This window comes from Sphaerodactylus townsendi, linkage group LG14 (assembly GCF_021028975.2).
Source record: "Sphaerodactylus townsendi isolate TG3544 linkage group LG14, MPM_Stown_v2.3, whole genome shotgun sequence".
Taxonomy (NCBI): domain Eukaryota; kingdom Metazoa; phylum Chordata; class Lepidosauria; order Squamata; family Sphaerodactylidae; genus Sphaerodactylus; species Sphaerodactylus townsendi.
The window spans coordinates 33,063,639-33,190,974 of record NC_059438.1 but is presented as its reverse complement, the minus strand read 5'-3'; the positions used below and the strand labels follow the sequence as shown (position 1 = coordinate 33,190,974).

Below are 127,336 nucleotides of genomic sequence, written 5' to 3'. Positions count from 1 at the left end.
AAGGGGGTGGAGACTCAAAGCAGCAGAAGGCTGCAAAAATTGGTGAAGTTGGAGGAAGCAAGGCTACCAGGCTGGGACCTTGATTTAATTGTTTATAAGCTCTTAACACCTTGTTTAAGGGCTTGCTATGTATGTAGTTGATGGGAGTTCGTTTGGGGACCTTCATCATCTTGGATCCCATTCACCAAGCCTCTGAAGTCTTCATAAGCCAACCATCAGCAGGAAGAATTGGACTTGGCATTTATCAGTAGATTGTCAAGATAAGGACTTGAAATGCAACCTAGAAGGACTGTAAATTGTTAATGTTAAATGTTAATGTTAAAAGTGTTATTTGTTAAGGAAGTAAACCATTTTGTTTTAAAATTTAGTTCTTTGCAACTCCTTCCAAGTTCTGCCCCACAGAACCCACAGTTAGAGGTTACAGATACACCCCAAGATTGCATTAACTTTCCTTGTTACTACATCACGCTGACTGCTCATATTTAACTTCTGGTCCACCTGTACTCCAAGATCTTGTTTTCACACAGTATTTTCCAATAGTGTATCCTCCATCCAGAGAGAAAGTGGGAAAGAGAGTGAAAGAATAAAGACAGATAAGAGGGGAGAGAAAGGGGGAAGGGAGAGAAAGGGGGGAAAGAGAAAGAAACAGGAGAAAGGGAGAGAAAGGGAGAAGAGAGAGAATGGGGAAAGGGAGAGATTTTTGGTGGGGCCAGCGGGAAGGTGATCTATGTCCCCCTGCTGCTGCGAAAAGAAGCCTCTGGTTGCTTTAAAGTTAAGATTAACTTACTTCCAGGTGAGTTGCACTGTGGTTGGGAGGAGACTGGGGACACGGGCAAGGCCAGGGAAAGGAAGGGGCTCTTTCCTTGGCCTGTCCCTCCCTCAGTCTCCTCCCAGCTGTAGCGCTGCCCCCCTGAAATTAAGTTAATCTTAACTTTAAAGCAACCAGAGATGTTTTGGGGTGGTGACAGTGGCGGAGAGAGGGGAACTTGGGCCACCTTTCTCCCCCCCCCCCTCTGCCACCACCCAAACCTGTGGTTGCTTTAAAATTAAGATCAACTTACTTCCAGGCTGCGAGACCAGGCTACATCAATTGGGGGGGGGGGGCTCTTCCTGCACGGCCCCCAAGGAGTGCCTGAGGCTTGTGCCCCCCACTCTCCTTGGTTACACATTAGTCTAGGTGGGGAGTTCTCCTGAGATTACAACTGATTTCCAGGCAACAAAGATCCCCGGAAGTAAATGATACAGCCTCTTTTTGCTTATTGTTTGTTACAAAGTCGATGTCACCACACCAGAGATGACGCATGCACTTTCGCCGTAGGCACAAGTGGGTGGGCGCCACCACTGAAAAAACAGAGGCAGTTTGGAAAGTTAAAACAGATCAGGGGCAAGTGGCCCCCATAGTACTGACTTGGCTTGGTCCTGGGCCACAGCAACCATGTTAATGGCCGCAGGTTCCAGTCACTGTGGCACAGAACTGAGGCAAGCGGACACGGCCAACTTCACAGAAACCACTCGGCTCAGCTTGCTCCTGGCCCTCACAGCAGCGCACTGGGATAGTGGAACTTTTCTGATGTGGTAATGGATTTACTACAGTACGATCGCCATGGAAACCCTTCCCTCCGGGGACAAGATATTGTCTAGCACGGCCTTCAAGCATGAATTGAAAAGGCTGGCTGCAGCTTGGGGTCCCCTGGTCACCAGTCTTATCGGGAATGTGAAGGGATTGGGAGGGAGGCTGTCCTTTTGTGACTTTGTCTTTTTTTTAAAAAATCCACAGCATCTTGTTCCCAAAGATGTCCTGCTTGCTATGTTATATCAAAGACAATGTGGACGTTTTGTCTGAAATGGCCATTGGCATGCGCAGAACCAGTTGCCTGTATATGTGTGTGTGGTGACCGGTAGAAGTTTGTGAAAGCATGCCTCTTTTATGTTTTGTTTTGAACAAGATTTTGCACACACACCCCCCCCCCGCAACAAGCTTGGAGTAAAAATTATGCTAATTAAAAATGGACAGAATTTGGCACCAAATAAACCCCGTCGTCTTTCATGGCACAAGTACCGTATCAAGAAACGTCTAATCTGTCTCCAGAACTAGTCCAACATTCTTTTCTTCTCCGTGCTGATATTCACAGATGGACCTTTGAAGAGAAAGCCAAATGACGGAATAATAAATAGATCTCTTTTGAAGAACTGCTGGGCTTGATCATTGACAAAAGGCTGAAATGATTCATACAAAAGGGACCAGACAGGGCAGCAGGTTCTTCTACCACAAAATCCATCAATTAGATGGCATTCAGGTTACATCAGATCTGAAAGATTTTGTCAGCAAGGGATCCTGTTGCTCAAGCAACCAGTCTTCCCAGGACTAAATGAGTGTATTCTGTATTCTACCTGCATCCTGGTGTTCTACCTACATTCTGGAGAGCCAGCGTGGTGTGGTGGTTAAGAGCAGATGGACTCTAATCTGGAGAACCAGGTTTGATTCCCCACTCCTCCACCTGAGTGGTGGAGGCTTATCTGCTGAACCAGATGTGTTTCCGCACTCCAACATTCCTGCTGAGTGACCTTGGGCTAGTCACAGTTCATTGGAACTCTTCTTCTACATATAGGCAGGAGCTCTGTGGCATCAGAGGCGTTGTGAACTCATCATAGGTAGTTGGCCATTTCCAGTCCAAGGCCTTTGTTGGCAGTTAGGCTATAAAGTATTATATAATATACAAAAATGTTAAATATACAGAGATTTAAAATAGATAAAAGACACTATACAATACAACATTGATGGAGTTAAAAAGAAAAGAGTTAATACAATCATAAAAAGGCCCAGAATAAAAATAAGCATCCTTCTTTTGGAAGATGGCGTGTAATGGCTTCCTGCAGAGATTTAGCTACAGTCTCGCACATTTCTAAGACGGGGCCATTTAGTAGGAAGATCAGTTTGGAACTATCAGAAAACTCGGCCCTCTATCTTAAAATGGAGTTTATATACTTCGCTTGAATTTCATCGTAGAACGGGCAATAGAAGAAAGCGGGCTTCACAGTTTGGGGGCAGCCCAGAAGGGCAGAGTCTTTCTACATAAGCGACATTTTGGAATCTTCCACAGAGGAGAGCAGATGGTAAGGCGTTGAATCTGGTCAGGGAAAAGTCCCTTTGGTGCTTTGGATTTTGAAGAAAGTAAAGACATTCAGCAGCTTGACCAAGTTTAATTGGGATCCCTAAGCCCAATGTAGAACAGGTTTTAAAAGACGCGTATAAAGGTTTTGTGCTTCTGATTCCAAGAATCTAAATTTAATTGCCTTAAAGGCCTCAGTAGCAGAAAGCTCATATAATGAATCCATGTGTAAACCAATGGAGCTCATTTTTCTTTCAGTAGAGGCTAACCAGTTAGAAAGGTTGGATTCAGAAACCATCTGATAAATGAGGCTAGAGGGATCTAGGGCAGTGGTGGAGAACCTTTGGCACTCCAGATGTTATGGACTACAATTCCCATCAGCCCCTGCCAGCATGGCCAATTGGCACTCCAGATGTTATGGACTACAATTATGGACTACAATTCCCATCAGCCCCTGTCAGCATGGCCAATTGGCACTCCAGATGTTGTGGACTACAATTCCCATCAGCCCCTGTCAGCATGGCCAATTGGCACTCCAGATGTTATGGACTACAATTATGGACTACAATTCCCATCAGCCCCTGCCAGCATGGCCAATTGGCACTCCAGATGTTATGGACTACAATTCCCATCAGCCCCTTCCAGCATGGCCAATTGGCACTCCAGATGTTATGGACTACAATTATGGACTACAATTCCCATCAGCCCCTTCCAGCATGGTCAATTGGCCATGCTGGAAGGGGCTGATGGGAATTGTAGTCCATAACATCTGGAGTGCCAAAGGTTCGCCACCACGGATCTAGGGTGTAGTGAATTTGCAGCCAATATTTAAATGCCCTAAGCCATGCTATAGTTTCTAACTTTCTCTGGCCAGTTTCAATGCAAAGAGCTGCATATGGAACACATCTCGGCATCCCCATGATTTTATGCAAAAATTTTGATTGAACGTAATCAAGGGAATGATTAACCGCTGCAGTTCATAGAGGGATTCCATATAATAGTTGAGCACCTATTTTAGCATTAAGGACTTTCAAGGCTGCATGAATATATTGATTACCTGTTACAGAAAAAAACAAGTAATTGCCGAGGAACATGCATTAGCAACGGCTATTGCTGATTTACGATGAATAGTCCAAAGTGCATTATACTGGAACTGAATTCAGAGATATTAATATTGTTTTAACTTGTTCCAGTTTGTGACTCTTTTCCATTTATAGCGTTTCCCCGTTCTAGCGAAGACAAGGACCTTAGCTTTCTTGTCATTTAGTTCCAGACTATTAACTGAGCAATATTCAGAACGATAGTTCAATAGTCAGTTCAGGTGGCTGGCCATTTGTTTTCTGATGATCACCGCACACATTGATCAAACTTGTCAATGACGCAAACAACAAACAGGAGAACTAGAAAAAGACAATATGCCATGATAATTGGCATAAAAACAACAACAGTGGCAATGGCGCAAGAGATGCAAGATGGCCATTTTCTAACCCTATGCCCCTGGTCTGGTATGAACTTCTAGTTGAAGACTTTTTGGATGAAAACATCACTTCCATTACTCCATCTGACCATTGATTCAGTGACAGATAAGCCAAACTGTTAGGTGTAATGAGCGGTGGTGTAATATGTGAACTCTCTCTAGCAGATCTTCCACTAGGGGGGAAAGTATGGGTGTTCTCCTTGGACAGTTTCATGACTCTTGGGAACCATGGTCATTTGCTCCAGTGTGGAGCTATGAGGGTGCTACGATCTTGCTCAAGAGTGGTGGGAAAATGTAAAGAAACATTTTTTGTTCCAATTGAACTGAAATGCATCCCCTAGAAAAAAAAATCTTTCCCTACTCTCACTCTGGAGCAAGATGTCTGCCATTCTTTACATTGCTCCAGGAAGCAAACAAATCTATTTCCAGGGTACCCCATTGCTGGAATATGTCAAATCAGAAATATTGGTTTAGGGACCACTCCTCCTGTACTTGTGCGGTCCTGTAGAAAGTGTCTGCCACAATGTTGCTTGGACCTGTGATTTGGATGGCCGACAGCATGACATGGTGATCTATTGCACAGAGCCAAAGGAGGCAGACTTCTATTCACAGATGTATGGATCCCATGACCCCTTGCTTCAGAGTGTAAAATTTCACTGTGGTGTGATCTGTCCAGATCAGGATTTTCTTCCTGGTCACCAAAGCTGCAAAGTGCGCCAGAGCATACTTTATAGCTCTCCAAATCACAGGCCGAAGCAACATTGTGGCAGACATCATTACGTGGCGCTCTATTATGCAGAGCCAAAGAAGGCAGACTTCTATGCACAGATGGGGCAACTGTAACAGAACTCACAATTTATCCTGCCGCTCTTGCAAAACTCAGGCCACTTCCGCACAGGCAAAATAATGCGTTTTCAAACCATTTTCACAACTGTTTGCAAGCGGATTTTGCTATTCCGCACTGCTTCAAAGAGCACTGAAAGCAGTTTGAAAGTGCATTATTCTGCATGTGCGGAATGAGCCTCAGCCTTTAAAACAACTACCCACTTAATAGCTCTTCAGTTCTGGAGGCAAAAACTTCCACTAACTCCTTTCTCGGCTGTGAATACAGCAGCTCCCCCCCCTCCCCTCCCCATTTTACTTAATCTGAATTAACATTCAGATGGCTGCCTCTGGATTGGAAGTCACAGGCTGTACCTGATTTGCCCCATTGGCAGTCAGGACAAGAGCAGACGAGTGAGCCAAGCAGGAAATAGTGTCAGCTTATATACCCACAGAACACAACAGGAACAGAACCCTAAGCGGGCAACAGGCAACCATAGAATCACAGAACAAGGTGAGCACACATACCACAAGGCAGTGGCGTAGCACCAAGGGGACAGGAGTGCATGCGATGCAACGGGTGCGTGCCAGTGCAGGGGTGTGGCAGGGGTGTTCTGGGGCATGGCAGGGGCGTTCCGGGGTGGGCAGGGGTGTGGAATGGGCGCAGGACGCACACGTGCCTTGGGTGCAGTTCCCCCTCGCTCCGGGCCTGCCACAAGGTGAGTAAATGCACCACAAACACAATAAAGACCCTGCAACAAGGACCTAGGGGCTACGCTAGGGGCTGGCACCTCTTCTGAGGAGTTCCTGAAGTGTTCTCTTAGCCTAAATCTGCACCTCCATCTCTTATGGACAGACCACAGACCTGTTACCTACACTGGAGGCTGACACCTCTTCTGAGGAGTTCCTAAGGCCTTCTTTTCACTTAAACCTGCACCTCCTTTTATTATTTTCTACGCTTCCTTTGTTGGAAATTCCCACATATCTTAACATCTGAGATTCCTGTGTATCTTAACAACTGAAATCTGGGTAGCCAAGTCTTTGGACCTGACCTATCATTTTCTTGTTTCAGGCTCCCCCAAGAATCAAATAAAACTTTTTCGGTTGGTTTGTTTTTGATCCCAAATCAAGAAACCAATTTAGGGCCCATTAAGCTGTTATCAAGTCTGCAGTCAAGCTATTCCCAGTTGGATTCTAGTACCAGACAGACAATTGCAGCTAGAACAGCTCCTTAACCTTCTGTTGGTGAGTACTCCATCCATGAATGTCTGATATTTGCCTGCGTGTTTCCCCCAGCTTCTGCTTTTGAAATGAGTTACCCCTAAATTGGTTTTGTACTCAAAATAAGCCACTGTGAATGCTGATCTCCCTCAGTCCTTGCTAAGCATTGCCTCCTACCATGTCATGCCTCTAGTATTTCTGGGAGGTCTCCCATCCAAATACTTCCTAGGGTTGAACCTAGGTCAGTGGCGTAACTAGGCAAACTGGAGCCCTGGGCAAAACCTGAGTTTGATGCCCCCCCAGGCGCGTGCCCAATGCAACACGCACACACCCCTCGTAGCTACGCCCAATGGCGTATCTAGGAAAACTGGAGTTTGGCACCCCACATGGGCAGCCACCCTCCCCCACTGTGACCAAGCAATGATTTTTTACACCAGGTTGTTTCAAAGTCACCATCCCATTATAGAACATGCCCCAACTCTTCAAGTACATCAAAAGCAGGAAGCCAGCAAGGGAAGCGGTAGGCCCGTTAGATGACAAAGGAACAAAGGGTGTGCTAAAAGATGACAGGGAGATTGCAGAGAAGCTGAATGAATTCTTTGCATCTGTCTTCACCCAAGAGGAGGTGAGGAAAATTCCTGCACCTGAACCAAGCTTCTTAGGAGGCGATTCTGAGGAACTAGCGATGATAGTGGTAGACAAGGAAGAAGTTCTGGCAGCCATTGATAAACTAAATGCTACCAAATCCCCTGGCCCAGATTGCATTCACCCAAGAGTTCTTAAAGAGCTCAAGCATGAAATTGCTGATCTTCTCACTTTAATATGCAACTTATCGCTGAAATCAGGCTCCATCCCTGAAGACTGGAAGATGGCCAATGTCACACCAATCTTTAAGAAAGGATCTAGGGGGGACCCGGGAAATTACAGGCCAGTCAGTTTGACATCTCTTCCTGGCAAATTAGTAGAATCTATCATTAAAGATAAAATTATAAAACATGTAGAAAAGCACGACCTGCTGAGAAAGAGTCAGCATGGCTTTTGCAGAGGCAAATCCTGTCTTACAAACTTACTAGAATTCTTTGAGGGTGTAAACAGGCATGTGGATAAGGGGGAACCAGTGGACATTGTCTACTTGGATTTCCAAAAGGCTTTTGACAAAGTTCCTCACCAGAGACTGTTGAGAAAACTCAGCAATGAAGGAATAAGAGGGGAAGTCCTCCTATGGATTAAAAACTGGTTGAGGAACAGGAAACAAAGGGTGGGTATAAATGGGAAGTTCTCACAATGGAGAGATGTAAGGAGTGGTGTCCCCCAAGGATCCATTTTGGGACCAGTGCTCTTTAACCTATTCATAAATGACCTGGAAGTAGGGGTGGGTAGCGTGGTGGCCAAGTTTGCAGATGATACCAAATTATGTAGTGTGGTGAGAACCACAAAGGATTGCGAAGAGCTCCAAGCAGACCTTGATAAATTAGGTGAGTGGGCTCAGAAATGGCAAATGCAGTTCAATGTAGCAAAATGTAAAGTGATGCACATAGGGGCAAAAAATCCAAACTTCACATACACGCTACAGGGGTCAGTGCTATCAGTCACAGACCAGGAAAGGGATTTGGGCGTCTTAGTTGATAGTTCCATGGGAATGTCAACTCAATGCATGGCAGCTGTGAAAAAGGCAAACTCTATGTTGGGGATATATATATATAAACCTTTAATGGCATAATTAAAAAACAGCAGCAATATACCAGAAAAATGGCGACCTCAGTGTAATGATACAATCTCCAGTACAGTTATAACCGTTTGCTGATGACAGAGCCACTTGCAGAACCAAAATCCAACATCGTTACCACAATTGATAGATTAATATTATCAATGGGGGTTTTTAACCACGGGTTTAGATATTTATTCCTGGCTAAACTGTCTAACGGGCAGTGTAATATCATCGATGTTGGATTGATTCTTAGTAAGCTGAACTGCAGGGACAAAATCTTTCATTAAAAGGCACTTTCTGTATTCTGCCCTGAGTGGTAGCTGAAGGGAGAATATTGCACCTGGCAAGGGTCAGGGCTCGTCGCAATTTGGGTTCTAAGACCAAATGGAAATACTTGGCCATGGTATAGGGTTTTAATGGTATACCCAAGTGCAAGGGAGAGCAGCGTTTATTAGCCTGCTGCATCAGGTGACTATACTCGAGATCATACAATCTCTTTTTTGATAGTCAGCTTTAGCTCATTGGCATTCATTAAAACCAATGCATCCAAGGATAGACCCATTTCATGGATTTTTGCCTCAACAAAGGACCACCACTTTCGGTTTTGGCTATGAAAGAAAGAGCCTGGTAGGTAAAGCTTTTGTGAGAGCTGATAAACGACAATCAGATCCAGAATGGAGAGGTCATGCACCACGGTCTTGTATGGAGTAGATGTTGGCCCACCTCCAAACAGACCCGCTGGCATATGGGACTGAGTGAGGTAAGCCGAGTATACTATAGAGAAAGCATGACTGAACTCTTTCCATATCGCAGCTCCATGCTTGTATCCACAGTGGGATTCCGTTATAGTAATTGCATGGTGATTTTAGCATTAAATGCCTTAATGGCTGCAGGTACAAATTCATGACCTTTGGTGCGAAAATAGCAATGGCCTTGCAACTAAGTTTGCTTGATTCAATGGCCAATTTCCTTTAACCCAAGAGGAGTTATAATTAAAATGGAGACCCAGGTATTTAAAATGTTTGACCTGTTCAAGCTGTTCATTATTTATTGGCCAACTAAATGGTCTCCAAGAACAAGCAAAACCATTATTTTTTTGACTTTGCAAAATTAAGCGTCAGGTTATTATGACTACAATATTCAACACAGCGTGCCAGTAAGCGTTTCAAGCCAGCAATGCTTAGAGTAATATAGCGACAGCAGACTACAAAAGTAAAGGTATGAGCATACGATTCAAATCGGGGCAGTGCGAGGAATCCTCCCTCAAAAAGGAAGCCAGATCACTTTAAAAAAGATTAAATAGGGTCGGGGCCAAAACACACCCGTTTGACACCCCTGTTAATTGGTATATAAGGACTAAGTATACCATCAGGGGAGCATTTGACTTGACAGGTAGTGTCATGATGTAAGGCCATTACTAGTGTAAGTAGCCTTCTGTCAATTCCTAGATTAACAAGTTTTCTCCACAGTAGATCTCTGGAGACAGAGTCAAATGCCCCCTTTAAGTCCAAAAGGTACAAACAGGGATGATTTGCTTCTGCTGGTGTATTTTGTGACGAGAGTCCTAAGGATCAAACAATGATCTAAAGTAGATTTCCCATGTTGAAATCCTATTTGTTCTGGGCCAATGATTTTGTTTTCTGTAATCCATGAAGAGAGTTTATTGTGCAAATATTTTGCATATACCTTGCCAGTGATGGACAATAAACTAATCGGACGGTAATTGGAGGGGAGCACAAAATCTCCCTTTTTGAAGACAAGATGGGTCCAATCTGATGGTACAAGAGCTGTTTGATTGCGGATGTAAAAAAAGAGCTGCTAGTACCGGGGACCACACCAGTCAACAAAGTTCTTAAATAACTCTGGGAACCCGGCCGGGTCCTGAGCCTTGTGGTCCTTTAATTTAAGCACAATTTGACGCACTTCTTCTGCACAGACAGGGGCCACTCTGGACTGTCGTTTATGTAGGCAGAAACATGCAAATTAGGAAAATGAAGGGTCTCATTAAAAACATCAAGGAAGTATTTCTGCCAGATATGACTGGGTATACAAGCTGTGTGGAAACTAAGTGAACCTGAGTCATTGGATACAAGGGACCAAAACTTCCTTGAGTCGTTACAGTTTATTGCCTGTACAAGTTGCTCCCAGTGATCATTTAGTAGTATCAATTTACGTTCTTTGAGAATACTATGAAGTTGGTTCTTTAGGGAGAAGTATGTACCCAAGGTGTTACTACAGGAGGTATCTCTAAAGATTGCATATGTCTCAGTGAAGAGTCCCTTTGTGCGATAGTATTCATCATTTAGTACTAGGTCATGTCGACTTCTTGATTTGGTTCTTTCCACATGACTGGTGGTCGTAGTAGTGGCAATAATCTCCTGCGTTAGCTCTTCAAATGTGCGTAAAACACAAACAGGATTAATAGTTTGAAGAGTGAGTGATCTTAGGGCCATGAGCTTATGGGAATAGAGTATGGTGCTGACTTCCCCAGTATTATTTTTAGGCCAACTCATTCTAACAATTTGTAACGGGCTAGCTGGTTTAGCCTCAGAAAAGGAGTGGTTTATTGATATGGTGATAGTTAGTGGTAGATGATCGCTCATATGATTAAAACCAATCTGAAATTCTTTAACATGTTTCCTGATCTTAGAGGATACTAGGACCTTGTCAGGAGCACTGCATCCTCTTTTTGAGAGATATGTAAATTCACCTGATCCGTTAAAATTGGTCAAGCCATTTAAAATAGTCAGATTAAAACTGATACAAAATTTAAACAAATAAACTCCAGCTACATTAATTGTCTTGTCTTTAGATATTCTAGATAGACAGCAGCCCTCTGGTAAGAACTCTGGGTCAACCTATGTTGGGGATAATTAGGAAAGGAATTGAGAATAAAACTGCAAAGATTGTCATGCCCTTATATAAAGCCGTGGTGCGACCGCACTTGGAGTACTGTGTTCAGTTCTGGTCGCCACATCTCAAAAAGGATATTGAAGAGATAGAAAAAGTGCAGAGAAGGGCAACAAGGATGACTGAGGGACTGGAGCACCTTCCTTATGAGGAGAGGCTGCAGCGTTTGGGACTCTTTAGCTTGGAGAGGAGACGTCTGAGGGGAGATATGATTGAAGTCTACAAAATTATGCATGGGGTAGAAAATGTTGACAGAGAGAAATTTTTCTCTCTTTCTCACAATACTAGAACCAGGGGGCATACATTGAAAATGCTGTGGGGGGGGGGGGGGAATTAGGACTAATAAAAGGAAACACTTCTTCACGCAACGTGTGATTGGTGTTTGGAATATGCTACCACAGGAGGTGGTGATGGCCACTAACCTGGATAGCTTTAAAAGGGGCTTGGACAGATTTATGGAGGAGAAGTCGATTTATGGCTACCAATCTTGATCCTCTTTGATCTGAGATTGCAAATGCCTTAACACTAATCCAGGTGCTTTCGGGAGCAACAGCATGCAGAAGAGCCATTTGCTTTCACATCCTGCATGTGAGCTCCCAAAGGCACCTGGTGGGCCACTGCGAGTAGCAGAGAGCTGGACTAGATGGACTCTGGTCTGATCCAGCTGGCTTGTTCTTATGTTCTTATGTTCTTATGTTCCCAACTCACAAATCTGAGCACAGCAATAAGCCATGCCACACAGCAGAAATAATTTTTGAAAACATTTTCAAAATGCTTTCAAAATGTTTTATTACTGCTATGAAAACATTTTATGGTGTTGTATCCAGTACCCCCAATTGGGGGAAACAGCATCACTTTCAATGTTTCAAAGGAGAATCTGGGCTCCCTAGTTTAAACAAGGTGATGCTGGAATCCACCCCCAAACAGCATCAAGTTCAATGGTGTTTAAACTAGGGAGCCCAGATTCTCCTTACAAATCCACTCCTGTAAAGGGAGAATCTGGGGTTCCCAGTTTAAACACACGATTGGAAGTGATGCTATTTTGGGGTTGATTCTCCCACCACCTGAAACAGCATCTACTTGCAATGTTTTAAATTGGGGACCTCAGATTCTCCACTTTAAATCCATGGCTCAAAGGCGGGATTTAAAAAAGGAAAATCTGGGGAAATTTGAGAGGGAGGTGCCTGCTGGCAGGGAGTTGCATATTGTTAAGCTAGAAAGCACCAAAATTTCAGGGTATCTTTAGGGAGACTTCCCTAATGATACCCACCCAGGTGTGGTGAAGGTTGGGTCAGGGGGATCCAAAGTTATGGACCCCAAAGGTGTAGCCCCCATCTCCTATTAGCTCCCCATTTTGGAAACAATGGATGATGGGTCACCACCTGCTTTAGGGAGTCCATAGCTTTGGACCCCCTGGACCAAACTTCGCAAAACCTGGGTGGTATCAGTAAAACATTCTCCTGATGATACCTCCCAAGTTTGGTGAAGTTTGGTTCAGGGTGTCCAAAGTTATCCACCCTCAAAGGTGTAGCCTCATCTCCTATTAGCTCTCATTGGAAACAATGGGGGATGGGGCACCCCCTTTGGGAGTCCATAACTTTGGACTCCCTGAACCAAACCTCACCAAACCTGGGTGATAGCATCAGGAGAGTCTCCCAAAACATCCCTGAAGTTTTGGTGCTGCTAGCCTAAAGACTTCGCCCTCTGCAGGCCAAAAATGAAAAAAAACTGAAAATACAAAAAATCTCACAAACAAACCTGTGCCCCCCACAGGGCTGCGCCCAGGGCAACTGCCCACTTTGCCCAATGGGAGGAACGCCTCTGACCTAGGAGTGTGTGACCGGCCCAAGGTCCCCCAGCAAACTTCCACTGCATCAACCTGGGGAGAGCAGCGCTGGCGTAGTGGTTAAGAGCAGGCGTACTCTAATCTAGAGAATTGGGTTTGATTTCCTGCTCTGCTGCTTGAGCTGTGGAGGCTTATCTGAACACAACAGGAACAGAACCCTAAGCGGGCAACAGGCCTCCTCTTCCTCCTCCTCCTCCTCCTCCTCCTCCTCCTCCTCCTCCTCCTCCTCCTTCTAATCACACTATTAACTCTGCCTTCCAGGTCCCCTTTGAGATACTTCCCTCCTCCCCTCTCTGGTGAAAATGGATTTGGCTAAGGTGTGTGGATTTCTTGCAGCAAGCATCCTCTCCCTCATTCTGCTAGCAGAACCCACTGAATCCAATTCTAAAGAACCTGAGATGTACAGGCGCCTATACTGCGTTTATTCATTTGGTGAGTCTTTGCCCCAAACTGGAGTCAATGAATTGTCATCTCCCATCGATATATATTTCTTTCATGCCATCATGGGTCACAAATGGTTTGGGCCAAGAAGGAGGCTGTAGAAAACATAGGTTAGTATTGCAAGTCTGTATGCCCACTCACCTAAACTTTCTGTATTTCTAACACTAGTTCACATAATGGGCCATTTGCATTCAATTCCTTTAAATAATCTTCAGAGGTTTCATAACATCTTCGCACCAGTTTTGTACTCACGGAACTGAGTTGATTTCCAGGTTGATTTCAGACTTTTCAGGGCTGCTGGCCATTGAACTCATAAGGAACTGTCCTGATAGGCCTGCTGCAGGCCAGGAGCCAGCAATGACAGCCACGCCAACTCGTCCAGCACCTGTGGGCCTGCTTGGCTCAGACATTTAAACACAAAGATAGCAACTGGCAGTGGCGTATCTACCTAGGGACAAGGGGTACCCCTTGTCCCCGGGTGCCACTCTTCTGGTCACGTGGGGGGCACAAAATCATGTGACCAGGAAGTCCTGCTGCCTTGTCGCTTTCGCGGACCCGTCCGTATCAGTCGAGGCATGCAAAAACGACGAGGCAGCAGGACTTCCTGCTACCTCCAAGCACCCCCAACCGCCCCCTGGACTCCCCCCTTCCTTCCCCCCTCCTGCCGACTGGGCTCCCAGCTGGCAGGGGGAGTCTGGGGGGAGGTGGGCACCCTAGACCTTGCCCATGTCCATGGTGACATGGGTGGGTCAAGGGCAGGGGGTGGAGCCTGGGGGCATCAGGGGCGGAGCTGGGGGCGTCCTGGAGACAATTTGTCTCCGGGCGCCATTTACCCCCGGTATGCCTCTGGCAACTGGACACAGTGTGTAACAGACTTCTCTTTGCGATACACCTCTGAAGATGCCAGCCACTGATGCAGGCAAAATGTTAGGAACAAGATCCACCAGACCATGGCCCCACAGCCCGGAAAACCCACCACAATGTTTGCTTCTGCCAGAGGCGTTCCTCCCATTGGGCAAAGTGGGCAACTGCCCAGGGCGCCACCTTGTGGTGGGCGACAAAATTGCAGGTTCGTTTGTGTGGGATTTTGTATTTTTAGTGGTTTTTTCCATTTTTGGCCTGCAGGGGGTGCAGATTTTAGGTTAGCAGCACCAAAATTTCAGGGATTTTTTTGGGAGACTCTCCTGATGATATGACCCAGGTTTGGTGAGGTTTGGTTTAGAGAGTCCAAAGTTATGGACTCCCAAAGGTAGTGCCTCATCCCCCATTGTTTCCAATGGGAGCTTATAGGAGATGGGGGCTACACCTTTGAGGGTCCATAACTTTGGACCCCCTGAACCAAACTTCACCAAACCTGGGTGGTATCATCAGTAGGGTCTCACGAAGATACTCTGAAATTTTGGTGCTGCTGTCTTAATAATTGCACCCCTGACAACAGGCACCCCCTACATTTCCCCAGATTCTCTTTTAAATCCAGATTTGTGAGCTGGGGGATGTTCTATAATGTGATGGTGACTTTGAAACGACCTGGTGGAAAAAATCATTGTTTGATCACGGTGGGGGAGGGTGGCTGCCCATGGGGGGGGGCATCAAACGCAGGTTTTGCCAAGGGCTCCAGTTTGCCTAGGTACGCCTCTGGCTTCTGCCACCACCCTGGTCTGTTTTCAAAAAAGCAAGATATGAAATAACATCCACTTATGAGGCAACAAACCCGAAGAGCAGACTGAGAGGACCACAAACAGCTTGGCTTGTTCCAAGGGTGCTTTAAATCCACCCTTGCTCATATTCACAATCTGCCTGAAGTAATCCAAACCAGCATGGCCAGCTTCTTAAGCCTGCACACCTCTTGTACTTAGCGTAGCCTAATACCCAGCAGGACAGGAGGCAGGTGAACGTGGATGAGCCCTGCCAGAAAAGGAATTGGCACATCTCATCACATCCACCTCTCCTTCATTCTCTCAGAGAAAGCAGGAAGGATGTGCAAAAAGATGTGGCGTAGGAGGTTAAGAGCTCGTGTATCTAATCTGGAGGAACCAGGTTTGATTCCCCGCTCTGCCGCCTGAGCTGTGGAGGCTTATCTGGGGAATTCAGATTAGCCTGTACACTCCCACACACACCAGCTGGGTGACCTTGGGCTAGTCACAGCTTCTCGGAGCTCTCTCAGCCCCACCCACCTCACAGGGTGTTTGTTGTGAGGGGGGAAGGGAAAGGTGTTTGTAAGCCCCTTTGAGTCTCCTGCAGGAGAGAAAGGAGGGATATAAATCCAAACTCCTCCTCCTCCTCCTCCTCCTCTCCTCCTCCTCCTCCTCCTCCTCCTCCTCCTCCTCCTCCTCCTCCTCCTCCTCCTCCTCCTCCTCCTTCTTCTTCTTCTTCCCTGGTCCTGTTGGAAACAGAGGGAGAAGGTTTCCTTCCATTTCTCCTCTCCTTAATCCTCTCAAGGTAGTTCTCACTGAAAAAGTGTTTTGAGGGAAAGCTTCCTTCTGCACTGGGGGCTCACACATGCCATAGGTGAACCAGTCCCCTGGTTCAACATGGATATAAACTCTGAAAAGTACTTGCAGTTTCTAGCCTTCCTAGGACCATAATATATGGTCACCTACTCACACCCTATGGGAGTTGGAAGTCCCATTGTTTTAATGAACCTTTAAAGAGCTACCAGATTCCAGGTTAACATGTTGGGTTCCACCCAGTACATCCTCCATTGGGCATTCGGCATTCAATACCAGCTGGTCAAGAATGTTAAAAAATAAGGCAAAAATGTCCTGTTAGGACAGTGACCTCACAGTTCAAGCCCTTAACAACACATAGAACATTCCAGCATGACAGTCTGGAGACATATGGTATAGAACAGGGGTCTGCAACCTGCGGCTCTCCAGATGTTCATGGATTACAATTCCCATCAGCCAATTGGCCATGCTGGCAGGGGCTGATGGGAATTGTAGTCCACGAACATCTGGAGAGCCGCAGGTTGCAGACCCATGGTATAGAATAAATCTTGCAAACAGAAGTCAAGAACAAGGGAAGGAATTAAATCTGCAGTTAGGGGAAACTCTTAAGATAATTCAATGTCTGTTTTCAGTGTAAAACAATTGCATGTGACCTATATATTCTTTTGGCAAGTCGTCAAGGGCATCATTACGGAAGGCGAGAAAGAAAACTCCAAAACGTATGACTTCAAAATCAACAAAGTAAGCATCTCTTCCACCTGCGCCCTATGAGTTTCCCTCACTTGAATGTCATTCATTACATTCCCAACAATGCTGATGGAAGGCAGGAAGAGGTGGAAATCCCATTGGTCAGGGGACCTCTTAAGATTCCTCTATTAGATAAAGGCCTAGCAGCACTCACTGATCCTTTCTCTTTTCCGTCCCCATGGACACAGCCTTTGCTGAGGACCAAGTTACTGGGAGCTCCCCAAAGCAAATGCCACTTTTTCCAGATTCCTTGTAGCTCTCATCAGTAGGACTTAGTCTATCCATCAGTCCTCACATGATAATCCCTGACAAGACAAGGAAAGACAGGATGCAGAAGGCATAACTATCACCTGTGGTTCCTGTCAAGGGTCCATGAATGCAAAGGAGCTGTATAAAATAAGTACATTGCATTTGAAAGCTGAAAGGGGATAAAAACATGTGATCTTCAGATCTTCTGAGAAGGCAGGACTCCTTCAACCTAACATCCGATCACATGACGGAATACTCCCTAGCTGTGGAAAGCTAGCACGACAAGGAAACGGTCTTTAGCTGACTGTTGCCCCATCTAATCCCTTTTGATTTCTGCCAAGACTGATGTATGCCATTCCCCTGTGTTTTCGAAAGTGGCAGAATTTGGGACAACTATATCAGTGGCTTTTTCTCAACGTCACGTAAGCAAGTTATATACCCTGACACGCATGTTAGCTGTGCACCAGACTGAACTGGATGCCCTCAATGAATAGTCATACTAGATTTTGCTAGGTATGCACTCTTCCAAAAATATTGCTTTAAATTCCTAAAGCTCACAATTGGTCAACATTTCCAGTTGATCTTCCAACCTAGGATCTGACTGTTGATCGTTATAATTTCCATTTTAAATCGATTGAGAAAACTGAGATGGGGAGATCTTGACTTAGGCTCATTCCGCACATGCAGAATAATGCACTTTCAAACTGCTTTCAGTGCTCTTTGAAGCTGTGCGGAATGGCAAAATCCACTTGCAAACAGTTGTGAAAGTGGTTTGAAAACGCATTATTTTGCATGTGCGGAAGGGGCCTTAGTCAGAAGATGCAATACAGAAGTAAGATTTAAACTGACATTTTCCAAAACCACATACCTTAATAAGTCATAGGGAGTTAGCAGGCACCAATAATGATTACCACTTGGAATAGTTGGCACCTCCCATGATAGATAAAGACCCAGGCCGTCTGCTTATATTGGCTCCCCTGTCTGATCACTGAAAACCTTCCTCTCTCTACAGGTGTTCAGGGGACCTCAAAATACAGAAGAGCTTGTGAAGATAGATAAACCTAGGTTAGATCTCTGTGATTTCACTCACCATGATTTTGGAAAGGAATTTATCGTTGCAGGTATGGGTATAGGCCTATTGTCAGCAAAGATTTGGGCACAATTGAAACTCATTCAGCTTTTTTGACTTATAACAAGAAAGAAATACAACAAATACTTACATCTTAGCTGATCAAGCCCTAGATGAATGCATAATTTTATCTAGAACCTATAGGAGTGGACCTACCAAGCAGGCCTAAAAGAGAGACAATGACCGATTATGGATGGGGCCAGTGGTGGGACTCAAATAATTTAACAACTGGTTGTTTACAAGCACCATTTTAACAACTACCGTATATACCGGCGTATAAGACGACTGGGTGTATAAGACGACCCCCCACTTTCCCAGTTAAAATATAGAGTTTGGGTTATACTCGCCATATAAGACTACGTACCCGGCGTATAAGACGACCCCAGACTTTACAGATGATTTCCCAGGGTTCAAAAGTAGTCTTATACGCCAGTATATACGGTAGTTCTGCTGAAGTGGTGCAAACCTACTGAACCCAACCACTGGATGGGGCTCCAGGGGGCTCTGGGCAGTGGTGGGATTCAAATAATTTAACAACCGGTTCCGGTGTGGGATTCAAATAATTTAACAACTGGTCGTTTACAGGCACCATTTTAACAACTGGTTCTGCTGAAGTGGTGCGAATCTGCTGAATCTCACCACTGGATGGGGCTCCAGGGGTCTCTCTGGGCACGCACTGGGAGCTGGTGCATTGGGACAAGATTTCTTGCCCCAACACACTTCCTCCCTGCTGCGCGCTGAGAAAGGAAGTACATCGGGGCAAGATTTCTTGTTCTGACGTCCTTCCACTTGCGCCGTGGAAAGTGAGAGCACTTCTAGTGTGACCTTTCGCATTAGAATGGGAGAAGAGCTGGCTGTCAGTAATTGGCCACTATAAAGAAAGACTCAAAATGCATAACATAAAGAAATTATCACAAAGAGAAAGAAGGGAGAGGAAAAAAGACAGTTCAGTTACCTGTCAGGTGCCCCAGCATGCAGTCACAGATCCGTCGGGGGATGCAAGCAGAGGTGGGATCCAGCAGGTTCTCACCAGTTCCCGAGAGTGGGTTACTAATTATTTGTGTGTGCCGAGAGGGGGTTACTCATTGGGTCTGCTTTTCCGTTAGAAATTCCATTAGGTCCAAAAATCATAAAGCCCTGTTGTTTCCTCTGTGGCTGGTTACCGAAGGTAGAAAACAGGATAATTCTCCCTGTTGGGCTGTTTTAAAAACATGTTTTAGAAATATGGTAAAGTTCCTTGTTTAAGGAAAGTATCCTTCTTTTAATTTCTAGAAACAAAATTAAGTATTTGAAAGTATTAAGTATTTGACAGGCAGTCAATTAGAGGAGAAGTAGTTGTTTCTGTTGGCAGTAGACGATAGGACTTGCTATAATGAGTTTAAATTATGGACAGAAAGATACCAGCTGGAAATTAGGAACTTTTTTTTACAGTAAGAGTTTTTTACAGTAACATAGAAATTATTAATGCCCCGCCCTGGAATGCCCAGCCACGCCCCCGTCGTGCTCCGCCCATCCCCATTGGTGTTACGCCACTGTTTGAATCCCACCACCATGGGAACCTGTTACTAAAAATTTTGGATCCCACCACTGGATGCAATGACTCCACACACATCAAATCAAAGGAACCTCCCACTATTCAGGGGTTCTCTCTGCCACACCCGCCATTTTGATGAGCTTTACATATGTCCCCTGTAGAATACAACAGACCCTGTTTCTACAAGCTGTCTTGCCATTCTTTTCAGTCACAACCCCTGGCCTAGTCAGAAAAAAAATAACCATTACTGTATATACTCGTGTAAGTCGATCCGCATATAAGTCGAGGCACCTAATTTTACCACAAAAAACTATGGTATCAACAATAACTTTAAAAGTACAAAAACCTTAGCTCAACCAGCAACCAAGCTAAAACACAAGAGTTAAAATTCTCCAAAACTGGATTCCTCCTCATCATCTGTATGTCCAAATGTAACCCAACTTAGATTTTAAGAGGGATATTATCAGAAATGGAAAATTTACTATTAGATTCCATTGTAAACAATGGGGGATGGGGCACCCCCTTTGGAGGTCAATAACTTTTGATCCCCTGATCCAAACTTCACCAAACCTGGCTGGTATCATAAAGAGACTCTCCTGATGAGACCAGCCAGGTTTGGTGAAGTTTGGTTCAGAGGGTCCAAAGTTATGGACCCTCAAAAGTGTAGCCCCATCTACTAATAGCTCCCATTGAAAACAATGGGGAATGGGGGCACCTCATTTGGGGGTGCATAACTTTGGACCCCCTGAACCAAACTTCACCAAACTTGGCTGGTATCATCAGGAGTGTCTTCTGAGGGTACCCTGAGAGTGTCTTCTGAGGGTACCCTAGCATAAAAACTGCGCCCCCTGCTGGCCGGCAAAGTAAAAACACACAAAAAATTTAATGACCCGCATATAATCGAGGGGAGCTTTTTCAGCATTAAAAATGTGCTGAAAAATTCGACTTATACATGAGTATATACGGTATGTGGTAAAAGTGATCCTGGATTTTATGACCTTTCTGCCCAATAATGGTAGAAGCCCTGATTTCCATTTAAAAAGACATAGAACCACATAACATATATTTTTAAAAAAATCTCAAACCAATAAAATCCTATGAAAGCAATGCATATAAAAACAAAACCCAGAAATCCTCAAAAGAGGGAAACGGCCATTAATTTAAAGAAAAGCCCTAGAAATGGTTGAAATCTCAGGAATCCTAATGGAGAAGGGACACTATTTCCATAATACCTGTGCGGAATGGGTCTGGAGTAACTCTTTGCTCCCATTGCACTTTGAAAAATGAGAATCCACTTTGAGTCTCCTTCAAAAAGATGAGCTGTAAATGAAATAATAAATGAAGACTAAATGCAGAACTAATTCTGCAGCTAAGGAGAGAAGTATATAGATACAGCCTGCAAACTCTTGTCTCTTCTTGGCATTTGCCTAGGCACAGAATTGGTATTGCCTAGGCCCTAGGTGCAAAAATGTAAGTGCTTTTGAACACAAATGCTATTGGTGTTAACAAAGACTATTTACGCACTTGTGATCTCCTTCGCATTGAGCGTACATTCCCTTCGGGTTTGATTCTCAAGTTATGCACGTTTTCCCCTCTTTGGAACTCACTGTGCTCTCAGATATGAGAATCCCCCAAATTTCCAAAAGCTGTTAAAGTGCGAAGGAGACTACTATGCATTAACATTTCTTCAGGTTTTCTGGCTCCTCTCCACCTTCCCCTGCACACACAATACCAGTTTTTCCTATTCTTTGGGCCACCGTTTCAAAACAATCAGAAGGGCTTTTTGTTGTTGTTATTTAAATGCTGAAGGTCTATCGCTGCAGAGATAGAACTCTGAGAATTAGATAGTCTAGTGAAGGAACGCAAGACCAAAAATGGCACACGAAAGCTGGGGGCAACCTCAATAAAGGGATGTTGCTCGGAAAGAACAAGGAAGCGTGGGGGGTGGCGGGGGGGGGGGCAATACGGCAGATCAGTTGGACTACAGTCATTTCCCTAGAGGAGAATTACTGTGTAATGAAAAACCACCAGAAAAACCCACTGAAAAGTAAACAGCCACGGGGTGACTAGTCATGCACAAATGGCCAAAGCGTGGAGCTGTTGCTTTCCCCAGACTGCAGGAAAGGTATACCGAATGATACATTTAATTTTTCCCTACCCCTGCAAATTTTTATTTCTGTTTCTTTTTACAGGACACTTTCAAAAGGGTATAATAGTTCGTGTGCCATGCCTCCTCTTCAAACCATGGAAGGACACCGCTCCTGAAGAGAAAGAAGCCATAAAAGAGATTCACCACAATGGCTGCAAAGGGTCAGTGAGTAGCCACCGGGAGCCACTGATAGGTCACAGGGAGCTACCAGCAGTACTATGAGATGAGGCACTTGCACAGAGCATTGCAATGAGGCAGAGCTCATGGAGAAAAATCATGTCACCAAGACGTTCTGTGCACCTTGAATGCAGACGAGAGGCACAGCAAGCGGGGAAAGCGCCCAGTGCACCATCCTTCGCCCCTGCCATGCCCCATCCGCCCCACCCCAGAACGCCCCGTCCCACCCTGCCACGTCCCCGGAACTCCCCCGGAACGCCCTCGCGGTGCATGCGCTTGGTGCATTGCGCCCCACCCTCCTGTCCCCTTGGAGCTACGCCTCTGATGCAGACTCCAAGCATCATCCAGTGGCTTAAGACATGCAGATCAATGCAATAACTTCAAAGAACCGAAGGATGACAGGAGAGAGGGGGTAGGGGAAGGAAATAAACCACTACTGCCAGGAGGAGACTGACCAGGGAAGGTCTCTTGCAGGAGGACCCAGTAGTAGGGCACCAATTTTAACAGAGCACATATTTCGATTTGAGCCAGGACTGAAGGGATGGTAACTGGGCCTACACCCTACACTTGGCCTACGCATACTCACATCCAGGCAAGGCAAGCTCAAGAAAAGGGTCTTTCCCCCACATCTACTGCCTTCTGTTTAGCAGAAAGGTGGGGCTGGCAAAGCTCTTTACCTACACCACTTGACTGCTGACTGCCATTTCCCAGCTTCTTGGAGTAAGCAGCCAGTGGGTTGCAACCAGGGTCATAGCCATGCCCTCGCCCGCCCAGTGCAAGATGCCCCCCCTCTTGGCAGTTGCATCTGGTTGCAACTGAAGTACTGCTTCTCTTGCTTTTTAAATGCTGGTGTTAAAAGCAGCACAGGGATCCTGATGCCTTAATTCATGGGATGAACATTGACAAAGATGAACAAGGAGGGGTTGAGTGCCCAAGACAGTGGAGAAAGTGAGTATCTCCAGTAAAGGGACATTCTTAGGGGGTCATACTGAGCCTCTTGCCTGCCAGTTGCTTATCCTTAACTTAGAGAAAGGCAGAGCCTGTATATCAGTATATAGAAGGGTGTAGAATTAAGAGCTGCAGGAGAGATCTTGCTTATCTTGTCCTCTTACGCCAACAGGTCTGACAATGTAATTCAAGTGGTTGGTTAACCTGTGATGGTCAATGTCGAGACATAATTGGCATCTGGCTTGATGCAGGGTGGTCCATGGCTGAACATTTGGCTTGCCAGACCAATCAAGCACCATCTCCATCTCTGCTCTTGGGAATCACTCAGCAACCAAGAGCCTGGATACCTTCGCATGGTTCTTGAGGCAGTGACATCTCCATTCCTTTCTCTGTCACTTCTCTTAAAATAAATGCCATTTGATCTTTCTCTTCTTCCTTGTCCAAAGGTATGTGTGGATTACCATAATTCATATTCCACCTGATTAGAAAGCGGCCATTATAGTTCGTATGTTCAAAAAAGGTATAATGTCAGACCCTGGCAGTTATAGACCAATCCGTTTGCTCAATGTGGTGAACAAACTGTATATAAAATACTTGAGTATAAAGGTCCTTGCCAGATAAGGAAAATCTATCAGCAGATGAACAAGCAGGTTTCCACAAAGGTTGCTCAACATTAGATCATTGTCTAGTACTAGATTATCTGTTGGAGAAATGCGTGCAGACTAAGAGAGGCTCTCTGTATGCTGCGTTTGTGGATCTCAAGGTCGCGTTTGATCATGTTTCATGGGGACGGCTTTGGGCAAAGTTACCAGATGCTAATATAGATAGACTCTTTCAATTAATTATTAATCTCCAGGAAAATACAGGTGAGGTTTTCACGTGAAGGTCACCTAACTGCGCCCATCCCTGCCCAGAAGAGAGTAAGCCAAGCGTGCCTCCTGATGAACTCTACATGGCTACTCTGTATAGCTAGAAGGAAGCAGAAACTAGACTTCCAGATCAATACATTGACAGGGTGCAGTCATCTCTGTCTTGTGTTACTAAGCCCTTGTGAAAGTTGACACATTTATTTCCAATCTTTACATTGTATTATGCTCAAGACCTTGAAGGCAGGGGCCTCTAAGAAGAATTTAATGAGCTGGTACAAAAAATAACAATTCAGGGCCCGTTTCCAGTTCTATTAACCATTTCTCTTTTACATGCAATGGTTTCGAGCATAAGGCCAAAAATGTGTAAGAACATAAGAACATAAGAACAAGCCAGCTGGATCAGACCAGAGTCCATCTAGTCCAGCTCTCTGCTACTCGCAGTGGCCCACCAGGTGCCTTTGGGAGTTCACATGTAGGATGTGAAAGCAATGGCCTTCTGTGGCTGTTGCTCCCGAGCACCTGGTCTGTTAAGGCATTTGCAATCTGAGATCAAGGAGGATCAAGATTGGTAGCCATAGATCGACTTCTCTCCTCATCAATCAATCTGTCCAAGCCCCTTTTAAAGCTATCCAGGTTAGTGGCCATCACACCACCTCCTGTGGCAGCATATTCCAAACACCAATCACACGTTGCGTGAAGAAGTGTTTCCTTTTATTAGTTCTAATTCTTCCCCCCAGCATTTTCAGTGGATGCTCCCTGGTTCTAGTATTGTGAGAAAGAGAGACAAATTTCTCTCTGTCAACATTTTCTACCCCATGCATAATTTTATAGACTTCAATCATATCCCCCCTCAGACGTGTAAAAGGTGAGAGAATTTTCTGCACTTGAGGCTTCCATTTATCCTATACTTCCATTTATCCAGGATAAAGAGTGAAAAGAGGGCTCAGAGAGAAGAACGCATATTTGAACATCTTTACATGTTACAATGCGGAGGAAAAAAAAATCACATTTGAACATCCTTTTGCCTATAGTACAATGCTGCAAAGTGTATAAGATGAAAGAACTATAAATCTGAAGTTAAAAAAAAAAGGTTCTGTATTGACTAAAAATGAACTTTCCTAGCCTTTTTTTTGTGAAAAGTTTCTAATAGCATCAAAATTGTTCTAACAATGTTTGATTCAGATCCATGTGACATTCTTGAGACATTACAGACAGTTAAAAATTCTTAATTGGACTGAGTTTGCGACAGGATCTCTCTGCAGAAGCTATTGTGGCTGGAATTGCTAAAAGAATTTGTGAAAACTGACACGCACGTTTGGAAACAGGTCATGGGCAGCCCCATCCAAACAGTGAGGTGGGCAGTGACACCAGGACAGGGTGCTGCCCCTCCCCTCACAGAGAGGCTTCCTGGTGGGGCAGGAAAGCAAAACAAAACAGCCCCCCCCCCCGCGAGAAGTCTTTATGGGGCTGAATAGTCTTATGCGACCCAAAAAGGTTGGGGAAATCCCAATTCCCTGCAGCCGTTGTCCCATTTCACATGGATGTAGGGTGGGAAGGAGATATGCCCCCCCTCCCCCATGTTGGGAAATTGAAAAGGTCTCCAGAAGTTCAGGCAAAACCAGCTGTGCCAGTTGTTGATTTCGTCACTCCTCAGCTGGGGTGAAGCTCTTTATATGAATGTGCCCCCACTCTTCTCCCCAATGGTTATCTTATATGAAGCCCATCCCATCCTTGGTCCACCATATCTGCAGGCCCACCTCTCTCAGTTCTCTGCCATGACAGCTTCCTTCACCTGCAAACGGATAAAATCAACAACTGCAAACGGGTAAAACCAGCAACTCCCCGCAGGCAGTCATTCTCTGTTATGCCCCCCCCCCCCCGCCCATTCTTATGGAATGGTGTATCCGAGAAAGTCAGGGAAGTTTCCACTCTATTGCCTTTCTGCAAACTATGCAAAACTGAATTATTCAGCAGGGTTTTTTTTAAACACAGGAAATAGAACTGTAATATAAAGAAATGGTTCAGAAAGCTGTTTTGGTAAAGGGATAGGAACTGCGGACTGTAAGTACGCTCCTTCTAACTAGCTTCTGCATCACCAAACATGTCAATTTGAAATATTTAGGCTCTTTCTTCAGGAGCTATTCATACAGGCAGAGTATCTGATCAGGCAGCATTTGCTAAACTCTTGGCTGAGTTTGCACCTCCATTTGTCTCCCCTCTCCCTCAAGCAGAGAGCCAATTTCGGGAGAGGTATCCCTCCCGTTCAATCCTCTCTCAGTGTTATCAGAACTCGTGTAAAGCAAGACTGAGTGATTGACGATGCCTCTTGAAGCCGACCCACTAGGAAGAAGATTTATTGTACAAACTCTCTGAAAGTGGGATTTGGAGTGTGGTGTTGTTGCTTTTACATTTTTTATTAACGGTTGCTCACACATTAATTACAACCAGTGAGTGAGGTGGGACGAGAATCCACTTTTGAAATACAACATTTAATTTAAGGCCAAGTTAGTTATAATTCAGCTAAAGGGCTAATTTGTTTTATTATTACTCACTATTGGCAAACTGTTTTTATTACAATATGGATTTTTCAACATATGCAAATATTTAGGCAATATTAAAGTTTCAACCAGTTAGTATCTACCAAAGACCAACCTGTTCTGAATTGAAATAATAAAAAAAAATCAGGTACAACTTACACAAACTAGAAGCATAAAACTGCTCATTAAAATGCACAATTCCCAAAGGGAAATAAATCTTTAGCAAAGTACAGTGAGTCACACAAACCATTATCTAATACAAATTCTTTCATGAACACAAGCTTTTAAGAAAGATCGCTATGATGAGTTCAACTGCACAATGAAAATAGATTATTAAAAAAACACACACAATTCTAAAACATTGGTTTGGAAGGAAATTGAATGAATATGTACAAAAAGCAATTCTGTTCAACGTCGATCTGTCAGGTGAATTTTATTTTCTAAAAAAAAAAATTGAAACATAATATTGCCTGGTGAATTCCCCCCCCCCCCCCCAGATTAACCATCTTTCCAGATCCGTGTGTAGTCATTCTTAAGAAAATTAAAATTCTGCACCTATGCAATCCAGTTCCATGCCAAGGAAAGCTGAATTATGTGTGTTGGATAAATTATGTAAAATGAACAAATCGAGTTATTTTCTCATACGGCATATAATTTTACTAGTAGTGTGCACTAAGTATTTTATTACTTTTGCATGATTTAACTCTGGCTTTAGTAGTCATGGGGTGGAAAAAACGGATGGCAGATTCCGCATGGGCCAAAAACAGTGGTGTGAAAATGGTGTAAAAGGTTTAAAATGGTGTAAAAGGATTTACACCAGTGGTGGCGAACCTATGGCACGCATGCCAGAGGTGGCACTCAGAGTCCTCTCTGTGGGCATGTGCGCACAGAGTTCGTCATGTAGGGGGAGTTGAAAATCACCCCCCCAACACACACACACATCTAGGCCAGACTTGCTTCTGAGTAAACCCTCCTAGGGTTGTGATTCACCCATTTGAAGCGTTGCACGGTTGCGTCACCCAGCTTACTCCTGAGTAACGCGTGTCTTGGAGCCAACTGTTTTTTCTAAACTATAACCTCAGTATTCAGGTTAAGTTGCCATGTTGGCACTTTGCAATAAATAAGTGGGTTTTGGGCTGCAATTTGGGCACTTGGTCTCGAAAAGGTTCGCCATCAGTGATTTACACCATTTTCACACCGCTGTTTTTGGCCCATGCGGAATCAGCCGATGTCTGTCTACTGACGCCACTCTGTTCTGGCCACTCAAAGTCTTACGAAAAAGAATCCTTACCATGTATTGTTGAAGGCTTTCACGGCCAGAATCACTGGGGTGTTGTGTGGTTTCCGGGCTGAGTGGCCATGTTCTAGTAGCATTTTCTCCTTCTCCTAGCAGAAAATGCTACTAGAACATGGCCATACAGCCCAGAAACCACACAACACCCCAGAATTGTTACCAGTTTCTTCAACAGCTACCAGTGACATAGAGGTGGGAAAACTAATTTCATGTTAGTTGTGATTAATGCGGCATTGTTACTGATATATTTGGGGAAGGGCATGCTACATAACATTGGCAAAGAGTTGACCATCTCCTGGTGAATCTACTGTGCGCAGTAGTTTATAATGGTGTTGCCGGTTTCAGCTGTAATAGATTAACCAAATTAAATAGCGGATGAACCTTTATAGGATCGGGTGGCGGAGAAAATATGTTGATTAACAAGGAAGATCCAGCATTCCCATACAGAAACAGACATCCAGGTGTGGAAGGTTCACCTGATGCAGGTAATATACAGCTTTGAATGCAAATGAGGATGCACATTCACATGCAAGATTGCCTTTTCCTGATGCTCAAGGAAGGTGAATGCCAGGTAGGGCATTATAAAGAACATTACTACAAAATAATAAGTTGCCAGGTTGCTATGTATTGTCTTACTGTTATTGAGCTCTGAAAGATCACTAACTGGCAAATATTTGAAATGCAATGATTAATTTTGATCTGCAAGCATGAGCCACACAGTTTAATTTACCAACCTGCACGGTAAGCACACCTTCACTCTTTGATCATCTCCCTGCGGATGGGAGGGGTCGCCAAAGCCCCCGGCTCCCCATCACGTTTGACTCAGTGGATTGTAAGTTGTAATCACAAGTTACATTTTAGTATTGTGAATGTGAGAGATCCATTTTAAAAAATTTAAAGGCTAATTCCTTGCTGATATTGTGGGTAAGGCAGACTCTCGTTCCCCACTCCCCAAATTGGGCTCTGCGTGTGGGTTGGCGTACATAACGGCTCAAATGCAAAAGGCCAGGTTGTTACGGTTATGGAAAAGGAAGTGTTTTTAAAAGAAGTTATATTTTCTCTCCCCTGAATGACAAGATACAACTGTTAACATCCCTTGAACTAAACACCTGTTAAAAGTACCCGAACTCCACGTATACCCGCCCACATGTAGAGCTTTGTGTTTTAGACCTTTGTTTTTATTTGGATTGTTTTAATAAAGTATTTTTAAAAAACTGGTCTTGATGGACCAAGAGTAGGATAAAAGAAGAGAGGTACCCTCTTCTTCTGTAAATTTGGATACTACGTGCAGGTGGGTTTTCTGATAAAATGGCGGAAGCAGGTTTACTGTGCTAGTGCTATAAGAAATTGAAGCATTCCACCTTTGTCTTCAACAGGGGGAAACAGATCGTAGAGCAACAAGACAACCCAGGCCAGACTGTTCCATCTTGCGAAGAACGTTCTGGTGCAAACATTAATTGCATGGATAAGTATTCATGGTCAGGGAAAATGGAAAGATTCAACAAATATGTTGAAAACTTCTTGACCGTGTCAGTTGGAATGCTGCCTTCATCGCCACATAGAACATTCTAGAGGGAGCAGACAAAGGCTGATCGGAGGATTATAAAACCATGAACACATAACACTTCCATTGTCCTATCAAGGTTGGCGCCCTGACCTGGATAGCACCAGGCTAGCCTGATCTTATCAGATCTCAGAATCTAAGCAGGGTCAGCTCTTGCTAGTAATGGATGGGAGACCTCCAAGAAACACCTGGATCACTATGCAGAGGAAGGCAGCATCAAACCACCTCTGAATGTCTCTTGCCTTGAAAGCCCACCAGGGGGCAGCATAAGCCAGCTGTGACTTGGCAGCAACCCCCCCTCCCTACGGTTAGTACTTTCTACTCTGGTGGGCAGTGACTTGCTACAATCTTAGGGAGAGCTCTTCCAGAACTTAAATGTGGGACAGCATAGCAGATGCTTTGCCATTGTGCTAAGACGAACCCAAAATGATAACTTGCCATCCATATTGTTATGCAAAAAATGTATACCTTTGCAGACCTGGCCACAGTGATACATAACCTTGGTATCATTTCATACCGATCGAGTGTAACACTTCATATGGGGCTGCCTTTGAAGAATGCTCAGAATCCACAGTGAATCTCCAGTACAGACATCCCCCAGAGCTAGCATATTAAGCTAGCATATTAAGCTAGCATTATACCATGTTTACTGGCATCTAGCTTGCTTCCAAACACAATACAGGGTGCTGGTTTTGATCTCCAAAGCCCTCCATTGGGCTATGGGCTTACACCACCCAAAAGGGTGGCATAAGCCCAAGCCCAGCACCTGTGTTTTGGCAGGCAAAGTCCGGGTAGAAGCCAACTAATGTTGGTTCCACCCCTACTATGCTGGTGGGGGCACAGGAGCACCAATGTGATACTCTGCGCTCTGTCTGCCCACAGTGGTTGGCACGATGGTTGCCCTCGGTCAGATTTGCCCCTCCACTGCGGCAAATGCCAGGGAGGGTAAATCTGCTGGCTCAGCCCTGCGCCACCTTCATAGGACCCTCCCCGGATTGGGCTGTTAGTTCAAACTACCTGAAGGACTTCTTTCACCTGTATCAATCAACCTAATACGTGAGGTTGGTTTAGGGCAGTGGTTCTCAACCTTCCGAATGCCGCGGCCCTTTAATACAGTTCCTCATGTTGTGGTGACCCCCAGCCATAAAATAATTTGTGTCTCGGTTCCTAAGACCATTGGAAATATGTGTTTTCCGATGGTCTTAGGTGACCCCTGTGAAAGGGTCGTTCGACCTCCAAAGGGGTCGTGACCTACAGGTTGAGAACCACTGGTTTAGGGGGTCTTCCTCTGATAACTTAACGGAGGTCCGGCTGATGGAAACCCACAAAAGGGTTTCGGGCTGTTGCCCGAATTTTGTCATGCCCTGGCATGGCTACTTCCCAATGACCTCTTAGATGGGTATGGAGACCTACCTGCCTTTTCTGGAGAACCCAAGTTAGACTAACGGGAAACGTAATGACAAGGTGATTAACAATACCAGGAAGTTGTATTTTATTCAGTTCGTGATATTTTATTAATTCCTTTTACTGCTTGTAACTGGATGTTTATTTTATCTTAGCGTCCTTTTTATTATATTTTACTACCATGTTGTAACCCACCTTGATAGGTGGCATGCAAATAAGCCAGCGTGGTGTAGTGGTTAAAAGCCGCAGACTCTAATCTGGAGAACTGGATTCGATTCTCCAGTTTCCCACATAAAGCCTCCCAGTTCAATCAGAGCTCTCTCAGCTCACACAAAAGTAGCAAGTGGCAAACCACATCTGCACGACTTTTGCCTTGAAAATCTTACTGGGTCACTGTAAGTCAACCGTGACCTGATGTTGTAAGCATGCATGCACACACACACACAAATGAACTCATTTTATGTATCATATTTTTTTGATCCTATCTCAGGGCAAGGTGTATCAATTTTCCCTCTTCCATTTTACTCTCAAAGCAATGTGAAATAGAGTAGGCTAAAAGTGCATGACTGGCCCGAAGTTACCTAGCAAATTTCATAGCAGAGTCGGGATTTGAAGGTGGCTCTTCTAGATCAGGGGTCTGCAACCTGCAGGTCTCAAGATGTTCATGGACTACAAATCCCATCAGCCAATTGGCCATGCTGGCAGGGGCTGATGGGAATTGCAGTCTATGAACATCTGAAGAGCCGTGGGTTGCAGACCCCTGTTCTAGATTCTAGCTGAGCATTCTTAACCACTACACCAGGGGTCTGCAACCTGCGGCTCTCCAGATGTTTATGGATTACAATTCCCATCAGCCCCTGCCACCATGCCACACAGGGCCGATGGGAATTGTGGTCTATGAACATCTGGAGAGCTGCAGGTTGCAGACCCCTGCACTACATCAAAACCAACCAGTAACCAACAATGCAGTCCTAAGCAGACTCTTAAGTACACTGAAACCTGTAGGTTCAGAAAAGCATAAGTCTTTTTAGGGTTGCACTGAACATAACTGTTCAGTGGCGGGGGTGGAGATCCATTGGTTGAGCTCTCTGCATCAGTGCAGAAAAAGGGCAAAGGCACAGAAAAAAAAGGTCAAAAGAAGCTTTTCCCCACAAAAGCAGGACATGGGACGTTAAAAAAGTATGAGCCAGAAAAAGCAAGATGGGCAGGTGGGGATGGGGGAGAGTTTAATAAATGGGTATCGGAGAGTGTTTCAAGGAACAGGCAAAAGCCTAGGACCGTGGTGGCGAACCTTTGGCACTCCAGATGTTATGGACTACAATTCCCATCAGCCCCTGCCAGCATGGCCAATTGGAGTGTCATAGAACCTTTGGCACTCCAGATGTTATGGACTACAATTCCCATCAGCCCCTGCCAGCATGGCCAATTGGCCATGCTGGCAGGGGCTGATGGGATTTGTAGTCCACAACATCTGGAGTGCCAAAGGTTCACCACCACTGGCCTAGGAGGAGGAGGAAAATGACAAGAATAAGCACAATAAGAATAGGCAACAAAGAGAGAGATGCGCATGGCCAGGAGCCGCAGAAGAGAGAGAGAATCACACATCGCTTTCAAAGGGCCAGTCACATTTTAGCCACAAGCCCAGTGCTGGGATTCAGCCGGTTCGCACCACTTCGGCAGAACCGGTTGTTAAAATGGTGCTTGTAAACAACCAGTTGTTAAACGATTTGAATCGCACCACTGCACAAGCCTCTTGTCTCCAATCCAAGGTCCTTGGTCACTGAACGAGGGAAAAATCCCACATGAGCACGGTGTTACAAATACACTGTACTAGACAAAAGGCTACTCTGAGTCAGCATAAGGCAGATCTTTAAGCATCCTGTTTTGGATCACTCAGCGTTACAGAGATCACATTTCCGACTCACTTCACCTGTGCTTGCTGTTTCCGGTTCTTCTTCATTCCCCCATTAATCATTATATTACTGTATGGAAGCCATAAAGGTAAAAGATGAAGTGAAATACCTTCCTTCAGAAAGAGAAATCCTAACACAACAACATGTTCTGCTAATACTATTTTGTCAACTGACAACATTGTGTGCTTTGTCATACATAGAAATCTTTCAGTCCCATCTCAAGCAGAGTGACGCCTTTCTAAGTCCATGGAACTAACGCGTCACTTCTCCAGACTATATTCTTTTCTATTAAAAAGTCAAGTTATTTCAGTAATACAGGAACCGACCGCTCTCATAATCATCAGCGAGAGAATCACTATCGTCTTCATTGCAACTATATCGCTGTTCTGCGGGGGAGGAAATTACTACGCCGAGTTAATAGGCAAGTGGTATCTTGTAATAAGGGAACTGGACTATTGGACTATTATTGCTTTACATTTTCATAAGTGTTATTTTCTAACCTTTCTTCAGGTAGAGTCAAGATTGTGCTATCCTTTTGGTTCCCCGTCTGTATGGGGCAACAGAGGCCACGCTGGTATGTTCAGAAACGTGAAATCAAAGCCTGCCATCTTATCATGGGTAGAACGGTAAAACCTTGGAATCTGAAACAACGCTGTCCTCCCTTCTAGTTCCCCTTGTGTAAACAACAACAACAACAAAGGATGAAAACTGTATCATCTGTATCATATTGTGACATCATTCACTGGAGAGTTTTGTGAAAAGTTGCATTTATTTTTGTTAGGAGGCTGGGCTCAAACGGTAAATTTAATGGATAGGTGACGCAAAGAAAGAATATCTACCAAAGGTTTATACTGTAGTCCGTGGCCAGTTCAACTTGGATTCCTACTGGAGTAACTTGGTTCCACTGCTACAGGTGTTCCCTCCAATACGTTTGTCTCCTTTTGTACAAGTTGGTCTCTGTCTCGAAGGTATTGCTTGCAGTCTGGTTCCTCACTGAAGTTTCTTCATATTGCAAACAGACACAGTGGTGGTTCTCCCCAGACGATTAGAAAAACTGCCGTCTTGTTTGAGTTTCCTTAGTCACCCAGTCAAATGGCGTCTTTCTCTCCCTTTGGAAGATGCTCTTCTTGGACTGTGATCTTGGCTCTCCCATCCTGAGGCACGTCAAAATATGTTTTTCTATATAAAAAAATACAGAATAAGTCACTGTTCAGCAATAATACACATCTAGATGCTAAAAATAAACGTCAAAAATTATTTCGAGGTAGCTTCCGAAAGGCATAGCATTGAAACTAAGGTCAACATGGCTGTAACTTTGAGAGACACCACAACATTACTCAAAAGACACACCAGGTCTTTTGAAGACAGCTTCACGTAGGTAGTCATGTAGGTTTGTAGTTGAACAGTGAGCTCTAGCAGTAGGAGCAAGATTCGAGTCCAGTAGCACCTTAAAGGCCAACAAGATTGCCAAGGTGTAAGCTTTCAATTGCCAAATCTCCCTTCCCTCAGATACCTGAAGAAGCACAAGGACCAAGCCAACCAGGTTGGTGTAACCACAGCATCACTATAGAAATGGGAGAATTCAGGGACATGTTTGGGGTAGAACAGGGCTTCTCTGGGGCCTGAAGCATCCTCATGTCCAAATGCCTCCCACTACACCCCAACCAGGTACGGCTTAGAATGCAGCCAATCACAGCCCTCCCAGGGACTATAAAAACTGCATCCAAGACACCAGTAGCTCAGGTGACCAGATGGGTGAGAGGTCGTGTGGCAAGGGACATCTCTCTGGCCTCATGGCACACATGATCCTCTTTGATCTGAGATTGCAAATCTTGATCCTCTTTGATCTGAGATTGCAAATGCTTTAACAGACCAGGTGCTCGGGAGCAACAGCTGCAGAAGGCCATTGCTTTCACATCCTGCACGGGAGCTCCCAAAGGCACCTGGTGGGCCACTGCGAGTAGCAGAGAGCTGGACTAGATGGACTCTGGTCTGATCCAGCTGGCTTGTTCTTATGTTCTTATGCTTGAGTCATACATGTTTTAATGATGGGAGTGGACCTTTGCAGTAACAGCAAAATGACATTGGAGTTCCCTAGGTGTCGCTTCTCTGCAGCAGGTTTACAAGAGGATTTCCCCCATATAAACAATCATGGAAACATACGAAGCTGCCTTACCTGTGCCTGCAAGGAACTCTCCAAAATCTCAGGCAGGTGTTCTTTCCCACCCCTTCTACCTGACGTTTTCTACACTACAGATTTCATATGCTGTCCCTGGGAATTCCACATGCAAAATGAGACGTCTCTCACTGAGCAGTTCCCCCCCACCCCCAAATAAAGAATTCAGATTAATCTTTACTCCCTCTGATTCCCAGAGAAGACTGTTCTTCCTAAGCTGGCATGTACATGTTAAGATTTTTTTTGTGCGCTAGCTCAGTAATGCCCCAACCTTCTTATAAAGTCCAGCAACACACCAGTGTGACCTACTCATTCAAGAGCCATACATGCAGACAGAAGAAGAAGAGAGAGAAAAACATCAGCAGTGCCTTCATCATTTCCTACAGGCAGAAGTCAGGAGGTCTTAGCCACAAGGCATCCGTGGGCCCCACACTTGGGAGGGCTCTACTGTCCTACAATGGACTGCTAACTACGGGAACTCCAGAGTATCTTCACTGAAGTAGGAGCTGGGTGTGTGTGGGCAATCATTTGTGCCCCCGCACCAATGATTCTGGATCCGAATTGTTGACTTTTCCTGTCAGGAGCTGTCCCTGATCTTTGCTGAAAAAATTCTAAATCTAGAAATCTTCTGGAATACAAGAAGATTTACCTCCCCTCCGTTGCATGCCACCCCTCCCTCCCTTCCCTCTCCCTCTGCTAGGGTGGGTGGGTCATGTCCAGATGCTGGGTCCCCTCCCTCCCCTCCCTTGCATGCCACCCCTCCCCCTCCCTTCCCTCTCCCTCTGCTAGGGTGGGTGGGTCATGTCCAGATGCTGGGGCCTCTCCCTGCCCTCCCTTGCATGCCACCCTCCCCCTCCCTTCCCTCTCCCTCTGCTAGGGTGGGTGGGTCATGTTCAGATGCTGGGGCCCCTCCCTGCCCTCCCTTGCATGCCACCCCTCCCCCTCCCTTCCCTCTCCCTCTGCTAGGGTGGGTGGGCCATGTCCAGATGCTGGGGCCCCTCCCTGCCCTCCCTTGCATGCCACCCCTCACTCTCTCCCCTCCCTCCTCTTCCCTTGCATGCCATCCCTCCCTCCCCCTCTCCTATGGGACTTATTGACATGTGTATTCATCCTTTGAATTTGTAGCAGTTGATGACCAATAGCTAAATGTGTACATTAGAAAATAATTTTTTTCTGGGCCATTCTGGAAGATATAGAATGGGTATCTGGGGCGTTAAGTCCGCAGTGACTTATTCATTTATGCAAGTTATTACTTGAACACAGTGGTGTAGCGCCCACGGGGCAGGGATGTGTGAGACCCCAGGTGCGTGCTTGTGTGGGGGCGTGGCTGGTCATGGAGGGGATGTGGTGGGGGTGTTCCGGGGCGGGGCAGGGGGCGGGGCGCACGCGTGCCCCGGGTGCAGTTCCCCCTTGCTCCACCCCTGCTTGAACATCCAGTCATGATGGCAAACATGCACACATGAACCAGTTCTATGAAATTTACAATGATCGTAACAAAAATTTTAATGTCTACTAGGAGTATGGGAATTATTGATGACACCAGACTTAAACTATAAGTACAGTACAATCAAAACTGAAAACACAGGAAGAAACAATTACGATGTCGCAAATGATCAAAGTAGCAGTTGGAATTCACAGCAGGAACAGTTGCCAATATGAGCCAAGAGAAATGTACACATCGAACGCATAAGATATCACAACTACTCTGGGTTATTGCTATTTGAACACAGTGAGATGGCATTTGATGATGATTACCTTTGAACACACAGCTTTAAGAAACGTTTATAACTATACATTAAAATGATAAAACAGCTATTGATGGCAGTCTTTATGGAGTATAAATTTTAAAAATACACCAAAGAAAAAGAGAATCCTTTATATCCCTTTACTGACAGTGTGAAAAGGCATCTTGACTAGATGGATGATTCCATCTGTAAAATGTTCAAAAGTAAAGATGTGTAAAAGGATTCTCATAACGTCAAAGGCTTTCACGGCCAAATTCAACTGGTTGTGGTGGGTTTTCTGGGCTGTGTGGCTGTGGTCTGGTAGGTCTTGTTCCTAACATTTCGCCTGCATCTGTGGCTGGCATCTTCAGAGGTGCATCACAGAAAGAAGTGCCCACTGTGATTGGACACAGTGTGTAACAGACTTCTCTGTGTGATACACCTCTGAAGATGCCAGCCACAGATGCAGGCGAAACGTTAGGAACAAGACCTACCAGACCACGGCCACACAGCCCAGAAAACCCACCACAACCAGATTCTCATAACACCACCAGCAGAATAATAGGTTTCTACACTCCACTTTTCTCTACCTTAAGGTGTTTCAAAATGGCTTCCCTTTCCCCTCCCCACAACAGACACCTTATAAGGTAGGTGGGGCTGAGAGAGTTCAAAGAGAACTGTGACTAACACAAGGTCACACACTCCTCCTCTTGTGGAGGAGCAGTGAAAACAAACCTGGTCCTTCAGATTAGAGTCGGCCTTACTTAACTACTACACCAAGCCAGCTCTCAGAACAGACAACCAGGTACACAATTGCCCCCATACCTGCCTGAAAACATAAGACATTCTAACCTAGTTGCGTTGATTTGCTGCTGTTCCTCATAAACGGAGAATGATTAGTAAGAAATCTAAAGTTTGGCAAAAAGACAGTAACTGTATTATGCTCTGAATCACACCTTCTGTTTATCAAAAACTAAGTCATAGCTATGGCTTGACAGCCCTTCAGAATGTGTTTATCTGGTCCTCACATACTGCATTCTTAGGGGCTTTCCGCACTGACAGTACTGGTTTCTACCTAGGTTCGCCTCAGTGAATCTGCACTGCAACCGAGCTCAACATTGTTTCGTCTCAGTTCCCCCGCCCCTCAGAACTGCGACATCTTTGTCACAGTTATGAACTACACTTTTCTGCCAGAACAAGGTCGATACCGCTTCGAAGCTTCGAAGTGCGGACGCATCGAAACGACACCTCATCCGTTCAACCAATCAGGAACCGCTTTTGTGGCATGCGCAGAACGGGACAGTTGTGGCGGGCAGAAAGCGCATGTAACTGTAAACTGTAAAAAAAAAAGAACGCTCCCGTTTCCCGTGGTAACACAAGCTCCAATCACGATTGAGGAGTGAGACAGGCACCAAGATGATCCTGCCCACTTAGCTCGGTTCCAGGGGGCCAAGTAAGTTGCTGTGCGGACAGCCTGGAATTGCCCTCCACTGAAGGGAACCGAGTCGACCTTAGCTCCCTTCTGTAGTGCGGAAAGCCCCTTAGTCAAGTGAGGCCTGTTCTAGCAATCACTTCATGCAGCGCTTGCACAACCGGCGTTTGGTAATGGTCTCTTCCTTTCTTCTTTTATTGTACAACATCTTCCTTGTCCCAATATCTTTCAAGGGAAAGGTATATTTAATACTCGATAGATGTTACTATTCTGGGGTACTTTTAGAGTACAGTAGATCATGCTACAGTAAAGAAGGCTCTCTAAATGTAATGTTGCACGTGCCTTTTTGAATAATAATTGTACCTGTCTAGTGGAGTTTTTCTTTTACCTTCTAGTCTGAATTTTTCATTTTTAAGGAACTATCCCATCCCCACCTCAGATCTCAAAACTTGACAGATTTTGGCAAACTTGTTATTCTGTGATTAGTCCATCCATTTTCTACTGGAATTGCCGGGTAGTGCTCAAGTCTGTTATGGCTGCTGAAATAAATCATCGCTCTCCCTTTCTATGAGCCTGGTATGGTGGCACTGAGAACACGTGACGGATTCCAAATTCTTACAGCTGAAATAACAGTTTGACTGTACACAAACAACTTCACTACAAAGTAATAATTAAGGGGCCTACCATAACAAAACAAAATCAGAACAGTTGTAAATACCTTTCTATTTCCATATTGCTTTCATGGTTTTTTTTGAAAAGGAAACAAAGGACGTGTGTGCCTCTTTATTTAAACTTTATTCCACATTCTGGAATGATACACTAAAAGCATTTCCATCGAAGAGTCTGGGAGTAGATCTTGTATGCAAAAGATTGGTTTGCAGAATGTAAGAACAGTTGAGCAGAATGTTGTATTGCACCGCAAATATATCTTCCACATTTGCCGTGAGCTGACACGAATATGCATAGCATGAAAGAAGTCCAAAGGTGAGGTAAGTTTCATGCAGGAAAACGCTCAGACTTTTAAATATGTCATTAGGTGCAACCCCCTCCCTCCAAAAAATCAAATAGTTCCAATTAAGTAACAGCAAAATGCATGAATAATGTTTCTGATTTCAGAGTTTCAAACAGATTCTCCTGAACTGATTGATGGTATGATTGACTGTAATCACAAAAGTCTCACAGCTGTACATGCTTTGAGAAAAAGATGGATTTTTAAAAAACAGACTAAAAATTGGGGCCCCCGCAACCAGCTTCGGAAGATGTACGACACGGAAGAGTCTTAATTCCAGGAGAAAAAAACCTGATGTAGTTATAGCAAGAAGCCCACAGATAGCACAACCAGAAGGCTTCTCAGAGCTCTGTGGAAGGAGAAAAACTAAGCCTCACCTCCCCCGCAGCCTCTGCCCTACCTGCAAGCACTGGCATAGCTAAGAATGGCAATTAAGTGGTCAGCCAATCACAACTCTCCCCAGCAGCCAGGCGTATACCCTAGTCTACAACCATAGAGCCCTCTGCACCATATAAGCCCCGGGCAGAACTCACCAAACAGAGATTCTAGGGCACACAGAAAAGGGATAAGTTGCTCAGGCCTATGCAGTCTTGCACTTAGGAGATGGGGCATACACCTGGAGGCCAGTGATGTAGCTACCATGGGGCAGGGGGATGCGTGTTGCACCGGGGTGCGTGCCTGGGGGGGGGGCAGCAAAAATGTATTTTTGATATTTTTAGTGTTATTGTAGTAGGGTAGCCCTTTGAGGGTCCATAACGTTGGCCCCCCTGAACCAAACTGTACCAAACCAGGGGAGTATCATTAGGGCAGTCTCCAGATGATACCCTGAAATTTTGGTGCCGATACATCCAAAAATGCGCCCCCTGCAGGAACATCCCAGAAATTTGCCCTTTATTCTGCATTGAGTTTTCTGCATTGCTGTCAATGGGGGTTGCAGGCTGTGGGGGGGCACATTTCTGAAGGCACAGTCTCAAAACTTTCAGGGTCTCATCAGGAGACTACCCTAATGATACTCCCCAGGTTTGGTGCAGTTTGGTTCAGGGGAGCCAAAGTTATGGACCCTCAAAGGGGATGCCCCATCCCCCATTCTTTCCAATGGGAGCTAAGGAGATGGGGGCTACCCTTTTGAGGGTCCATAACTTTGTCCCCATTGAACCAAACTGCACCAAACTTGGGGAGTAGCATAAGAACAGGCTCCTGATGATACACTGAAATTTTGGTGCACCCCCTGCAGGCACCAATGACCTGGTGCAAAAATTTTTTTTGGTCATGGTGGGGTGGCCGCCCATTGGGGGGGGGGCATCCAACTCAGGTTTGTCCAGGGCTCCAGTTTGCCTCGTTACACCCCTGTTTAATACAGTTCCTCATGTTGTGGTGACCCCCAACCCTAACATTTATCCATTTTACAGATGGAGAACACTGATGCAGAGTCTTAGGCAACCCCTGAGAAAGGGTCATTTGACTCCCAAAGGGGTCCCGACCCCCAGGTTGAGAACCACTGGCCCAGGGTCTTTGGCCATAACCCTGCAGCTTGGTGAGCCATCTTCTTCACCCACAAGTCCCCTGAATTCATGGAGGAGCCTACATATCTACGTGCGGGTGGGTTGTCAGTGTGTCCAACCTGTCACGTTTCATGTTGACACCACAGTCATTGGACATGGCTGTCATAGGAACCACATTCCCTAGGGTCATCTCTGGGGTATGTGCTAAATCCCACACTGTACGTTCCCCAGAAATGGAGGTGGAACTGACACCAATGATGGGGGTGGCTCCAGGGATGCCCTATGGGCTAACACAGTGCTACTCTCTAGGCTGCTAGATGTACCTGGGCTTCTTCTTCACGTATTGCTGGGGTGACTGGCGAGGTGGTGTTGGGCACTCTGGGCTGCGGGGCAGCTGCAGCAGCAGAAGTTTGTGACCACTCCTTGGCCGTGGTTTTACAATCAGAGACAAGCAGCAAAGAGTCAAACGCGGTCCGACTTGAATGGTGTGAAATACTCGTTTTGCAACGTTTTTTGGTTATTATTAAAAATACCACGAACACACCAGCCTTCGAAGACATCAAAGCCAGACTAATACCGGATTCTGGCCACTCGTCTGTGGGTTGGCAGAATAGCTTAGAGACGCTTGTGTATACGATATAAATGTTGAGCTGTGATTCACATATATGGTGACGGGCATGATGTGTTTTATAGCCCGGGTGTAGATTTTATTCAAACTGTTGATTCAATAAAGTGTTAAAATATTACGCCTTGCACAACCCCTCTCCTTTTCCCCATGTGTATTATACTGTGATCACTCCATGGCAGCTATGGGGCAGGGGGGCAGCAGGCTGGCTCAATGGGGCTGTGTACCATTGCGAGTGACTGTAGGCTGGGGCACAGCATGCATCAAGGGTGTGGTGGGCTCCCTGGGTTTACTCTCTGCTCCAGGGGTCTGCAACCTGCGGCTCTCCAGATGCTCATGGACTACAATTCCCAGTAGCCAACTGGCCATGCTGGCAGGGGCTGATGGGATTTGTAGTCCATGAACATCTGGAGAGCCGCAGGTTGCAGACCCCTTCTCTACTCCCACTCCTGGAAATGGTCAGTCCATGGTTGCAAGTATGCTGCTCCACCCACTGATTTCCCCCATAGGTATGTTGTTGATCCCCATAGAACGACCCGGACACCCTCTGCCATGTTGTGATAGATGGTGGTGGCAGGGGATCCCATGTCCAGGGAAAGCTATCACTCATGATTGACAGCAGCCTCCTCCACCTTCCTCCAGGCTCTGATCTGCAAGACTCATCCCACCCCACTATGGTCTCACTGAACAGCCAACCAGGCACCACTACTGGGCGCTGTTGCATTGGCCGACACAAGAGGGGGTTCCCCGTCGACCTGAACTGGGAATAAATGGCACTGGCTGACCACACTGCGCCTTCACGTGCTCTCCACCACTGTTGCAAACAGAACGACATCTCCACGCAACTTCATCATCCATCTTGTATCTGGATGGCCTCATGCTACACCCACGTGGTAGAGGTGTTGTCAGCCCCCACACCAGGGCAACGTGGGGCATCCTGGCGGCTTCGCAATGTCTTAAACTGGGAATCTTGATACTTCACTGCAGGATACATGCTGCTCCTAGGGGTGGTCTTCTCAGGAGACACGGGCTGGTGGTGTGTCCACCCTGAATGGCTGAAACACATTGGGGGGAGGGGTGCAGCTGTGACACAGGAGTTTCTGAACAGCACATGTTACTGGGTGGTTGTGCCTAATGGCCATACAAATATGGGTGCTGGGGACTTTGTGCCATCTGTACAGGCCCAAGGAGGAACCTTCAGTCCCATGAACCAGGAAGCCCACGGGATCACAACTAGTGGCACAGTACTGAGCTGGAGTTCCGGCCTCAGCACTAGGGTTAGGATGGGGCTGGTAATGCCCTTACATTATGTCAGAGGGTGAAAAAACGCTCCGAGCCACATAACAAAGAGGAGAAGAAGAGTTTGGGTTTATATCCTACCTTTCTCTCCAATAAGGAGACTTAAGGTGGCTTACAAGTTCCTTTCTCTTCCTCTCCCCTTGTGAGGTAGGTGGGGCTGAGAGAGTTCCGAAGAACTGTGACTAACCCAAGGTCACCCAGCAGGAATATAGGAGTAGGGAAGCCCATCCGGTTCACCAGATAAGCCTCTGCCACTCAGGTGGAGGAGTGAGGAATCAAACCCAGTTCTCCAGATTAGAATCCACCTGCTCTTAACCACTATACCACGCTGGCTCTCCAGATCAAATTTCAAAAAGGTAGCTGGCATAGGGTTTAGTGGTTCTAAGATGAATAAGTAATATTTTCACTGGATTAGTGACTCTTCTATGATGGAAATCCTAAAACTTGCTAAGGCTCAAGAATGCCACCTAGAGCATCTCGTACCCTAGATTCCATTAAAATGGGCTATTCGCTTCCATTCCACATTGGACCATCCTGGCAGACTTAATTCCTTCTGGACAAAGGAACATCCACTTTAAACCAGATCATCAATTTGTCATGGCAGTTCAGAGCAATTACCAGGTGTTTGAGGAAGGTGGGACAATATTGTATGAGGTACTGACTGGCAAAAGTAATCGCTGACATCAGAGATGGGGATTTGCATGGAATTGGAGAAATCTGCTTGTCATACTTAGAAAGGAGGCAGGCTAGATTCAACTCCATTCAATACAAATATTTAGCCATTGGGGTTTTCAAATGTCTTCAGTTTTCAATGGAATCTGGGTCCACAAGAAGTTGGGTGAGGGTTAAGTACTCCTTCAACTTCTTTTTACTGCACACGCTCTGGAGAATGAACTACAGTGTAGGTAATGCGCTTAGCTTAATTAGTTCAACTGTACTGCTTTTTATTTTTGAATATCTTTGTGATGTTGTTGCTGTGTATTTTCCCCTGCATTGTGTCCAGCCTAAGTCTACCTTTTAAAAATTCAACCACCACTTTTGCTTTTCTCTTTTACAATAAAACATTTTACCAAGACAAATTTTTTTGCTTCACTTAGGGGTCTGCAACCGGCGGCTCTCCAGATGTTCATGGACTGCAATTCCCATCAGCCCCTGCCAGCATGGCCAATTGGCTGATGGGATTTGTAGTCCATGAACATCTGGAGAGCCGCAGGTTGCAGACCCCTGACTTAGAGCAATCTGTTACTCTGGAGTATTTCTCTTACTCTCTTCTCCGTGTGCTGAACTGCATGGGTGCAACCAGGTTGGTCATACGTTATTTTGTTATTGCTCTAGTACTGTTATTGCTCTAGTACGTTATTTTGTTATTGCTCTAGTATTTTGTTATTGCTCTAGTACTGTTATTGCTCTAGTACTGAGAAGACAACCTTCTCAGCACAGTACTAGAGGTTCTCAGGAGGTGGTGGTGGTGGTGGTGGTGTGGGGGGGGGTTACCAGAATACTTTCCAGGGAACCCCCAGTCTAAGGGGGTTTCCCAGCAAGAGTTTCCCAGCGAGAAAATGCATATTTTCCCCATTTCGACTGTAACAGCTTTTCACAGCACGTCTTTAGATCCTGCATTTTGAATAAGCCATTAGGTAGCCCATAGTGACTATTAATTTATAATTTCACTAATAATTTAACTGAGATCTACATATATTTCATCTGAGTGTGCAAAACAATAACAACCTTGACATTGGCTCATTCCGCACACGCAGAATAATGCACTTTCACACTGCTTTCAGTGCTCTTTGAAGCTGTGCGGAATAGCAAAATCGACTTGCAAACAGTTGTGAAAGTGGTTTGAAAACGCATTTTTTTGCGTGTGCGGAAGGGGCCAAAGAGTCTGACTCAGCATTAAGCAGAGTTGTGTGTGTTCAAGTTTTTACTCAGAGTGCTGATTTGTACGGTGGGGGGATACAAAAGACTTTTGGGGGACTTGCCTGACTTTTTGGTGAGCAGATTAATCTTGGTGAGGATTTGGGTGAGGAGCACGGAAGGACCTCTTTGCTTTCCTCCTTGACAGCGGGTTATGATCCCGCCACATTAGTTACTTTCATCCAAATAATTTTAATAGGATAAGAAACATTTAATGCCTACATTGAACTTACTGAAATAACAAGGGTTTAAAATGCCTCTATGGACCTGTTAGGGAATTTTTTTTTGCCTCTATTGAAACTGATTTCCTGGGCGCCAAGTAGGTTAGAACAGAACCCTGGTTAACTTACTTAATTTTTTTAAACTATACCTTGCAGTGCCTTACTTATTGTGGGAAAGGAAGAACTGTGAGGATTACATAAAGGAAACATTTGTCTTTGACACGGTGGGGATTTCTAAGAGCAAAGGAATATCTGGGGAAGAAAACAGGAAAATCACAGAGAAGTTCCACTGCATGGAATTTACACTTGTAAACTGATTACAAGTGTATTAGCTATGTGGGTACGCTTACCTGATCCTAACACAGGATCCCCGTTTAGCACTTCAGAAGACAGATTTAAAAACAGACACAAAAAAATAAAATATGAATGTTAACTGCAACGGTATTATCTTACACGTATTCCCCCCCCCCCACACACACAGCTGATAAATACTGCATTCTTCAACGTACCCTTTTCTCCAGTATCAGTTTTAACAAGACAACTCCCTGATGCTTCTGTGCAGCCTAAATATGATTGTGTGCCCACTGCTCTGCTTGGCGAGTGTTTGGGCCAGCATGGTAGAATAGAGGTTCTGTTTGCATAAAGTCCAACACACGTCAAGCTAATTGGTGCCGTTATTATCCTCCTTACTGGCAGAAGTGATGTGGGTATGATCTTGCCTCTTTCTCATGAACAGACTTTGTGCTGTTAGAGCAGTGGTGGCGAACCTTTGGCACTCCAGATGTTATGGACTACAATTCCCATCAGCCCCTGCCAGCATGGCCAATTGGCCATGCTGGCAGGGGCTGATGGGAATTGTAGTCCATAACATCTGGAGTGCCAAAGGTTCGCCACCACGGGGTTAGAGCCACATCTAAGTAAGTTTCATTTCATTCGCCACAGAAATAACATGTCTTATTTGCCTCAATTGAAATGGAACCACAGAGCTCTCCTGGGTCCGGCGAGTCATCCTGAATATTCAACACGCAGGCAAACGAAGCCATTCAGAGCATGTACATATTCAGCAAAACGTCTTGGAGACTATTTATTCTCCGCTAGGAAACTGCCTACCAGCACGACAGGTGGAATAAATTTGAAAAAGGGCATGCAAGATTCCCAAGACAGCCGTGAAGTGTGTGCAATACATTTCTGTATTCTCTGCACAGGTTTCCCATCATCATAACCATGTCCCTAAGAGAAATATTTTGTTTTTCGCACAGGAGTGAATGGCACACGTTCATATGCAGTGAAGAATTTTTAAAAGATGTGCACTCAACCTGCCCCGTCTGCCCTCTTGTGATGTCAAGTGCTGAAAATCATACCGGCCCGTTTGACCAGCATTTCCTCTGAGAGACAGACACAGAATCTATACACTAAAGGCGTGCTATAAAGGCATGCATTGGCTCTCGGTTGAATTCCAAATCATCTTCAAGGTGTGGGTGTTGACCATTAAGGCCTTGCGAAGCCTGGGACCCTCGTACCTTCGGGACCGCATTACCCCATATGTCCCAACTCGACCTCTGAGCTCAGCAGAGGCCAATTTACTGGAGGTCCTCGGCCCCTCAATGATGCGGCTGGCCTCCACTCGAGCCAGGGCTCACTTCACGGCCATGCCGGCCTGGCCTGGAACACTCTCCCTCCAGCTGTCCGGGCCTCTGGCTTGCGGACCTCCTGGGGATTTCCGCCAAGAGGGGCCTGTAAGACTGAGTTGTTCCACCGGGCCTTTGGAGAGACCGGCCGCTGAGGGTGCCCCTTCCCCCTCCTCTTTACCCCCATGGCCCCAATACCATCAGGACCCATTATTTCATATTAGGAGAGTTTCGTAAGGGCGCGGGCGATGCTTTAAGATATGACTGTTGTTTTAATTATATGTATGTTTTTAGCTGATGTTTTATCTGTACACCGCTCTGAGCCCTTCGGGGATAGGGTGGTATACTAAATTTAATAAACAACAACAGCAACAACAACAACAACAATAATAATATAGCCCAGGCTAGACCAGTCTTGTTAGATCTTGGAACCTAAGTGGGGCCAGACCTTGTCAGTATTTGGATTGGAGACCACCAAGGAATACAGGTGTCAGGTGTGGCTCCTGCCCTCCCTGGAACCACACCAGTCATGGCCCAAGGCCATACCTGGGCATCCTTTCATACACCTAACTGTTTTATGTTATTGGACTTTTTGTTCTTAATCACTGTGCTTGGAAACATAGTAAGCAGACGACCTCGCTAAGGCCCTCCAGAATGAGGGAGGAAAGAGACTCCCGGAAGAAAATCGTTGGCCTTGAGACATTCAGAACTCTATGACAAAGCTTTTCACCTTGTTGTTCTACTAATCTGTGGGAAGATGGGAGGGGGTGTTTGAGCAGGAAACCAAAAGGAATAAATATGTTTGCAAGTCAGGATCCTTAGCTCTGGCTTCTTGCCGTTTGGAGTCTCAGCTAACGACCCAATAAAGCCTTCCGATTTCACATCCAGAGTCCAATCCAGTGGTGGGATCCAAAAATGTTAGTAACAGGTTCCCATGGTGGTGGAATTCAAACTGTGGCATAGCGCAAATGGGACTGGGGGGGGGGCACGACGGGGGGTGGTGGCTGAGCATTCTGGGGCGGGACTGTGGCAAGAATGCAGCTGCTGCGCTGGTCCTTGGGCGGGAAATGAATGCACGCAGGCTCAGGCTGCCGTGCACGCCAGTGCACCTCCTGCTAGACTGCTTCAAGTTCTGTGCGCTACTGCTGAGAGGAGGGGCATAACTAAGGCAAAAATCACATGGCAAAATCACCAATTAGTAACCCCCTCTTGGCACACACAAATAATTAGTAACCTACTCTCGGGAACCTGTGAGAACCTGCTGGATCCCACCTCTGGTCCAATCTATTGACTGTTGTGCCAGGACCTAACAACAGAGTTGCAACATGGAGGCAGGAAATGACAAACTACCTCTGACTGCCTTGAAAACTTTATAAGACAACTGTGACTTGATGGCAAGCAAAGTGATTATGTGGATTTTTTTAAAAATGCCATTTACAATTCTAGATTGCTTTTTGAAGCCTGTCACAAAAAGAAAAGAAGATAAATTGTTTGGGGGTTAGAATCAAATGCGGCTATTTTAATCAGGAGGTGAGCAGAGCCACAAACTATTTAACAACTACGTGCCCCTTTCACTTTTCTAACCTATCACCATCAGCTCGGGCATCTGTAAGAGGAGGCATTAGTTCCTTCTCGAGGAGGCCAGATGTTTGAGGGTCCACCCCCCACTATCCCACACTTCATTCCTTCTAGTGCAGTGATGGCGAACCTATGGCATGGGTGCCAGAGGTGGCACTCAGAGCCCTCTCTGTGGGCTCGCACACACAGAGTTCGTCATGTGGAGGGCAGAAAATCACACCCCCCCCACACACATCTAGGCTGGCCTGGGCCACTGAGCACGACATGCGTTCACCATGGTGAGCAGGGAGGACTCGGCTGGCGGGCCTGGGGCCTGTATTCCAGGTGGCTGCTGCCCAAGGGGGGGGGGCACAGAGGAGGCAGAGATGCTACAGAGGCACAGAGCTGTGCGCGTGGGACTTGCTGGAGGCTAGAGCGGGCTGGTCCCTGCTCGAGCAGGTGGGGCGGAGGAAGAGGGAGAAAACCGTTTTTTTCCTAAACTAAAACCTCAGCATTCAGGTTAAATTGCCGGGTTGGCACTTTGCAATAAATAAGTGGAGTTTGGGTTGCATTTGGGCACTCGGTCTCAAAAAGGTTTGCCATCACTGTTCTAGTGAATTGAAGGGATCTGTTCAGGGCCATCCCATTGTGTTGTGGGATGGTGCAGCACGCCTTCAGGGCAACACGTCTCTTTAGAGGATTTGGGAGGGGGGAGGCTCTTTGAAACGTCTCCCTTAGAACTGTTGAAGGATACCTTCCACGCAGAGCCCAGCTGCCAAAACAACCAGATGGCTGTATGCCTTTATTTTGTTCTCCTCTTGCAAAGGTTTGTTAAGCATGATTTAGGGTGGCTTCATATACAGTCTTTCCAACCCACGGAACATATTCATATAGAACAAAGGGCAGTTGTTTCTTTGCCAGCATGCGTACTCACTGCAAAATAACACACGCTCCTGCTCATTATGATACACTTGCTCTTTACCTCTTTTTTTCCCCCTATAAAAAATCAACATGTGAAAAGGTCTCTAAACAGATTTGTTTTGACAGAACTGAAGAACGCGCTGCTTCGTGTAATATTCCAGAGAGGTGTCACCACTGTGGCGTCTTCCTAAAGCCTCATCGACTTTATGGTAGGACTGAGTGAAAAGAAGAGAGTCAAGGCTAACGAGTCCTAGGCCCCTTCCGCACACGCAAAATAATGCGTTTTCAAACCACTTTCACAACTGTTTGCAAGTGGGTTTTGCTATTCCGCACAGCTTCAAAGAGCACTGAAAGCAGTTTGAAAGTGTATTATTCTGCATGTGCGGAATGAGCCCTTGAGTCAAGTCCTTGAAATACATCAAGAGCAGGAAACCAACTTGGAAAAAAAGTTGGATCATTCGATGACACGGAATTAAAGCAGGACGAAAGGAGGAGAAGGTGATTGCCGAGAGGCTGAATGAATCCTTCTCATCTGTCTTTACTGCTGCAGATATGTAGCAGATACCTGTTCCTGAACAGATGTTTTGTTGGGAAGGATGTAGATGAGCTTGGACAGATGGTGGTGACAAGGGAAGAAACTGGAGAACTTACAAACTGCAAACTGACAAGTCACCAGGACTAGATGACATGTTTCGGGTGTCTCCAGTCATTCAGTTTTTCTGGGAGGAAGTTATGACTCATATTCACCTTATTTTGAATGTTCATTCATTTTTGAGGACGCTCATCTACTTTTAAACTATTTGCCTGTCTCTTGGAGGAAGGCTCCTGAGCTTAAGAACATAAGAACATAAGAACAAGCCAGCTGGATCAGACTAGAGTCCATCTAGTCCAGCTCTCTGCTACTCGCAGTGGCCCACCAGGTGCCTTTGGGAGCTCACATGCAGGAGGTGAAAGCAAGGGCCTTCTGCTGCTGCCGCCTCCTTGGAGCACCTTGGTCTGCTAACTGAGCATTCTTGGCAAATCTCCAGTGACTCAAAAGAGGATCAAGATTGGTGAGCCATAAAGATCGACTTCTCCATCCATAAATCTTGTCCAAAGACCCTCTTTTAAAGCTATCCAGGACTAAGTGGCCATCACCACCTCCTGTGGCAGCATATTCTCAAACACTTCAATCACAATGCCAGGTGCGGGTGAAGAAGTGTTTCCTTCTTTATTAGTCCTAATTCTTCCCCCAGCATTTTCAATGAATGCCCCCCCTGGTTCCTAGTATTGTGAGAAAGAGAGGTGTTCTCTGTCAACATTTTCTACCCCATGCATACTTAAAAATTTCTCTCTGTCAACATTTTCACCCCATGGCTAATTTTATAGGATTCCCAATCCAATATCCCCCTCAGCCGTCTCCTCTCCAAACTAAAGAGTCCCAAACGCTGCAGCCTCTCCTCATAGGGAAGGTGCTCCAGTCCCTCAATCATCCTTGTTGCCCTTCTCTGCACTTTTTCTATCTCCTCAATATCCTTTTTGAGATGTGGCGACCAGAACTGGACACAGTACTCCAAGTGCGGTCGCACCACTGCTTTATATAAGGGCATGACAATCTTTGCAGTTTTATTCTCAATTCCTTTCCTAATTATCCCCAGCATAGAGTTTGCTTCTACCATTCCAAAAAAATGTGCTAAGCAGAAATGTTTAGGACGGAACTTTTTGAAGGAATTAGGGCTGCAACAAAAAGGAACCGTTTGGGAAGGTGCCTTTATAAGGAAACAGGATTGTAGTCTATTGCAAATCTAGGTTTCATACTGCTCACACTGCATTGTTTTCCACCACGGTAACTCCACCTTCTACACTGTCTATGTTATAACTTGCCTTAGGCAGTTTGTTATTCACATAATCCTTTAATTCCATATTACACCATTGTCCACTGTGCTGTGCAAGTACATTACTTTTATTTTCTAGCCTGCTTTTAGTCTTATGAAAAAAGATGGAGTATAAATAAACAGCGAAAGGAATTAAAAAGAGATGAATGATTTGGAATATTGGGAAATTGGTATCTGGTGCATGATGTTTCTGGAATCCCCAAGCCAATTCTCCACCGTACAACGTACTCTGCCAGACTTCTGCATTTAGGAGCATTAATCAGTGACACATTCATACAAGCACTATAACACATCAGACCCTTTAAATGGCATGAGTGGCATTTGTCGCTCCCTCCATCGAGACCAGGAAGAAAAGAGAAGAAGAAGAGTTTGATTTATATCCCCCCCCTTTCTCTCCTGTAGGAGACTCAAAGGGGTTTCCAATCTCCTTTCCCTTTCCCGCTCACAACAAACACCCTGTGAGGTAAGTGAGAGAGCTCTGTAGAGCTGTGACTAGCCCAAGGTCAGCCAGCTGGCATGTGTTGGAGTGCACAGGCTAATCTGAATTCCCCAGATAAGCCTCCACAACTCAGGCAGCAGAGCGGGGAATCGAACCCGGTTCCTCCAGATTAGAGTACACCTGCTCTTAACCACTACGCCACGGCTGAAAATATAACACTGTATAATAACGAACGTACTCTTTAAACTGACTCTTTAAAGGCTGACTCTTTAAACCTGCTACACACAACAAAATGTACCAATATGGCCCCTTTGTGACGCTACTAGGGCAGTGGTTCTCAACCTGGGGGTCGGGACCCCTGGTCGAACGACCCTTTCACAGGGGTCGCCTAAGACTCTCTGCATCAGTGTTCTCCATCTGTAAAATGGAGAAATGTTAGGGTTGGGGGTCACCACAACATGAGGAACTGTATTAAAGGGTCACGGCATTAGGAAGGTTAAGAACCACTGTACTAGGGGGAAAGCGTAGGTGATAAAGGAAGTAAATAAATAAAAACGTTAACTGCTATGATGGCTAATTAATGTAGATGTTTATTTATTAAAATGTTTATGTCCTGCCTTAGATACCAACGCATAGATAAACAAAAGAGGCTATGCCCATGCAATTCAGGCCAAGTAGAGACACTGGAGCACACTCTGTTTCATTGTGCAAGATTTGCCAAGATCAGAATGACCCAACCCATCATTGCTTCACTCCTATACAATCATTTAACTGGTGCTCTTAGGATTCCTTTAATCTTAGATAAATCAGATGCTTAACTTTTGCGAAAGCGTATGCAAAATATCTTTTAAAGATTATAGATGCATAGCTAGATGGATATTAAGCGATAGATTGCTATCATCATAACTTAACAACAATATTTGCTCACATTAACTATTTACTTCTGGTGCATAGTGCCCTACCTCTGCCAGCAACCTTTGGGGACATACAGGTCACCCAAAGTCAAATAACCAGCGGGTGATTCATTTGAGATGTGGTGGTTTTGTTATTGATTGCCAGATGGAGTGACAACTGAAGGCTGTGGCAACCTATGGGAGTCAAATCAATTGTTTGCCCATTTCCTCGCCCCCCTGTCCCTTGTTCTGTGTTAGGTGCCATTCTCACAAACTCTGTGTCTTATAGTGGAGTGTTGATACTGTATGCTGTTGTGATGCCTGGGCTCTGTTGGTGGGTTTTCAGTCTGGTCTGTGGAGAGGTGTATAGGAAGGGCACTTTTGATGAGTCCATTTGGACTAAACTATTGATAAGACTCTGAATGGCTGCTGTATCTATCTGCCTTTTTTTATGGACAATTGTTTTATTGTATTTTGGAATGCCAATAAAGGCTTGTCTATGTCTATGTCCTGCCTTTTTAAAAATTCACTGCTAAATTTAGTCCAACAGTGAACATACAACCATGTTTCTAAAGCCTGCCCCACAGACAGTGTCTGGAAAGTTGCACAGCACTGCATGTAAATCCAAGTTGCTGTTTTCGCATAAAACATTTACCGAAAATGATGGCATACTGGAAACCAGGAGAACAAATCACGCCCTTCTCAGATTAAATATGCAAAAGCTTGTTTTCCTCTGCAGTAATTATTTTAACCAGATAACAATTTAGAAACGTGAAATTAATAATTATGCCACAGGATGTATCCTGAAATCCTTATATCTTATTATAGTCTGGCGTCCTGTGGATATGGTCTGCCAGAAGCAGTCTGCTGTCTTTGGAAAATCTCAGGTCAATTCAACATGCTTCTCCATCCATCTGGATTATACAAAGTAGTGCACAAGGAGCTCCTTGAAGAGAGCTGAGGTTACAAGTGGCAGAACTGCTAATCTTATTTTCTACATGCAGGTATTTTTAAAATACGGAAGGAGGCTCAAAATAGTGTCCCCCCATCTGAACTATTTCAACCTCCTTAATCGCCTTAAAAAGGTAAAGTTATCCATTCAGTCGTGTCCAACCCTGGGATACCACTGCAAGCAGCGATTTCATAGGCAAGCTGTTTTTGTGGGGTAGTTTGCCATTGCTTTCCCCGGCTATTCTTTACCCCCTAGCTATGAGCTAAGTACTCATTTACTGACCAAGGAATGGATGGATGGCTGAGTTGACCATGAGCCAGCTGCCAGGATATCTGACCCACAGGGGGCTCGAACTCCTGACCGCATGAGTGGCAGTGCAAACACTTAACCACTACGCCACGCAACCCTAATCACCTTAGGACCACCTAATTGTGACGTGAGCATAGATACAGCAATGCTAAATGCAACATCTAAATCTTCAAGTGTGCCTACTTTAAATACGTTTACAAAATCGCTTCTCTCATTGCTATAGAATGTAATTCCGTTTCTTTGACCTCTGTCAAATAAAACGATATACAGGGGTGGCCAACCTATGGCACTCCAGATGTTCATGGACTACAATTCCCATCAGCCAGTTGGCCATGCTGGCAGGGGGTGATGGGAATTGTGGTCCATGAACATCTGGGGTGCCATAGGTTGGCCACCCCTGATATATGAGATGAAAAAGACCCCACACCCTTTCACTTACCAGGCTGTAGAACTCGGAAAAGACATCAGTGATGGATTTAAAGCTTCTCCTTTGAATGCATGGACAACTTGTGATGCTTGAAGCTGAGATTGAGGCTGAGGCTGTACTTGTCTTGGGTCCTGAGAAGGTTTAATCCACCGGCTTGGTTCCGGCTTCATCCATTTTCCCTGGATTCCCCATCTTGCTAGGTACAGTTTGCAAATGTCATAGTTCATTGAAGAGTAATATAAAAGGTCTAGTACCAGCAAGACCACAACAAAAAACCCATAGATCCACACTCCTAACAATGCACTGTAATTACTGCAAAAAGAAATAAGAAAAGCAGACGTTAATTACTGCCATTATTTTATTTGGCCTAGTCATTCATTTTATACACATAGGCAACTATTATTTACTCATACAGCTCTCTCTTCCCAGTATTCTCTCAAGCAGATATACCTGATAAGCTTAGCTTCCACAATGCTACAACACTGGGTGTTCTGGGAGCATGCATTTTGTTGATGATTGACATTGCTCAGTACAGAGGCAAACTAGAAGAAGAGTTTGCATTTATACCCCCCTTTCTCTCCTGTAAGGAGACTCAAAGGGGCTCACAAACTCCTTTCCCTTCTTCTCCTCACAACAGATACCTTGTGAGGTAGGTGGGGCTGAAAGAGTTCTAACTAGCCCAAGGTCACCAAGTAGGCTTCGTGTGTAGGAGCAGGGAAACAAATCTAATTCACCAGATAAGATTCTACCAGTGGAGGAGTGAGGAATCAAGCCCTGTTCTCCAGATTGGAGTACACTTACTCTTAACCACTTACTCTTAACCACTACACCATGCTGGATCTACGTGATACATTTGTTCAGCTGTTTACACTGGTTTGCCCATGTTCCCCACAGCCACACAGCAATAGCGAGGAACCTCTTATTAAATAATAATAATAATAATAATAATAATGATGATGATGATGATGATGATGATGATGATGATGATGATGATGATGATGATGATGAAAATGCAAACAATCCCACAACTGCACCAGTGGGGAGGAAGGATTCCTGCCTCCCCCCACAAGCAGTTTTCCCATGTGAAAATCACACAGGGGGAGGGGGGGTTACTTCACAGTGAAATAACCTCCCTACATATCGGAAAACTACTTGTGGAGAAGGCAAGAAGAAGAAGAGTTTGGATTTATCTCCCCCCTTTCTCTCCTGTAGGAGACTCAAAGGGGCTTACAATCTCCTTGCCCTTCCCCCCCTCACAACAAACACCCTGTGAGGTGGGTGGGGCTGAGAGAGTTCTGAAAAGCTGTGACTAGCCCAAGGTCACCCAGCTGGAGTGTGTGGGAGTGCACAGGCTAATCTGAATTCCCCAGATAAGCCTCCACAGCTCAAGCGGCAGAGCGGGGAATCAAACCCAGTTCCTCCAGATTAGAATGCACCTACTCTTAACCACTGCGCCACTGCTGCAAGATCCTTCCTTCCTGCCACGGCATTGTCCTGAGCCTGTTTGGGCTCTCTTAAAAAAAAAGAAAAGAAGAAGTTCCCCACAGTTGCTGGGCGGTTGCAGGGAATATGGGCAAATGAGGGGATTCAAGTGGAGAGATTTATTATGCTGTTTGCCATTCAGGCACTTTCCAACGGATGCCTCCAAGAACCAGACAAAAGCAAGGCATGTTGTGGTGGTGGTACTAGCTGTGTGACTGGGAGCTAGTTTTGGTTTCTCCAAGGTGGAGCCAAAAGATCTACAAGAACATGGGATGAAAAATGTGGGCGGGGCCACTAACATGCCGATTATGGACAGTGACGGCCATACTTCTAAGTTTTCAACATGCTATTGCCCCCTATGCAGCCCTATGTTTGGAACTTGGGCAAAGTTCCTTGGAACTTAAAGCCTGGCTTAGAGCTTTTAAATTTTGGCTGCGTCTTCTTTATCTTCCATCTGAACATTCCCTTGTTTCCTTAATACTCCCAGACACACAGGCTAACCCCTGGTTTTCTCTGATTGAAAATAAAATGGTATCTATTGGTTTGTCTCTCGAATCACTCTACTCTCTTTCCTGCTCAGAAGCGTACAAACTACTCAAAGACCGCCTCTTAGATTGGGAGTTCGCAGAACTGTATCTAGCAGCTAAAAGAACTTGCTCTCCCACACAATTTTTAATTCCATTTGAGCAGGGTCGTACGGCCCACTACTTATATTTTTTTAACTAACCCCTGCTCAAGGAGAGCCTTCACAATTGCTAGATTCAATGTTATGCCATCTGCCTTACTACATGGCAGGTTTAATAACCTGGAAAAATCTAAAAGGTTGTGTAGCTGTAATTCTAAGGTAGTCGAAACATTGGCTCACCAGCTATTACATTGCACCAAATTTGCTAAAATTAGATCTAAATATGTCAATCTACACCCTCTCTTCCAATCTGAGTTAACAGATTTGATTAGATTATTTCTCTTGTTGAACAATTCTGATTCTGTTTTTTGTGAAGAGGTTGCAAGTTTTTTTACGGAAATAATTCAGAGCCAGTAATAATATGTATTCATCTGAGGTTATCCTTTTTGCCTTTTAAAATTTTTATGTTTGTTGTGTTTTGTTGCTGTTGTTCTATGTATGCCAATAAAGGCTTTGCTTTGCTTTAAAACATGCTATTACCTATACACAGCAGAAAACAGAAGAAGTGGCTGAAAGTCTCTCCCATATCTACAAATGTAAAGTGGGAAGGACTTGCTGATACTAACTTCTAAACACCCAGCTACCTGAACAGCAGAAACATGTGATGTGGCTCTTGTTGGATAACACCACTTACGGTTTTCAGATGTTTGAATGCTCTCTCACGTTAAAAAAAAATCTTGCAGTACACACAAAAGTGGTCACAGCCTAGGTTGCTTCTATATTATTCTAGATGCTCAGCTGTCTGGAATGCCACACAGATTACATTTGGACGCTACACATTATGCTTGAATAAGGGGGGAAAGAAAACTTTTTATTTGTTCCTTTTATGATGCCAAGAAATAGGGAAACTAAGAGCAGCCAATTTAATTGGAGGTTGTTTAATCAAAATGGATTTCCCGTCTTTCGAGAATGATGGCATGATTCTCTTCCCACAAGCTCCATTCACTAGCCCAGTATTGAAACAGAATTAAATTCCAGTAACATGAAACAGGTTTTCAGTCAGATAAGTCTTACAGTACAAACATACGTTCCAACTGAGACCTATTTAGGTGTAAAGTTGATTTTTCTACTCTGCAGGAGAACAGGAAGGAGTAGGCATACTCTCTGAAAAGGCTGTTGTTTAAAAGGGAATAGAAAACTGCTCTTTAAAGAAGGTATGCATGTCCACAGCAGATGGGCAAGGAAGTATTCATCTTAGGCCCCTTCTGCACACACAAAATAATGCGTTTTCAAACCACTTTCACAACTGTTTGCAAGTGGATTTTGCCATTCCACACGGCTTCAAAGAGCACTGAAAGCAGTTTGAAAGTGCATTATTCTGCATGTGTGGAAGGAGCCCCTATCAGTTTTTTTGACGTTTTCTTAGGTCTTTCAGAAGTATACCACTTACACCATCAAGCTTCTTACTGGAGGTTACAAAGTTAGACAAGTGATAGCCAAACACTGTATTAAGTGGAATCACCAACAGAATCTATTGCCACAAACTCTGTAGGAGCCATGCAGTCAATAAAACATATATCACTATTCTAGGTGGATATAACGCTTTCCCCAAGTTGCTAAAGCGTTTCACTTACATGATCACTAATTCTATGGCAACAACTCGGCAATACAGGTCTTTATTATGCTCTTATTACCGATGAGGAACTGGCAGTGAGGAATAGCTTGCTTAAAAGTATTGGTGAGAATGTGACTGAGGTAAGATTTGAGTTAGGAACGTCCCATTCATTTCACTGTTCCACTGAATTAGTTCTTAAAAGATACCATCTACTCTATCCTGTAGACTCAAAGGAGGAAAAAAGTAGAGAATCCCATCCATATAAAACAAAACAGAATACAATTAGATGAGTTTAAAAGATTGGGGTCATAGTTCTTTTAGTCTTACGGAAACATGACAGAATTTCAGAGGCACAAGGAAAGAGACACCAGAAAATATGAGGAACCCTCTATAGCAGTGGTGGCGAACCTTTGGCACTCCAGTGGGGGGGGGGGGGGGTGGGGGGGGGGGGGGGTGGGGGGGGGGGGGGGTGGGGGGGGGGGGGGGTGGGGGGGGGGGGGGGTGGGGGGGGGGGGGGGTGGGGGGGGGGGGGGGTGGGGGGGGGGGGGGGTGGGGGGGGGGGGGGGTGGGGGGGGGGGGGGGTGGGGGGGGGGGGGGGTGGGGGGGGGGGGGGGTGGGGGGGGGGGGGGGTGGGGGGGGGGGGGGGTGGGGGGGGGGGGGGGTGGGGGGGGGGGGGGGTGGGGGGGGGGGGGGGTGGGGGGGGGGGGGGGTGGGGGGGGGGGGGGGTGGGGGGGGGGGGGGGTGGGGGGGGGGGGGGGTGGGGGGGGGGGGGGGTGGGGGGGGGGGGGGGTGGGGGGGGGGGGGGGTGGGGGGGGGGGGGGGTGGGGGGGGGGGGGGGTGGGGGGGGGGGGGGGTGGGGGGGGGGGGGGGTGGGGGGGGGGGGGGGTGGGGGGGGGGGGGGGTGGGGGGGGGGGGGGGTGGGGGGGGGGGGGGGTGGGGGGGGGGGGGGGTGGGGGGGGGGGGGGGTGGGGGGGGGGGGGGGTGGGGGGGGGGGGGGGTGGGGGGGGGGGGGGGTGGGGGGGGGGGGGGGTGGGGGGGGGGGGGGGTGGGGGGGGGGGGGGGTGGGGGGGGGGGGGGGTGGGGGGGGGGGGGGGTGGGGGGGGGGGGGGGTGGGGGGGGGGGGGGGTGGGGGGGGGGGGGGGTGGGGGGGGGGGGGGGTGGGGGGGGGGGGGGGTGGGGGGGGGGGGGGGTGGGGGGGGGGGGGGGTGGGGGGGGGGGGGGGTGGGGGGGGGGGGGGGTGGGGGGGGGGGGGGGTGGGGGGGGGGGGGGGTGGGGGGGGGGGGGGGTGGGGGGGGGGGGGGGTGGGGGGGGGGGGGGGTGGGGGGGGGGGGGGGTGGGGGGGGGGGGGGGTGGGGGGGGGGGGGGGTGGGGGGGGGGGGGGGTGGGGGGGGGGGGGGGTGGGGGGGGGGGGGGGTGGGGGGGGGGGGGGGTGGGGGGGGGGGGGGGTGGGGGGGGGGGGGGGTGGGGGGGGGGGGGGGTGGGGGGGGGGGGGGGTGGGGGGGGGGGGGGGTGGGGGGGGGGGGGGGTGGGGGGGGGGGGGGGTGGGGGGGGGGGGGGGTGGGGGGGGGGGGGGGTGGGGGGGGGGGGGGGTGGGGGGGGGGGGGGGTGGGGGGGGGGGGGGGTGGGGGGGGGGGGGGGTGGGGGGGGGGGGGGGTGGGGGGGGGGGGGGGTGGGGGGGGGGGGGGGTGGGGGGGGGGGGGGGTGGGGGGGGGGGGGGGTGGGGGGGGGGGGGGGTGGGGGGGGGGGGGGGTGGGGGGGGGGGGGGGTGGGGGGGGGGGGGGGTGGGGGGGGGGGGGGGTGGGGGGGGGGGGGGGTGGGGGGGGGGGGGGGTGGGGGGGGGGGGGGGTGGGGGGGGGGGGGGGTGGGGGGGGGGGGGGGTGGGGGGGGGGGGGGGTGGGGGGGGGGGGGGGTGGGGGGGGGGGGGGGTGGGGGGGGGGGGGGGTGGGGGGGGGGGGGGGTGGGGGGGGGGGGGGGTGGGGGGGGGGGGGGGTGGGGGGGGGGGGGGGTGGGGGGGGGGGGGGGTGGGGGGGGGGGGGGGTGGGGGGGGGGGGGGGTGGGGGGGGGGGGGGGTGGGGGGGGGGGGGGGTGGGGGGGGGGGGGGGTGGGGGGGGGGGGGGGTGGGGGGGGGGGGGGGTGGGGGGGGGGGGGGGTGGGGGGGGGGGGGGGTGGGGGGGGGGGGGGGTGGGGGGGGGGGGGGGTGGGGGGGGGGGGGGGTGGGGGGGGGGGGGGGTGGGGGGGGGGGGGGGTGGGGGGGGGGGGGGGTGGGGGGGGGGGGGGGTGGGGGGGGGGGGGGGTGGGGGGGGGGGGGGGTGGGGGGGGGGGGGGGTGGGGGGGGGGGGGGGTGGGGGGGGGGGGGGGTGGGGGGGGGGGGGGGTGGGGGGGGGGGGGGGTGGGGGGGGGGGGGGGTGGGGGGGGGGGGGGGTGGGGGGGGGGGGGGGTGGGGGGGGGGGGGGGTGGGGGGGGGGGGGGGTGGGGGGGGGGGGGGGTGGGGGGGGGGGGGGGTGGGGGGGGGGGGGGGTGGGGGGGGGGGGGGGTGGGGGGGGGGGGGGGTGGGGGGGGGGGGGGGTGGGGGGGGGGGGGGGTGGGGGGGGGGGGGGGTGGGGGGGGGGGGGGGTGGGGGGGGGGGGGGGTGGGGGGGGGGGGGGGTGGGGGGGGGGGGGGGTGGGGGGGGGGGGGGGTGGGGGGGGGGGGGGGTGGGGGGGGGGGGGGGTGGGGGGGGGGGGGGGTGGGGGGGGGGGGGGGTGGGGGGGGGGGGGGGTGGGGGGGGGGGGGGGTGGGGGGGGGGGGGGGTGGGGGGGGGGGGGGGTGGGGGGGGGGGGGGGTGGGGGGGGGGGGGGGTGGGGGGGGGGGGGGGTGGGGGGGGGGGGGGGTGGGGGGGGGGGGGGGTGGGGGGGGGGGGGGGTGGGGGGGGGGGGGGGTGGGGGGGGGGGGGGGTGGGGGGGGGGGGGGGTGGGGGGGGGGGGGGGTGGGGGGGGGGGGGGGTGGGGGGGGGGGGGGGTGGGGGGGGGGGGGGGTGGGGGGGGGGGGGGGTGGGGGGGGGGGGGGGTGGGGGGGGGGGGGGGTGGGGGGGGGGGGGGGTGGGGGGGGGGGGGGGTGGGGGGGGGGGGGGGTGGGGGGGGGGGGGGGTGGGGGGGGGGGGGGGTGGGGGGGGGGGGGGGTGGGGGGGGGGGGGGGTGGGGGGGGGGGGGGGTGGGGGGGGGGGGGGGTGGGGGGGGGGGGGGGTGGGGGGGGGGGGGGGTGGGGGGGGGGGGGGGTGGGGGGGGGGGGGGGTGGGGGGGGGGGGGGGTGGGGGGGGGGGGGGGTGGGGGGGGGGGGGGGTGGGGGGGGGGGGGGGTGGGGGGGGGGGGGGGTGGGGGGGGGGGGGGGTGGGGGGGGGGGGGGGTGGGGGGGGGGGGGGGTGGGGGGGGGGGGGGGTGGGGGGGGGGGGGGGTGGGGGGGGGGGGGGGTGGGGGGGGGGGGGGGTGGGGGGGGGGGGGGGTGGGGGGGGGGGGGGGTGGGGGGGGGGGGGGGTGGGGGGGGGGGGGGGTGGGGGGGGGGGGGGGTGGGGGGGGGGGGGGGTGGGGGGGGGGGGGGGTGGGGGGGGGGGGGGGTGGGGGGGGGGGGGGGTGGGGGGGGGGGGGGGTGGGGGGGGGGGGGGGTGGGGGGGGGGGGGGGTGGGGGGGGGGGGGGGTGGGGGGGGGGGGGGGTGGGGGGGGGGGGGGGTGGGGGGGGGGGGGGGTGGGGGGGGGGGGGGGTGGGGGGGGGGGGGGGTGGGGGGGGGGGGGGGTGGGGGGGGGGGGGGGTGGGGGGGGGGGGGGGTGGGGGGGGGGGGGGGTGGGGGGGGGGGGGGGTGGGGGGGGGGGGGGGTGGGGGGGGGGGGGGGTGGGGGGGGGGGGGGGTGGGGGGGGGGGGGGGTGGGGGGGGGGGGGGGTGGGGGGGGGGGGGGGTGGGGGGGGGGGGGGGTGGGGGGGGGGGGGGGTGGGGGGGGGGGGGGGTGGGGGGGGGGGGGGGTGGGGGGGGGGGGGGGTGGGGGGGGGGGGGGGTGGGGGGGGGGGGGGGTGGGGGGGGGGGGGGGTGGGGGGGGGGGGGGGTGGGGGGGGGGGGGGGTGGGGGGGGGGGGGGGTGGGGGGGGGGGGGGGTGGGGGGGGGGGGGGGTGGGGGGGGGGGGGGGTGGGGGGGGGGGGGGGTGGGGGGGGGGGGGGGTGGGGGGGGGGGGGGGTGGGGGGGGGGGGGGGTGGGGGGGGGGGGGGGTGGGGGGGGGGGGGGGTGGGGGGGGGGGGGGGTGGGGGGGGGGGGGGGTGGGGGGGGGGGGGGGTGGGGGGGGGGGGGGGTGGGGGGGGGGGGGGGTGGGGGGGGGGGGGGGTGGGGGGGGGGGGGGGTGGGGGGGGGGGGGGGTGGGGGGGGGGGGGGGTGGGGGGGGGGGGGGGTGGGGGGGGGGGGGGGTGGGGGGGGGGGGGGGTGGGGGGGGGGGGGGGTGGGGGGGGGGGGGGGTGGGGGGGGGGGGGGGTGGGGGGGGGGGGGGGTGGGGGGGGGGGGGGGTGGGGGGGGGGGGGGGTGGGGGGGGGGGGGGGTGGGGGGGGGGGGGGGTGGGGGGGGGGGGGGGTGGGGGGGGGGGGGGGTGGGGGGGGGGGGGGGTGGGGGGGGGGGGGGGTGGGGGGGGGGGGGGGTGGGGGGGGGGGGGGGTGGGGGGGGGGGGGGGTGGGGGGGGGGGGGGGTGGGGGGGGGGGGGGGTGGGGGGGGGGGGGGGTGGGGGGGGGGGGGGGTGGGGGGGGGGGGGGGTGGGGGGGGGGGGGGGTGGGGGGGGGGGGGGGTGGGGGGGGGGGGGGGTGGGGGGGGGGGGGGGTGGGGGGGGGGGGGGGTGGGGGGGGGGGGGGGTGGGGGGGGGGGGGGGTGGGGGGGGGGGGGGGTGGGGGGGGGGGGGGGTGGGGGGGGGGGGGGGTGGGGGGGGGGGGGGGTGGGGGGGGGGGGGGGTGGGGGGGGGGGGGGGTGGGGGGGGGGGGGGGTGGGGGGGGGGGGGGGTGGGGGGGGGGGGGGGTGGGGGGGGGGGGGGGTGGGGGGGGGGGGGGGTGGGGGGGGGGGGGGGTGGGGGGGGGGGGGGGTGGGGGGGGGGGGGGGTGGGGGGGGGGGGGGGTGGGGGGGGGGGGGGGTGGGGGGGGGGGGGGGTGGGGGGGGGGGGGGGTGGGGGGGGGGGGGGGTGGGGGGGGGGGGGGGTGGGGGGGGGGGGGGGTGGGGGGGGGGGGGGGTGGGGGGGGGGGGGGGTGGGGGGGGGGGGGGGTGGGGGGGGGGGGGGGTGGGGGGGGGGGGGGGTGGGGGGGGGGGGGGGTGGGGGGGGGGGGGGGTGGGGGGGGGGGGGGGTGGGGGGGGGGGGGGGTGGGGGGGGGGGGGGGTGGGGGGGGGGGGGGGTGGGGGGGGGGGGGGGTGGGGGGGGGGGGGGGTGGGGGGGGATGGGAATTGTAGTCCATGAACATCTGGAGAGCCACAGGGTGCAGACCCCTGTTGTAGATTGACAAATTCACATTTGAGATCTTGAAGAAGCCTCGGAGATTCACCATCTGGACCTGCAGAATTATTAGTTTTTCAGTTTGCCCATTAGTTCTAGAATGTCATCTCATATTGCTTCAATTTGATAAAGTTCTTCAGATACCCTTCCTAAAAACAGCATTCCAGTGTACTTTCCACAGTAAAAGCAGATGCAAAGAATTAATTCAATGTATTTCCATCTCTCCATCTTCCTTTAGCAATCCTTTTATTCCTTTATGATCTAAAGGCCCAATTGCTTTTTCTTGCTCCTGATATATTTTAAGAGTTTTCTAGGTATGCATTCTATCTGGACCTCATTAGTGTAATTTTTAAAGACCTTCCCGGCATCCCGGAGGGCTATAGATGGTATGTAAACAAATTAGATGGAAGTTGGTTTTGATGAATCCTAAACAGTTAACTTGTATTGTATTATTTGTTATCCTTTGCTTAATAATTTAGAGATAACGCTTTTTAATAAGCTTGGAAAACCCAAAAGGTCAGCAAAGAAAAACTAATTTTTATCTAGATACAGTTTTCCAGTAAAACTAAACAAAGGAAGATTTGGGCAAAGGTTGGAAGTCTATGTTAGTTATAAGTATCAATGTATGTAAATAGTGTTTTATTTGTTAATTTGTGTAGATGCCAACAGGAATCTCAGACTCTGTTTTAATTTTATAATTCAAAAAAGGTTATGAACAAACATTAAAAAGAAAAAGAAAACACTTCAAAATACTTTTGAAAGGTACCTTCAAAGATCCAACAATGGAGAGGTAGCCACAGAGTTTAAAATATGAAGAAGAATCTAAGGCAACTCCAGGGCATATAATCAAATGGCTTATATATATATATAATCAAACATAATCAAATGTACCTCTCTGTTGAAATGCAAGTGACGTCAAGTGATTAATATTCACAGCATGAACAATTAGTCATACAACATCTGTACTGTTTAGAAAATGTCAATTCCCTCTCCTCCTTCCTTGACATTTCTTCTTACTTATTTATAAACATTGATACAAAATTTCAACAATGTTTGTGGTACCTGCTTCAATTGCAATTCTGATCATACTCCAGAACAAACTTTGAAAATAAAGCATTCCAGCTAATTTACTTACTTATGCATGTATCCATCTGCGCTCACCGTTAGGTTCATCTGCATAACAGTCTGAAACTCCGTCTCATTACAGCAGTATTTAAACACGGTGTTGTTATGGTGACAGCAAAAGATGTACGTTTTATTGTCAGAAAGGCGTGGGCAGTGGAATCCAAAATGTTCACGGCCCTTGTAGTCTGTATATGGCTCACAGACTCGAAAATGTGCAGACAGCGCTGTAAGGCAAAGAGCAATTCTCTTGGTAACTCATTAGCAATGGCTGGCCAACTTAGCATTTATGTAGCCCAAGCATTTGCAGATTCTTCCCACACACCACAGCCGTGCAAGGGAGACCAAATCCACACCCCAAACTGCACAAACTGAGTGCCCTAGTGGAAAAAAGGTTGCATAAAGTCTCATAGAGAAGCTGTGCCTGAAATATGATTTAAAAAATAAACTGTTTGTATTTCAACTGGAAGCATGGTAATTCTGGAAGAGGGGGGCATTTCCCAACCAAGATTGCACTCCTCTGTTTGAAGCTGCTGTCAGGAATATGATGTACCTGCCTTTTTCTCCCAGCAAACCCAACAGCAGTCTCAGGATCTAGGGGTGGCGCAGGTATTTTGACTTGGGGAAAGGAAGCACCGTATTTGTTTTGCACCTGTTTGCCTCTATACCATTGAGATCAGACACAAAGCAAGTTCCTTCAGTGAAAAAGAGATTCAGTTGTTCTGGCATTATGTATTCCTGATAAACTCATCCTGGCTCCTAATAAGCAATCCATTTTTTTTCCCTAGATGCTCCACAGACCACCAGCTCAATAATCTGCTCCAGCGACAGAAATCCGTTTTGTTGGTCTTGACTTAGTGTTCAGATCTGTCAAGACCCTTTTGAATCCTGACTCTCTTTCAGTGTTAGCTATCTGTTTCAGCTTTGGGTCATCTGCAAATCTAATGTACATCCCCACAATTTTCTCATCCAACGATTAAATTCATAAAATTTTTGCATAGCGCAGGGTCTAGGACAGAGCCCTGGGGTATTCCATGCACAAAAACATCAAAGTCTAACCAGCAAAATAGTTAAGCAGCCTCACCACCTGAGTGTGTCTCTGGAAGATTTGCATAGCCTTGTAAGCGGGCACTGTTGCGGATGGAGCTGCACTCACATTTTGCCATTAATCTCCAGTACTTCTATTATCCAAAGTCAAAGCATACGGTGTGAGACAAGTGAAAAATGAATAAGGGACTGCTCTGTTGCCTTTCTATGATGAGAAACAAGATTGATGACTTACCAAATACACAATATAAAATTATGGCTAGGATACGCTAACAGTATTTTAAAATCGCACTATATCAGGGTAATGCCAACATAGTTTGCTTTACAGCAAAGGAACAACAAAAAAGGTTTTGTGAATAGAGGTTAGATACATTTACAGTGGCCATGTTAGTAAATAATACAGTGAATTGGTTTGCTGTAAAGCGGTTTGCAAAAAAGTTAAAATACCACAGGCCTGAAGTACTACTATTATTCCTAGCAGTTTATGTCAGACTTTTAAACATAATAAATACAAAAATCCAGCAACATTTTTTCTCAGCTAAGCCACATTAATTTGGTAGTGAATTATCTCCAAAGAGCTGCCCTTTCTTTAGCTGCAGTTTTTAACCTCTGTAACGTTTAAAAGAAAATACATTTGCTATACCCTGTCTCATTGAAAGATGACAATCCAGTCGTGCAGTGTGTGGCAGAAGAGAAAGGGTCCTGTTCCCGCCAGGGAAAATAGTGCAGATTCTCTTTTAGCCTTAGAGAATCTTATTTAAGTGCCGCTTTAGTCAGAACCATTATTGCTTGCACTGTCAACATCACAGGGATAAGGTTTAGATAAAGTTTAGACCAAGGGAAAGAAGAATTGCATTTATACTTACTCAGTTTTTTAATGTGTTCACATGCATATAGTCTTTCACTGATCAACTGTATGCTTTTACTTGGAGCAATCAATAGTTATTTATATACTTATAATAAGCATAACAAGCTTATATTATACACTTATAATAAGCATAACATATTCCTTTCCTGAAATGTATCTGATCTTTGTGGGCATGGATAAGGCTCGTGTTTTGGCTCATGTTGATCAAAGTACAAAAAAGAAGCCGGGAGAGTCTGTCTGCTTAGGAATATCTCTTAAAACTGATATTTAGGAATATCTCTTAAAACTGATATTTCCATTTTTTCCCCTCCTACCTACATGGTGGCTGAAATAAAGAGGGGATTCTGAATTTTAGCAGTAGATAAGCTTCATTAAACTGTAAATCGCCATGTGTTCTTTTATAATCTATTTATTAATCTACTGTTTTGGGATGTTGTAGGCATTTTCATAGTTTTAATATTTAATGTTATATTTGGATGTTTTGTTGGGTTTTTAACTGTTGTGACCCGCCCTGAGACCTTTGGGATAGGGCAGAATAGAAATATGAATGAATGAATGAATAAATGGAGTGGAATGGAATGATATATTTATGAATTCTAGATATTATGTCGTTTACAAAATAACCCATTTCTTTTGCTCACGACTTGTCAGTTTATAAGCGTTAAATGAATGGATGGAGATAAATGGACGGAATTTTAACTGTTCTTCTAAGTGCCCTGCTGATGGCAGCAGAGAGTAAATCCTGTTTGGGAAAATGAAGGAATGGGATAAAGTTGGTGAAATGAACATCGAGGTTTGAGCTGTGGGCCAACTGAGTACATCCATCATTCCCTACAGGAAAAAAAAGAGTCTGTAGGGTTATTTTACCCCAATATCAACCCCTGGCAAGTTGAGAAGATGATCTATGCTTGGCTGGAATGTGCCGGTACGGGAGAACGGAGAGCTGGCTAATGTAGTTGTTAACTTGGCCAATCAGACCGGAAACCACAAATAATTGAACCTTTCTCATTCAGATTTTACATGTTGGTTAATCAACAGAGCTGGGACACATACCAGAACATTCTTCCACAAAGAAGAAGAAGAAGAAGAGTTTGGATATATATCCCCCCGTTCTCTCCTGTAGGAGACTCAAAGGGGCTGACAATCTCCTTGCCCTTCCCCTCTCACAACAAACACCCTGTGAGGTAGGTGGGGCTGAGAGAGCTCCGAAAAGCTGTGACTAGGCCAAGGTCACCCAGCTGACGTGTGTGGGAGTGTACAGGCTAATCTGAATTCCCCAGATAAACCTCCACAGCTCATGTGGCAGAGCGGGGAATCAAACCCGGTTCCTCCAGATTAGATACACGAGCTCTTAACCTCTACGCCACTGCTGCATCAATATTCCAATCAAGGAATATTGATGGGATTTAGCTTGTTCCCTCTCATCTCAAACCTCTTCAGATTACTACACTCTATACAACACTGAGTGATACTTAATATTTTTCCTAACTATGGAAAGACCAGAAGTTGCATTAAAACTACATTCATGCTGAGCTTATGGGATGTATCTGCTGCTGAAGATGAGGGCACACATCACAAACTGCAGGCTACTAATCAGACAGATTATATTTGCTGCATCAAAGCAACTGAAGATATTTCAACTATGTATAATGTACCAATTTGTACTTGCTAGGATTAATTATGGTGTAACCAATTAGTTCTCCCTCTCAAATCATACTGGGAGAGATTTATCACACAAAAACGAGAGAAGATCTAGTGATATCTTAGCACGAACCAATTTATTGTGGCACGATCTTTGGAAGGTTATAGCTCACGAAATAAAACTCCTTTAAGGCCCTTTAAAACACTTTTCTCTAAGAAACTAACACAACTACAATTATAATTTTTTAAAAAATCCTTACCTGTTGGTAGAAGCACAGAAAATACAATCATCAGTGTATTCAAGGACTGTAGACCACAACTTGTCATCGTTTTGTTTTCATTGATCCGTTCGAAAATTGCCTGTGTGACAAGATGCCATTGTAAGGTTAAAGAACATGGGCAATCTAGAGGCACGTAAACACAGGTTTAATTATCCAGTCATTCAAAACTGTATGCCTAAAATTGTAATGTGTGAAAAGGCCCTGAGATATGGTTCTGAGCAACCATAATCTTTAGCATCAAAAGAATGCTAAAAATAATCCCTAAAGATTTTACGCTGGTTCTACCTAAAAAGAGAAAAATGGGCACTTCTACTATCCAAATGTGCAAAGTGACAGCTGGCATGGCATAATGGTTACAGTGTCGTACCAAAGTCTGGGACAACGGGTTCAAATTCCTAGTTTATCATGGGCCGTTTCTGCATGGCACAATTATAGCAGGTTACAATCGGTATCTTACAATCCAGGTCTATTTTATCCCGGTTTCTCCCTTCGCCTGGCTGCCTGTTTCCGCAAAGGATTCGAGTGAAGACCAAGAGGAAATACTCCAGTTTATTTTGCACGAGCTTGGGTCTTTAGTATCTACACTGCAAGCGAAACCGCGCATGTGTAAACATCCCCAGTGTCCTGTGTTCTGATTGGCTGTTGTTTTTTGGGCACCATCTTGAATTAATGTCTCCACCCTGCTCTGCGTTTTTTTGATAGGATCACGCTTTGTGAGCTGGGAGATCTGAACCTATTGAGCACTGATCCAGACCCAGGGGTGGTGCACTGCTGGGTGTGTTTGTAGTACTGGTTGCAGACTTCCTCAGCCTCATGTACCACTGGGATAACTGGCCACTCTCCCATACCCTGTGGCCAGTGCCGTAGGTATAGATTTTTTACGTGGTGGGTTCGGTGACTGAGAAATTTTCCAGCTGTTCCATTCCACGCATTGTTTCAAGCAAGCCGGATGTGTAATGGGAGGGGTTTGAACCCGTGAACCCTCCCTGACCTATGTGCCTGCCTGTAGCCACCACATATTGAGGCCAGTGAATGTGCCTGGAAGCTTCCCCCTTCTGAGCTCTGTGCTCTTCCGGGGCCAGCTTTGCGCAACGTTGACTGTGGTGGGACACATTGGGGAATCACGTGGAGGGACCCTCTCCCACAAATTCTGCTTATCCGAGTTTTGGGGGCTTGGAGGAGGGCGCTTGTCTGCTTCGTTTTTCATCGTGAAGAGCTTCTCCGCTTTTGGGGCAGGGGGAGCTGGGGAAACAGACTCTCATCCACTCCAAACCGTACCTTTTACTCTTTCACTTCTTATATTCCTCTCCCAGAGTGTTGCCCTGATTCCGCATGGGCCAAAAACAGCAGTGTGAAAACGGTATGAAAATGGTGTACACTTTTACACTGTTTTAAACCCCTTTGCACTGTTTTCACACCTTTTTCACACCACTGTTTTTGGCCCATGTGGAATCAGCCTTAGGCTCATTCCGCACATGCAGAATAATGCACTTTCAAACTGCTTTCAGTGCTCTTTGAAGCTGTGTGGAATAGCAAAATCCACTTGCAAGCAGTTGTGAAAGTGGTTTGAAAACGCATTATTTTGCATGTGCGGAAGGGGCCTCAGTTTCCATAAAACTCTCCCATTCCTCTCTAAGCTCTTCCTGTATTAGGGTTGTCAAGTTACAAGATATCCAAATAATTTTTTTAGCTCTCTGACTCCAATAATGATGGGCCAACTTCATGAAATGTAAACTTTTCCCTATAGCCTTACCAACATATAGGATAGGTTTTTTTTTAAAAAATGTGACAAGTAAAATACAAACTGCCATATAATCCTTTGAAAAAGAATAGAAAGGGTTCTCTCCACACCTCCCTCAAAAGGAACATCGATCTCAGAACGTTCCTGATGCAATGAAATCCCAGTAACGTGCACATTAGTTCACAATAAGCCTTTCAGTCCACAAATTCACACAGTGGAAACCAGCTTTCTTTCTCTCTGCTTTTGTTGTAAAGCACTATGTGAATTGATGAGAAGTGAATTTATTTACGAACAAATACACATGCGTTTCAACAGCTTCATATATTGTATAGCAATAATGATAGCATTCTTATAAAGTAAAACAGTATTATTCTTTTATTGCAAAGAGCAGAGGGAACAGAGTACTAAGGAAAAATAATGTTCATGGCTAAAGTGATATTTAACTATGGTCTTGTATATGATATTACACCAGTTACACCAGGAGCAGCAGTGGTGTAGTGGTTAAGAGCAGGTGTACTCTAATCTGGAGGAACCGGGTTTGATTCTGGCTACTACACCCTGGCTACTACAATCCTGGCTACTACACCCCATCATTTTTTCCTAACCAGATGTTTGTTATGCAAGGCACATACATTTTCTCCTCCTCCACTGTCAGATTCCCCGTTCAGATAATAATTCCCTTGATTGGTTCAAGGCTTTTATTGAAGACATGTCAGGAACATAAAAAGGGAGTTCTGGCGAAAAGCGCGCCAGACTCTTGAGAATATGAATGTAAGATCCTTACCCCCACATGAAAAGCAAACAGTTCACACTGTCTGCCTTGGAGTCTCTTCCCAGCCACAGAATTCCAAGGCCTCAGCCAGAAGTGATAATATTGCCCCTGCATAAGCGAAAGCAAATCCCCCCACCTCAACAGCCCCATCATGGCACCCACCAGCTTACATTGGAATGCAGTTTCATTGCTCACAGAGCTGGTGTTGCACAAGATTAGCGATGGAATGGAGGTCATAGGTGGTTTTGTCCCAACATCTCTCAGAATTGGATGGAGAATACATAAGCAGCTATGTCTCATTGGTCAGCTTTCAGATCCTCTACCCCAGTGGTGGGATTCAAATAATTTAACAACCGGTTCTGGTGGTGGGGTTCAAATAAGTTAACAACTGTTTGTTTACAAGCACCATTTTAACAACCGGTTCTGCCGAAGTGGTGTGAACTGGCTGAATCCCACCACTGCTCTACCCCAATATCTTCCTGCTCCCATCTGCATAGGAATACTCTCTGAATTCTGGTGGTGTCTGAGTTCTGTCTGCCTTGTATGACTTTATTAATAGGAGTTTATTATCAGGAGATGAAGGATAAATGATAATAAATTATACTTTTCATAAGACAAATTATTGCTTGTTGGTACGTGAATTTTAGAGCATTGTCACCAGAGTAGGAAGCAACTACATAGGCTAAATCCTGGAGTCTACCTGTAGAGAACACAATAGGAGGATGGTCCACAAACAAGCAAAATATTCTTTAAAGGTAAAGGTAGGCAGTCACATCGCAACGTTTACTAGGCAGACTTTGTGTATGGGGTGCTTTGCCACGGCTTTCCCCAGGGATCTACACTTTAATGCCAGCAACCTGCGTACTCATTTTACCAACCTGAGAAGGATGGAAGGCTGAGCTTCGAGCTGGCTTCCTAAAACCAAATTCTATTGGGAATTAAACTCGGGTCGTGAGCAGAGCTTTGACTACAGTACTGCAGCTTACATACATACGTACGCCTTTACTGGCATCACGTACTGCAGCTTACCACATTCCGTGACGAGGCTCCTTAAGATATTCTTTACAGTTATGTGAATTTCATCACTGTTAAACAACAAGGGAGGACCGAGCTGAGCCTATACAAAAATCATGCTCTCTTATTTGGAAGCCTCAACGCTGAATTGAAGTATTTGGCAACAGCATCTGACTTATGACCCTTGCTCAAATCCCTTAAATGCTGCTCATCCGATACAACGATGCTTTCATGATTGCTTTTAATATCGTAAGCTGCCCCGAGATTTCTGTATTAATTCCATAAATAAATATCCATAATTCCGTAAACAAACAAATCCCATAAATAAATCAGATCCAATAACAATAGTAGGCGAAAAGACATAAGTATCAAAAAACAGCCAAGGGGGTTAAAAAAAGGAAGAAAAAAAGATTTGAATGTTTGTCAAAAGCCTTACAGCACATCCTAAGCAGAGTTATTCCAGTCTAAGTTCATTGAAATGAAGTAATTCTACTGAGGACTGCGTTGTTAGAAAACCAGGAGAATATAACCATCTGGTAGAATTCAGACAGCAATATGGTCTGACGGTTTCTGCTGACAGCAACCATTTGTATATCTTCTGCAGAAGGTGGCCATTCCTCAGCAAAGACAACACCTCTGAAAATGATCTCCTCTGTATGTTGATGGCTTTCAGTTCACGTTGACATATTTCACTTCTTGTGTCAGTGGTAACTGACAGTTGTGGTAACTCAGTTGTTACCACAACTGACAGCTGTGGTAACAGATTCTTCTGTTACAGCAGCGATATGGGTAGCTCTCCCTAACCAACTCATCTTAAACTAATCCCGTAACATAAGAATAGAGAAACCTGTTTTAAATTTTTGCTGCTTTCCATCAACATCATCATACACCACATATCATATCACACACTACATTTCTACAGTAGTAGTAGAAGAAGAGGCTCATTCTGCACATGCAGAATAATGCACTTTCAAACTGCTTTCAGTGCTCTTTGAAGCTGTTGAGAATAGCAAAATCCACTTGCAAACAGTTGTGAAAGTGGTTTGAAAATGCATTATTTTGCGTATGCGGAAGGGGCCAGAGATTGGATTTATATTCCACCTTTATCTCTGTAAGGAGACTCAAGGTGGTTTACAAGCTCCTTTCCCTTCCTCTCCCCACAACAGAAACATTATGAGGTAGGTGGGGCTGAGAGAATTAGGAAAGAACTGTGCCTAGCCAAAGGTCACCCAGCAGGAATGTAGGAGTGTGGAAACACATCTGGTTCACCAGATAAGCCTCTGCCACTCAGGTGGAGGAGTGGGGAATCAAACCCGATTCTCCAGATTAGAATCTACCTGTCCTTAATCACTACACCACACGGTAGCATGCCTATACATTACGCTACTTTCTGGCAATAAGATAATGATTGTTAGTAGATTATCATGCAGCAACATATAAATATTCCAGTCAGTTATTTTAAATACATTCCAGCACCTGCTCTTTGATTCCAACAGAAGATTAAGCCTATTCCAGTAACTAACAAAACCGAACCAGAGTCCTACATATATTTCACTTGTCTATACCTTCTGCTTTCACATTTATAAGCAGTAATCTTATTGTATTGTTGAAGACTTTCATGACTGTTGTGAGTTTTCCGGGTTGTGTGGCAATGGCCTGGTACTGTTTGCTCCTAATGTTTCACACACGTGTATGGATGGCACCATCAAAGGCATGTCACCTGCCTCTGAAGATTGAAACACTCTCTTACAAACGTAGGATCAAAGCTCCTATAACAACTTATGAGGTAAGCTAGTACCACAAAGGCTGTTATGCAATCAATCCAGCTTTCTCAATCAAAGTCATGCAGTCAATATTGATGAAACAGATAATAAGAATACAGGGAGGTGAGCTAGACCTCCAAAAGGTGCAATTAGTCAAACTAGCTCCTTTAGTCATTTTCAATATAACTATAAGCAGTGGTGGGATTCAGCCAGTTCGCACCAGTTCGGTAGAACCGGTACCTAATTTTTTGTTCAGTTCAGAGAACCGGTTGTTAAAAGCAGCTTTTAGAGCCCCAGAGCACCTTGGAGCACCCTCTCCCAGGGGGGCAAGGGGCTTTCAGAGCAGCAGCAGCAGCAAGGCCCCATTGCCCCACTCCACCCTCACAAGAAGTTCCTCCACATCAGGTAAGTGGGCAGCAGGGGGAGTGCAGCAGAGGAGGGGACGAAACGGTTTTAAAATTATTAGAATTCCACCACTGAATATAACTATAGAGGAGTAGAAGCCAGCATAGTGTAGTGGTGAGCATGCAGGACTAAGATCTGGAAGAACCAGGTTCAACCCCACCCCCTCACTCTGCCATGAAAGCTGGCTGGGGTGACCTTGGGCCAGCCACACAGACTCTCAGCCTAAGCCAGGGGTCTTCAACCTATGGCCCTCCAGATGTTCAAGGCTACAATTCCCATGAGCCCTACCACTTTGCTGGCAGGGGTTGATGGGAATTGTAGTCCATGAACATCTGGAGGGCCATAGTTTGAAGACCCCTGGCCTAAGTGATTTTGGTGAGTTGCTGGGAGGGTAAAATGGAGGTGAGGAAAATGATGAAAGCCACTTTGGGGGAAGAAAGGTGTGGCAAATGAATCAAACAAGTCTTGAGTGGGTTGTCTATCTCTTTTAATTTAATTTTTAAAAATACCATCTTTAACTAGCAAACAAACAAAAAAATAACAGACTAGACGAGCTATCCCCTTAGGCAGCAAGGATATCAAGATTAGGGAAGTAAAAACGCTCATTTCCTTCCCTGCCAAGGGATACTTTAAAACCGAGCTTCAATAAGCCTCTTTGGAGACTTGTAGGCTGTGGGGTTTATAAAGTAGTAGACAGAACTTTGATATTTGGCTTGAGATTTGGGGGTTTGTCTTAGAAAGAAGCCGGTCAAGCCTTGTTTTCCGTGATGGGCCTGGGAATTTTTCAAGAATTGGATGGATAAACTTTGATCCTTTTTAAGGAAGGTCAGAGAGATGTCCTAAAGGTGATTTCTGCCACTGAAAATGAAACCACAAACTGCAACTTTTCCCCTCCTTGCACTGGAAAATTGAAGTACAGCGGCTTGCTTCAGGTTTTGCGCTCCTCTCCACCTCCTCCTGCCCATGCAGGAACAGTTTTGCCTACTCCTCAGCTGGCATTTCCAAGGCATCAATGAGAATTAGTTTTTTTTTAATCCAACACTTTAGGTCTATCGCAGGGGCTGCAGAACAATGAAATGTCTCCCTTCCAAACGTGGTATGCAACCTCCCAAAACTGATGTATTGTCGAAGTCTTTCAGTCCCAAAACTGAGGCCCCTTCCCCACACGCAAAATAATGTGTTTTCAAACCACTTTCACAACTGTTTGCAAGTGGACTTTGCCATTCCGCACAGCTTCAAAGAGCACTGAAAGCAGTTTGAAAGTGCATTATTTTGCATGTGCGGAATGAGCCAGAGATTGCAGATATGACCTGGAAGCAGAGGGCAAGCAAAATGGCTGCTAGGCTTGGAGGAATCAGCGGGGCCCTTTCTCATGTTTAAACTAAGAAATGCAGGGAGAGCCCACTGTGCAGCAAACAGCCTCGGGGCAAGTACAGCATGCATAAATGGCCACAGAACTGCAAATATAGCAGTTAAAAGTGGGCTTGCCTTGAACTTGCCACTCTATGTTGCAAATGGAAAAATTAGTCCTCAAAAACAATCTTCCCAAACCTTGAGTTTCAGTAATATGCACCGAGAGCAATCCACTTTATAATTTGCAGCTGGAAAGCATGCAATGAATCACCCATAAAATAAACATGACCCTGTCGCGTGTTTTATCCAGCTCAATTAGTTTTCATTATGGAAATTCCCTCTCTATAGAGAAGTCCACTTATTTACACATATTACAGACAACCTTCAGGTTTACACTTCAGCCCCTCAGTGGAAAACAAAACAGAACAAATCTTAATAAAGGAAACTGTCCTCCACCTTCCACACATACAGATCCTATGTGGGAGATACAGAAAGGCCAGGACTGAAGACGGTTTTTTCCTCCACCTCTCTAGCCCTGCTGATATGCTTCTGGTATATTAGAAACACATCTGTTAATGCAAAGGCCCAGGGCCGTAGATGGCAGGAGTGTTTTCCGCCCCCCGCAGCCCTGCCTCCTACCCCCCTTATCTTTTCCAGCCGGCAGAAAACAGCTTTCTGCCAGCTGAAAACAGGCCAGGCTGCTGGGGATGGCCAGGCCTGGGGAGGCATGATTTTCGTGCTTCCCAGGCGTGTGCCCGGTGCAATGTGCACCCCCCCCCGTCCCCTTGTATCTCCGCCACTGCAAATGCATTTCATACATTTCATAGCCGCCTTGGGTCTCCGGAGATATGGCGGGGTATAAATGTAAGCAATAAACAAATAAATAAACACAACAGTTTATTTAGACCAGTGGTACCCAAACTTTTTAGGGGTGCCACCCCTTCGGCTCCTGGGACACATCCTTAGTGCCCCCCCCCCACACATACGAACACACACCTCTTCTTTGGTATTATGCCTACTGCAAATTCAAAACAACTTCTAACACTGTAAACACACACGTGTATTTCACAAATAAAACACAACCCAGTAACAGTAAACCAATTCATTGAGCTGTTTTAGTAGCATGAAAGGATATGTTTGCATCTCACCCCTTCACAATTTTAATGGGATGGACGTGCTTGGTGCAGGGATACCAGTTTCTCAACATCAGCCTATGAGGCACTATGGAGAAGAGTTAGATCCCCACATTCAGTAATTTTCAGTCTGCTTCTCTGCTTGGAAAGTAGCTGGATGTCTGTGCTGAAGCCGGCCGGCTCTACTAAACATGATGTCAGGAAGGCAATAAAGTACATCTTGACTTTGTCCTGTAGTGCAGGGTAGCCGTCAGGCAGGTCTTTTGGAGAGAACCATGTAAACAAGGCACAGAAATTGAGCAATAAAGATTCCTTTGCTGGCTCTTTCTCTTGGCTCCCCCGCCCTACATAGCAAGGAGAGTGCTGCTACTTTTCCTTGAACAAAATCTTGTCTTACAAAGAGGTAACATCGGGGCTATTTGCCTTGGCTAAAACCCCCCACCCCTGGATTACTCAGAGAAGAGAATGTAGCTGCTTTTCCTTTAAAACTCACCAGTCCCCAGCAACGTTCCCTCTAGTTTGTGACCACCACTGAGCAGCACTTCCCAAGCATCTTTTGATGGTTGGAGCAAAAATATTTTAAATTCAAAGCTACTGCGTGCCATTCAACCTTTCATGCAGCTTATCCAGTGCATATTTACAATTAAAAAAGCACTTTCCTATTGAGTTATTACTGCATGGCATGCATCTGGATTACACATATAAATAATTGAGCTTTTAAGGGACATCTCTCCATTTGGTGTGCAGCAGGGGCTGGGGGTGTGGGGGAAAGTGCCCTCAAGTTGCAGCTAGTTTTCAGGGCAAGAGATGTTCAGAGGTGGTTTGCCACAGCTTGCCTCTTCATAGCAACCCTGGACTTGCACCAAGTGACACCTGGGTCATCTAGGTCTAGGCAGTGGTGGGATCCCAAAAATTTTAGTAACAGGTTCCCATGGTGGTGGGATTCAAACTGTGGCGTAGCACCAATGGGGCTGGGCGGGGCACGACGGGGGCGTAGCCGGGCATTCCGGGGGCGGGGCATTCCTGGGCGGGGCTGTGGCAAGGACGCAGCCGCTGTGCTGGTCCTTGGGCGGGAAACGAATGCACGCAGGCGCAGGCTGCTTCAAATTATGTGCACTACTGCTTAGAGGAAGGGCGTAGCTAAGGCAAAAATCACATGGCAAAATCACCAATTAGTAACCCCCTCTCGGCACACACAAATAATTAGTAACCTACTCTCGGGAACCTGTGAGAACCTGCTGGATCCCATCTCTGGGTCTAGGCCTGGGCCAATGAGATTTACTGCTGAGCATATATGCCAAGGATCGAACCACAAATGTATGTGAGTCCTTCTTGCCACTACAAGTCTCACCTTCCCCCCTAATCCATGTCATTTATTAAAAATCATCATTTTTAAAAGCCTTTTTTTTAAAAAAAGAGGGAGTCGTCTAAAATTAAAAACAGACATCATTAATCACTACACTCAGACACGATGTCCATGACCACGCTCTTGGGACATGAAAATATTTTTTTTCTTAAAATTATGAATATTGGTATAAAAAGACCCTCTGCTCACATTTTCACGGAGCTTCGTAACAACTTAAGACCAGGCTTGAGTGTCCAGTGCTTAGCCACAGGAATGTGATAAAGGCAGTACTATTATTCGATAAACTGTTATAGATGAAATAAGGCAATGGAGATGCCTTTGCCAAGAATCCAGAGTACCGCACACTGGGTTCTACTATGAACAGCTGGAACCTGAAAGAACACCTGGGGGATGGGATCTGAAAGAAAAGAGAGAAAGGGGGGAAAGAAATAGAGAGGGAGAAGGAGAGAGAGAAGGAGAGAAGGAAAGGAGAGAAAGGAAGAAGAGAGAAAGAAAAAGAAAGAGAAGAGAGAAGAATAACAAAAAGATAGAAAGAAAGGAGAGAGCCCAGCAGAGAATCACCTGGCCCTTCCCCTACCCCCACATGGAGAACTACAGTCTCCCCTCCCCCAGACCCCACTCACCAGCAGTTCCCTCCCAGAGAAGAAGGTTGAGTCCCTGAGGAACAGCAGCAGGTGTGGCCCCAGCCCATCTCGCGTCACTTCCTGGAGTCCTTGCTCTCACCTCCACACTGGGCTGTACCTCCTGCAGATGCGCCGGGTCACATCTTGCACCTCTGCGCCAGCCTTCACATGCCTACCCCCAGTCAGGTTGGTGACACCCGGTGGAGTGCATCTTCCCTACCCTGACTGGGACTGAGGAAGATCACTGACCACTTGGGAGAACTACCCCTACCAGGCAGCCCCTCACACCCCCTCAATGAGTGCCAAACTTTTAAACTTTGAGACTCAGAAATGGAGAGTGCTTGGCTGCTCACCCGTGCACCTTACAGGGAACACTGATCACCAGGATGGAAGGACAAGACCCTTTTCCCGCTAGCTGGCCCAGGAATCCCTCCATGGCTTCCTATTGCCCCAACATTCTCTTCTGCCCTCTAGTGTCTCCAAATTCCTCAACGCCCCCCTATTGCCCCCCAATTTTTCACAGCCCCAAGGGAGGCAATACTGCCCACTTTGGGAATCCTGAATCTAGGCTATTCCCACTGCAGACCCCCACCCCCCGGTTGCCGAAAATTCGTATATGTAAATAATGTATAATGTAATTCGTATAATGTAAATAATTCAGAAAACACCAGTTGATCAAATGTCTTGTTGGCCCCTTCTATAAAAATTACTATATGTTCGTTTATAAGCCCAACTGTACTTTGGGGAGAACATTGATCATATGGGGATATTGCCGGAATAATATGTAATGGTTTTTACGAACTAATTTAAAAATGCATTGTAAAAATGCTTTTTAAACATCTGCATATGAAAAGCGCAAGCCATAGGATAAATAAACAGCCTGAATCATCATCCCCTGAGCCAAAAAATGTCTTAACCCTACAGTATAATGTAAAGAATTTTTGCAAGAACCCGAATTTAATATTTTATGACCTCGATCAATAAATGTAATGAACTAGTATGAGTTGCAATTTGTAGAATACTATTTTGGGAATACTATCAGTTTAGCCGTATTCCAGGGAGGTGGAATAATGCCTTGTTCCTCATTAAATAACACGGTTGGATGAAGCATCAGGACAGAAGCAGATCTTTAGAATTCACCCAGAAATCTATCGGATCCTGACGATGAACCTGTCCTAAGATATTTAATCCTGCCTGGCGGAACGCTCTCTCTCCAACTGTTAGGGCTCTGCGGACCTTGGTGAGTTCCGCAGGCTCTGCAAAACTGAGCTGTTCCACTGGGCCTTTGGGGGGGCTGGCCGCAGAGTTACTGCCCCTCTTTGACGTCCGGTATGTCATCTGCCTGAATTCTGGTTTTTCTGGTCCCCTCCCGGGGGTGTAGGATCAGACGCCATCCACTAAATTGTGGGTGGGCTCTACTGTTGCTACTGATTGTATTGTATTGTATTTCAACTGAATTATTTAATTCGTTTTTTGTAACTTGTTATCTATTGTCTGTTGGTGTGCTGTAAACCACTCTGAGCACTTCGGGTGTAGAGCGGTCCATCAAGTCGAATGAATAAATAAATAAATAAATAAATAAATAAATAAATAAATAAATAATTTCAGCTACTTCTTCCATTGTAACAGTTACCTCAAGAAAGTCTCTAAATTAAGGTCTTAGTTGGGGCATTTGAACAGATTTTATGTGTGTGGTAGATAGAGTGGAGCTGACACTTAAAAACAGGGTATGGGCTTTAGGATCAAAGAGATGAAGGCCTATGGGAAGGAAAGAAACTGAGTGTGTGGGAAGGGGTTCTTTGTTTTTTTTTGGAGAACTTTTTCAGTTTTTTTGATGGAAAAATGAGAAAATATGGGAGATCATTAACAACCCCCCCCCTCAAATTCTCTCTTTTCAAATGAGTAAAATGTTTCTTAACACAAGGCATTTCATACTCGAAATGTAGAGCATGAAAAAGTCCTCAGAGTTTCAATTTTTCCAGTGGAAAAATTGGAACATTTTGGGAGAACTGGGAAAAAACCCCTCTTATGATCCCCCCCCCTTTCTGAGTGAGAAACAAGTGTCTTGAGAAGGCATTTCGCTCATTAAAAATATGATTGTAACTGTCCAAATAACATACTGTCTTTTGTTTACTACAAAATTCCTTTTTTATTTTTTTCCTACCTCTCAGATAGCACAACATAAAGATTTGGGTGCTCTGGCAGCATGGAATGCATTTGCAACTTTTTCGCAAGTATTTGCAATGTTGCTTGTAGAAAACAAAGATATTTAAATTCCACACATATGCCAAAAAGTACAGTCAATTTTGCATGACAAGTTACAAATAATGCATTTTTACTGCTGTTAACCCAGTTAAAAACGTTTAGGTTTGATAGGAAAGAGGGCATTCCGGAAGACACTGATTTATAGGGACGCCAGGGCTGGAAGTGACTTAACGGCACTTAATGCACACACAAGCATTGAAGAAGAAGAAGAGTTGGATTTATTTCCCCCCTTTTTCTCCTGTAAGGAGACTCGTTTCCCCCCCTCACAACAAACACCCTGTGAGGTAGGTGGGGCTGGGAGTGCTCCAAAGAACTGCGACTAGCCCAAGGTCACCCAGCTGGCTGTGCTGGAGTGCACAGGCTAATCTGAATTCCCAGATAAGCCTCCACAGTTCAAGTGGCAGAGCGGGGAATCAAACCCCGTTCCTTCAGATTAGAGTACACCTGCTCTTAACCACTACGCCACTGCTGCTCCCTGTTCAACACCTCCCCCACCTAACCCCGCTTTAATCTTACCTCTCTATTTAGGGGGTTCCTGGACTGAGATCAGTTGTTTGAAAAACAAACTGGTATGATGACCAAAGTATGAGTTATAACAGGTTTGCCAACTCTCTCTGTCTCTAGATTCAGAAACCCAGCCATACTAACTCATGGTTTTATACTCTCACAGTTGGACTACAGTAATTTGTTCTATGTTCAGTTAACCTTTAGGACAACCAGTGGTGGGATTCAGCTGGTTTGCTGGTTTGCCCCACTTCGGCAGAACCGGTTGTTAAAATGGTGCTTGTAAACAACCAGTTGTTAAATTATCTGAATCCCACCACTGAGGACAACCCCAAAATAGTACTTCGTTCAGAAGGTGGCCATTCAATTACTGTCAAGGTTTATCAAACAGGAACAGCTTTGCAGACTCCCAGTTGATTTCCAAGTTCAATTCAAGGTGCTAGTTATGACCCTTGAAGCCCCTCAATGGTCTTTAACGCACATAAGTAAACAACCATTCCCCCCTATGTTGGGGGTCTCCAGTGGCAGACATCGAACCCTATGGGTCGATGGGATTATCCAAGGGGTCAGTAAATGCCTAGGGGTCAAAAGAAGGTTGATAAACATCGGGGTTGATTATGAACTTTAGGGGTCAAAAGCTGACATTTGAATAAGAAATAAAAATACATAAAACGGTACAATACATTTGACTTATTATTTACATAAATACAACCATTATAGGAACAGAAATAGAGATTGAAGAAGGAATAACAAAATGTAAAGGTGAAATGAATCTTATCAAGACACAATAATGAAGGAAAAGAGCAAAGGGATTTATAACTTTAAAATAAAGAAATGTACTATTCATATTATTAATTTATTTTATATGCCTTGGGGTCAATGAGGCAGCAAGGTTTCCATGAAAGGGTCAATGGTAAGTTTGGGGGGTCCTGCCCTATGTGTTCCCCAGTGCTAATTACGGTCCTATTAGCTGTTCCCACTAACACTAGTCCACCTGGCATCTACTTGAGCCTATGTTTTTTCTGAAGTAGCTACCATCCTATGGAATGGGCTACCTGATGAGATGAAGGAATGCCATCTTTTGAGGATTTTAGGGGGAAATGCTAAGCTTTTTATTTATTTATTTACCAGGGCTTTTAATGGGATATAAACTGCATACAATTCTTTTTTGGGGGGGGGGGGATGTGGGTTATTTAGGATCTTATTGTAGTTTGTAGGTTTTTCTATTTGGAACAGTAAGCCCCCTTGAGTTACAAGGAGAAACCATTATTGAAACAAATTAAGCAGTCCTACTCACCAACTCCTGTGAACTATTAAGAGCCCAACTGACATTACTCACACACTTTTGAACATGCCTTCAGAGTAACGAGGCTCTGTTTTCACTTTTCCCTTTTTAAGATTCTTCGGGAAGCAGAGCTCTGTGGTCAATTCTGCACTCACACCTACACACTGCAGCACATTGCAAAACACCCCTGATGCTATTGCACCACAAGCCATAGGCTTCCTTGTACACCAGACACAGACGGTCTTTATGAGCAATAGGGGAAAAAAAGTCTAAAGGCTGACTTGGCTGTCCCACATTCCAGAGGCATGTCACGAAAATATCATCTTCATGGTGAAGCCACAGACAGGGACTTTAGGATTTCCTGACGCCTTCCACTGAACCCGGAATGTCACCATTCTCCTCATGCCACCAAAGAAATACAAGCACACAGTGCAGCTGAGCGTATTGCAAGGAGTTTTTTTTTTAAACGTTACATTCCTCCGTGTATAGTTCAAGCACAAGTACAGGATTTCCTGATTTAGCTAAGAAGCTTCTGTTTTGCGGTAACATAAGCAAACTACTGCATACTTTTCACAGAGGAGGAAAAGGGGGGGAGGAGTCCTATTCACTGATAAAATATTAAAGAGACTTTGCTTTCTTTCCTGTTCAAGGAGCTCTCACAGTCTATGAACCTGTAAGGCTAATGTGTAAATTGGATGGAACAGTCAGAACATGCAGAAAGAAGGAAACAACGAACGCAAGTGGAAAGGAGCTACATTCTGGACCAGTTTTTGCATGTTTAAAAGGTCAGTCTCATGTTGCCGAGTTGAGAATTTACTAAGTATATACAAGAATATCAATAGAGACATAGAATGATAGAGTTGGAAGAGACCACAAGGGCCATCCAGTTCAACCCCTGCCATGCAGGAATACACAACCAAAGTAGTCCTAACAGATGGACATCCAGCCTCTGTTTAAATGGCTCCAAAGAAGGAGACTCCACCACCTTCCAAGGCAGCATATTCTGCCGTTGAACAGTCCTTACCGTCACGAAGTTCTTCCTAATGTTTAGGTGCAATCTCTTTTCCTGTGGTTTGAATCCATTATTCCTGGTCCTAGTCTCTGGAGCCACAGAAAACAAGCTCGCTCCCTCTTCAACATGACATCCCTGCAAATATTTAAACATGGCTATCAAGTCAACCAACCTTCTCTTCTCTGGACGACACATACCCAGGTGGTTTGCCTCCAGAAAGTGTGCAGTTGATATATCCTCTGAGGCTGGTACAAAGCATTCTCTGGCCCCAGTAAACATCTGGGCATTCAGAAGTAATGCCTGGTCTAGGAGGACCCCATTAGCATATGGATTACTCAAATATTCCAATGACCTCATCTAATAGCTTCATGCAGAATTAAAGAGCAGGCTCGAGATAAAAGCCCCACAAAACCCTGTAGGAAAATGCTCACACAACAAAGCAATTATCATTCAGCGGAGTCTTTCAGATCCAATTGACTAGGTAGGGGTGGAACCACTATAAAACAGAGCCACTCAAATGAAATCCTACACAGGAAGTCCATTAGAATACTATGATTGATGATATCGCAGGCTGCCAAGAGAGCACCTGGGTCACATTCTCCTATTATAGATCGCCCACCTGGCAGTCAAGGCAATGTCCTTTCCAACTCCAGCAAAACTTAGGCTGAAATGTATTTCAGAAAATCCATTTCATCCCACAGCACTCAGAGCTAATAAAGCCTACTGGACCACACATGATAAAATGGAAGGTTGGGAATAAGGATATGTTTCCTAGTATAATAGGACTGAGGCCCAGTTTTTCTGGCAGTGGCTATCTATTTCTTCCTCCCCCGCTTCAATATTCTCTGGGGCAAACCTTCATCAGCCAATATGAAGAGAGACAGAAGGATAATCTAGAGCAGGGTGTACCAACCAAACAGTGCATAGTGCAGTGGTGGCGAACCTATGGCACGAGTGCCAGAGGTGACACTCAGAGCCCTCTCTGAGGGCATGCATGCACAGAGTTCATCATGCCCCCCCACAGCAGTGGTGTACCTAGGCAAACTGGAGCCCTGGGCAAAACCTGAGTTTGTAGCCCCCATCTCCTATTAGCTCCCATTGGAAACAATGGGGGATGGGGGCACTACCTTTGGGAGTCCATAACTTTGGACTCCCTAAACCAAACCTCACCAAACCTGTGTGATGTTATCAGGAGAGTTTCCAGAAAAATCCCTGAAATTTTGGGGCTGCTAGCCTAAAACCTGCACCCTCTGCAGGCCAAAAACGGAAAAACACTGAAAATACAAAAAATCCCACAAACAAACCTGCAGTTCTTGCGCCCCCCCACAAGGGGGTGCCCTGGGCAACTGCCCACTTTGCCCAATGGGAGGAACGCCTCTGCCCCACAGACACATCTAGGCTGGCCTTGGGCCTCTGGGCACAATGCCCCACAGCAAACAGGGAGGACTCGACTGGTGGACCTGGTGCCTGTGCTCTGGGTGGCTGATGCCCGAGTGGGGGGTAGAGGAGGCGGAGATGCTAGAGAGGTGCAGAGCGGTGCGCACAGGACTTGGGGTGCATGCAGGACTAAAACTTCAGTATTCAGGTTAAATTGCCGGTTGGCACTTTGCAATAAATAAGTAGGTTTTGGGTTGCAATTTGGGCACTCGGTCGCGAAAAGGTTCACCATCACTGGCATAGTGAATAGGTCCTCCAAACACTTTGTTTGCATCCTCCAGTGCCCGGAGCAGGAGCAAATCAGAAACAAGTAAACTATCTTATCTACAGAACACTGTCACAACATGTTTTTAGAACTCCAACAATTCAACACAATGGAAACTACATTGAACCAGCCCTTTAACTGCTCAGAAAAGGACAAGCTTGTGTAGATGCGATGATGAGAAATAAAAGGGTCTCCAATCCATCGCCACCAGCACAGAACAGGTTTTCAGATTCACTCTATTCTGCATCTGGGTGCATTTGTACCCACCGGCTCTCCAGAACCCCAAAGGGATAAAGGTAATAGCGGAAGTTCTGCTGAGAGGGAGATAGAATTTGTTGTATCAGACACCCGAGTTACTCCCTATCTAAGGTTTAGGGAGGCAGTGCACTGGCAGAGCCAGCTAAAACAGTTCCTAAAATCTCTGCAAACACACCTGTCTGCACGGCACGTGCTTCCACATTCGTGGGTTCTTCACTATTGGGGAATGGACAGTGATGAAAATCTATGATCCAACACAGCTGGCGCTGCTAAACACACTTCATGGGAGAATTGGGTATTTAAACAGTATTCTTACAATTTATTTTATTATTTACCTCATTTATATCCCTTTGTTTCTCCCCCATGGAGACCCAAAGCAGTTAGTATAAGGGTGGCCAACCTATGGTGCTCCAGGTGTTCATGGACTACAATTCCCATTAGCCCCTGCCAGCATGGCCAATTGGTCGGCCACCCCTGAGTTAGTATCACACTCCTCTCCTTCATTTCATCTTCGTAACAGCCCTGTGAGGTACATTAGGCTGAGAGCATGTCACTGGCCAAAGGTCACCCAGAAACCTTCTATGGCACTGAGTGAATTCGAACCTGTATCCCCCATAGCCTAGTCCAGGGGTCTTCAACCTGCAGCTCTCCAGATGTTCAAGGACTACAATTCCCATCAGCCCCTGCCAGCATGGCAAATTGCAGGTTGAAGACCCCTGGCCTAGTCTGACACTCTAACCAGAGATCTCCAACCTATGGCCCTCCAGATGTTCATGGACTAAGATCCCATCAGTTCTGTGGCATGGGCCGATAGGAGCCATAGTCTGTGAACATCTGGATGCCCATAGGTTGGAGACCCCTCCTCTAACCACTGTACCACACTGGCTCTCAACAACTGTTGCCCACAGCAATATGATATATAGATTTAAACATCAGTAACTTTTACCACATAAGACAGATTTTAGCACATTACACAACACAGATGAGTTAGCTGATAAGAGTTTGTTTTGCTGTCGATTTTAATATTCAGTACAGATATAATGTTTTGAATATGACATTTATTTAGCATATTTCCACGCTGTGTCTTCAGAATCCTGTTTGAGTCAGCTTGCGGTTAAATAGACAACAAAAAGTCATTAAACAAGTCATTGGGCATGAACAGCATAAAAACTATCCATAAAAGACGTCAGACGAAGAAGTAAGCTATTTAAAAAGCTGGTAAACTTCCAAATTAAAAGCCCGAGGGCTTGATTTTGTTGCTTGTGTGTCTGTATTGCATAATTTTTCTTTTCTGCCCATGTTTTGCTCCTTCTAGTGGTCGCTTCAATATTACATCACTGTATTTCCATCAAACACTTTAGCACCTCTGCAGTCAACAGGAGAAAGACTTAACAGAAAGCACTGTTCCCTAACAAAGGACCAAACTACACATTGCACACAGTTGTGCCTACATTTTCCCAGATTTTTTTTTTAAAAAATGGACATTCAAAAGCAACCTTGGGAGCAAACAACAAGGACAGCAAGTGAGGGGGAATTTTGAAAAATGGCAGGCAAATAATGATTTTATTTTCTCCCCCCATCCACTGTGGCTCTTCCCACTCTGAATTGCAGCTCCTACCTATGTTGAGTTACTTGTTCCTACTAACACAACTAGTCAGTCCCTTCCACAATTTAAGCATCACTGCTTTAGTACTAAAAAGCACTGGATTTATTCACCTATCATTCGTCTGCTGGGCAGAGATAGTCCTGAGTACAAGCAAGACGGTAAGTTCAAGCTTGGATCATGAGCTAGTTTGGAGGTTCTAGAAGGGGAGTGCAGCTAGCATATTTGACCAAAGGACGGTACACTCCTATCTGGGATGGTTGTCTCTTCCACCGAGCACGCAGCTTCACGAGGGATGCTCATGGAGCAATGAGGGAGGTAGGGGACACCCTTGTAGTCAGCCAGATCAACCCTGGTGATCAATGGGGTGACAGATGTTGCAGCCAGATCACCCTCACATCTGGTAAATTCAAACAACTGCATCATGCCTGGGACGCCAATCTCTTCTACTGGTAAGCCACAGACTCCTAGACAAATAATGTGCCTAACACAGCTATGGTACACATGGTGAATAGGCATCATGGGTAGGTCAGACTGGGCGCCGGGGTTGTTAGATTGTGCACAGCCTCCTTGTGCTGTGGCCCGATCTGGTGCACCTCCACTAAAAATGCTCAAGTGATTCGTCGGGAAGTAATTTAGATAAATAGAAAATTAGATCTGGAGTACTTCGATAAGGGAAGAGGGGGAAACCTATTAAAAGATAAGAACCGAGGAAAGCTGAAGAATAAGGACGTACTGTCCAATAAAAGGAACTCCTGCTGTCAAAGATGAAAATCTTTAGCAACGTTTTGTAAGGACTTGGTCTTAGCAAACTGATACATGATACGGCATACCTGCTACTGAATTATCTATTTCATATGCCTATACAATATATATAAATGTACATACATATTCTACAGACAACAAAATGAAAGTTTTGCAAGGCAAAACACTAAGCAACAACACAAAACGTCACCTGGAATTGGATTAAAAGACCTCCTAAAAACACCAATGTAATTTTCTCCATAGCAAGCTTAGATACTCAAGCGTGTGTTACAACAACTTTCAGACTGTTTATATGACTCACAAGTTTACGTTACATGCACCAGACATTATCATTATTATACAAAATTTATACCACCATAAAATGGTGCCTTCCATTCCCAGTGTGGAGAGGCAGTCCATAAGGATGATGTGATGAGTAGTATTGAAAGCTGTTGAGAAAAACAGTAGTATTGCGTACCTTCTGTTCACCTACTTGGCATTGGTCATCAACCAGGGCAGCCAAGACTTTTTCAATCTCATAACCAGTGGTGGGATTCTAATAATTTAACAACCGGTTCACGCCCCCCGTCGCCCACTTACCTGATGCGGGGGAACGTCTTGTGGGGGGGGGGGAGGGCAATGGGGCCTTGCTGCTGCTGCTCTGAAAGCCCCCTTGCTCCCCTGCGAGAGGGTACTCCGGGGCTTTTAGAGCTGGGAGAGGAGTATCTTTCACAACGTGAGGTAAACTAAGGCAAAGTTTCCTCCCTTCACCCACATGCCCCATTATCTGTAGAAAACAGACCCTTGTTCCCCACTTTGCACCTAAATAGGGCAATGACATTTTAAACAAATATTTAACAGCACCATTGCATCTCATTTGGCCCTTACTGGCATGCTGGGCCCCTTCAGCACATGCAAAATAATGCACATTCAATCCACTTTCACAGTTGCTTGAAAGTGGATTTTGCTATTCCGCACAGGAAAATCCAACTACAAAGTGCATTGAAACTGGATTGAAAGTGCATTATTTTGAATGTGCAGGTGTCAATATTATATACCATTACGGTTTGCAGGCTTTCCAGAAGGAGACCTCAGGAGAATTGAACAGAAGAATATATAGTTGTGTGTGCGAGATGGAAAAAAAAACAGATGACAAAGTAGGCACACACTTTTCCTGATTTGCTCTCCTTCCCGAAACCCATCCACCATTTTTTTTAAGTTAAAGAACCCCATCAGTAGAATTTGCTTATTTCCCTGGTAGCAATCTATAAGAAGGTGCCCAGTTGCTCTGGAATCTGCTTTTAACAACCGGTTCTCCAAACTCAATAAAAGATTAGGTACCGGTTCTATCGAACTGGTGCAAACTGGCTGAATCCCACCACTGCCCATAACCCAAACTGAAACCAGACTGGAAAGGGTCCAAACAATTTGCTTCATTCAGGAATGCCTGAAGTTGTCCAGCAACCACCCATTCAATTACTTTGCTCAAGATTGGAACATCTGAAATTGGTCTGTAGTTACTGAAACCTCCTGCAACCAGAGTGGGCTTCTTTAGTAAAGGACACCACCTATTTCAAAGCTGATAGCAACTACCCCTTGTCTCAAGAAGGCACTGAACTGCCCAACCAGGCAGCCTTACCTGGGACAGATACAAGAAGAGGAGTTTGGATTTATATCATGCTTTCCCTCCTATTACAGTGGCTTGCAAACTCTTCCTCTTCCCACAACAGACACCTTGTAAGGTAGGTGGGGCTGAGAGAATTCTGCAAGGACTGTGACTAACCCAAGGTCACCCAGCAGGCTTCACGTAGAGAAGTAGGGAAACAAACCCAGTCCACCAGATAACAATCCGCCGCTCACGTGGAGGAGTTGGGAATCAAACCCAGTTCTCCAAATCAGAGCCCTCTGTTCTAACACTACAGTATACTGGCTCTCAAACTTTCAAGTTCCCTGTCATTGTCCTCAGACTGGACGAACCTAGAAGTATCCCAAACAGCTAGAGAAGCTGGCACCATCTGATCCTATTAGTGCTAATGTAGAATCCAATTTTGTGTGGATGCGGGAGCTTTTATCTGCAAAGTGTTGAGCAAAATTGTCTCAGCAGGTGCTCGAGCAGCGCACCTCCTCTAGCAGGTCAGATTCCAAAACGCCTCTGTTCACCTAGAACTGCTCCGCTGGCCAAAGCTGCGCAGACACAATGGTGGCGGGAAAGCATTTTCTTTGCTTCCATCGCTGCGGCAGTTAAGCTTTAAAATTAACTGCAGCCCATCTTTTATTGGATTTGACCCAAAATCCATTGGAAAGGCTGCAAACTTCTGAAGCAAATAGCTTTTTTTTTGGTTTTTGCTCTCGTAACAAATTTGTTCCAAGGGCAAAAGTTGTTTGGGGTGGGGGAGAATCATCATTATTTCCATTGTATTGTCGAAGGCTTTCACAGCCAGATTCAACTGGTTTTCCGGGCTGTGTGGCCATGGTCTGGTAGATCTTGTTCCTAACGTTTCTTCCTAACGTTTCGCCTGTATCTATGGCTGGCATTTTCAGAGATGTATCACAGAGAGAAGTCACAGTGTGTCACAGACTTCTCTCTGTGATACACCTCTGAAGATGCCAGCCACAGATGCAGGCAAAACGTTAGGAACAAGATCTACCAGACCACGGCCACACAGCCCGGAAAACCCACAACAACCATTATTTCTATTATTCCACATCCACACTATAGTTAATAAAAATATGAATAACTAGGGCTTAGCATAATGGTTATAATGAAAAATCTGGAGGGAAAATCCAAAGTATTAGAAACAATTAAAAATCTAGCTACTGAAGAAAGACTGTTAAAATTATGCTAGATTGACATGATACTGTTTCTCTAGCTTTGACTTTGATTTCTGGGGAGATTTCTTACAATCCAGCGTGCTTTTCTTACAACAAACTCAAAAGTCAGTGGCTTTATCACTTTCCCCCTTGAAGACATTTTTGCTGGCATGCTGTCTTACAAGAAAAGTAATTGTTGTTTATTGTTGCCTCCCTATGAGCAAAAAATACCCCGGGTGTAAATTTACCTCAGCCTCCCTAAACAATCCATAACACAAACTGGGGGTTGCATAACCTATCTATGTTCAAAGACTGAAAATGCTACTGACTGTGCAAAAGCTGGAACTGACTTATTTGCCATTAGATCTCCGCCTCTAATAACTGCACTGGATCTTAGAACGCTCATTTGTCAGCAGAACAAATGTTAATGCAACCACACTCAAATTAAATCAAAACCGCAGAGACTTCCCGAGCATCTCCATTAACTAGGAAAGGACAGAGGGAAAAATGCAAGCCCAAAAATAAATGAGGCTCAACGGTGTCACAAACGAACCAGAATTTGTTCGGGACATCTGCATTCAGACGCTATGCAAGAAGTGGTCACATTAGAGTATCAAGCACACGCCAGGAGACTCCACAGACCGGCAGAGTTGTGTATCTATACTTATCTCTCCAAATTTCCTACAGCTAATATTCTCCAGGGACTGGGAGGGAGATGAGAAGGGATAATTAGTTGCTTAGGAGATGCTAGATAAGCAGAGAAACAACTCCGCCGATCTCTGGGGAAAACCTTCAAACTTCAACAGGCATCCTGGCTCTTACATAGCACCTCTTCACATGATGAATCACAGGAACCAGGAGTTAGTATGTTCAACATCCGGAGAAACTAGGCAAAAACTGAAAATAATGGGAATGGTTTCATCATTGCCATCTCTATTTCGTTCTTGTGGTTTCTCGAAGAAAATTGGTGCTGCATATTTAGCCCATCTCTCTTTCCTCTCTCATACGACATTCTATTCTCACAATAACCCCACAAAGTAGGTTAGGTTGAAAGACAACAACTGCTCAGAGTTGCCCTGTGAGTATCTTAGCATCATGGGAACTGAACTTTGGCTTTTCATGCTCCCAACTGGATTTTCATCTTTTAATTACCAAGAGCACCCCAAAGAATGGTGCCTGCCATCCTGAGATTTTATTTCCCGAAAGGAGGTTCTCATGTACCCTACACAATACCTCATCCCCCTACTCCCTCAACTCACTCTGGTTTCTGAGATGAGTCACACACGCTCAAACCACCAGGGCACATACAAATGTGCCTCTCCCCCTCTTACCTGGGAGATGGGCAAGCTACCCAACAACACCGAACACTCCACACTGTGCTATGGAGAGAAACACATCTTACCGTGACATGCCTCTGAAGATGCCAGTCATAGATGCAAGCAAAATGTTAGGAATAACCAGACCCTGCACAGCCTGGAAAACCCCCAAGAGCCAGTAGATACCTCAACTTTTGCCTGGTGCACAGATGTGCCTCTATAAATACTTCCACTCCCTGGAAGCAATTCAATCTAAATTTCTCAGATCCTTATTTGGTGTCCCGCACTGTGTTCCTAATACCATCCTCAGAATAGCATCGGGGATGGGGTCATTAGAAGCACGCAATTGGTACCAACTGCTTTTGGCTTATGTTAAACTCTTGGATTAACTCATTTAATTCTCTTAGGTAACTTTTGCTCAATCTGGGTGGAAGCTCTTGAGAAGAAATTACAACCTTAAGGGCTTTGGCTCTATAAAATCTTGGGTTCCTGTGAGCTTTTTTTTAAAAAAAAAATACAACCCAGAGAATCTAGAATATAGCTCTTCAAGCTGATACAGCCTGGGTCCACTCTTATCTGGCAGGAATTATGGTTAAAATTCAGTTCTAGAAAACTACTTCTGGCCAATTGTCCACAGGCAGCTCTTGCCCCGCTTTCGAGCAAAAGGTTGTTCTAGAAAAGTGGGGACAGCAAGAAGCATTGGCAGGGCAAGAGGGAAATACATCAGGACAAGAAATCTGGCAGGCACGTGGCGGGGAGGAAGCATGTCAGGACATGAAATCTTGCTCAGATGTGCTTCAGCTCCCAGTCAGTGGCCGGAGCCCGATCTGTAATCAGCCTCTATGCCTCAGAATTGCTTCAGCACCACAGAGCATTAACTTTGGTCCATTTCCATACTCTACCTTCAGCTCTGCTGGAGGGCAAATATGTAGGTATCTTTATTAACACCGTTTGTGTTTTTCCCAACTTAATGCTATGTAAACAGTAGAACACGTGTTATTTCACAATTCATTTTATAAGTATATTCGTTCCCAATATATTCCCTTTATAAGAATATTCGTTCCCAATATATTACATCTCTTTTGTCTAAGTTTTCAAGCAGATGGGATAAATCCTTGCAGATTGCTTTAATGAAACCAATCTTTAAGATGGCCACATTTTGTGCTTCAACACAGTTGATTAGAAAGCAAATGCTTCAACTCTTTTATTGACCACCTTGCATTCCTAAAATTAGTCCCGAACTAAGAATTTTTATTGTTTTTGTATGTTTCATTTGGGTTTAACTTGTGCCCTTTTGTTGGCTGATATTGGATCATAACAAATAAAATGAATAACTTTAACAAATGTACGTATATTCTTCTCCCATGAGGCAGTTCAGCATATAAAGATGTAGGGTAGTATTCAAAACTGTATTTGGGAAAGCTGGAGGTAAGTAGAGACATTTTCCAGGGTGTGTGTGTGTGTGTGTGATGGAAACTTTTGGGATGGGAAAACATATTTTTTCCAATCCTCCTGCCAGTTTTTTAATGGAAATATGGAGAAATTTGGGAAGTCACTAACACCCCCCCCCCACACACACACACAATTTCACACGCTACTGATCTCCCCTAAGGTAGGAACAGAACTGAAGATCTCTGGAGAGCTCCCACTGGTCACATGTAAAATGTGTTACCAGGTCAGTGGTAAAAATGACCCAGAAAGAAGTTATCCAAGCTCAGAGGAAGAATCAACAAAACAGATTTAGCCCCAATGTGTGGCTCTGGGTTTTTCCCTTGACCAATTACATCAGTGGTTGGAGCAGTAGTAGATCTTCTACTGCTGGTAGAAAGTGGGGTCAAGTCACAGATGACTTATTGCAACCCTATAGGGTTTTCAAGGCAAGAGACTTTCAGAGGTGATTTGCCATTGCCTGCCTCTGCATGGGCCGAGAGAGTTCTGAGAGAATTGTGACTGCCTCAAGGTCACCCAGCTGGTGTTCATGTGAAGGAGTGAGGAACTGAACTCAGCTCACCAGAGTCTGCTGCTGTTAACCACTATACCATGCTGGCTTTCAGATCTACTAGGACAGGGGTCTGCAACCTGTGGCTCTCCAGATGTTCATGGACTACAATTCCCATCAGCCCCTGCCAGCACAGCCAATTGGCCATGCTGGCAGGGGCTGATGGGATTTGTAGTCCATGAACATCTGGAGAGCCGCAGTTTGCAGACCCCTGTACTAGGACTACTACTACGACACACACATAGGTTGATATTCTTTATTATCTATTAAATTATACGTTGCATTGTATACAATGTAAACTGCCCTGAACTCCTGAGGGGAAGGGTGGCTTATAACTATAATAAATTAAACAAATAACAGAATTCTTGATACTAGTAATAATTTCCTCACTATTCCTGGTATGTAATCATGTACAACCAGCATTTTTACAATTATCCTTTGGACTTTCCTTTAGCAGCAATTAAACTGGAGAACGTTAGTTATTAAAAATGAATGCTTGGGTCCGTTTTGATTGTGGCAGATGGGGTGGGGATTTAGTAAATCAGTTGGATTTCCTGTTCTGAATGTTGACTGCCTTCAATATGGACATACTGAGAATGTCCGCTTTTTGACAGAGGTGTCCAGACATGGTTTAATTAGACATTTAATTAAAAAAAAAGTTCAGCTATGGGAGGAATCCTACCTCAGTAACCCACAACACGCTTGCTCCATCCTTTTGGTACGCTTGCTTTTTTTAGCATTTAATCTTCTCATTCATGGGTAAAGGCCTTTCCCCTTTTAATATGGCATGCAAAAAACCCAACAACAACAAAAATGGCATCTGCTATGAGAAAGCAGGCCCTGAGACCTGGATGGTCAAGACTGGCCCAATCTTGTCAGATCTTGGAAGCTAAGCAGAGTGGGTCCCAGTTAGTATTTGGATGGGACAACTACCAAGGATGTCCACAGTTGCTACACAGAAGACGACAATGGAAAACCACCTTTGAATGTCTCTTGCTTTGAAAATCCCATTGGTTAGTTAAAGTCAGCTGAGATTGGACAGCAAAAAAAAACATAACAGAAGAACAAGGATTACTGTTGTGTGACCAGAAACTTGGATGATTCAATAGGACTAAACTGCATTTCAGATGTCATTTGAGAAAACGAATGATTCTAGAAAATGACACTGAGGCATTTTTACAGTAATGTATTATACCAGAGGTGGTGAACCTATGGCACTCCAGATGTTCATGGACTACAATTCCCATCAGCCCCTGCCAGCATGGCCAATTGGCCATACTGGCAGGGGCTGATGGGAATTGTAATTCATGAACATCTGGAGTGCCATAGGTTCACCACCACGGTATTATACTAACGGTCCTAGCTCAACTGAACGAATGGATCTACTTTCTCCTGCAACACACCAGAGAAAATTTAGCAAAAAGGGTACTGTCTCTCTCAGGCTGACATCTTATACAGTTACGGTAAAGAGCCAATATTGCAGGACACCAGAGCCAAAGAATACCCATATTACATACTAAATGATAACTTCAGACAACTAACCAGAAGGAAGACACAACTGTTATAAACCTACGAATGAGACAGTGAAAAATGTCTGAATATATGGTCATCCACTGTTGAATTATGTACAGACTAGCAATAAAGCCTGTTGTGTGAGAAAATACAATGGGCTCTAGACAACTGTTGTTTGCAAAGCTGGATCTCTCACTGTCCATCCCGTCACCGCTTCTCTCAATCTTCTCTTTCTGCCCTGCTACCCCAGCTCTCCCTTTCTCTTTCTTTTTGCCCTGGTACCCCAACTCTGTTTCTGTCCCTCCACCTCAGCTCTCTCCGTTTCCCCCACTACCCCAGCTCTCTTTTTAACTTTCTGCCCTGCTAGCCCAGCTTTCTCTCTCTCTCTTTCTGCCCCCTACCCCAGTTCTCTCTTTCTGCCCACTTATTTCAGCTCTTTTTCTCTCTCTGTATCCCAACTTTCTCTTATCTTTCTGCCACCCTACTCTCCTCTACTCTCTCTCTTTCTGCCACTCCTTGGCTGCCAGCTGCTCTTCAGACTTTTGTCTGTGACCTTATGGAAAATGAGGACTTTGTTGGTTAAGTGAAGGATTGTGGGAGTTGTAGTCCAGTTAGCCCCTCTTTGCTTGGGAAAGGGCACCCTCTCTAGACGATACCTCTCATAGACCTTCACTTTGTCTGGTTCGTCGTCGGGAACACGCTGCTCAATTATAGATACATAGATTTTGAAAAAAAAAAGAATATCCAATACTAACGACCAAATAGATGTAGACAGGGCTAGCTCAAGCCACTTGCCATATACCATAGGGGACGCATGGGGGGGGGGGTCTTCAAGAGCTATGCCCTCAGATACCATTCACTTGAACTACAATGAATTCCTATCAGCCTCTGCTACTTGGCCATGCCTGGCGGGTGCTGAGTGGGAGATCGTAGTCCATGAACAGTCTAGAGCTATGAGTAGGGAACCTGCGGCTCTCCAGATGTTCAGGAACTACAATTCCCCATCTCAGCTCCCCCCCCTACCAGCATGGCCAATTGGCCATGCTGACAGAGGCTGATGGGAATTGTAGTTCCTGAACATCTGGAGAGCCGCAGGTTCCCTACCCCTGATCTAGAGGGCCATAGTTTGAAGACCCCTGCCATAATGTATGGGCAGGTCAAAGGGCAGTGGTGACCACCTCTGGGCGGTACAATTGCTGGGTATCTGGTGAAGGAGACTGAGGAGGGCAGGGTTTGGGGAAGGAAGGACCTCAAAGGGCATAATGCCATAGTCTCACACCCTCCAAATTAACTATTTTCTCCAGGGGAACTGAACTCAGCAGCCTGGAGATGAGTTGTAATTTTGGGAGGTATGACATGGTGGTTGGCAACCCTAAGGGGATCGTTAAACCTCCTATGATCTTTTGCTGCTGCTCAGGTACAGGATAAAACCAGCCCCGGCAGCCTACTGGGACTGCAAGGTGGCAGCAAGGATGACAAGAGACTCCTCCCTGTCCACGCCACCCTTGTGAGTAGGCCCTATACCTGAGCACAGGGGGCAAGAGCACAGAAGGAGGCTCATGCTCCCCTCCCATTTGTGGCCCCACCTCCCCCATTTATGTCGACAACAGGCTAGACACACAGGCTTTTCATTTTAAAAAAATACACTCTCCAGCTTGCTCAGATTCTCTTGTCTCTCCCTCCTTCCGCTCTCCCTAGCCGTGATCAAAGAGAGACCCAGGTGTCTTTAGAAAGTGCAGCCTCACCTACGATAATCAGGATGGGGCACTTCTGGAGAAAAAGGGGCTTTGAACAGATGAGAGATTCCTGGGCAATTGCTGGCATGAGGACAGATGGGGTCTGGTCCTAGCTTCTCTAAACAACTTTTGGAGACCTTTAATTTGACAGGTGAACCGGTTTGGGTCTTTTTTAAATTGGCCCACTAGCTCTGATGCAATCCAGGATCAGGTATGTGTGTGTCAGCCATTCGGCTTTTAGAAGCTGCCTTTCCGTTTCTTCATCTGCTCCTTCTCTAGATTTCCACTTCTTCTGAATGCTCTCTTGCGGGGGGGGGGGTGCTTTTGTATTTTATTCTCTTTCCTGTGTCCTTTCTCTCTCTCTCTATCCTTCGCTGTTATGTTTTGTAAAAACCATAATAAATTATGTTTGGAAAAAAAAAAGGAACAGAATTTTTCAACCAGACTTACAAGGGAGGCAGGCAGCCTCCCACCCCCAGTGCTCTGGAACCCACCTTTGCTCAGTGGTTCTGCAGGAAGAAAACTGTGGAGTAGGGTTCCAGATCAGTTCAGTGAACCAGGTAAAACCACAGAGATGAGAGAAATTCCTGGAGCACCCCATGATACCGTTTCCCCAGTCTCCACCCCCCCCCAAACGCCCCCACCTTTTAAAGGCTCCCAGTTGGCAGTCCTATTCTCAAGGTAGCCAAACCTCTCTCCAGTTGTGGCCAGGGAGAGGTGATAAGAACATAAGAATGAGCCTGCTGGATCAGACCAGAGTCCATCTAGTCCAGCACTCTGCTACTCGCAGTGGCCCACCAGGTGCCTTGGGGAGCTCACATGCAGGAGATGAAAGCAATGGCCTTCTGCTGCTGCTGCTCCTGAGCACCTGGTCTACTAAGACATTTGCAATCTCAGATCAAGGAGGATCAAGATTGGTAGCCATGAGAATCCCAGGGTAGGGAACCTGCGGCTCTTCCAGATGTTCAGGAACTACAATTCCCATCAGCCTCTGTCAGCATGGCCAATTGGCCATGCTGGTAGGGGCTGATGGGAATTGTAGTTTCTGAACATCTGGAGAGCCGCAGGTTCCCTACCCCTGCCATAGATCGACTTCTCCATAAATCTGTCCAAGCCCCTTTTAAAGCTATCCAGGTTAGTGGCCATCACCACCTCCCGTGGCAGCATATTCCAAACACCAATCACACGTTGTGTGAAGAAATGTTTCCTTTTACTAGTCCTAATTCTTCCCCCCAGCATTTTCAATGGATGCCCCCTGGTTCTAGTATTGTGAGAAAGAGAAAAAAATTCTCTCTGTTAACATTTTCTATCCCATGCATAATTTTATAGACTTCAATCCATTATAGACTTCAAGGGTTTCATCACAGACTGCCTTTCAGCTACAAACATCCTCAAAACAATTTGCAGCAAGCTCAGTAAACACAATAAGATGAACAATAAAATTAACAGTTGATGATCCACAATAGTTCCAACCACTAACTTTCAAACATCTGCTATGCTACATACAGCTCAAAGGTACTCCAGAAAAGGGACGTGGCTCTCCTCAGATTCTGAGGGAAGGAGTATGCCAACAGCCAGGTTTCCTCCAGATCAACTTCTAGTAAACAGGATTCCCAGAAGGAGGCTGCTGGGATTCACCTTGAATTTGGGGTTGATTGATATGAGTAGAGGTCATATAATCCAGCACAAGCCATTTGTGTGTTTGTATGTAGGTGCCACCAAGTTGCAGCTGGCTTACAGAAGAAGACGACATTGGATTTATACCTCATCCTTTTCTCCTCTAAGGAGACTCAAGGTGGCTTACAAGTTCCTTTCCCTTCCTCTCCCCACAACAGACACCTTGTGAGGCAGGTGCGGCTGAGAGAGCTCCGAAGAACTGTGACTAGCCCAAGGTCACCCAGCAGGAATGTAGGAGTGCGGAGCCACACCTGGTTCACCAGATAAGCTTCACCCAATGAGGAGTGGGGAATCCAACCTGGTTCTCCAGATTAGAATCCACCTGCTCTAAACCATTACACCATGCTGGCTCTCTTATAGCAACCCAGTAGGGTTTTCAAGGCAAGAGAATAAGAGAGATGGTTTGCCATTGCTATTCTCTGCACAAGTGCCCCTGGTATTCCTTGGTGGTCTCCCATCGAAGTACTAATCAGGACTAACCCTGCTTAGCTTCTGAGATCTGACAAAGATCAAGCTAACCGGGCCCATTCAGCCCAGGGTTTAAGCCATCTAGGGCTTTAAACAGTCAAAGCCTTTTATTTTTTTACACACACACACACACACGCACGCACGCACGCACGCACGCACACACGCACGCACGCACGCACGCAACCATTTCACACAATTTAGGGTCCTCAAGGTGACAAAAATATCAAAATAATGTTTCCAAAACAGGTACAAACACATGCAAGCAATCCAGATTTAAAAAGGTTTCCTTTAGGAATGCCTAGAGTTGTTTGGTGACCAGTCTTTCTGAGATCTCTTCCCCCCCACCCCCCGCAAAGAGAAACTGGCTGACAATTATTTAGGTTTAATGGTAGTTTCATTAGAAAGTTCTGACTACAGCCCTTTTTTAAGCACCACAAGCAGTGTACCTTCCTGTACTGAGTGATTAATGATCACTGGTACACACACAAAAAGAGAGAAGGGGGAGGGGACGGCAGCCAACGCACAAACCAAAAAAAACATTTAGGAGAAACGATATAAAGACAAAGCTGACTCTTTAAATGTAATAAGATCTAAATGAATGAAACACCCTTGAATAACATCCTTACTGTAAAACATAATCAATCAGCCAATGGTTTTGGTCGGCTCCTTGCTCATGGCTGCCTGAACCAGAGTAAAGGTTCTTTATATGAAAATATGCAAATAGTCTTCCGCCTTTGTGTGACTACTTATTCAAAAAAGTTTGTGGAGAAATTACTAAGCTATTACGTTATTACTGAACTATTCTTTACTAAATAGTTTTACTAAATCTGTATCACCAAACTATTTAGTGCATTATTAAACTATTCTTTACAGGCTTATTTCCACGCCTAAAAATGCACAAGATATAATAATTATATATTATATATATTAATAATTTTGAATAAAACATGGCAAGGCCAATAAGTTTAACCCACATAGCATAATCATTCCTCTGAATACCAGTAGGAAAAATATCTTGTTAAAATTCTAGTTTCTTAGAAAACAACACTACTAAGGCACATGAGGATCCAGCTGAAAATATGTACCTCTGAAACCTTATTCAAATGAAACTTCGTATACCAACTCTTCAATAATAACCCTGTGAGGTTGAGAGAGACTTATCTCCAGGTTTACAACAACCTGGCGTTTGTCTAAAGCAGTGGTGGCGAACCTACGGCACGCATGCCAGAGGTGGCACTCGGAGCCCTCTCTGTGGGCACACGTCACAGTTCGTCATGTGGGGGGGGGGGGCAGAAAATCCCCTCCCCACACATCTAGACTGGCCTGGGCCGCTGGTCACAACGTCCAGGTAACCCTGTTAAGTGCTGTTAAACCCCACTGATTTTCATAGGAAGAACTAAACTTTACCTGGGAGTAAGCTCAGTTGCTGCCAATGGGGCTTGCTTCTGAGTAAACCCTCCTAGGGTCGTGATTCACCCATTCGAAGCATTGCATAGTTGATTCAAAGCACAGCCACCGACTACCACCAAGCTTACTCCCAGGTAAACACGCGCCTCGGAGCCAACCATTTTTTCTAAACTCAGTATTCAGGTTAAATTGCTGTGTTGGCACTTTGCGATAAATAAGTGGGTTTGGGGTTGCAGTTTGGGCACTCGGTCTCGAAAAGGTTCACCATCACTGGTCTAAAGTCTCCAAAAAGCCTGCTCATAGTTAAAAGAACACCTTACATAAGCCAAATGAAACAAGATATGGTTGCTGAAAATTCCACAGCGAATAGTGGAGTACAAATATTGTCCTGATATTTACAGAGGACCATACTGGATTTATCTGTCAGACATGCCCGAAGGCCAAAATAGCCCTTTTCTTAAAGATTTAAACCCCTTCATAGACAGCGAGCAGATTTATCCTCAGCTGGGGAGACTTACGGATCCAACTGTTTTCCAGAAAACTCGAACAGGATGCAGAGGTCTCCGGTGACCCATTAGGTGTGCTAACGGAAGACTGGAGTAACAGTCTTTCAGAAGTCATTGATAATGATCACTCTCTGACTCCCTCTTTACCCTCACTCCAAATTAGCCCCTTGGTACATCTTGGAGCTGAAGGTGGGAGTGGTGAGTACAAGCTTCTTTGGAAGATAGTATCAACCTGTCCCTGAGCTTGGGTCCTCCAAGGGAATGTTGAAGGAGGCAGTGGTGAAGTTGCTGATAAAGTAACCATTGATAGAACCTGTAGATCCACCTGGTCTCAAAGTTGTTGTTGCTGGGCAAGACCGTTGAACAGGTGGCAGCACAGCAGCCTCAGGCTTTCTTGGAGGACACACTGGCTTTAGACCCATTCCAGCTTCCAACCTGGTCTTGGGATGGAGACTCTGATAGTTGCCATCCCTATCGATCTCTGCAGGCAGCTAGACAGGGGCAGGTCTGTGCTGCTGATGTTTTTAGATCTCACAGCAGCGTTTGACACAGTTAAGCATGGCCTGTTGGCTCACCACCCTGCCAAAAACTGGAGTGCATAGGACAGTCCTTCAATGGCTAGTCTTATTTCTCCAGGGACAGAGGAAAGAGAGGAAAGAGTCTCAACCCGACACTAGGGCACTAGGGGAAAGAGTCTCAACCTGACACCCCCTCAATGTATGGAGTCTTGCAATGGATGATTCTCTCCCAAACATTGTTTAACATCTCTATATGCTCCTTACCCAGCTAGTCAGGACCTCAGATAGTTTCAGGGCCTTTCCCCACTTACCTTAAGCCGCGCGCTACTCGAGGAGAGTAGCACGGGGTCCCTCGGCACTTCCCACTGAGAGGGGCGGCGACAGCGAAGCCGCCCCGAAGCTGCTGCTGTTGTGCCCCTCAGCGCGCAGCATCCCAGGCGCTCTTCGAGAGTGGGGAAAGGCCCTCTGATTGGGTGGTCATTGATATGCAGATGACACCCAGCTGAGTCTGTTGATAGGAAACCAGCCAGATGCCAGGCCAGAAGATCTGTCCAACCGGTTGAGGACCGCTATAGTTGTCCAGAATAGCTGACTTCCCTTCTTGTTCCCTTTCCCCTTAATTTCCCTCATCCTTCTTCAGTTCAGTCCTTCCCCCTCTTTTTCTTTTCACTTTCCCTCTCTGCTTTCCTCCTCCTTTCCTTCCCTCTTCGTTTTCCCTGCCTGTTTCCCCTCTTCTCACTTCTCTGTGTACTTCCTTGGACCTGCAAGCTCATGAGGTTGATGGTCCTCCATCTACCTGTTACCATCTTTAGACCACTCCTCACCAGCAGAAGATACCTCACATATCTAAGGTGGCTATGTAGAATAAGGCACTGCCTTTTAATCTGTAAACATGTCTCATTGGTTTTACAATATTAGATTAGGAATTATAGTTTTAAATGTATATAATGTTCATGTTGTATGTACTGGTTGTGGGAAGCCATCCTGAACCCAGATCTGCTAGATTCAGCTGTGGGGTAGAAGTCAAAATAAATAAACAAAGCATTTTTCCACGGATTTGTTTTTCTACCCTGGAAGGTTTTGTCCTCAAGTAAGCATGTACAGAATTGCAGACCTCAGCTTTTGATTAGCAAAGTTTATCAACATTACATGTAGAAAATAAAGTCCAAAATTGAGGGAGAGGACTCAGGAGTATTACCTACTGACGGGAAAGCTGGGTTTTTCCCTTAACGCCCCCCCCCCCCCAATCCCTAATCTCCCCAAACCACAAGCCATCTTCTTAGATGGAAAACAGGTCTTAAAATGCATAACCCACAGATCCCAGCACTTCCAAAAACAACCGAGGGGGCTCAAGAGATGTCTCGAGATGGGACAAAAAGTATCATTCCGACTCTTAATTTTGGGCTTGCTCCTAGGTTTAAAGAACAATTGTTTTGGTTATTTAATTAGTCATAAGAATGTCAAAACACAAAAAGACAAATATGTGGCATTCAGTGAAACCACTAGGAAGAAAGATAGTAAATACTGTGGGCAGAAGTATGCTAAGAATGCAACAAGAATGCAAGAGCATTAAACAACTAGCAGAATTTGTCCTGAAAAATATAAAGCAATCCAGGAAGCCACTACAAAGTACTGGAGGAATATCGTCCATGAAAATTCCCTTTCAGGAATCCTGTGTAAGTAAGCAAATTAACATGTTAAACAATACTGCAGATAGTTTTCTAAAATATTGTGGTTTTAAAATTGCAATCCAGAGCAGTTACTCCAGTCTAAGCCCAATGAAGTCAATGGGTTAATACTGGAGTAACTGTGGTCTGGATTGCAATGTCAGACTTGTTAAAAAAGTTAATGGAACTCTGAGTCTAAACTAGTGTTCACTTTGGGGGGAACATAGCTAACTATTCAACATGCACTTCACTTACAGCATTTGGGGTTAACAGGACAGGTCTAAGAACATCTGAAGGAATATGGTTTGGACATCTTTAGACTAAAACAATTTTTCCTGTTTTTGTTGTAAGAACTTAATTGTTGAAAGGATACAGGAGATTTGCCAAAAATAGCAGATGACAATATTGTGCTGCCACGTTTGAGAAAAGGAGACGCAAGATCAGTGACATCAGATTTACTATCCCTGAGTAAAAGCTGTTAAAGCCGGTCAAGCTTTTTCTCTTGTGGACAAAACTGTCAAAAGACTAGAGAAATGTTCTTGAATTCACCTCCAATAATTTAATTATTGGGTTACACGGTATTCATATAAATCTGGAGCTGGCAGAACATACACCAGGAATAAGTACATCCCGGTAAGAACAGGACATTTAAGATTTCAGATATGCAAATGATGGGTTGGGGCCAACTCCTACCTTCTTTGCATGTCATATTTCCAGGGACTCAGAAGACAACACTATTTCTCTTCTTCTTGAGGCAGAAAGATAAAAATGATGGGGTGGCGGGCTCTCCAAATTTCCAGGAAATGGGAAACAAGTTATCTTATAGCTTCTGAGAAGGGAAGCCACAAGCCGTGAAGAAGTAACCCTTCACCTAAGGACTCCATCTTGCCACCACAGCGAGGGAAATTTGGAGGAACCCTCAGCTCTGAGAGCTACGGTTAATTGTGGACTGTTATCTACCACAACTTCAAGAAATATTAGCCAGCCCTGATTAAACATTGTTAAGGATAAGCACCGACTGTAGGGTGAACTCCATCACAAGTCGGCAGGATAATTTCCTTCAAGGTTCCTGCCTTACAATCAGCACTACCTCTGTCTTTTTCAGATTCCATTTCAAACTGTTTGCTCTTAGCCATTTAACCACTACTTCATCCCCAGGAGCTTTGGATAAGGATTTAGGGAGCACCACATACTGATGACAATCAACCCCAAAGCAATGAATTATTTGCCCTAAGGACTTTATACGGAGATTGAAAAGCAGGGGGGGGGGGGGGTAGGATTGCTTCTTGTGATATCCCAAAAGGTAGGTCCTACAGTGGTAATGACTGTTCTACAATGATAACCCTTGGAGTCTGACCCATGAGGAGTGACTAGTACCAGACTAGAACACACCTTGATACCCACTTCTGTCTCCAAGCACTTCAACAAAAGGCAGGGTCAGAGGTGGGATCCAGCAGGTTCTCACAGGTTCCCGAGAGTAGGTGACTAATTATTTGTGTGTGCCGAGAGGGGGTTACTAATGGGTGATTTTGCCACAGGATTTTTGCCTTAGTTACGCCCCTCCTCTCAGCAGTAGCGCACAGAACTTGAAGCCGTCTAGCAGGAGGTGCACCGGCGGGCGTGGCAGCCTGCGCCTGCGTGCATTCGTTTCCCACCCAAGGACCGATGCAGCGGCTGAGTCCTTGCCACAGTCCCGCCCAGGAATGCCCCGCCCCCGTTCATGCCCGTTCATGCCCCCATCGTGCCCCACCCAGCCCCACTGGCGCTACGCCACAGGTTGAATCCCACCACCATGGGAACCTGTTACTAAAATGTTTGGATCCCACCACTGATGATAACCCTTGGAGTCTGACCCATGAGGAGTGACTAGAAGCGGACTAGAACACACATTGATTCCCACTTCTGTCTCCAAGCACTTCAACAAACGGCAGGGTCCACTTTATCAAAGGCCGCAGCTGAATCCAGTAAGATTAGCCAAAGAGGAATTACCTTTGTCAGAGGTAATTGACTAAAGCAGCAGGGCCAATTCTGTCTCATAGCTCAGCCTAAAGCGGGACTGAAAAGCATCCAGAGCAGATGAACTATCCAAGAAAACATGGAGTTTGTCAGCTTCTCCTCCAATCATTTTGCCCAGAAAGAGCAGGTTAGAGACTGACCACATCATTTTTCTGTGTTTTTCTTTCAGAAGCGGATGGATAATAGCTTCTTTCAGTGGCCAGGGGACTGTGCAGTTAGTGACTGATTTACAACAGACACTAAGGACTGATTGATGTGGGCAAGGATACTAGTCACTAAAAGTAACCTTCACAGATCCCAGGATCTTGTCAACATCCATCACAGAAACTGGGACAAAATAGTCCATAAATAGATCAGGCAAGTGTATCCGGCATTTCTTTTGGCAGATATAGATCACAACAGACATCCAGATCAGAGAGTATTCTCAATATTTCACCACCAAAACAAAACAAAACAACAACTTTTTCAAAAGAATCGCATCTAATTGCCTGCTCCTGGGACAACAAAGTCTCAGATTCAGAAGTCAGTGGATGTCAAACCACTTTGAACAACAGGGGCGGTTGTAAACAAGATGAAATAGTAGCAAAGCAGTAACATTTCTTTGCCAGCATCACTGCTGATTCGTAGGTTTTCCAATGCGCCCTGCAGCATGATTGTTCAAATTCAATATGAGCTCTCCGCCAATGTGACTCTGAACATCTCCCAGCAATCCTCAGATCAGCCAGCTCTGTAGTAAACCAGGGGTCTGGGGCCTGCCAGAAGGGTGAGAGTGGTGAATGAAGGACAGCCTTGAAGGAGCAGATGTGGTGTAGGAGGTTAAGAGCTCGTGTATCTAATCTGGAGGAACCGGGTTTGATTCCCAACTCTGCCGCCTGAGCTGTGGAGGCTTAACTGGGGAATTCAGATTAGCCTGTACACTCCCACACACGCCAGCTGGGTGACCTTGGGCTAGTCACAGCTTTTCAGAGCTCTCTCAGCCCCACCTACCACACAGGGTGTTTGTTGTGGGGTGGGGGGAAAGGGAAAGGAGATTGTAAGCCCCTTTGAGTTCCTGCAGGAGAGAAAGGGGGGATATAAATCCAAACTCCTCCTCCTCCTCCTCCTCCTCCTCCTCCTCCTCCTCCTCCTCCTCCTCCTTCTTAATAGCTTCAATCAGTGTCGCATTCCCACTGAAGCCTCAACTAAGCAGTTATTTGGAATTCTAAAACCCTTGAGGGCATTTTGGAATCCAGTAGGATCCCTCAGCCTCCATGAGTGGACCATTTTAACCAGATCCTCTTTCCAGAGAGGCACTGGGCCACTTTCAAATTTGTCTGGAGTAATTAAATTGTAGTCAGACCATACTTTGGGCTGAACGTCTAACCCCCAAACCAAACCTTTCCTTTAAATCTCTCAGGCAGAGGCGTAGCTCCAAGGGGACAGGGGGCATGATGCACCAGGCACATGCCTCTTTGGGGGTGTGGTGAGGGCATGGCGGGGGCATGGCAGGGGTGTTCCGGGGCAGGATGGGGGTGTTCCAGGCCCTTTCCCTCCTTGCTACACTCTGCTCTCAGGACAAAACATTTAAGTTCAAAGTGCAACCTCTCTCATGTGTTGGGTTCATTGTGATCTGAGAGAGGCCCAAAGCAGTCAAAGAAGCTATGAAATCTTAGGCCAGTCCTGGCGAGGTATCCTCAGCATGAATGTTGAAGCCTCCAAGAGCAATAAGTCTACAATCTCCAGCACAACATCTGAGATGTACCTTTTCCATCTCATAGAGAGTGCCCATTGGGGAATTAAGCAGCCTGGTGGATGAGAGTGTCTGAGTTCAGGTCCTCCAGGGAGGAACATGGGGCTGCCATGTTTTCAGGCTGAAAATAAAATGTTTTGGGGAGAAAATCATGTGGAACTCCTCGAGAGAAACTTTTTATTTCCTGCCTCAAAATGTTTTTTGGGGGGTTGTGCGAGAAGGGAATGGAATTTTACCTGAGAAAGGTGCTTCTTAGTTGGGGCACCAAAACAGGTGCCGATTATGCAAGGCGAGCTTCCTGTGATTCCAAAGAGAATTCACTGCAGAGTCTTTGGCTCATTCCGCACATCCAGAATAATGCACTTTCAAACAGCTTTCAGTGCTCTTTGAAGCTGTGTGGAATAGCAAAATCCACTTGCAAACAGTAGTGAAAGTGGTTTGAAAACGCATTATTTTGCGTGTGCGGAAGGGGCCTTTGATTTGGGACATGTTCAGTATTATTACCCGCAGTTCTGTTTGCAGCAGGGCAGGCATTACCCATTGGCTGGATTTTTGCTTGTGTCCAGGGGAAGGAAATTTCCGGAATCTCCACTTGTTTCTGCAGGTTCCGTATTGCACAGGGATGCTTTCCTTTTCAATTTAATTTTAAAATTCTCATCTTGATATATCTAAATATCGATATTAAAAAGGTGAGCGGTTACAGAAAAGTTTTGAACTCGTCATCTGCACACTTCGCCCGATCACCGATTGCCTTCTACGGCGGGAAGAGACGGCGGGAAGAGACGGCAAAAGGACAACGGGAACCGCTTTCTGCTAAGCTCCCCAGGTTCCCTATCATCCCTTTCATAATGTGCTGTAAATGCTGAGCATAAAGACAGATGGCCTTTTCCCAGTGTGATCTTGAATCACGGATCACTTGTGTGTAAAATTAGGTGGGCTGGAGACGTCTCAGTCTGTACATCAATGAGAAGGAACAGGGACAACGGGGGACGATGAATGGGCAAACCGGTCATTTGGAGGGATCAACTAGTGCAGTGATGGCGAACCTTTTTGAGACCAAGTGCCCAAATTACAACCCAAACGCCACTTATTTATCGCAAAGTGCCAACCTGGCAATTTAACCTGAATGCTGAGGTTTTAGTTTAGAAAAAAAACGGTTGGCTCCCTCTTCCTTCGCCCCATCCGCTCGAGCAGGGGCCAGCCTGCTCTAGCCTCTAGCAAGTCCCGTGCACACCGCTCTGTGCCTCTCTAGTATCTCTGTCTCCTCTGCGCGCCCCCCCGCCCCCTTGGGCAGCAGCCACCCGGAGCACAGACCCGCCAGCCGAGTTCTTCCTGCTCACTGTGGTGTGCGCACATTATGCTCAGTGACCCAGGCCAGCCTAGATCTGTGTGTGTGTGTGTGTGGGGGGGTGATTTTCCGCCCCCCACATGACGAACTCTGTGTGCGCGTGCCCACAGAGAGGGCTCCGAGTGCCACCTCTGGCACCCGTGCCATAGGTTCGCCATCACTGAACTAGTGTTATTGCTTCTACATCGAGAGATCGATATGAGAAATTAAAAATTAAAAAACGATCTGAAGATCTACAGAAGGGGGGAGGTCAAAGGCAATAAAAACAACCCAGCAGGATGAGAAGTGGGAAGGAGTTGGCAATGGGGAGGGGGTGAGGGGGGAAGTGTTCAAAGCAGTGCGAGGGTGTGGGAGGGGTGATGCTAGGCAGGCTGGCTGTGGGCAGAGGGAAGAGGCCGGGGGCAAAGCTGTGCTACCTAGAAAATCTGTCCTGCTCTGGCAGTGAAGAAAGTTAAAATAATGATGTAAATAGTCTCGCTTGCCCTGGAGAGAATGGGAAGCAAAAGCAGGGCTTGCGGAAATACGTTCGTACAAGAACTCTCACTGCAATGGACATTCATGCCCCCATCGTGGCAGCAGACACCTTGTGCATAAACAGCCTGGATTTCACTGTCCTGGGAGATTCATCTATCCTCTTCTATCACTGTTTTCTGTCAGCAGGTAAAGATCATTCTGTTATTTATCTAACACCGACATGTATTTCTTTAAAAACTCCCTTAAGATTGGGCTTCAGCGGTCAATAGAGATGTGAGCGGCTGAAAAAAGAACTGGAAAAAACGGGGGGAATCCGATGGAAAAATGGAGAAAGCACTGAAAACACTCATGAAATATTTTCTCTTTTAGTACGATCAAGATGCCTTTTAGACAAAATGTTACTTATTCAAAATGTGTAGAAAGAAAAAGTTACATAGGGATTAACAGTATTTGATTTCAATTCTGATATATACTACAAACGTACATTTTTATGGATCAGAAGGCCATCTCCAACAGTGCATGACTGCTCAAAGGTAGCTTGAAAGGAAGTGGGCAATTCATTCCTCAGTACAGGATTGGTTACACGGAATCCCTTCCAGCTGGGAAGGAAAGAATTAAACGCTCAGCTTGCTCAATATAAGCTGCCCAAGCACAGGGGGATGAGGAGAAACAGGTGAAATCTGCATCAACGTCAGAGGCTATTTTTTGCTGAGAATCCCAGCTGTCTTGTATCCATTTCTCAGAGAAGGAGATGCCAAGTTAGCTCAGTAACCAGCAGAACTGAACAAGTATTGATGTACTGTCGAAGGCTTCCACGGCTGGATTCAACTGGTTGTGGTGGGTTTTCCAGGCTGCATGGCTGTGGTCTGGTAGATCTATTTCCTCACAGACTTCCCTCTGAGATACACCTCTGAAGATGCCAGCCACAGATGCAGGCAAAACATTAGGAAATAGATCCACCAGACCACGGCCACACAGCCCGGAAAACCCACCACAACCAGTTGAACAAGTATTATTTTTCGTATTTTGTACCACATGTACTGTGTTCTGCTATGTGTTCATGTCGCCTATATTGTGTTCTGCTGCACATTCTAATGCTTAGGTACTTCAGGTCTACGAAGGGAGTTTATTACCAATCAAAATATTTACTTTTGCAAATATTCTAGTTCAAGGATCTGATAGTTCAAGGACTCTATATAAACAGATATAGGCACATATAAAGATATAGATATATGTTTGGTTCCTTGACTCAGGTAACGATGTAAAAGAGCAGCAGTGGCGTAGTGGTTAAGAGCAGGTGTACTCTAATCTAGAGGAACCAGGTTTGATTCCCTGCTCTGCCACTTGAACTGTGGAGGCTTATCTGGGGAATTCAGATTAGCCTGTGCACTCCAACACATACCAGCTGGGTGACCTTGGGCTGGCCACAGTTCTTCTGAGCTTTCTCAGCCCCACCTACCTCACAGGGGGTTCGTTGGAAGGGAAAGGAGTTTGTTAGCTCCTTTGAGTCTCCTTACAGGAGAGAAAGGGGGGAATATAAATCCAAACTCTTCTCCTTCTCCTCTTCTTACTCACTAAAATAAATAATAAACATCGATTCACACAATTCAAAATATCTTTCAACTTCTAGCCAGCTTCAAAATCTAACTTCATAATATCACCTGTAACAAAAAACAGAATTTCTACACTAATTCCAGCCTATACTACTGGTATGTTAAAAGAAAAAAAAACAACTCTTTTAAATTGATGAACACATAACATGCTTTTTTACTCTTGAATTATGACTAAAGACTTAACAGCCCCATCCAAAGGTGGGGGCGAATCTGCCATCGGGAGTAGCAGGGTCGTGCCAGTGGATTTGCCCTCCCTGGGGTACTTGCCCAAATGGAGGGGCAAATCCACCTGCATGCAGCTGCTGTGGCCCTCCATGGTGGTAGGACTCGGTGTAGAGCACTGTGTCAGCGCCCCTGCTGGTGACATAGTGGGGGCGTGGCCACGGGAGGAGTCAATGCTAGTCCGCTTCCTCTCAGACATTGTCCCTGTTGTGCGGGCACTTCAGCCTTTGGACTAAGTCCATTAAATCCAGCGAGGGCTTTCCAGTGATGGGGAGGCCCGTTTGCATTTTTAGCCTCCCCATGCTCCTTGGGAGTGGCGGCCAGCGTGGCCATAGCACCTGGTCCATTTGATGGAGCTGTAACATTTTGGTGGAAAGAGTACAAGCCGCTTACGGAGATTATAGTTTTCCACGTTGGTGGCAGGAAGACAGCTTCATGATGGAACTCGTGCCTTGCATTCAGAAGGTTTTCCAGGGCAGGCAACAGCATCTCCAATCAAAAAAGATCTCTGGTATCAGGGCAAGGAATAAGCGTGCCAACTGCCCAGGAATCTCCTCTCCCTTTGATAGAAATCTAGTGCGTGGAAATGGGCAGTTGAAGTTTTTCCTGAAATGGAGCTCAAGCACCACCGACTACTAACTGTTTGTATCCCTCAGAAATCTAGCCCTGCTTTATACCTGGAACAACTTGTTAATCACAATTGCAGATGGGTCATGACTAGAGCAAGGTGTAACTCTTTTCCGTCAGTACATCTTCAAGGTCGCTTCTCTAATATTCCACAAAATGACCGTTGCTGTCGATTTTGTCCTGGTTCAACTGATACACTTTCTCATATTCTGCTTCACTGTTCAAAATACAACAACATCAGGACTGATTTGAGAACTGTATTACCAACAGGATTTATGCTCCTTTCTGATAAGATAAAAATGGCTAAGCTTCTAAACAACTCAAATGTTGAAATCTCTGAAGCTGTTGCTATATTTTTACTCTGTGTTCTGCAAGTTGTGCAATAACGATCTTATTGTATTTGGAATTCTTGACGCACACCGGTTTTATGCCTAATAAAGGTTTTGGATTTGGATTTGAATTGTTTGTAGATCAAACTGATATTAAAAAGGCAACTACAGGGACCGGTTTAGAAGCTTTGTATCCAGTGTTGGGATTCAAATAATTCCACAACTGGTTTTTTACAAGAACCATTTTAACAACCAGTGGTGCGAACCTGCTGAATCCAACCACTGCTTGTAGGGAATGACCTGTGGATGTAGCTCTCATAGCCACTGCTCCTCAGAGTAGACGATGTACGCTGGGTAGATAATTGATCTGCCTGGAGATGTGAAATTTCCACAAATCTTGAAGCCATGAGAACCCCTGCCCCGCCTTGTTTGCTTTCCTATCAAAAGTAAACTTCTTTTAGTGACTCAACTACATAAAGTGCATTATTTACAGATTGTCTTTCGCTTCACTTGTTATAGAAGAAAAATCATAAAAGAGTCCTTCTTCCAATGTTCACTAAAGTTTTCATTGGAAAAACTGAATAAAGTCTTCAGACTTTTTCATGCTATACATTTTGAGGGAGAAATAAACCTTGCTTTTAAAAACACTTCTTTGTGGGAAAGATGGGGAAAAATCACTGGGAAAAAGAGAGGCAATTATCCTCTTGTCTTCACCTTCACATATCTTGGTCGGATTTTGTACAAGGCATCTTCATATTTATGTTCATAGCTCCCATCCTGTGTCCAGTTGTTTTGGAATAAGCCCTTTTAAAAGCCATGGGCATTTCTTTCACAATAAAAATGCATACAATCAAACTCTCACTGAAAACTTCCTGCCACGGGGTTTCAACAAGCTTTACAGCAGAAATGGTTGATATCACAGAAATCTGCTCTCATATGCAAGCCACCCTAAGCAGATCTACACACGCTCTCACACAAAATCTCTTTTTATTCAGTGGTCTTACTCCCAGGAAAGTTTTCTTAGCATTTCACTTTGTATTCTTATCTGCTGGACAGCACAAAACCAGAGGCAAAAGGGGGTATTTTTGTAGTGATATTATGCTTTCTTTTCCCTTTCCTCTCTTTCTGGCTTAGAAGATATGAAGACAGAAAGGGACCCCAAAGGCATCCAGAGTTGCTGGGAAAATGAAAATGAAATTGTCTGCAGGCTCTTAAAGGCGTAATGTAGCAAAGCCCTTCACCTTAACAGGCAACCGCTCCTAGTCAGAGCACAGCGTGCTTTTGTAGAATATTGGCTAAGCTGCATTTTTTACTTAGCTTAGAACACACACAATATACAGTGCCAAAAAGTCCCTCAGTTTTTATCTCCTTTTCACAGCAAGCGCAGATGAAAAAGACAGGGTATCTTTAGGCAACCAGTGCTAATGACAAGGTTTGTATCCGAGCAGGATAATATGACGTATCCTGTTCATCTATGCAATTATAAAGCTCAGCCTCGGCAGAATGACAGCCAGACCGATCTCAGAGTCCACACTGTCATGGAAACACGGCTTCGCTAATGAATGATGGAAATTGGCAAAAGCTGACTCCTGACACCAGCGTGCACAACGGCAGTTTAAAAAACCAAAACAAAACCCAGAGGCTCTGACACTGGAAACAAAAACATGACGCCCTTTCCCCTCACTCTCAAAACGGTAATGACAACACTACTTCACCCCACTTCTTTTTTATTTTTTTTAGCGTCCTCGGCTGCGTATTTCTCACACACAGACAGACAAGGCTTCGTTTCATGAGCTAAACTGACCCGGAACGTTTTCCTAATTCCGTCGGTGGGCCGAAAAGGTGATGCTCATAAATTGGCAAAAAAACTCATGCCAAAAAATAAATAAATCCAAAGCAATACTTTCCACCGGTACAGTTTTCTATTCTACCGTTTCTTTTATTCAAGAGAAGGCAAATGCTCCATCCAGCTGTCCCAAATCATGGCAGTGCTTCTTGGCATCAGGGACTGGGACTGTTCCTGATATTGAAGCATTTTTCCAACTCAACTCTATTTTGGAATTAACTATCAGCTAAAGCCACCCTCAAAATGGGAGAGAGTGGGTGGCATGGAACGCAGCGAGTAGGGTATCCTAGACTGAACGTTCACTGTCAGCAAAGTTAACTCAGATATGTCTTGGGGAGTCCATATTCTCCCTTAATAGGGGAACAGGCTCACACATGGCTGATAGAAGGGAATTAAGGCATGTGCTATAGCTGGACTGGAAATACCAAACCGCAGTCAGCCACAGAACTCATTGAATGGCCTCATACGAAGGACAGCCTCTCAATCCAGTTTACATTCTGTAGTTGACAAGAGAAAAGAAACAGTATATCCTCATAAAAAGGGGTATGGGAGATTTGGAGATTGGGCAGGCTATGAGAAAGGCTTTCACGGCTGGAATCACTGGGGTGTTGTGTGGTTTCCGGGCTGTATGGCCGTGTTCTAGTAGCATTTTCTCCTGATGTTTTGCCTGCACCTGTGGCTGGCATCTTCAGAGGATCTGATGGTAGTGAAGCAATTCTGGTATCCTATTCCCATATCGTATTCCAACACAAGCCTGTCTCCTTCACCCCCCTATTCTTACTTAACCTCTCCTTCAGTCCCTTCCTTCAATACTATTCTCTCCAACTTCCCTCACAGAAAAGGGGGGGGGGAATAGCCACCTCTTCCGCCTCTGACAAAGAAGCTGGGCTAGCGGAATAAAATATTGCCTTGAGAAAAACCAGGCCATTGTAGTCTTTTATTCTCTCAGCAAGCTCCCTTCCATTTGTTTACCTTCACCTAGTCTTTTTTTTTTGCATACAGATTCACTGTTATATAAATACAGAAGACTGTGATTAGGCGGGTTATGCAAGTTCTATTAACATCAATTAAGAGTTAACGCCAGAAAATACCTTTTGAGGAATTCTACCCTCCTGGCATTTCTACCTTACATTAAGGATGTCTTTAAAAAAAAAAACCCCCTGCATGATTCTCAAACCTTCAGTTTTAAGGGAAAGTACAAAGAAAGTATATTCTGCCAAGTCATGTGGAGGAAAGTAAACTTGCTCCTACCTTCTCTTGGAAAACGTCAGAACGTAACTGACGAAGAGTTTATATTGTGTAATAGTGTGTTATTTTGTTCATTTAGAATACTCCTCTGTTACCTCCCCAGAATCCTGCACACTCTTGCTTTTTATTACTTCAATTACTGCTAGTTTAGATATTTGATGAGGGGTTGGGGCTCCATAATAGAGCATCTGCCGATCATGAAGGTCCCAAGTTCGATTCCTGACATTTCCAGCTAAAATCATCTGGCATTAGGTTGAGGTGAGAGATGTCTACCTGACGCCCTAGAGAGCAGCTGCCACTCTGAGTAGACCCTACTGACTTTGATGAACCGAGGGTCTGATTCATTGATACTCTGCTTTTATTTATTAAAAATATTTAGAATGACAGAGTTGGAAGAGACCCCAAGGGCCATCAAGTCCAACCCCCTGCAATGCAGGAACACACAATCAAAGCACTCCTGACAGATGGCCATCCAGCCTCTCTTTAAAAACCTCCAAAGAAGGAGACTCCACCACTCTCCGTGGTAGCGCATTCTACTGTCGAACAGCCCTGACTGTCAGGAAGTTTTTCCTGATGTTTAGGTAGAATCTCTTTATCTTCCCCTTGAACCCATTTCTCCTGGTCCTAGTCTCTGGAGCAGCAGAAAACAAGCTTGCTCCCTCACCAACATGATGTGCCTTTAAATATCTAAACATGTCTATCATGTCACCTCTTAACCTTCTCTTCACCAAACTAAACATTCAGAAGAAGAGTTTGCATTTACAACCTGCCTTTCTCTCCTGTAAGGAGACTCAAAGGGGCCTACAAACTCCTTTCTGAGAGAACTGTGACTAGCCCAAGGTCACCCAGCAGGAATGTAGGAGCGGGAAGCAAATCCGGTTCACCAGTTAAGTCCTCTGCTCATGGGAAAGAGCGGGGAATCAAACCCAGTTCTCCAGATTAGAGTCCACGGCTCTTTACCACGACACTACGCCGGCTCGAGGCAGCACACAAAATAACTGCTCGAGGCAGCTCACAAAATAAAACAGTGCAGTCATTAAAAATACAAGATCAAGCCATTAAAAACCAAAAGCATAAAACATTTGGCACCTGCGGGCCCCAGGTGAGTCTCAAGGGGAAGCTCATTGCACAGGGAAGGTGTCACCACTGAAAATGCCCTGCAGGGGTGGGACACAGACAGCTGGGTTCCTGAAGAAGACCTCAACTGGCGAGCTGGGCAGAAGAAGCGAGGTGGTCCTCCTTTCCAGCCCAACCCTAAGCATGTCCACTAAGAACCATGTTTAAGTCTACACAGTTGAATTACTCCTAGGAAAGAGCTATTGGGACTGTGCTGTCCATACCATAAAGGCCTAATCCACCAGCATCTTAAACTGAGCCCCCAAACAATCAGACAATGCATAATTTTCTGCACAGGACAACATTCCTCGCAGCATCCTGGGTGCCCCATTCCGGACCCACCAAAGTTTCCCTCCTGCGTCCAAAGACCGCCTTAGTCCAGAGCGCATTCCGATGACCTAACTCGCCCAAAGAAACCTCCCAAAGTCGTCCTTCCTCCACTCACCCACAACAACCCTGCGGGGTAGGCTGAGATCATTCAACCGGCCTCTCCCAGAGAACCCCGTCCGACGCGGGACCGCGCAGGCTGCTCCGGAGGGGGGGGGGTCTCCGTGCCCACGGCAGCCCCTCCGACAACCGGTCTGCCAGAGTCGCCCGTCGTTTCCCACCGTTCCTTCCCCGCCACCGGCCGGAGCGAGGGGCTCGACGCCGCCGCCGCCGCCGCCCCTCCTCCCGCCGCCGCCCAGCCCGGCGCGTCCCTTTGGCCCACCTCGGGGGTCGCGCAGCTTCCAGCCCGGCGGAGCCTCCGTCGCCGTCTCCCCGCCGGCCGAGAGCGGCGGCTCCTCCGCCCTCCCCGGGTCGCGGCTGCCTTCCCAGCCGGCTGCGAGCGGCTCCAGGAGGGGCGGGGCGGGGCGAGAGCCGAGCGGGGGCGGGAGCAGCTGCCAGCCGGGCGGGAAGGCAGCCTCGCTCGGCCAGCCGGGCCGCCGCCATCGTCGCCGGGGGGGGGGGGGCACCTCCCGACTCCCCGGGCGCCTTCGGAGGGGGTGGGGGGGCTGCCGGCAGCTGCAGCCCGGCCCTCCTCGGGGAAGCCCCTGGGGGCGGCTGCCTGCACGGCGGGCGACCGCAGGAGTCGCTTGGGCGGCTCCCGGCCGGCGACTGCCGCAGCGGCGCGACAGGGAAGGAGCCTTGGGGGGCAACAGCCAGAGGGGAAGGGGGAAGCGCCGGGGGTCGCACCCACCTGGCCCAGAGCCGCATCGTTGGCCGCCGGAGAGGAAGACACCCCCCCCCCCCAAGCGTCCCAGCCCCCGTCTCCCCCCGGCGACGCGGCTGCAGGTTCCTCGGCAGGGCGCGTCCCGTCGTGTGGCCGGCTGCTCCGGGGTGGACCCTCGTCGTCGCCAAGGGTCTTGCGGCAGGAAGCTCCCTCCTGGTCTGCAGGGAAGCTGCGATCCCCGCACGACTTGCCGGAGGGGGAGTCCCGGGATCCGTCGGGCTGTGGCGGTGGGGCTGGGATCCTACCGGCACTTTGTTTCCGAGCGGGTCCCATTGAACTCTGCAGAGTTTGATCCCTGCGCCTTCCGCCCTGTCGCCACAAGCGGTCGCTGTGCCTGAGTAGGAGTAGCAGCACCTTGGCGCAATCGAAGTGGCTGCTGTTTATGCGCCCGGGGACATCCTAGCCTGGAGGTACCGTCGGTCACAGTCTGATCAGCCTTTGGTATAGAAAGCAGTCTATATAATTAAAAAAAACAGGAGTTGCTAGTATAAAGCCCTATCCCGTGCATACTTACTCAGAAGTAAGGTCTGGGTTCAATAGCAAGTGGAGTAAGAGAGGAAGTCTTCACAAGAAATCCTGAACTTGGCTGACATTGAGTTCTGTGGGATCTACTTTTCAGCCAATACCAAGGGGAGATCCTTACAATTATTTGCATTGCTCATTGGAAACAGAGTAGCTCGAAACAAGAGAAATTGCTTTCTGGTACTCGGGATTAGGGTTAGGGACATACTAAAATTCAAAAAGGAGGGGATAAAATAAATATGCTCTATTGCAGTTTGGTTCTCAAAGATAATTACAGTGGCTAAAGAGATCCTATGAGACCTGTCAAAATTTAAATATAGGACTAGAATCTAGTGTGCATCTGGTTTGAGAGCATTGTTGTATAAAATAGTGGTATACATGGAAGAATGTAGCAAACTTTTGAGAAACAGTCCTTATGGAATATTTTAAAACCTTGTGAAATCACTATGCTGTTGGTAGAACTTTATGGTTTCAGCAGGAATGATTGATTTGGGAGACTTTTTGTACAGCATACTATGTTTATTTACTCAAAAGTAAAACTTTGTGTTCAATTGAGCATCCCCCCAAGTAACTGTACCGCAATCTTAGTTTCCATGTCAAATGCTACATATAAGGCATGGTGTAATTCTGCTTTTGAATGTATCTGTGGCATACGCATATGTCGTGGACTGGTTGTTAAAAATAAAACCGCGAAAGTAACTCACCGTTCTTGCAGAAAGTGATGGAGAGGGTAAGAAAGCAACTTCAGGGCCAGCGTGGTGTAGTGGTTAAGAGCAGGTGGATTCTAATCTGGTTTGATTCCCCATTCCTCCACCTGAGTGGCAGAGGCTTATCTGGTGAACCAGATGTGTTTCTGCAGTCCTACATTCCTGCTGGGTGACCTTGGGCTACTCACAGTTCTCTCGGAACTCTCTCAGCCCCACCTACCTCACAAGGTGTCTGTTGTGGGGAGAGGACAGGAAAGGAACTTGTAAGCCACTTTGAGTCTCTCTATAGGAGAGAAAGGTGGGGTATAAATCCAAACTCCTCCTTCTTCTTGATGTCACATTGTCTTTGACCCGCTTCAGTCTTGCTTCAGACCCAGCTGTAGTACAGAAATGGCTCCTTTATCTTGGTGTGGTTAAGAAGAGAAGAAGAGTTTTGGATTTATATCCCCCTTTCTCTCCTGTAGGAGACTCAAAGGGACTTACAAACTCCTTGCCCTTCCCCCCTCACAACAAACACCCTGTGAGGTAGGTGGGGCTGAGAGAGCTCCGCGAAGCTGTGACTAGCCCAAGGTCACCCAGCTGGCGTGTGTGGGAGTGTACAGGCTAATCTGAATTCCCCAGATAAGCCTCCACAACTCAAGCGGCAGAGTTGGGAATCAAACCCGGTTCCTCCAGATCAGAGTGCACCTGTCTTAGCCACTACACCACTGCTGCTCTTAGCCACTACTGCTGTTAAAGGTCAATCTTCTGAGTTTCTGCTACATAATTTGTCACAGGTCTTTCGCCTGGTCAGCCACTTGATACTACTGAAAGATATAAAAAGATGGGTGTGTGAGGAAACGCTTTATGGTGTCTTTTCTGGATGACCCTCTACAGAAGGGTTTTGACTTATGAGATTTCCTGAGAAAGCTGGAATCTTTTCAATGATGTTCTATGGGGGTCAGCAGTATCCTCAGTGCTGCTTAATACTTATGTCAGACCTTTGGCAACACTGAATCGGACTTTGGGGGGATGTCGCTATCAATATGCAGACAATACACAGTTCTATCAGCTGCTATCGGATTCACTCGGCGTATGTTTCTGTTCCTGATCAGTGTCTGACAGCCATGGTCTGGGGACTAAAAGCAAACAAGATACAGCTGAATTCTGAGTAGACGTAAAATAAATAATGCCTGCTCCTTCTCTCATTCCTTAGACTGGCTCTAGTCCAGAGGCATAGCTAGGGAAAATGGGGCCCAGGGAAACACCTGCTCCGGGTGCCCCCCTGCGCCACACTTACCTTAGGCAGCGGTGATCCTGGGCAGCCTGGTGGTGCTTGGCGAGGTGAAACCAAGGGAGAAAGAAGGAGGGGTGTGGGAGCGATTTTCCACCCCCCACATGACTGAACGGCAGCCCACCCAGGGCAAAAGTCCCCATATGTCCCCGTAGAATCTCTGCCTCTGCTCTAGTCTGCTAAGCTAAATTGATTTGGCTATTACCACTACCAGTATCTTCTTGAAGTGGTGCTCAGTGGCTTGGCAGAGCTGCACAGCCTCTGGTTGACCTGCAGGGAGAAGTCGCAGCAGCAGCGGCGGCGGCGGCGGCGGAGGAGGAGGAGGAGGAGGAGGAGGAGGAAAAGTTTGGATTCACTTTTTATCTCCTGTAGGAAGACTCTAGGCAGCTTACAAGCTCCTTTTCCTTCCTCTCCCCATGACAGACACCTTGTGAGGTAGGTGGGGCTGAGAGAGTTCTGACTAGCCCAAGGTCATGCAACAGACATCATGTGGAGGAGTGGGGAAACAAATCTAGCTCACCAAACAAGAGTCTGCCACTCATGTAGTGGAGTGGGGAATCAAATTTGGTTTCCCAGATTAGAATCCACCACTTTTAACCACTTTACCACACTGGCTCTCTGGCTCTCACCAGCAGTGGGTAGCATAATAAACAGATCTTGAGGATTCGGCCTTACCTTTGTTTGACTTCTTTTTTTTCTTTTTTCCCCTCTTTTGGCATGTTTCAGTTTCACCATTGTATAATTCATATACCATCATATGATTCTTGTGTTCGCTGGCATTGGAGCAGCAGTGGCAGAGTGGTTAAGAGCAGGTGCACTCTAATCTGGAGAACCCGGTTTGATTCCCCATTCTGCCACTTGAGCTGTGGAGGCTTATCTGGGGAACTAGATTAGCCTGTGCACTCCAACATACACCAGCTGGGTGACCTTGGGCTAGTCACAGCTCTTTGGAGCTCTCTCAGCCCCACCTACCACACAGGGGGTTTGTTGTGGGGTGGGGGGAAAGGGAAAGGAGATTGTAAGCCCCTTTGAGTCTCCTTACAGGAGACAACCTGGGGGGGGGGGGGAGGATAAATCCAAACTCTTCTTCCAAACTCTTCTTGGTGGAAAGTGCCAGCAAGTTACAATCATCTTATATCAACTCCTGTGGGGATTCAAGGCAAGAGACATTCGGAGATAAGAACATAAGAACTAGCCTGCTGGATCAGACCAGAGTCCATCTAGTCCAGCACTCTGCTCCTCGCAGTGGCCCACCAGGTGCCTTTGGGAGCTCAAGTGCAGGAGGTGAAAGCAATGGCCTTCTTCTTCTGCTGCTGCTCCTGAGCACCTGGTCTGCTAAGGCATTTGCAATCTCAGATCAAGGAGGATCAAGATTGGGAGCCATAGATCGACTTCTCCTCCATAAATCTGTCCAAGCTCCTTTTAAAGCTATCCAGGTTAGTGGCCGTCACCACCTCCTGTGGCAGAGATGGTTCTCCTTGCCTGGCTCTGTTTAGCAATCCTGGACTTCCTTGGTGGTGTACCGGTGGTCTTAGTGGTCTTCCTTAGTGGTCAATTAAGAACCAGAGCTGATCCTGCTTCACTTCTGAGATCAGGTTAGTCTGGGTCATCCAGGTCGGTTCCTTGTGTTCGGAGATGCTGTGAAAGGAATGAAGTAAATCTCATTGTTATATATACAGATTCACTGTTTGCTTCCCAGGGAAGAGAGATCAACATAATATCCTGTTTGGCTGGAACACCTGCTGCCTGGGTAACTTTCCTGCCAGGCTCATATCTGTGACAGCACATATCTGTTAAGTCACTGTCTCCTTGTGCTTTCTCTTGGGCTGGCCTGGAAACAAAACCAGACAACATACAGCCTAAAAATAAAGCCAAGCTTTTCTGATTTTGCATGAAATAATTCAGTGTTGCCGTTGGGTTAATTGTAGGACCTATATTGTTAAATAGGCATGATTCTGGCCATGTTTCAAGCGGCTGTTCTCTCAATCCTGATCCTTACTGACATTTTATTATATTTATTTAAAACATTTTATGCCCTCGTTCCACCTAACTTAGGATCCCTGGAATGGCAAACGATGAAAACCGTTAAAACAAGCTTTAAAAAATATATCTTAAAAGAACAATTAAGCCCAAAAACAAACTAAAAACTGGGAGACGGTTCTGTGAGGGAATGCCAAACAAAATAGATTAATCTTCATCCGCTGATGGAAGACAATAATGCAGGGGGACAGATTAATCTCCTTGGGGAGGGAATTCCCTCCTTTTTGTACCATAACCAACGAGTCCTTTTCAAGAGCTGCCAACCATCTAGCCCCGTGGTGGCGAACCTTTGGCACTCCAGATGTTATGGACTACAATTGGCCATGCTGGCAGGGGCTGATGGGAATTGTAGTCCATAACATCTGGAGTGCCAAAGGTTCACCACCACTGACTAGCCTAACACTGACTAGCCAAAGCAGGGCGCCTAAAGATGACCTCATGGATTGTGTCGTTTCATATGGGAGTGGGATTTCTGCTGCTTCAAACATTAGGGCCAGCCAGCCTGTTAGACAGTAAACCAATACACTGTTGAACAAGCAGATTTTTAAAAAACAATAGGTCACTCAGGAGCGAGCTCTGATAGCGATCTCAGATTTAAGAATAGGTGTGTTACCTGTACATTCGAGTGTCGCTGTTTTCATCTGAGAAATGTTGGAGAATAATGACACTAGATAGATAGATAGATAGATAGATAGATAGATAGATAGATAGATAGATAGATAGATAGATAGATAGATAGATAGATAGATAGATAGATAGATAGATAGATAGATAGATAGATAGATAGATAGATAGATAGATAGATAGATGCGTGTGCCGCGCTACCCTCAGTTCTGTGGAAAACTCTCGCTGGTTTTGTGCCTGTGATCCTCGTGTCTCCTGGCTGGAGCAGGGTTCGGAGCAAACCGGGTGATAGACTAGCGATGCTAATAGGCTGTCTCCAAACCGACTCTGGCTCTTGCAAAACAAAGAATCTGATTCATTATTTTTCAGGAAAAGGAAAGTAGCTTCCCCCCCCCCCCCCCTTTAATCAGAAAGGTTTTATTTTGATGCTTTGCAAATGAGATCTTCCTTAATCTGATGTGTAATTCATTCATATAATCTCTTGGTTGGGATATCATGTTAATCTCTTTCATTGTAGAGGGCTGGGAATCTGCAACGAGGTTATGAGAGCGGAGGAGAGAGAGAGAGAGAGAGAGAGAGAGAGAGAGAGAGAGAGAGAGAGAGAGAGAGAGAGAGAGAGAGAGAGTTTAAACGAAAATACTGACTCATGGCGAAAGCTGCTGCTTTTGATCCGCTGATGGGTTTGCAATAATAAAGACTAATGTTTGTTTTTCCTTTACCGTTTAGGTGGGAAGATGGTTTTCAGTTGATATTTAAATACTGAAATAAAAAGACACTTAAGGAAAAAAGAAAAATATTGAACAAGAAGAAAGCCCTATTTGTACTAAAAACGTAAAAGTGCGATTTCCCCGCGTAGGGTAATACAATACAAACTAGATCAAGCAGGTTTTGAAGCCTGGTGCTTGAAGTAAATTCCACAGTTGCTTACGGTTCCTCTATCTCAATGGATCCTATTGGCATACAGTGGATAGAAAACAAATAGTGGAAAACCTTGACTCCAACAGATCTCTTTGCCACAATTTGGGGCATTCAGTGGGCTTTTAAAAAGCTTTTTGTTAGGACTTAATTTAAATAAAATCGTATCGCTATTTGTGGAAGTGACTGGTATAAATACCCTGAGATTAAAAAACTAGAATGTGGCTTCCTCATTTTACCAGTGTGATGGAGCGTACTGGGAAAGGCAGGGAGGGGGTCTGGAAAGGAATATTGTTCTTTATAGGTGCCTGTGTCTTAGCTTACCGTGGCCTTCTTTGGCAAGTCCAGAATATGAAATACATTAAAGATCATGGATACCTCCCCCTCCCCCCCCAGATATTCTCAGGATGAGTCAGATATGCGGCCAACAGTAACATGGGCCAGAAACCTTATTGTATCTATGCTGCAGGCATATCTCTCAGAGCAAGGTGCCGGTTCAGTCCTTCTATGCTGTCTTGGTGCGTTATGTCCTCTTCTGCCCGGGATCCTCCAGTCCAAAGCAGGTGTGCAATTCTACATTTGGCCCTTGGTGTTGTTTGTGAGGGGAAAGGGAGCTGTAGGAAGCAACTGAAAAGGGACGCAGGAAAGCTATTTCTGAGAGAAAGAGGTGAGGCTGCTCTCAGGAGAACAGCAAAGAAAGCCGTCTGAGGAAAAACTGGTGTTTTCTGGGTTTTTTCCCCTGTTTTCTGTGTTTTCTTTAAAGCTTGGTATCCTCTGAAGATCTACAGCAATGCTGAGAATCCACAGAATTGCATCAGCAGGAAGAACAGGGGGAGAGCACAGGCCCGTTCTGGGGCTGTTTGGGCTTTTTAGGCAGAAACCAACAGGTGATAACAAGTGGCATGGTACCACATGACTTGCATGACTTGACCAGGCCTGGCTGTTTGCTACACAAGCTACCCTGCTACCACAAGCTGGTGCCTGCCCCAACGGCCCCCAACCTGCGCAAAGTGAGGAAGAGAGGCAGAATTAGGCCTGTACCAGAAGAGGGAGGTGGGTGGTGCTCAGCACACCTGTGGCAAGGGAGGGAGACAGTGTCTGACATGCCTAAGGCAAGGGAGGAATGAGGCACCCATCCTATGTGATAGAGATAGCAACCAGCACACCAGAGATAGCATTCGAAGCAAGAAAAGTGACCCCCTGCCCCAGCCGATTAATTAGGCAGCCTGGCTTTTCCTCCCCCACCCCTCTCCTTCTCTTCCTCCTTTAGAAGAACAACAACATTTGGATTTATACCTCACCTTCCTCTCCTGTAAGGAGACTCAAGCTCCTTTCCTTTCCTCTCCCCACAACAGTGGCTTACAAGCTCCTTTCCTTTCCTCTCCCCACAACAGACACCTTGTGAGGCAGGTGGGGCTGTGAGAGCTCCGAAGAACTACGACTAGTCCAGCGGGAAATATGTTTTATGGAAACTGAGGCCCCTTCCGCACACGCAAAATAATGTGTTTTCAAACCACTTCCACAACTGTTTGCAAGTGGATTTTGCTATTCCGCACAGCTTCTAGGGCTCATTCCGCACATGCAGAATAATGCACTTTCAGACTGCTTTCAGTGCTCTTTGCAGCTGTGCAGAATAGCAACATCCATTTGCAAACAGTTGTGAAAGTGGTTTGAAAATGCATTATTTTGCGTGTGCGGAAGGGGCCAAAGAGCACTGAAAGCAGTTTGAAAGTGCATTATTCTGCATGTGTGGAATGAGCCTCAGACAGACAGACAGACTTGTGTAAAATGCCCCTGCCCCATCAGTTTGGTATAGAAGATTATTATACACATCACAGAAACTGGCCAACATTTTCGACCTCTGGTCCCAGGCAGCCATGCTAGTCAAAGTCCAAAATGATCCCATAACATACTTACTATAACTACTTAGGGAAATATTGTTTTATTGCCTAACATTTGGCAGAACTACAGCTGGACATAATTGTTTCATGCAAGCATTCCTTGATGACATTTTTTTATTTCCATATACGGGCAGTGGTGGGATCCAAAAATTTTAGTAACAGGTTCCCATGGTGGTGGGATTCAAACTGTGCCATAGTGCCAATGGGGTGTGGTGGGGCATTCCGGGGGCGGGGCATTCCTGGGCGAGGCTGTGGCAAGGATGCAGCCGCTGCGCCGGTCCTTGGGCAGGAAACGAATGCACGCAGGCGCAGGCTGCCACACATGCCGGTGTACCTCCTGCTAGACTTCAAGTTCTGCGCGCTACTGTTGAGAGGAGGGGCATAACTAAGGCAAAAATCACATGGCAAAATCACCAATTAGTAACCCCCTCTCGGCACACACAAACAATTAGTAACCTACTCTCGGGAACCTGTGAGAACCTGCTGGATCCCACCTCTGTATAAGGGTATATGTAATGCTTTACAAAACCTTTACGTGCCCCCCCCCCCCCCCCCCCCGCCCGGCAGATCCTGCTGTGGCTGCACTTTAACTTTTGCAACTGAAGCTAGCGGGTCTTTTTCTGTATCATTCATGGTCGTTTCATCAAGCCAAGTTGGGGGTATACCCAAAAGAGATGCTCTCTGTGTGCTTATATGTTAATTTCTGCTGCAAAGCAGCAGGGGGCCCTCCCAAATTATTGCACTTCCTTCCTTGTTTGGCTGCTGCTGGGAAAGGCATGCATTCCAAAGAACTGCTGCTAAAATGTGTGTTGATTTTTTTTTTAATGAGTAAGCTCTTATGGAGATAGCAGAGAGGAAATGTTTCCCCATCTTTGGCTGAGTTAGTAAAGTAGACACCATATCCAGCATTTCAGTCAGAGATGTGGTTGGCTCTACTTACATTGTTGTCATTCTGTCAGGTTGACAACCTAAGCCAGGATTTGTTAGTTTTCAGTTTCAAATATTTGTGCAGTTATCGTTTGGAAATAAATGTGCAGCTTAGTGATATTCACAGGCCCGTACAGATGCAGGACAGTCCAGCTACACTGATACCCTGCGGAAGGCATGTTCACAAGACCAGTTTGCTATATTGCCAACTACACAGACAATTTCAGTTGTTTTGCAGAAGTAGCCAGCTCTATAAGGATGGCACAAATGCCACTGAAGACGTAAGAACATAAGAAAGAGCCTGCTGGATCAGACCAGAGTCCATCTAGTCCAGCACTCTGCTATTCGCAGTGGCCCACCAGGTGCCTTTGGGAGCTCACATGCAGGATGTGAAAACAATGGCCTTCTGCTGCTGCTGCTCCTGAGCACCTGGTCTGCTAAGGCATTTGCAATCTCAGATCGAGGAGGATCACGATTGGTAGCCATAGATCGACTTCTCCTCCATCAATCTGTCCAAGCTCCTTTTAAAGCTATCCAGGTTAGTGGCCATCACCACCTCCTGTGGCAGCATATTCCAAACACCAATCCTGCGTTGCGTGAAGAAATGTTTCCTTTTATTAGTCCTAATTCTTCCCCCCAGCATTTTCAATGAATGCCCCCTGGTTCTAGTATTGTGAGAAAGAGAGAAAAATTTCTCTCTGTCAACATTTTCTACCCCATGCATAATTTTATAGATTTCAATCATATCCCCCCTCAGACGTCTCCTCTCCAAACTAAAGAGTCCCAAACACTGCAGCCTCTCCTCCTAAGGAAGGTGCTCCAATCCCTCAATCATCCTCGTTGCCCTTCTCTGCACTTTTTCTATCTCATCAATATCCTTTTTGAAATCCCCAAATTCATTGACACCAGTTCCTTGACATGCCTCATTTCCAGCCATTTGTTACCACAGAATAATTTTTGTTGTCATTATGAAGCAGACTGGAAGATGATTGGCGCAGCTCTGGTAGAACGCTTGGGATGAATCAGACAGAGCTCACATTTCCAATTTGCAGGCCTGTGGGGTGGGGGTAATGGTGGCCAAAAAGGGTATTTACCATTGTTGCGTCAGCAAAAAGTCATCCATCTCAACTGTTCCCAGTGGTTCATAACTTGATAGTGCCGACATCCAACCCTGTCAGTGATGCTAATTCAGTCCTTAATTGTGATGTTTTTGTGGGTCTCTTTGCTGACAGAATCTCTCTCATCTGTTCTGACTAGGAGGCCAAGTTGGAAGTAGATTCGGAGGTGTCAGGTGTACTTTGCTCATCCATTTGTTATGGATAGTTTCAGATTGGTCTTGCCTATGAATGCTGGCACCCTAATTTGGATGGGCCAGGCTAGCCTGATCTTGTCAGATTTCGGAAGCTAAGCAGGGTTGGCCTTGGTTAGCAGTACTTAGATGGGAGACCACCAAGGAAAACCAATGTCCTTAAGCAAAGAAAACCACGTTTGTTTCTCTCTTGCCTTGAAAATTATACTGGGTTGCCACAAATCAGCAGTAACTTGATGGAACTTTACACTTATACATGGATGCTGTCACAGTCCTTAGTGGTGTGAGAGCTGATACCCAGTGGCGTAGCTATAATGGGGACATCTGAGGACAAACACCCTGGATGCCCCCGTTGAGTCACGTGGGGTGCAGAAAATCACACGGCCTCTGATGGAGGTGGGGTGGGCAACAGCATTCTGCAGGCCCGCTGGGCACTCCTCTGCACCGCCACACCAGGTTGCCCACGACCACCACCGACTCAGGTAAGTGGGACAGGGGGAGCATGGGGTGGGCAAGGGGCGCCATTTTGCCCCGCTACACCTCTGCTGATACCTTTTGTGCTTTTATTCCATGCCCATCCTGGTTCTTAAAATCCTGGCAAAAAGAGATATTGAAACCA

The 127,336-nt window shown here is 46.8% G+C and overlaps 1 protein-coding gene across 9 annotated transcripts; it reads right to left on the bottom strand.

Annotated features, from left to right (window-relative positions):
* Positions 1 to 33,246: 33,246 nt before the first annotated feature.
* SHISAL1 (shisa like 1) lies at positions 33,247 to 116,805 on the bottom strand. Of its 9 annotated transcripts, none has more exons than XM_048515456.1 (7): positions 116,467 to 116,805; positions 67,541 to 67,640; positions 63,738 to 63,951; positions 53,414 to 53,593; positions 44,752 to 44,781; positions 41,855 to 42,019; positions 33,247 to 33,675 (listed from the first exon to the last, which is right to left on the bottom strand). In XM_048515456.1, the coding sequence occupies exons 1-7, from the start codon at positions 116,770 to 116,772 to the stop codon at positions 33,585 to 33,587; spliced, it is 1,086 nt and encodes a 361-aa protein (XP_048371413.1). In that variant the 5' UTR covers positions 116,773 to 116,805; the 3' UTR covers positions 33,247 to 33,584. The 9 variants fall into 9 exon arrangements, with proteins under 9 accessions (XP_048371413.1, XP_048371412.1, XP_048371417.1 ...); XM_048515455.1 differs by having other exon boundaries at positions 53,414 to 53,713; positions 116,467 to 116,800; XM_048515460.1 differs by lacking the exon at positions 116,467 to 116,805 and adding an exon at positions 115,999 to 116,135 and having other exon boundaries at positions 53,414 to 53,713.
* Between the last annotated feature and the right edge of the window lie 10,531 nt (positions 116,806 to 127,336).

What these genes read in the sequence shown, in the direction of transcription:
- SHISAL1 (XM_048515455.1), bottom strand. Translation starts at nt 116,772, where the DNA reads ATGGGACCCGCTCGGAAACAAAGTGCCGGTAGGATCCCAGCCCCACCG. An exon ending in GCAGATGGATACATGCATAA is followed by an intron (nt 53,714 to 63,737) that starts GTAAGTAAATTA and finishes TTCTTTTTGCAG; the next exon opens with TAATTACAGTGCATTGTTAG. An exon ending in TTTCCGAGTTCTACAGCCTG is followed by an intron (nt 44,782 to 53,413) that starts GTAAGTGAAAGG and finishes TGTCTTCTGAAG; the next exon opens with TGCTAAACGGGGATCCTGTG.